The sequence below is a fragment of the Nelumbo nucifera genome, chromosome 3 (genome assembly GCF_055504915.1).
Source record: "Nelumbo nucifera cultivar China Antique chromosome 3, China Antique-T2T, whole genome shotgun sequence".
Lineage (NCBI taxonomy): Eukaryota > Viridiplantae > Streptophyta > Magnoliopsida > Proteales > Nelumbonaceae > Nelumbo > Nelumbo nucifera.
This window is the reverse complement of record NC_142651.1, coordinates 105,736,036-105,875,000: the sequence shown is the minus strand read 5'-3', so window position 1 is coordinate 105,875,000 and position 138,965 is coordinate 105,736,036. Positions and strand designations below refer to the sequence as shown.

At 36.3% G+C, this 138,965-nt stretch overlaps 6 protein-coding genes and 2 pseudogenes across 13 annotated transcripts; 5 read left to right on the top strand and 3 right to left on the bottom strand.

Moving 5' to 3' along the window:
• Window positions 1–20,268: 20,268 nt before the first annotated feature.
• Window positions 20,269–40,231, top strand: LOC104598827 (AMSH-like ubiquitin thioesterase 3). Of its 5 annotated transcripts, none has more exons than XM_010261064.3 (14): window positions 20,271–20,504; window positions 22,713–22,777; window positions 22,864–22,939; window positions 23,127–23,315; window positions 23,512–23,624; window positions 28,290–28,395; window positions 28,483–28,529; window positions 28,743–29,076; window positions 29,188–29,277; window positions 29,364–29,426; window positions 35,367–35,441; window positions 36,070–36,132; window positions 37,180–37,232; window positions 39,950–40,231. In XM_010261064.3, the coding sequence occupies exons 1-14, from the start codon at window positions 20,391–20,393 to the stop codon at window positions 40,122–40,124; spliced, it is 1,563 nt and encodes a 520-aa protein (XP_010259366.1). In that variant the 5' UTR covers window positions 20,271–20,390; the 3' UTR covers window positions 40,125–40,231. The 5 variants fall into 5 exon arrangements, with proteins under 5 accessions (XP_010259367.1, XP_010259368.1, XP_010259366.1 ...); XM_088900672.1 differs by having other exon boundaries at window positions 37,180–37,276; window positions 39,950–40,060; XM_010261067.3 differs by lacking the exon at window positions 39,950–40,231 and adding an exon at window positions 37,336–37,536.
• Window positions 40,232–45,405: 5,174 nt separating this feature from the next.
• On the top strand, window positions 45,406–50,100 carry LOC104598828 (BTB/POZ domain-containing protein At3g22104 pseudogene; annotated as a pseudogene). The gene is made up of 4 exons (XR_016083840.1): window positions 45,406–45,444; window positions 46,130–47,292; window positions 47,618–47,842; window positions 48,096–50,100. The product of XR_016083840.1 is annotated as a BTB/POZ domain-containing protein At3g22104 pseudogene (transcript).
• On the top strand, window positions 47,909–51,642 carry LOC104598829 (dicarboxylate transporter 2, chloroplastic-like; annotated as a pseudogene). The gene is made up of 4 exons (XR_002022746.2): window positions 47,909–47,962; window positions 48,096–48,372; window positions 50,121–50,764; window positions 50,855–51,642. The product of XR_002022746.2 is annotated as a dicarboxylate transporter 2, chloroplastic-like (transcript).
• A 1,444-nt stretch (window positions 51,643–53,086) lies between these two features.
• LOC104598830 (protein disulfide-isomerase like 2-1-like) lies at window positions 53,087–63,007 on the top strand. Its single transcript, XM_010261068.3, has 11 exons — window positions 53,087–53,337; window positions 54,330–54,414; window positions 56,136–56,233; window positions 56,469–56,524; window positions 56,651–56,768; window positions 58,182–58,209; window positions 58,336–58,427; window positions 61,881–62,037; window positions 62,120–62,244; window positions 62,414–62,513; window positions 62,659–63,007. The coding sequence occupies exons 1-11, from the start codon at window positions 53,186–53,188 to the stop codon at window positions 62,746–62,748; spliced, it is 1,101 nt and encodes a 366-aa protein (XP_010259370.1). The 5' UTR covers window positions 53,087–53,185; the 3' UTR covers window positions 62,749–63,007.
• A 1,016-nt stretch (window positions 63,008–64,023) lies between these two features.
• LOC104598831 (pollen-specific LRR extensin-like protein) lies at window positions 64,024–70,239 on the bottom strand. The gene is made up of 3 exons (XM_010261069.3): window positions 69,891–70,239; window positions 69,491–69,588; window positions 64,024–65,065 (listed from the first exon to the last, which is right to left on the bottom strand). Exons 1-3 carry the CDS (start codon window positions 70,008–70,010, stop codon window positions 64,372–64,374), a joined length of 912 nt encoding a protein of 303 aa, XP_010259371.1. The 5' UTR covers window positions 70,011–70,239; the 3' UTR covers window positions 64,024–64,371.
• Window positions 70,240–98,481: 28,242 nt separating this feature from the next.
• LOC104598833 (uncharacterized) lies at window positions 98,482–100,211 on the bottom strand. The gene has a single exon (XM_010261070.3). It carries the CDS (start codon window positions 100,005–100,007, stop codon window positions 98,790–98,792), a length of 1,218 nt encoding a protein of 405 aa, XP_010259372.1. The 5' UTR covers window positions 100,008–100,211; the 3' UTR covers window positions 98,482–98,789.
• A 6,876-nt stretch (window positions 100,212–107,087) lies between these two features.
• LOC104598834 (uncharacterized) lies at window positions 107,088–113,900 on the bottom strand. Of its 2 annotated transcripts, none has more exons than XM_010261071.3 (6): window positions 113,584–113,900; window positions 112,977–113,181; window positions 112,797–112,855; window positions 110,912–112,702; window positions 108,153–108,306; window positions 107,088–107,876 (listed from the first exon to the last, which is right to left on the bottom strand). In XM_010261071.3, the coding sequence occupies exons 2-6, from the start codon at window positions 113,113–113,115 to the stop codon at window positions 107,206–107,208; spliced, it is 2,814 nt and encodes a 937-aa protein (XP_010259373.1). In that variant the 5' UTR covers window positions 113,116–113,181; window positions 113,584–113,900; the 3' UTR covers window positions 107,088–107,205. The 2 variants fall into 2 exon arrangements, with proteins under 2 accessions (XP_010259373.1, XP_019053587.1); XM_019198042.2 differs by lacking the exon at window positions 113,584–113,900 and adding an exon at window positions 113,432–113,552.
• A 10,728-nt stretch (window positions 113,901–124,628) lies between these two features.
• PUR5 (phosphoribosylformylglycinamidine cyclo-ligase, chloroplast / phosphoribosyl-aminoimidazole synthetase / AIR synthase (PUR5)) lies at window positions 124,629–128,158 on the top strand. Its single transcript, XM_010261074.2, has 8 exons — window positions 124,629–125,063; window positions 125,354–125,448; window positions 125,523–125,624; window positions 125,727–125,786; window positions 126,704–126,876; window positions 127,270–127,372; window positions 127,473–127,631; window positions 127,815–128,158. The coding sequence occupies exons 1-8, from the start codon at window positions 124,721–124,723 to the stop codon at window positions 127,983–127,985; spliced, it is 1,206 nt and encodes a 401-aa protein (XP_010259376.1). The 5' UTR covers window positions 124,629–124,720; the 3' UTR covers window positions 127,986–128,158.
• Window positions 128,159–138,965: the final 10,807 nt, after the last annotated feature.

The window sequence follows — 138,965 nt, the reverse complement described above, 5'->3', positions numbered from 1 at the left end:
TATTTATATAATTTAATTATGGGTAAATTACAAAGACCTCCCTTGTACTATGGGGTCAGTGACAAAATCCCCCTGTACTTTTCTTTGCGACAAAGACACCCTGAACTTTAGCTGTTAGACAAAGACCCCCCTTGGCCATTAAGTTAGATGACGGAAAGCGTTAAATTACCAAAATACCCCACTAAACTTTTTCTATTTTATTTTTCTTGCCCTTTTTTCTCTTAAAACCTATTTAACCTATTGTTTTCCTTCTTTTTGACTTTCACTTCACATACCATGATTATGGCCTTGATGTTTTCCTCCTAACTGAAGCTACCTGGACTGAAGTTGGATTCCTCCCTCATCCTCTGCTTTTGTCGCAAGAAAAACACTGACAGGAAAAAAAGAATTGAAAAAGAGGGAAAGAGTGTTGGGGCCTCACAACAACCATCCACAGTATAAAATCACAAGGTATTTAAAATAATAGCCACGAGAAATCTAATAGTAGCAAAAAGGGCAAAATCCAAGCAAAGACAAATAAAACAAGCACTACAAAGAACACAAAGAATTACATGGTTTGGCCTTATCGCCTACGTCCACGGGAGAAACGAAATCTATTATTCAGCATGAAATGAAAATTGAGAGCAATACAAGTACCTTGCAGCTTGCAGCCCAAACCAACCCTTACCCTTGTACACTCATTCTCCCTTTCCTTTCAACTCGAAGAACAAAAACAAGAGAAAAAAAACCACTCTCACACCAAGAGCACTCTGTATTTTTCTCCCCAAAAAGCCTTAACCCTATATACAAAAGAAAGCTTTTATATGTAAAACCTCTTTAACCTAAAGAGGGACCACACCAACTGTTAGATTAAAATTAATCCAACGGTTGTAAAATAAGATACAATCCCAACAATCTCTACCTTGGCTTATTTTTCAACCACCTTAGAGATATATTATTTGTGCCTCTACCTGTTTGCAAATACCGCAAACCTTTATTGGCCTTGTAAAACATCACGCTACACATAACTTGAATCATTCGGTCCTGACTCCACTTGATTCAAACAAGATGGCCAATGTACCTGTGTAACTGTATAAAAGCTAACAATCCTAGTTAACTTCAAAGAGGGATCTCGATCATTCCTCTCTTCCAACAGGAATCTTCCTTTCACTATCATCTATACCTTGGAAACTTGCAGCACTTGTCTCCATTCTATCCGCAAAAGAGACTCTCCGTGTGGCCATACTACCTTGCGCATTCCATTTCCATTATTTCGTCGAGGTCTTGGGAACCACTATACTCCCAACCAGATGATACAAACCCTTTGCGTTTTTCTCTCTTCATCGGGACCATACTGCCACGTGTGATTTTCATGGCTTCACCTGCAGCAAAAACCTTGCATCCCTTGGAGTCTAATTGGCCAAGTGATATTAGATTCGTGCACATTTTTGGGATATACGCCACACCACCCAAAGTGTGAACCATTCCATCAAACATTTTGATTTGCATTGTGCCAACACCTATGATGTTACATGTAAATTCACCACCCAAGGAAACAACACCTATCTTCATCTCTTGGAATGTGTCAGAATATTCCTTCATGGAGCAAATATGCATAGAATATCCAGAATCTAAAACCCACTCATTTGGAGAAAAATTACACATACCTTTGAAAACTGTGATAACGTCTCCATCATCATCAAATGCAATTGCCACGCTTTCGGATTCATCACCACTCCTTTTTCGTGCAGGACAATCTCTCTTCATGTGACCAAATTCCTTGCATTTGTAACACTGTATTTTGCCCTTTTCCCTGGCCTTGGATTTAGACCTGCTGCTCTCAGATCCCCTGTCAGACAACCTTCCTTTTTGATCCGTTCCCACCGTGACCAACGCAGAGTTTTGCCCATTCTCATACTTGGGCTTCCTCCTTACCTTATTGGATAAAAGAGATGTAATAACTTTTTCCAGCTTCACTGTATCTTTCCCATACAACAATGTTGTCACCAAGTTTTCATATGAATCAAGAAGTGAGGTAAGAAGCAAAAGGGCCTTGTCTTCTTCCTCCACCTTGACATTAGTTGATCTAAGATACTATTGAACACATTTACGTGTTCCAAGAGATTCCCACCTTCTTCTATCTTCAGCCTGTACAATTGTCGTTTCAGATATAGTTTTGTCATTAAGCTTTTATCCAAATAAAGCTTCTCCAGCTTATCCCACAATTCGGGTGCAGAATCTTCCTTCCATAACGTTATCAACTATGAGCAATCGAATCGTACTAATACACATTGACTCGATATCCTCCCAATCAGCATCATTCATGTCTTTTGGCTTCCCATCCTTTCCCTTCAATGCTCTAGCCAAGCCTTGTTGAACCAGGATGTCCTTTACCCTTCTTTTCCATAGGGTAAAACTGTCTTTTCCATTAAACCTTTCAATCTGGAATACAGAACTTGTACCTTTTGTTGTCATTATCTCTCAAGCAAATTACAAACACCTTGTAAAAACTAACATGGGAGCTATGGTACCACTTTGTTGGGGCCTCACAACAACCACCCACAGTATAAAATCACAAGATATTTAAAATAACAGCCATGAGAAATCTAATAGCAGCAAAAATGACGAAATCCAAGCAAAGACAAATAAAACAAGTACTATAAAGAACACAAAGATTTATGTGATTTGGCCTTACCGCCTACGTCCACGGGAGAAACGAAATCTATTCTTCACTATGAAAGAAAAATTGAGAGCAATACAAGTACCTTGCAGCTTGTAGCCCAAACCAGCCCTTACCCTTGTACACTCGTTCTCCCTTTCCTCTCAACTTGAAGAACAAAAACAAGAGAAAAAACCCACTCTCACACCAAGAGCACTTTGTATTTTTCTCCCCAAAAAGCCTTAACCTTACATACAAAATAAAGCTTTTATATGTAAAACCTCTTTAACCTAAAGAGGGACCACACCAACTGTTATACTAAAATTAATCCAACGGTTGTAAAATAAGACACAATCCCAACAAAGAGTCCAGGCAGCTAAGCTTTGAGAGATCTTAACGGTTAAGGTTCGAGAATGAGAGAAAATTGTCCTAACCATGCTTCCAACAACCCCCCTCCTTTTTCAACCAAAAAAAAAACTTCCTCCTTCAAGAAACAACGATGAAAAGCTCTGAAAGTGGAAAAGCACAAGAACCCATCAAGGCTCTCTCTCCTTACCTCAGGAGTTTGCCATCTTTCGAGCACAAAAACAGAACCTTCGATTGGCACAAAGCTGACAACCCACAGTGGTAGAGAATCTTCTTGGATCAGTGAGAAAGAAGAAAGAAAGAACAAAGATCCGACAACTTTTTCTTTTCCTTGTTCAAAGCTGAATTGAGGAACCAAGATAGATTCCAATTTTCAGAGCTTCAAGAGGCTGGTTTGAGAGGGAGCAGATATATATATATATATATATATATATATATATATATATAGAGAGAGAGAGAGAGAGAGAGAGAGAGAGAGGGAGGGGAGAATCCAAGCCAAGCCAGAGCTCTCAAGTCTTCAACCAGAGGAGACACTAGTTCAAGGTCACTATTGCCAGCTAGGTGTGCATTGCCAGAGAAGGAAGAGAGAAAGAGAGCATGTGAGAACCAATTTAATTAAAATCTCCAAAATTAAATCCTCATTCACCATTGCGATTTGCGAGCAACACGTGCTTCCCCTACTCCTCTTTCTATATATTTAATCAGTACAAGCATTAAAGAAAGCATTAAACTACCATTTATTACCGCTTACCCAATCACCACAAAATTTATAAGCAACCGCGCAGGAACAAAGACCATGACGACTCTTTTTCCCTTCTAGTTGTCTTGTCTGACTCTTGACCCACCCAAGAACTTCTTCATCCAACGTTTCAAAAAATGGGTTAACGCGTTTTTTCTCCTTTTTTATCGATTTTTGTCTTTGGTCTACTATTCTGTCTTTGCATCTCAAGAATTGGGGTTCTGGGTTTCTGAAATTCTTGCCGTTAAAGCTCTGTCCTTATTAATTGTTTGACAGAGCACTAGGAGGGGGGAGAAAGAAGTCAATAACAACCATAACCAAAAGTAGAATAACAAGGAACTTATTTTCGAAGAGGGGGAGGAGAAAACACAACAACCCAGTTGATGTCTGTTATGCTAGAGCTGAGGTGGTGGGTGCACGAGTCACGAGAGAAGCTGCCATCAAGGTGGTGGAGCCATGCACACGCTCACTAAATGTTTAATGTTGGTTTAAACATTTCACTTGTCAAAATAAAAACAAGTTGTGGCGGCTATGGCTGAGAGTAACGGAAAACAGAGGAAAGCATGAAGAAGAAAGGGGAGGAGAGAAAGGGGAAGGGGAAGATGAGAGATTGGGGGAGAGAGAGAGAGAGAGATGTGAAGGAATCTGAGGTATAAGGTATTACCGCTACTGCTGTTCATGTATCATGAGGTCAGGGAAAATAAGTCGTGTTTTTCTCCCAATTGCCTGAATAGTTATTACAAGGGTAGTATGGGGATTAAAAATATTGTAATGGCGGATTTCAATGGAAAGCTAACGGAAGGGGGTCTTTGTCTCACAGTCATAGTATAGGGGGTCTTTGTCATAAACTCCATAGTACAAGGGGTCTTTATAATTTACCCTTTAATTATTATGTATATAAATTATATAAAACATTTAAATGGTTTATATATTATATATAAGAATTAAATAATCAATCAAATTTGAATATTTGTCTAATCGAATCAGGTCATATTCGAATTCGAATATGATCAGCTATTCTGTATGAATAGGATATCTGAATTCAACCGATTAGTCATTCAAATTATCCGAATTTGATTCGATTATGTCGAATCTCGAAAATCGGATTTTCAAATACCATGACACCCCTAAAGAGAGCTATTATTCCTAAGTGCATGATTAGCAAGCCCAAGGGCTACTCGATTACATGTATTAGATGCATGAAAAAAAAAAACAATAGAAGAGAAAGACTTATGGTCTGTAGCAATGGCTGTCTATGAGGGTCCAAATATGAGGATAGTGATTTAATGATCACCTTGGCATTGCTCTCAAAGATAATATTATCCATATCCATGGATCTCGCAAGTTTTAAGGCCTCAAAAATGGCCATGGCCTTCGTTTCTTCTAGGGAGGAACAACAAACAATCATGACTCGGCCAACCACAAAATCAATTACCACCCTAATTCCTAATGTCAAAGCCAATAAAAGCCTTCTCTAGGGGTCTAGTCACCATCAATGTCAATTTTTAGATGATTAGGAGGGGGTTGGATCATTTGCTTGCAATGCTTGTTGAACCAGTCGTAGGAATAAGAGGATTATCCACATTAGGCAGCGAGAATTTGGAGAAATCATTCATATGAGCTTTGATGGATAGTATAATTAATCTTTGTAATAATAAAGAATTTCCCATATAAACTTTGTTTCTCATCTTCCAAATATACCAAAGGACCACAATACCTTTGCACAAAGCAAAGACAATGAAATAAAGTCATGAAGCTCATTATCTAGTTGAATCCATTCCACTAACTAGAATTTGAGGACTTGAGGAGTGTCTAGGTCCGGCCTCATACCCATAGTCGAAAACCATACATTTATGCCCCGTTCTCTTTTCGGTAAGTCACTTACTTGGGTAAGTGCATTTACCCGTGTTCTTTTATTTTCCATGTAAATAAAGCAATGGCCTTCTTATCCATAAAAATTCCACTATTAAAAGGGGTATTTTTGTCCCATCCAAGTATTGGCAACTTTCCCATTATATGGAAAAGTTAATGGGAGAATGACAGTTCAGCCTAGGGTCAGAATTTTTAGGCCCAAAGTACAGTTGGGGTGGGTGCCAGCTCGGAATTGATGTCAATTCATGGGACGGCATTAGTGTATAGAGTGGGGGTTTTTAACATTTTGGATGTTTATAGCTTTGCAGTGGAACTCAGAAATCTGCATTGGGCCTATCTGTATTTTTCCGAAAGTTAATTTACCCACCTAGGATATGGGTATCACTTATCCGGGTAAGTGATACCCAAGAAAATAAACTTTCACTAATCCCCACATAAATTTGAAAAATGAACATTGGTTTATTAGTCAATGGGAATCAAAATCTCATTGACCAACTTTCCCCCCTCCCAAAATCCGAAAAAAGAACGCCCCCTTGGGCAAACCTACAAGTGGGTTCAACGAACGCCCCCTTAGGCATAACCTACAAGTGGATTCAACATAAGGAGCTCTCTTTGCTATCTCATCACAAACCAGAATGGCACCCATACAACATCTCCATATAAACATTTTAATCCTTGAAATTAATAATTTATTTCTCCACAAGGAATGTTGAGAGAGATCATGAGAAATGAGAGTCCATATCATCCTATATGCATCATGGGGAAGGACGGAAAGTGGGAGAATATCTTGATTTTCTGAATTGCCCATGAAATATCAATATCAAAACCTGAGTTAATTAGGTCAATGTTCCAATCTCTAGATCATAGGGTAATGACCAAACAAATGGTTTCTCTAACAAGCCTTGATAAATCCAGGAGTCATCAAATATATGTGTTTTCCATCTATTCAAAAGAATCCACTTACAAGTAGGGGTAAGCATTCGGTTTATTCAATTAAGTTCGATTTTTAATTATTTTGGTTAAAATCAAATTTCATTAATATACATAATATGTTTTATATATATATATATATATATATATATATTAAAACAAAGCGGTCAAGAAATTTTATTCTTTTTTTGAATTTTTTGTTTTCTTATTCCATGTCACTTTTTAAACAACCAATGAGATGCACTTTACCAATAACCTAAATAATCTCTTATCCTAAAATTTATCCTAAACTACCGCCCCCACTTTCTCCATAATTATCTCTAATTCCTATTTATCTTCTAAATTATCTCCAATTCCTACTTATCTACAAAAATATATCTAATTTAGTAGAGAATTTCTCTCATAAATTATCTCTAATTTCTATTTATCCTCTCCCCTACTTTTTATCTATATCTATCTAAAGAAAGTTTGGATTAAAAAAATTAATAATTATTTAAATATTCTAACAAAATTAAATAATAACTTCAAAATATTTATTAAAAACACAAAAAATAATTTTATATTTCTACAAAATATATCACAAAATTATGTACTAAAAATTTAAATTACATTTTCCCGGATTATCAACTTAAATGTCTTTCAAATATTTAATAATATGTAATCGCTTTAATAAATAAAATTCAAATAACAAAATATTTTAAATATTTTATAGATTATTTAAATATTTATCATAACTAGAATTTAAATAGTTAAAATAACGGAATTATGTAATGAATTTAAAAAATTTCTTCAAAGTAGAAAAATAATTATAACATAATATTGAAATTAATAATAATTTAATATATTACAAAATTAATAATGAAATTATATAATAATAGTATAAATTATGATTTTATGGATAATTAAATTCAATAAATAATTAATATTTTAAATTTTAAATATTTTATATTTTATTTAAGTATTTAAATATCTAAATATTTTAAATAACAAAATATTTAACATAACTAGATTTTAAATAGTTAAAATAAAGAAATTATGTAATAAATTTAAAAAATTCTGAAAAGTAGAAAACTAATTATAACATAATATTGATGTTAATAATAATTTAATATCTTTACTTAATATTGTAAATAACTAATTTCATTTATATCAAGTAATAATTTGATAAAATAACTTTCAAAAAACTAATATTTAATAAGAACAATTTTAAACTCTTAATTTGTATTTATTATATAATTAGATATATTAAATTAATATTTATTGTATCTCAGTAATTATTTATTGTTTTTATGATAAATGTATTTTCAAAATTATAAATACATCAACTATCTCTAATTCCTATTTATCCTCTCCCCCACTTTTTATCTATATCTAAAGAAAGTTTGGATTAAAAAATTTAAGAATTATTTAAATATTATAACAAAATTATATAATAATTTTAAAATATTTATTAAAATCACAAAACAATAATTTTATATTTTTACAAAATATATCACGAAATTATGTACTAACAATTAAAATTTTTTTTTCGGATCATCACTTTAAATGTTATTCAAACAATACAAATTTAACATTAAAAAACATTATTTAAATATTTTAAGAAATAAATATCTTAAATAGAAAAATACTATAAATATATAAATAATTATATAACAAAACATGTAGTAATATGTAATAGATTTAAATAAATAAAATCCAAATAACAAAATTTTTAAATATTTAAATAACTAAATATATAACATTACTAGATTTTAAATAGTTAAAATAACGAAAATTTGTAATAATTTTAAAAATTTTCTTACAAGTAGAAAATAATTATAACATAATATTGAAATTAATAATAATTTAATATCTTTACAAAATTAATCATGAAATTATGTATTAATAGTATGAATTATTAAATCAATAAAAAACAAAAAAAATTTAAATATTTTACATATTATTGAAATATATAAATAACTAAATATTTAACATAAGTATATTTTAAATAGTTTAAATAACGAAATTATGTAATAAATTTAAAAATTTTCTTAAATATAGAAAAATAATTATAACATAATATTGAAATTAACAATAATTTAATATCATTCAAAATTAATAACAAAAGTATGTAATAATAGTATAAATTATAATTTTATGGATTATTAAATTCAACAAATAATTAATATTTTAAAATTTAAATATTTTACATATTATTTAAGTATCTAAATAAATAAATATTTAACATAACTAGATTTTAAATTAGTTAAATTAATGAAGTTATGTAATAAATTTAAAAAAAATCTGAAAAGTAGAAAAATAATTATATCATAATATTGAAACTAATAATATTTTAGTATTTTACATAATTAATATTGAAATAACTTTAGTAATAATTTAATATTTTTACATAATATTGTAAATAACTAATTTCACTTATATCAATATAATTCGAGAAAATAACTTTCATAAAAATTAATATTTATTAATAATCATTTTAAACTCTTAATATATATTTATTATATAATTGTATATATTAATATTAATATTTATTGTTTTTGTGATAAATGTATGTTCAATAATTATGTACAAATTTATTTTTGTTTTGTTATTTGACATAAAATTTTCTATAGTTATTGGAGATTAAACTACTATTATTGAAATTTTTAAATTTTGTTTATTGTACTTATTGTATTTTTGTTATAACTTATTGGTTAATATTTATTAGAGATTAAACTATTATTTGACATTATACTATTTATTGATTAATTTAATATATTTTTAGTACTTATTGTATTTTTTCATTTTCAATATATTTTTAATAATTGTGTATTTTCGCTATAAATTTTTAATAATTATTGGAGATTAAACTATTGTTATTTATTAGATATGAGACTATTAATTTAGCTGTAATTATGAGTGTTCATGAGTTGGTTTAGTTCGGTTGTAGGTTGTTTGGCCAACCAAATTGACTTAGTTAGGATGGGGAGTTGGTCAGTTAAAACTAACTAACCATTTGTGAAAACCGACCCACTAAAGTTGTATCGGCTTTGATCGATTTTGTAGTTTGGTTAGTTGGTTCAAAATATTTAAACTTAAAAACTAAATTTAAATTTAAAAAATTATAGTGCAATTATAAGGTTGTTTGGCCAACCAAATTGACTTAGTTAGGATGGGGAGTTGGTCAGCTAAAACTGACTAACCATTTGTGAAAACCGACCACTAAAGTTGTATAAGCTTTGATCGATTTTTTGGTTTGGTTAGTTGGTTCAAAATATTTAAACTTAAAAACTAAATTTAAATTTTAAAAATTATAGTGCAATTGTTAAAAATAAATTTAAAAATTAAATTTATGATATAAAACATTTTAGGCTAAGAAATATAGGAAATTTCCCACTTTTCCATAATAAAAATTATATTTAAAATGTAAAATATTAATATATTTCAATTGTTATTTCACCTGATTTTGGTCGATTTACAAATGGCCAAAGCGAAACTGATCCAACTTTGTCAAGTTGAAAAATTTGTGAACCAAAGCCGACCTAAAATACTAGAAGACCAACCAACTTGGGTGGAGTTGATCAGGTTGGTCATCATCAGTTTGATGAATAAACCTAATTGAAATTAATTATTATTATTTTTGTATTATAAAAAATTATTAAAAGTAGTATATAAAATATAAATAATTATTAATTATTTAAAAAGTTGAAAATATAAAACAATTGTATACTCTTATGTGTTTCTATTAGGGCCATTTACTAGAACACACCTTATAATTTTACATATTTACTTAAACTTACCTTATAGTTTTCATTTTACTAAAATATCCCATATATTTTACAACTTATTTACTTAATTAACCTTTCATTAAGGAGTGTTTGTTTTGCCATTAGGCCCATGATTTTTTATTCCAAAAATACCCTTAACACTTTTTTTTTGTACAGAAAACAAAGTTGACCAAATATAACCAATAGAGTGGTTGCTCATGTCTTATTAGGGGCAAAAATGGTATTTTTATTTTCTTTTGATTATATTTATTTAAATGAACAGTACCTAATTGTCATTTTCCACTGTCATCTAATGGAAAATTGATTAAATCCATTGCAAATTATAAGTGGTGTTTTAATAAATACAAACTATATGGTAGATTTTAGTAAATCCATGAAACTATAAGGGGTGTTTTAGTAAATGACCATTTATATTATTTAGCTTTCATTTAACAAATTCTGTGCATCGCACGGGTCCCGTTAGTATTAAGTTGAAAAAGCGTACACAGGAAAGCATGAGGATGCAGGAAATGGAATCTAACAATAACTTTTGCCTTTTTCATTGGAAATTACAAGAATGCCACATAAAGACAAACCCCCTTATGTGATTGACTTGTAATTGCCCCTATCTTATTCAAAAATTACATGACTATCACATATAAGACAAACCTTCCAACTTGTAATTGCCCCTATGGTATTCGAAAATTACAAAACTACCACATATAAGATAGACCTTCCAATTTAATCGACTCTAAGGCATTCAAAAATTACAGGAATGCTACATATAAGACAAATTTACTCTCTTTACAACAATGCCTCTATGATATTTGAAAATTAAAGCAATGCCATATATAATTATTTACGATTATGCTATCCTACAAAATAAAATGCCATCCCTATTCTCTACTTAACTCTCTCTCTCCTCCTATTCTTTATCTCAATTTTTATTTATTTATTTATTTATTTTTTATTGTTATTATCTAAGCATTTATTTATTTATTAAAATTAAGTAAATTATTTTAAATCAATAAAATAAAATATATTTGACATTGAGAAAAAGATTTTAATAGACATTTATTTATTTATTTTATTAAATTTATTATTATTATCTAAGCATTTATTTAGTTAATAAATTATTTATAAATCAATAAAATAAAATATATTTGACATTGAGAGAAAGATTTTAATATACATTTATTTATTTAATTATTATTATCTAAGCATTTATTTAGTTAATAAATTATTTATAAATCAATAACATAAAATATATTTTACTAAAATATTTATTTGTTTACTTAGAAATAATTTAGTAACAAATTAATCTCTCCTCTTGAGGTTGGGTCCAACCCGATGGACCCCAATCTATTGGGTTGATTTTAGTTATGGGAATTGGAACCAACAGGTCAATTCTGTGTCCTGATATAGGGTCCCAATTACTATTGATTTAGAATATATATATATATATATATATATATATATATATATATATATATATACTGTATAATACTATAATATATTAAATAAATAAATTATATATATACTATATAGAATATTTAATATATATTATACATAAATATTTATTTATATTCATTATAATCGGGTCTGTTGGGTTAGACCCGATTGTCTCAAGAACCAATTGGTTAGGTTCTAGTCAAAAAATTACAAACCCTATCGGGTCCGAGTCCAGATTTGGGTCCTCAACATTTCATGTTGGGCCGGTTCCAACCCAGACCCAAACCGTTGGCAATATTAAACCTATTTACAGGTCACGTCAGGATGTGACCTTTGCCTTTATATTAATCAAACATATTCAAGTCCAAGTTTAAGCATGACTGAACAATCGGGCCCAAATCTTGAGCCCATGCCTGATCCCCATATAAAGCCTGAAGCTCGACCAAAAAATTGAGAAAAAAATATTTGTATTATTTATTTGACAACAAAATTGATTTATTTATATTAAATTAACTTCAAAAGTGAAACTTTTATTAATTAATTATTATTTTATTAAATTAAATTAAATATATTATTATCCATAATTTTTATTTATTTAATTCAACATGTGCCCAATATTTAGGGTTGTCAATGGGTCAGGTTTGGTTCTAGATAACTTGGACTAGTCATGTCCCAATAATAAATGAATTGTTACTTATTAATTTTATTACAATAAATAATTGATTTATTTATTTTATAAAATTAAGTAAATTATTATCCATAGATTTCTATTTATTTAATTTACTAAATTATTCAATTAGTTAATAATTTATTTTACTGACAAATTATTTTTCTTTCTCCCTGAGCCTAATAATTTAAGGCTATCAATAGGTTAGGTCTGCATTGGGCAGGGGTGGAGCTAGGAATTTTTTTTTTTTATGATGGGGGCTAAAATCTAAGTGTATTGGGGGGGAGTAATTTAGGGCTATCAATAGGTTAAGTCTGGGTTGGGCAGGAGCAGAGCTAGTAGTTATGAGGGGTGCCAATCTAAGTGGATTGGGGGGGGGGGGGAACCATTGGGGTGGTTGTTGGGCCATAGGGCTCCTTGGGGTCCCCCCGTCTCTGCCTCGGGGTTGGGATTAAACCAATTCATAGGCCACGCTAGGCTTTGAATTTTTATATCAATGAAACATATTTAGGCCCAAGCCTGAGCATGACCGGACCATTAAGCCTAGATCTTGAGCCCAAGCTCAATCCCCATATAAAGCACAAAGCCTAGCCAAGAAATTGAGAAAAAAAAGATTTGTATTCTTTATTTAACAAAAAAATTGATTTATTTATATTAAATTAACTTCAAAATTGGATATTTTATTTTATTAAATTAAATATATCATTATCCATCAATTTATACTTATTTTAAGTAAATCCTTTTTCCTAAAAACTATTAATTAAAATATTTACCTTTTGCAAATTCATTTTTTTCCTATGGCTGCATTAGGAAACTATGCAAATAAGTGTGAATGCAAATATGTAGAGTGTAAAACGGTCCATATAAATTGCAAAGTTGGGTTAGTTTTGCACCGACAAATTTGCCTTCTTACCAAATAGACTTTTAGCTGTAATGGATGCGAACACAAATTCCAATAAAGCATATGCCTTTTTTTATCAAAAGTCCACTTGAATGCAAATTTACTTATTTTTTATTGATGTTCTTTTACATTTTATTATCAATGTAAATATGCATTGGAAAATGTGTTTTTCTATCATTTGTCAATGCATAAATGTAATGTTGCCAAATACAACCAAAAGTGAAACAAAGTGCAAATTTATCCTGAACCGAGATTTACACTCCATTTGCATCATTTCCAAATGCAGCCTATACAATAATTTAGATTTTGCAAGCCTTGCAACGTAGGGGCCCCTCCGCTAGTATAATATATATTATGTAACCTTATTTCATTAAAATATATTATATATTAAACATTAATATAAAAGTATATTATATTATATATTACATATTACATAACAAAATTCGATTATTTCGATTTTCTAATTAATCAAATTCCTAATTTTAAAAATCGAAACAAAAACTAAAATATTAAAATATCAAACTAACTGAATTGAATTAACCAAAAACAAAAAACAAAATCAAAATTTTTTATTCCATTTTACGGTATTAACCAAAAACAAAAAACAAAATCACCCGTACTTACGCCCTTCACCAACGCAAAAAGGGGGGAGTCCCTAGGCTTCTTCTTTGAACACCAAAAGGAATTATTTTTGAGATACTTAGCATGGAGAAGCGATGCCCATAGCGCTTCTTCATGTAAGAACCTTCAGGCCAATTTCAAGAGAAGAGAAGTGTTCATTACATTTGGCTGCTCCAGCCCCAAATCACACTTGTCTAGAGGACGATGAAAAGACTTCCAAACCTTAAGATAAAGAGGCCTCCTACTAGCTCAAGAGTTTTATCTCTAAACCATGCATTCAAATCCTTACACACTGAAGTAGGAATTCTTTGACCTGCCATATTGTATTTGTACAATAATATTTGTGAAGAGATTATATTTAGGGGGTATTCTTTTTTTGGATTTTGAGAGGGGCAATGTTGGTCAATGGGAATCAGGGAAAGTTTATTTTCCTGGGTCCTAAGTGGGTAAATAACTTTCCCACCTAGGGGGAAAGTTGCAAATAGTTGAAGGAGACAAAAATACCCCTTTTGATAATGAATTTTTATGATTGAAATGGTCATTGCCGTATTTACATAAGAAATAAAAGAACATGGGTAAATGCACTTACTTGGGTAAATGTTTCCTAAGAAAAACTTACCCAAGTAACTACATTTACCCGGATAAATAATTTACCGAAAAATGAACAGAACCTTAATAAGAATGCATTTACCAACAACATGAGAAAGAACAACAAGACTTCCAGCCTTTCAACTTGCAACAATCCACTTCTTGCAACTGTTGTAGATGATCTTCTATGGCCCTACTTCGACCCTTTTGATACAGTTAATCGCCAAACTTCCTATTTGTAGATATACACTTTCCTTTTTCACATTTCACCTCATTTTGTTCATTCTCTTCTTTGTGTTTACAACCTCTAGCTATCTCTCAATTCTTTGCTAGGCACCAGTCAATCTCACTCACACTTAGTTCATTACTCACCTTCGTAGGTCATAGTTCAGATGTAACAACCTTCATCAGCTCTTCAGCTAGTTGCTGCCTCAGACTTTAGAGGTCTAATTAGTAATCATAGATTTATACTCTCACTTAGTCATCAATTTCATTTGCTGCAGATAGCATTGCTGGAAAGCCATTTAAAGCAAGTTTGAATGAAGAGTAGGTGGTGTTTGGTAGAGTGGGTTTTTTGGTAAAAAAAATGTTTTGGCACATAACACATATGGCACACTGTACACTAAGCCATTGAAGTTTTTCTCCAACACCCCCATATACATAATCTGAATTCGAATGGACTCCACAAAGCACGCCCCACAGGTATTCGGAACATCTCCCAAATGCAGGGGCAGATGTGCATGTGGGGCGCACTTTGTGGGAGCCCATCCAAACTCACACAATCTGATATAACGGGCATTACAAATGAATGAACTCAAATTTGCCCAACCAAAAATGATTTTGGTATCGTAAACATATAAAGTCAAAACACCTACATGTCTAGACACAAACACAAAACCACAACCCCAAACAACCCCTCCCCCCCACACACCCACCCACTAAGAGATTTTAGTCTATTGCTTTCTATTCAATGAAGTTTTAGTATATGTTTGGTTCCGTTTATGTTTATTGATGGTGTCACACAGGCGCCCCATCAGCAAGTGCTTCATTAATTGCATTTGTATGTACCGAAGTCTGTAAAAGCAAACTTCAATTTCTATGCGCCTCTCTCATTTTGGAGCTTCTTGAAACAGGTAGGAGTTTATTGGCATTTTTGTAATGCAGTGCCTAATGGCGCCTATGTCTCATAAACACCTTCACTAAATGCTTCTCGGTTTTGCAGTCACACAAGTACAAAACGTTTATTGAATAGACGTAAACGGAACCAAACACCCTGTTACTATTCTTAATTGGCACTAATTATTTTTCCCACAAACATTTTCACCAATACCAAGTCCCTTCAATCTCATCTTTGCAATTGTTATTATGTGTTTGAATTTGTGGGCGTTTATTCACTAAATATTTATACTTTATTTGTTTGCAAAATCAAATAAAGCAATAATGAACTCATTTATTGACAGTTAAGTGCCATTATGCACCACATCAGCAAAACAATAAATAAATGTCTACCTGTTGGGGAAGCACTAAAATGAAACTTCCCCTAACGATAGGCGTGCACATAAATCAATGCCTTCTTTTGCAAGTCTCTATGTGTACGGATCCATATAATGGGAAAATGCTGAAGTAGCACCCATGTGACAGCGTTTATTCAATAAATGCCCACGATTCCAAATGCCGCCATTATCATGACCATTGTCAAGTTCTGAATTTCATCTATTGGTTCCCTTGAAGTTTGATTTCTTACTTTCTTTCCATTAAATTGTTTATTTATAAATATTTTGGTAATTGATACTAAGACAAACATAGAAAAGAACTCTACACCAAGTACATTAAAAACAATCAATTCAATTCAATAATCTCGACCTTTACATATATTACCCAAGAGTAAAAAAATGCATCTCAGTCGGGCCTTGTTTGATTTACAGGAAGCAAGGCGGGTAAGTTGGTGGGTTCCACAAAAAAAAAAAAAAAAAAAAAAAAGAATAAACCCAGGTTGGTATTTTGGTATTAGTGTGCCCCACAAAAAATGATCCCCAAACGGCTCATGAGTAAATTTCTCGCTCATCTATGCCAATAATTGCTAATATGTGATGAGATAATGTTGTCCCTTCAATAATGTCATTATTTTGAATAAAATAATTATTGTACAACTTTATCTCAAGAATAAAGGAACAATGGTAAATGCACTTATCATAAGTGTTTTAACCTTACCAAGATGGAATTAAGGCCTTAATACATTTTCAGTAGGGTTTGTTTAGGGAATTTTAGGTCAAACTAGGTTAGGGTTGACTACATTGAATTCAAGGTTGGGTTATGTTCCTTCATAAAAAAAAGGTTGGGTTCTATTAGGGGTTAGATTAAGGTTAAGGTCAAGTTTGGAAGTGCTTATTTGGGTTGGGACCACACCAATAAGCGCTTACTAGTGTTTGAAAATAAACCCGAAATGAGTGATTATTTTAAAAATAAGGGCTTTTTGAAGAAACCCAAAACTCCATCTTTTTTTTTTCAAATATTTGATTTCAATATACTCCCTGGTTTGATTTCAAAATGCCACTTATGCCATTTGGTCGACCAAAAACATAGGGCTTGACTCATCAATAGTTTCTTCTCCAACCAGCGACGAAATTGCAACTCAACCGATCAACCATAAGTATCATCTTTTTTCTTTTCTTTTCTTTTTTTTTTGTTTTTTTCATCCTCAAACGATTAACCAGGTAAAGAGTTTTCTTTTTATTTTTATTTTTCATTTTGTTATTCAAACCATCTCTAATTTTGATAGTTTCTTCTCAATTGTCTTCTCCAAAGACCAGCGATGGAATTGCAGGTTAAACCGATCAGCCATGTAAGGTATTCCTATGTTTTTGCTTTATTTTTTTTCGTTTTCTCATCCTCCTCTGATCAACCAGGTAAAGTTCTTTTTTTTTTGTTTGTTTTGTTATTCAAATTAGACCTAATAAGATGTTTTTTCTCTGTGGTTGGGGTTTTCCAAGCTTGAAGTTGGATTTGCATCTAGGTAGGTGAAATCTTCTCTAAATGAGGGTTAAAGTTGTCTTTTTAAATAAAAACATCTATCTATATACTTAAAAGCATTGGGAGGTTGACATTTACATGTTTTTTGTTCTCCAAATTATTGACACGTGTTTATCTCTCCCTTCTCTTATTTATTATATATTTTCTCACACCTCTCTTTGTTTGAAAAATTACAAGAATGCCACATATAAGACAAACCTCCCTCTTTAATTGCCTCTATAATATTCAAAAATTACAGCAATACCACATATAAGACAAATCTCCTTATATAATTGACTCAATGGCATTAAAAAATTACAGTAGTGGCACATACAATTATTTACAATTATGACATCTTATAAATAAAATGCCATTCCTCTTCTTTCTTAATTATCTCTCTCTCTTTCTCTCTCCTATTCTCTATCTCAACTTTTATTTATTTATTTATTGTATTATTATTATTATTATCATCTAAACATTTATTTATTTAATAAAATTAAATAAATTATTTATTTTAATAAAATAAATTGGTAAAATAAAAGGGATGTGACATTAAGAGATAGATTTAATAAACATTTATTTATTTATTTTACTAAAGTATTTATTTATTTATTTATAAATAATTTACTAACAAATTATTCTCTCCCCTTGAGCCCAATATTTAGTGTTGTCAATGGATCGGGTCTGGTTCGAGATAGCCTATACCAGTCCCATCATGATAGACTTTTATTTATTTATTTAAGAAAAACTAGGTTGAACCAATAGGTTGGGTCTATCCTAATGGAGCTAAATTGACTGAACATAATTATAACGGTTTTGGTTCCATGATTTTGTCTTGATTAATTATTGGATTGATTATCATTCTTATTTGTCCATAATTGATTAAAGTTCGAAACCAAACATTTTATGAAATATATAATTTTTTATCTTTCTTGTATTTTTTATCATGTTTCATGTTTGAAATAGTAAATTTGATAAATAATAAATAAGACAATATTAATTAAAAATGTTTAACTTATTACCATAAAAATAAATTGGTATTATTTTGACTATTGTTTTCAATATAATGAGGTATATGATTTGATCCAATTAAATAACCAGTTCAAGACTAGTTCTACGTGGTTGTTTATTATTCATAATAATATAGTTATAGTTATTTTATTTTTAAAAATATAACCTAATTTATTATTATATCTCCAAATATGCTTAAGAAAATGGTATCTCCAAATGGCATTTTTAAATTTTGCCTCTAAGAAGCAGGGGCTTCCTTGCTAGTGTTTATTGGAGGAATAGACCACCAAACACCTATTATAAATTAAATGCCTATTTTTTAATAAGAAATCATGAGTGCCAAATACAAATAACAAGGTTTAAAATTTCGATACGATACGCCCGATACGAGGCATATCATATCGTATATTTGAAAAATAGATACGGGATGTGCATGGAAATCGGACGTTTTGTCTTTTTTTATGCGTATCGGACCCATATCAGGGGCGTATCGGTAGCATATCGATGAAAAAAATATGACAAAAAATAAAAAAAATAAAGGGGGAAAGCAAGCTTATTTTTCTCGAAATACGCCTTCTTTTACCCCCAAATAACTCTAAAACTCCAAACTTCATTCCTAGATTGCAAAAGTTTGCAAAAAACAAGTGTGAATTGTTAGTTTTTTTTAAGGATTTTTCAAAAATTGAAAAAATATGGCAAAAATAGGTAAATTTTTTCAATTTTTTATAATATCTTGTGATTTTTTTTTTCTTGAATGTTTAAATTTATGTTGATCTGCATTTCTTACACTCAAAAACACATTTTCTTTTGTGTTATCAATAGATTTATGAAAATTTCATGAAGATATTTGGGGAAAATATAAATTAACAAAAAATTTGAAAATGTAATTTTTCTCTGCCTATAAAGACTAAATATGTTTTATATCTATGGATTTATCTATCATATCCATAGAGAAATTGAAATTTCTTCTTTAATAATTATTTTTTTATTTTTATACTTTTAGAATTAAAATATAAATACATAATTAATTATATTTTATCATTTGATCACAATGATTGAATATATTATAATTCTATGGAGGATCTATCATATCCACAAAGCAATTGAAATTTCTTCTTTAATAACTATTTTTTGAATATATTATATAATGTTTATTTATTTTTTATAATATTTGGAAATGAATAATAAATAATAATTAATTATATTTTTACATATAAGTTGTGCCAATGCATGTTTTATGGTTGGATAGGAGAGTTGGGTTTTTCTCATCCCATAAAACATTAAAATTTAAGAATTATAATTATAAATTATAGTTAAGCATAGGATTTTTAATGAAATTATAATTAGCTACAATATATTTTTTTTTATAAAATATTAAAATATATTAATTTAATGTATATACACCTCTTTAATGTCTTATATTTAGTGTTGTTAATATATTTTTATGATTTGTTAAAATATTTATAATATTTCCAAGCTTATTTATGCGTATCTTAATTTTTATTCGATCCCATACTTTGAACTTTGAAAGAATTGCTTATTTTTAATTATTTATTAAATAACACTTATTTTTAAAATAATCACTCCCAAACGCATCCCAAATTCACAACTCACTGCAGCATTTTGTAACCTTTCGATCACGAAGCCGCGCGCCCGCGCCGCGCACCTTCGTACTATGTTGACATGGAAGCGACATCTTGGAATGGTCTTACTTCGTGAACACGCATTAAGGCACAGACTACTTAACCTGTTTTGGTTATACGGAGGGGAAAAAGAAAAAGGAGAAAATCATTCGTCGGGAAACTATTGATTAAAAGTTGCCAGGAAACCGTTAATTCTCACCGGATACGATGAAGCGCCTCGACAGACCGATCAATATCAACGCCATGACTCGGAAGGTTGACGTCGACCAACGGCTTTCCCTTCGTTATTACTATAGGATCGCAGACAATCTTCTCAAACAGGTTCGCTTGTCTGCAGTTTGTAGTTGAGAACTTCCCCCTTTTCTTATCTCTATTGCAATTGATTCCTTTCTAGTTTCGCTTGGTTTCTGTAATGTTAGTAAGGAACTTATCGAGCTAAACTTAATATCTATATGTCAACCGTTTGAGTAATTTCTTGTTAACAATCTCTTAAGCGAGTAGAATCAAATATCGGTGACTAAATTAAGGCAATGGGTATTAAGAACATTCATCTACTTCTTGAATATGTTTACTATGAAGGTTGCTACATTTTCATTAGCGATTCCTTGGTAATTGCTACATTTTAGGTACCCCGGAAATAAGTAATTATTGTTCGTGCTTCGTGCACTGTAGCCCGATTTTATTTTTCTCTACTTTTCTATGTTTTAATTGTTTTTTTTTTTTGAGGACTGAACCTTGAAAATGTCGATGTATAACCATATAACTAAGTGGGCATCTATTAAGGTTTAAAATTTAAACAAATTTCACAAGAGAAGTTATTGCCAGGGCAGCATGTTAACAGTACAAAGATACTGCTGTTTAACGAAACATTGATTTCTTGGTTCAGAAGTTTTGATGATAATTCTCCATATGCTAGGTAAAGTACCTTATGAAATCCAATTGAAGAATTGTCAGATTTACCCACATGGCAAAGGCATGTAGTTGTGTACTTTAAAGCCCACATACCCGGAGCTATTACGGTATTACCCATCTATAAGATTTAACAGTCCCAATGGTTTTGCCTGGAAGCTGTGGGAGAGAGACCTTGATGCATTTACACCATTGACCTTAAACATTTCAATTCAAATATTCAATCATGGACTATGTTGCTGGTGTAATCCATGTAGGGAGTTCTTTCATCAGAACAGCCATGTGGAAGTAAAGATGCATAGAGAGATAATTTATAACATACAAGGAAAACTGGAAATATCTTTGCATTGGTTGCTTATTGAGATGGTGGGGCCTTATATAGTTATCATGGATTTTGATATAGGTTGGAATTAGGGGTCCCCCCTCTTCCATCTTGGGCTGATAAGCATGAGAACACAGATTCAAGTCTGCGAGTGGCCACTTTGTGCAAAAACATGCCAATGGTTGGGTCTGTATCTAGTCCATCTCTCCCAAGATCCTATATGATTGGGACCAACATTGGGCAATTAGGCAATAGTCTTTAGTGAAAACCTAGAATAGTATGGTACATATGTAGCATGATAGGACTTCTATAATTTTCTGGGCATTGTTTCTTTTGTTAGAGTTAAGAAAATGTAAATTTTAAGAGGCCAAATAATTTCTCTTAGACATTATTATTTTTTTTCTAGCTGTTTTTTGGTATAGAAATCTAATGATGATTTTTTTCTTCAGAATTTAAAATTTCAGAATAGCTGTTAAAAAGTTATAAGTTCTTATTTCAGCAACACAAACAATGATACTGATGGAAGTTGAACTCATTCTTCAATTAGAGGATGGAAGTTACGCGAAAGCAATTTTTGTGTCTTCATCAAGGCACCAAGGCAAAGATAGGTGACAGGGACTGTCTTGCTGGCTATGTGCCTAGGCATTGCTTGGGCAACGAATTTTTTTCTTTCATTTCTTTTTGAAAAAACCCTAAATCCTAGGGTAATTCACTGGGTTTAATGGCAACCAACAAATCATCCTTCACTAATAATTAGTAATAGTCTTCATCAAATAAGAAATTAGTACAAACTTCATGTAAAAAAATATAAAATCAATATATTCATGAGAAGAAGAAAGAGAAAAATGCAGAGAATATAGGGGGTGGGACCCTTGCTTTTGTCCCAGGAAAAGAAGAAAATAAAGGGCTGATGCCCCTATTTTGTCCCAGAAAAAGAAGAAAACAATAAAAAAAAAGTGTACGAGTCATAAAGGTATTATTACTCACAAAATGAATAATCTAGTGTAATAATGTCTATTATGATATTATGAACTCACAAAATAGAAATATAAAAATATTATATGGTGCTTTGTTAAAAACAACTAGATGCCTGGGTAAGGTGGTCCTCCATGGATGCTTAGTCCTCTAGGTATTGGCTTGATAATGTTTATTTAACAGTGGTTGAACTTGGCAAAATAGCTCTGGAACATCTTGATTGGGATTAGCAATTTTCTCCCTCTTATCTTCTCTAACTTTACATGATTTTATCTTGTCGATCTTTGTTATGAATGCTAAAGACTTGTTTTTTGCATTTTCAGGCCAGTATCTATCGGGAGGAAAAGAATATTATAGATTTGTACATTATACTTGTCAGATTTTCAAGGTATGGGATGCATGATGGGAGTGGCCCTTTTATCTTAAATAGAGTACTATGAAGTATGAATTATGAAATTATTCTTCACTTCCCAGCTTGGTGTCTGAAACTATACCATTCCACCGAGATTACCAAGCATTGCTTCCAAAAGAAAAGTCTGTTTACAAGAGGGTGAGTGAAATGTAATTATACTTGCTATTAGCATTACTTTATGTGTTTGTTCAATTATATCCTCAAATGCTTACATTTGGCTCTTCCTTTGTCTTTCTAGAAACTCTTGGGCTATCAGCTTTACTTTATGTGTTTATTGAATAATATTCTGATTTGCTTTGACTTGGCTCTTCCCGTGTCATTCCAGAAACTCTTGGGTATTTTGGAGGAGTTGGAATCTCTGAAGCCTGATTTCAAACGCCAACTTAACGAATTGAACAAAGTTCATACTGTGGCTCAACTTGATGGTCCGGAATGTAACTCATATGGATCAACTGCTTCAATGGAATGGTCCTCCACTAAGAAGCCAGCATCTTTGAACTTTGATACTAAACAGGTTTTTAATGTGTTGCTCTTCTTTGAAGTCCATTCAAATCTCTAGTATGAATGGTTCTATTTATTAAGCTATTTGTTGATATATTAATTTGTTTTGTTTATGCATAATCTCATTCTAATGTAGTATTTTTGTTTTTTCAATTGCGTACTTTGTATACTTTCTGATTTCAGACTTCTGTTCATTCTTTTTCATATAGCTGTACCCAGCTAGCAGGAATTCATCACTGTCTTCATGGAAACTTAACCATGAGCTGGCTCAAATTGCATCATCAAAACCCTTGCAAATTGTTGACAAGCAGTTTCAGAAGCTGTAAGTATATTATTCAATCATAATTTAGAATATATGTTTTATTTGGTTATAACTTAAGACAAGTATAACTAAATCCTGGCTGGTCTCAATTATTATGTTTGTTGAAAATCTAGAATGTTGAGAAAATTGCTGATTGCATAGAGAACAAGTATGTAACATTATGCTTTTAGGTAAGATGTTTTATGATGGACTGTCCTGTATGTAAAATGTGGTGGATCAGTATTGGTAAAAAGAGGTAGTGAAGCTATAATCTTATTTCAATCACATACATTGGTTGTTGGTAGTTGGTACATTGTCAAGCTGTCTTAAGTGAATTTGTACTTTATAAATGTTCAGTCATGAGAATAGGGTTGTCCCCAAACTCTTTTCATGTTATTAATATCCATTTTTTTATTTTATTTGAAAGGTAAAATGATGTATTGTATTACTGAAAAGAGGGCGAGAGTCCCTCAAACTAGGCACAAGATATGGAAGTATACAGGCCTATACACCGATAAAAGTATAATGAGTGTCCTGCTTGTATCCACTATTCAATCATCTACATAATCCACAAAAATCCTTTCCCACTGGTTTATGAACTCCCTTCTACTTATGCCTTTGAATTTCTTCTGTACACTTGTCCATTCTATCAAACACCTTTCAATATTTCTAATTATCCATTCAGGTTCTACTACCACCTGGTTGAAAACCCTACTGTTATGCTCCAGCCAAAAGGTCCAGCTTGTAGCCCCAGGAATCATCTGCCATTACCTCCTTCCTCTTCTGCTGAATGCTTTGGATGGCCAAGCTGCAACCAGAAAAGACAAATCACCTGGCATTACCCAAACTATTTTGAATAGATGCAAGAAATGACACCAGACTTGATACCAGAGCAAAAGGTGAGCAACATCTTCAACTTCAGCCTGGCAGAAGGCACGTTCATTGCCTATAACCGTACCCCTGGATATGAGCTGATGGTACAGCCAAGGTAGAAACAAGAGATTGAAAAAGAGATCTGGTTGAGAAACTCCCCGAGCTTTCTAGGGACCACCACATGCTATCCTGCCTCAAGGGGTCAATTTGGCCCTTTCTGCAGGATCCTTTGCAAGTTGGACGGGTCTTGAGCTTCCCAATCATTTCAAGTTTTGTCTCAAGTGGGGATCCAAAACCACCTGACCACCCAGGAATAATAGTCTCTTATTGAAGCTTCTTTGATTTGCGCCAGCATGTATAAAGAAGGGAATGTTTCCTTAAGAGGCTGAACCTGCAGCCACGGATCTTTCCAAAGGGCAATCTGGTCACCAACACCTGGCTTGAAAATGATATGACTCTGCATATGTGGTTCAACTTAGATATGCCCTTCCATAGGCTGACACCTGGCTTGTGGTTCAACTCCGCATATGTGGTCACCAACGCCTGCTATTGAATCTTTCTATGACTAGGGTCCATAAAATCCTTTGATTTATACTTGGCTCCGAGTGGAAGGTCCGCAACTTTGATGGTAATTTCCTTCTCTGGTAGCCTAGGGTGTTTACCAGTTTATCCGCTTGAGGCTAGGGGTGGATTTGAGTCGATCCGAGCGGAATACTTGGCTATTCGAGCTCGACTCGCTCAAACTGTGTTAGGCTCGAGCTCGAGCTTGAGTGCAAGCCAATTTTTTTTTGAAAAAATAAAAAATATACATATAAAACATTTTTTATTTTACATACAAAAAATTAAGAATTATAAAAATTATTTATTATTATACATATAAAATAAAAACTATACATATGAAAAATGTTTTTATTTTACATACAAAAAATAAGAATTATAAAAATTATTTACTATTATACATAAAAAATAAAAATATTATTTATATAAAATAAAAAATATTTATTATATATATTTATATGTATGTATGTATTTATTATATAATAAAAAATATTTATTTATTATACTAGGCTCGCGAGCCAAGCTTCACTAGGCTCGAGATCGACTCGATTAGCAAATGAGCCTATATATCAGGCTCGAGCTCGGTTTAAACCGAGCCGAGCCGAGCTCGAATGGCTTGTAAGAAGCTCAGCTCGTGGCCACCCCTACTTGAGGCACATTTCCTTTGGGAATGAATTCGCTTTTTTGTAAGTTCATTTTTAGGGTAGTAGTAGCCTCAAGGTAGGTGAATAGGCACCTTAAGAATTACATGTCTTCATGTCTAGCTCTAGTCTCTAGAAAATAAAATTGAATCATTTGCAAGTTGCAATTGAGATATTCAACTACTATAATGAATAGGAATAGGGATAGTGGATCTCCTTGTCATATACCCTTTCCCCCTGCAAAGTAGTCTTTAGGAAGACCATTCACCAATAAAAACATTGCAGTTTCTAGGCAAGATTGAATCCATTTCCTCCATTTTACTCCAAAACCTATTCTGTGAAGCATGTAATCCACAAATTCCCACTAGATATCGTCATAGGCTTTCTCCATATCCACTTTAATTATCACTCTTGACCAGACTTTAATCTTGAGAATGCATTTATTTGCAAAAGTGATTGTATTACTACAATGGAAGGTGAGAGACCCTCAGATGTTTACAAAAGTATATGACTGTAGATATTCAGAGTACATACAAAAAGATGTATAACTAGTATATCAAAAAATGATTAAAGATCGGTTATCTCTAAAATTTGACAGCAGAACCCCTTCAAAAAGATTAGAAGTCCTGGACCATCTCATCAGGGACCATCTGATCTTTTCAATGACTGATTCCACTGGCATAGCCTTCCCTTTGAACACCCAATAATCTCTCTCCATACTACCCAACAAATGGCATGGAGTTGTTCCATAGAGTGTCCCTTTAGCAGAGGAGATGCCAGTCCTCCAAGATGACAATAAGCTTATTGCTGCTGGGTAAAACTACTGTTAAAGCTAGGGTTAGAAGCTTTTTCCAACTCTATACATATGCGAGCGGTGCAAAATAACCTCCCATGGGGTGTTTGTGTGGAAAGGGATAATGGAATTCCAAGAGGAATTTGCATCTCTAATTTTTCTTAGGATGTTGGGCGAGATTTTGGAAAGATGTTTGGTGTGGTGATGTGAAGTTATGTGATGTTTGCCCAAGGCTCTACAAATTGAAAGGTATCACGGACAAGCATATCAAATTGTGTAGTGTCTGGTGTTTAGATGACCTATATTAGATAGAGAGATGGAGGAGTTTCTCTTGCTGCTATCTAAACTGGAAGAGGCAAAAATTGACCCTAGTGAGGAATATGTTAGATGGTGGAAAGAATATGCGGATGGGAAGTTCTTGGTTAAGCCCTGTGCTGTTTTGGCAAGAAATCAGGTGGAAGAGGCAGTTGAATCAGTCATTTGGGGCAACCTGATCCCACCTGGGGTGGAAATCGTTTCTTGGCTGGTTGCTGTTGATAGTATTCTTACTCTGGATTGTCTAAAATCTAGACCTGAAATCTAGAGGATTTTCTAGATTTCACCTGTCAAATATGTGTATCATGTGCAGACAACAAGAGGAAAATGTCTTACACTTATTTATCAGACGCAGCTGGCTAGAATTCATTTGGAATTTCTTCATTGAAATATTCAAAATGCAGAAACACAATCCTTTAAGTACCATGGGCATTTTTCACAATGGCCTAGAATTGGAAGGAGTCGGAAGGCTAAAATTTTAAGGAAAGAAAGAAACAGACACATCTTTGATAAAGGTTCTCAAGGAGACATCAACAGAGGATCTAGCAGAGAGTTTGCCACCATCTTTGGGCATTGTTTAATAAGACGATGTATTACAAGTTTACAACCTTCTTAATTTTCTGTTCCAATTGTACTTTGAATTGGCTATCCTCGGCTGTACTTGGTGAATAGGATATATTCTAAATCCAATTTATATTGCATATTTGCTGCTTAGTATGGGTTATTTGCCCTATGAATGAAAAAGTAACCTTTCTTTCTATACACTGCTAGCATCTTAGGCACTCATTGGATTCATCTAAGTTAATATTCAGAACTCCACCATGACTTACTTTATCTGACCTTTTGCTGTCAATGAAGTTCTTCAGATATGTATAGGTCTCACATGCTCTATGAATTTGGGAATCCTGAATGATGGTCAGTGGTTACTGAAGACTAGAATCTATTAATTAAATAAGATGGTAACTGCACAAGATTGTTACTGGTGAAGTATGGAAAAGAAAAAGAGCCATCTGCAGCATCAATCAGCTATAAATGTTCTGAAAGAAAAAGAACAAAATCTTGCTTCAATAGATTTTACAATCCTTAGTTTGCAGAGGGATTTTCCAGAATTAATACTCAAGCTTTATCTTGTTTCTCAATTGCTCTTTTTGTTGGTAGAGTTAAGTTTCAGATACGTATAATTTGGTAGATATAGAATTTGATGCATATCTTGTCATTTTCCACGTGGGTCTTCTATCTTCCTATTCTTTGTTTGCCTTGTTACATGCTTCCTTTTTTAATTTTATTTGGTCATTGTTCTTGTTTTTGTTCAATGCAGCATATTGTCTTATAATCATGTTTTGAAAAACTTCATGATTTTTCGAAGTAAAACAGGTGGTGCTATTATTAGTTTTAATTTTTGCATTCTGTTTATTTCCAATATATGTGATACTCAATGTAACATCCATTTATTGGTTGGCTATTCAATTTAATATGATTACTTCTGGTGTCCCAATAAATATGCAGGTCTTTCAACCTTCCTCTTCCAAAGGAGGAAACATTGTCCAGACATTCAATTTTAGGTCCAAATGGTCTCAGGGGTCAGTGGCTTGGACCTAGCATGGGGATAAAGGTAAAATTGTTCCAGAAATTTCTGATTGTGCTAGACTATGGCTAACATTGATCACATTTATTTTGATTCAATATTTATGTTGCACAGGTTAATTATCCAAGCAATGCTGAAATAACTCCAGCTGTAAAATCAGGGTTTGTATTTAAACTATTTTTACGGTGTTTGTAGAAGTCCTATTTTTTTTGAACATCTACCTCCCTGTTTATTTTCATGTTTAGTCTATATTTTCTCTGTGACGTTCTAAAGGACTGATCAATCTGCATTTCTAATATGTCATGCTGGTGCTTTTTCTTGCAACACCACCTTTTTTTTTAACATTTTTTATCTTGCACTACCAATGGAAATAGCTTGAATCAAGGTGGACAATATGATCTCGTGGTAAAAGAAAGTGATCCAGGAGCTAGAAGTACAATTGAGGCAGTACTCTCTTTGGATGATGGTAGATGGTTACAGCCCCATGAGGAGCCACATTCTTCATTGAATGATGATATAACAGAAGATCCTTTTCAGTTAAGTAATATCAGGCAACCTTCTCCTCCTCCTGTTCTTGCCCATGTGCAGCAGGACTTCCTTCCAATCCCTCCTTCAAAGGTTGCTGATCCAAGACCTGGACCTGCAAAACCTTTACAGGATGAGAAGGATGGGATATCCAACTCTAATTCTTATCAACACCTACACATTGTAAGTACTCCTTGCTTCTACTCCTTTATTTACATCATGAAAAAAATTTCCCCGTCTTTGTGTTTGTAAACTTCTATTGAGGGTCTTTCTTCCATGTGAATTGCATTTCAGCCAGTAAAAATGATGGAGGATTTTTTGAGATTGGCACAGATAAATACAGCAAAAAACTTGGAAACATGTGGTGTTCTTGCTGGTTCTCTTGTAGGTTCTGTTAAAGTTATCAAAGTTTTGAGGGACCTGAAATTTTGTGTATTCAGTTTCTTATCCTCATTTTCAACTAATTGCAGAAAAACAGGGTTTTCCACATTACAACGCTAATAATTCCAAAACAAGAGTCAACTTCAGATTCGGTAAGAGATTGGTCTGTCTGAAAATTTGTTTTGATGTCCCCATCCTTAGTTTCATGCTGAATCGGCTTTGAACTAATGAACCTAGAAGTGTTTAAATTAAAACTAAGGAAAACTGAGAAAGAGGTTGATGCCATAATCTGCAAAGGTTTTTTAAATATAACCAAGGGAATGGCTTTATGCTCTTAGTTCTCTATGTAAGTAGTGCTTTCCCTTTTCTTGTCAGCTGGCAAGTAACTTCATGGTTTTACTACTGATGCTGCTAAATCAAAGCAACTCCCTCCGGGAGTAGATTTTGGAGACCCACTATTTCCATTTTCACCAGAAGAAAGTAAAAAAGCAACTGGGGGAGGGGGGAGGGGAATATTGTTATAGGACATGTTACTCAGGATCTAGCAATATCTCTATGTGTGCAAAAGCCCCTCAAGTTTGAAATGAAGTTCAGTTTCCACTTCATATCTCTTAGTTCACGAATGGGAACAAACAAAACTTGGTTCCTCTGTTTGACTATAATCTTATTGTTTTGTTTCACAAAAATTTACATAGATTGCTATCTGCTAGTGTGAACCGAATTGAGAGCAAGAAGAAAACAGATTTAGAGGTGTCAAGAATAGTCGACCCCCACCCCAAAGAGTCTCTTTTATATTAAAGAGATGAAGGATATGTGCAGTTACAAGAATGCCCTTATAGGGCTGACAGATAAAAAGAACAAATAAAATAATAAGAATACAATACTGTACAACAAGGACTACTCTAATAGTGTACATCAAGATATATCTTTACACTCTCCCTCAAACTGATGCATAGAATTAGCATCAGTTTGCCCACAAGAATGAGATGTCGACTTTTAGTCATGGCCTTGGTGAAGATGTCGGCAATCTGCATGTGAGAGGCTACATGAGGAAGAGATATAAAGTCTGCAACAAGAAGGTCTCTAATAAAGTGACATTCCACCTTGATACGTTTAGTCCTCTCATGAAAGACTGGATTAGATGCAATCTTGATAGTGTTGGTGTTGTCGGTATACAGAGGGATAGGAGTAGGAAGAGAAATACCAAGATCCATGAAAAGGGACTTCAACCAAACAATCTCACTACATGCAGAAGACATAGCTCTATACTCAGCTTCAGTAGAAGACTTAGAGACAGTTTGCTGTTTCTTGCACTTCCAGGAGATGAGAGAGTCACCCATGAAGACGCACCACCCAGTAGTGGATCAACGAGTGTCAGGGCAACCAACCCAATCGGCATCAGCATAAACCCTCAATTGTATGGATGATGAGGAAGCGAAAAACAGTTCTTGAGAGGTTGTGTCTCTAACATAATGGATGATGCAGTGAACAACAGTCATATGAGGTTGCCGCGGGCAGAGACAAATTGATTGACGACCTGAACAACATGTGAAATATCAGGCCTGGTCATAGTAAGATAGATCAAAGAGCCAACAAGCTGATGGTACAAGGTAGCATCAAGAAGGATGAGGCCTTTGGATTTAGATAGCTTGACATTTAGCTCTAGGGGGGTATCAACACGTTTCTCATCAGTGATTCCAGCTAATTTGACGAGATCAGAGGCGTATTTTTGTTGACAAATAAAATACCCTCGACTGCTACGATGAACCTCCAAACCCAAGAAGTAAGAGGACCCAGGTCCTTCATGTGAAATGAGTTATGAAGTAAGGACTTCAGCTCACAAATGCCATCATGACCATCCCTAGTTAGAAGCATGTCATCAACATACAGTAGGAGGATAGTGATACCCTAGGTTCTTCTCTTAACAAAGAGGGAGTAGTTAGAGGAACTCTGATTATACCCAACTGCAACAACAACATCCCGGAAGCGCTCAAACAAAGCCCTTGGTGCTTGCTTCAGACCATATAGAGACTTCTTTAGGCGATAGACATGTGAAGGATCACTGCAATATCCAGGCAGAGGTTTCATGTAGACTGTCTCCTTTAGTTCTCCATGAAGAAAAGCATTCTTCACATTTAATTGGTAAATAGTCCAGGAATAAACAACAGATATGGCCATAAGAGTCTAAATTGTGGTGATCTTAGCAACTGGGGCAAATGCTTCTTCATAATCAATCCCATATTCCTGACTATATCCTTAGGCAACTAACCTGGCCTTATATCGATCAAGGGAACCATCTGACTTCAGTTTGATCATATGGACCCAACGACTTCCAACAATAGAAGCATCTAGAGGAGCTGGCACAAGATCTCAAGTGTTATTCTCATGGAGGGCTTGAATTTTGGCATCCATGGCTTTTTTCCACTGAGAACTTCTAATGGCTTACTGATAAGATCTGGGGATATCTATGGAAGAAAGTATAGCAGAAAAGGAACTATGGTTTGAAGGAAAACCATAGCAGTCAGGGGGTTGAGAAATATGGGTAGAACGACGAAGTGGAATAATTGAACTACTATTTGAAATAGGAGGATCTTGGGTCAAGGTATCACTTACAGAGGTTATCGGAAATGGATGCTCTGGACCGGGTGGAAGGGGGTTGTAGGCGCAGGAGCCGGGACATGTAGCCGCTTGCGGGTGAAGATGAGAAAATCTCTCTCAGTTGAGGAAGTAGTAGTGTCATCTGAATCAAAGTCCTGCAAAACAGAGATGGAAGGAGCATGCAATCTAGCAACCCTAGCAAAGAAGGAGATATGTTTAAGAAACACAACATTCCGAGAAATCCGAATACGATGAATAACGGGATCATAACACAAAAATCCTTTGTGGTCAGGACTATATCCCACAAAGGCACACATAGCAGACTGAACAATTAATTTAGATCATTCACGAATAGGAAGATGAACAAAACAAAGACAACCAAAAACATGAAGGCTAGAGAAATCTGGGGGATAACTAAAAAGTTTTTGGAAGGGAGAAGTGTTGCCTAGAATAGAGGAGGGAAGAAAATTGATCAAATACATGGCTGTACTGGCTGCTTCTACCCAAAACGAAGTTGGAGTATGAGACTTCTGTAGTAGTGTCCGCACAACACTGAGAATGTGTCCATTCTTCCGTTCAACCACACCATTCTGTTGTGGAGTGTCTGGGCAGCTGCGTTGAGACTGAATTCCATAACTCCTTAAGTATGCCAGGAAGTCTCCATCTCTATATTCTCCCCCTGAATCTGAGCGGAGGATAGTCACATTGCACTTGAATCGGTTTTGCACCATAGTATGAAACAATTTAAATGCACCAAAGACTTCTTATTTGTGCCGTAGAAAATAAATCTAAGTAATCTGGTACAATCATCTATAAATAATCACATTGCACTTGAATCTGAGCGGAGGATAGTTACATTGCACTTGAACCGGTTTTGCACCATAGTATGAAACAATTTAAATGCACCAAAGACTTCTTATTTGTGCTGTAGAAAATAAAGCTAAGTAATCTGGTACAATCATCTATAAATAATACGAAATATCTGTATCCCAATTGTGAAGTAATAGATTAGACCAAACATCACTATGTATTATCTCAAAAGGTTTAGTGGCATGTTTAGATGTATGAAGAAATGGTAAAACATGACTTTTACTCAAACAACACGTAGTGCAAGAAACATCAAAAGTATGAACAGGAGGGATTTTATTCTTAATCAAACTAGAGTCAAACAAAAATTTTAATTTTTGGGAATATGGATGACCCAATCGTTTATGCCACAAATCCCAAACATTATTTCTTTAACTCAACAGAGAATCAGATAAAGAAGAACTAAGTAAAGCTGATGATGCCCCTGATTGAGATTTCTCGAACTCCATGCAAACAGACGGCCCAGCCTACGCCCCTTTCTTTCACCTTCCCAGCGTACCGGCCCTGTATCAAGCAACCATCATGAGAAAATGTGAGAACATTTCCTTCATCAACAAGTTGGCCAACAAAAATCAGATTAGTAGTAAGGTTGGGTACTAAGAGGGTTTTGGAGAGAGGGAAGGATCTGGTTGGTGACAGTTGAAGGGACAGATCATTGCTACCAATGATGTCTAACTTTTCACCATTGGCAGTAATAATATGTTTATGGTGAGTTTCAGTGGAAGGATTTGGGTGATTGAGGTAGGCTCCTGTCATATAGTTGGTGGCACCTGAATCTATAATCCAAGCATGTGAAGGGGAAGAACAATATGCAGAGAATTTACCAGACAAGCCAATAGCAGAGAAAGCAGAGGAAATAGTAGAAGATACCAATTGGCGAACCTTTTCATCATCCATGATACCTGTTGAATCACCTTTCACTGAAGAATCACCCTTGGTGGATACAGTGTCTGTTGCTTGTCCATCTGTTGCCTGATAGGCCTGAGGCTGAGTCTTTTTCTGAGAACCCTTAGCTAGTCGGACTTGACAGTCTGGAATGATGTGACCATGTTGCTTGCAATAGGTACACACATTCTTCTTCTTACAGTGAGATGCAATGTGTCCAAAACCCTTACACTCATAACACTAGGTTTTGGAGAAGTCCTTGGAGGTTGGCTTCTTACCCCCATGAGCAACAAAGGCTGTTTCAGCCCCAACTTCAGCCATCTTCCCATCAAAGTCGACTGCAGTGAGAAGTCTAGTCTCTTCCCTTAGAAGTTCCCCTAAAACAGAATCCATATCTGGAAGTGTTCCCCTACTCAGAATCTTGAACCTGATTATCTCATATTCAGGTCTAAGTCTCATCAAGAACTGAGTCATCTTTCTCTTCTCAAAGTGCTTTTGAATATATTTCACACACTCTATTGGATCTGAGGGTTCAATGTGAACAATCTCATATTCAGCCCATAAATCAAGAAAACCAGAATAATATTCCTGTATCCTCCTATCTCCTTGGCTGTAAGAAAATATTTCTGATTCTATCTGATACTGTTTAGATACGTTGGACTGTTGATAAACTTTTTCCAGATACAAGTACATCTCATAGGCTGTTTTCATTCTCCTCATAGGTACAGATATATGATAATCAATAGAATTTAGAATCCAAGAAGCAAGCTTACCATTATCCAACTTCCATTGTTGTAAAGCTTTGGCCTCGGTCTTAGCTGGTTTAGTGACCGTTCCATTTAGATATCCTTCTAAACCTTTCCCTTCAACATAAAAGTCAAAATGGAACATCCACATCCCATAGTTCAGTCCATTCATCTTCACATGAATGATATCACCTCTGTCTGAAGCCATTATAGCAAGAAAGTAGCACAAAATAGGGTTCGGCTGAAGTTTAAAAGAACTAAACTGAAGTAAAACTTGATAAAAAAACAAGTGAAATAAGCTGTAATCAATCCAAGAGAGTCAAAAACTGAGAAAGAAACCCCTTACTTTCACCGGAGATTGTTCAACATCCAATAGAAAAAGAAAACTGAACACAGTCCAGAAAAGGAAAGTCTGGGCGCAGCCGCCTAGAAGAAAAGTCCAGATCTCTCTCAAAACTTCACAGATCTCCGTAAAAATTTCAGAGTATGTTGAGAAGGGCTAGGCGACAACTCCTTTCAAATCTTGCTGCAAACGGATGTCAAACGAGAGAAATCCAATAAAATCTCTCTCTCTGGATGCGCAGAAAACAGAAAAGTGGTTCCTGGAAAGATCAAAACAGTCCAGGACAAATCAGCAGAGATGTAAGCTCTCAATAGATCAAGAAACAAGGTGGATCAGAGAGAAAGAAGATCAAAGGGCAACCTGCTCTGATATCATGTGAACCGAATTGAGAGCAAGAAGAAAACAGATTTAGGGGTGTCAAGAATAGTCGACCCCCATCCCAAGGAGTCTCTTTTATATTAAAGAGATAAAGGATATGCACAGTTACAAGAATGCCCTTACAGGGCTGAAAGATAAAAAGAACAAATAAAATAATAAGAATACGATACTGTACAACAAGGACTACTCTAATAGTGTACATCAGGATATATCTTCACAGCTAGTAGTGTCCTACTATCAAACTCTTACTGTTTTCAATAAATTGCTATGTTCAGTGTCAGACGATGAACGAAGAAGAAATTTTCGATGTTCAAGACAAGCTCTCCCTTTTCCCTCTTGGATGGATTCATGTAAGTATCAAAATTATCTTTATTACTATTACAGTTGATTCGATTCTTTTTCTGTTTTTCCCCTGATTTTTGCTGTAAGCCTGTATAGATGATTTAGAACCCTTTTTAACACCTGATTCATCTGGTGTTGAGCTTCATCAAAGCGCTTAAATGCACAAACCTAAATGTTATTGCCAAAATAAACCCTGAAAGGAGCCTCAAGTCTAGATCAATAGTACCCTCCTAGCAAATCCATTTTTTTGGCCATTGTGTCCTGTGGATAAAAGCACTTGAGAAAAAAAAATCCCCTACATAACTACAAGAGAACTTTTTTTTTTCCTGAGAAGTTTCTGTTTTCTTTGAGAAGTGAGACTATTCTCTCTTATATTGTCGATTTTCTATCTCATACACTTAATTGCTGATACTCAATCTAACTTGGAGCTTGTAAACCGATTTGCAACATATTAAGGCACACTAACCTCAGGCTCTGTTCTTTGATATCCATACATCTACATTCAGTTTAGGAACTGCATGTTTGATGGTAGCCATATTTCTTCTTAAGATATCTTACACTTTCTTGCATATCCATAAGATGTATATCATATTCATTGGACTCTGCTCTTGATTGAGTTCTTCCTTTGGTTTCCAGACACATCCATCACAGACATGCTTCATGTCATCAGTTGATCTTCACACTCATTACTCATACCAGGTAATAATGGAACTCTAAAAACATTTCTTATGCAATTTAACTACTGATTTCCAGTTTGCTGTTCTTCCCTTTGGGAACCCTGAACTAGTTGGTCTAGTTGTTCTCTGATTAAACTGAATTTTGTTTTTTAACAAATTTTACAGGGCGGGGGGTAGCATCCCTAATTACAAGTAAAAAATGCATATTTTAAAAGACAAAAATAGTACTGTTATGTTTATTAAGTTATACCATAATAAACAGGGCTATCTTTGTGCATTTTCAGTGGTGATGTGCCCAAATCCATTGCCTTTTTCAATTCCCCCGGTTTGATATCTTTATGTTCTGTTCCAGATTAACAGATAGTTATAGTTAGTGGATGATTTTACTTGATTTGTTCTGTAAGAACGGTAAACATTAAGATCCATTGCGCTGATGTGGAAGACACACACACACAAAAAAAAAATTGAAGACATTTGAACTTCACTTTCATTTAGGCCTCTGCATTACTTTGGATTAGCACAGCTGGAGAATTTAGAAGTTAGTCCAAGAGACAGGAATTTGTTTAGGGACTTGGAATCTAGGAACTTTGGGAGATAAAGGTCATGAAGTTAGTAGTCATAATGAAGAAAGAAAAGTCAGTGTAAGGGATCAGATGAAAAGGTAAAAGTGCAAGAAATTGATTGATACAAGCAACTCATGGTTCATGAGAGAGCAATAATATAAATGGGTGGCACATGTGGTACAGATGGTGCAATTATCTGTGGAATTACTCATCAAAAATTGTTCTTTGAATTAGAAAGTGTGGAATAAGAGTGCAAGAGAAATGGGAATTGGAATATGGGTCTGTAACTAACTACTTTACAATTGTCATCCTCAATTATCCACAAGATAATCAAAGCAGTAGAAAAAAGGGGATCTTGCTATTTGCCATGCAGGGAGTTTATTTTAAACTTGCATTTTCAAATGACATAACTTCATTAAATTCTGCCCTTTTGTATTTAATTCCTGTCTCTTCTGATTTCTTGATATTGTAGTCCTTTGTTGAAGGAGTTGTGTTTTCTTTATCAGATAATGTTACCAGAGGCAATTGCAATTGTTATGGCCCCGAAAGATACATCCAGGTATGTTTGAAATTTCAAGTGCCCTTGCATCAAATTTTATTTAGGTAATAATCCTTTGCATTAGAAATTACTAAATTTGTCTGTAATTGTTTATATTCTGCAGCAAGTAAACTGTGCTTTTGCTAAATTGCTCAACTTCTGTATACCATGCGTCTGCTTGATGTTTAGGTTCCATAAATCGCATTTCTAATTCTAGCTTTCTTATGATTGAAATGAAGATGGTTAATCCCACATTAGATGTACACTGATATTGGATTGTAGGTGTGAACTGATGAATAAATTGCAGAATGTTATTTTTTTTTTCTGAAAATACTAAATAGGTGTCCACATGGCTTGCCTACTAAGTCTAAATATTCACTATTCAGATAGGGGTGCAAATTAGGTACCCTATCTGAAGAATTTACTCTTCATTGGACCTTCAGTCTGCTCCCTCAAAAATTTAACAAATTTTAAACCCAGGTTTGTCCAATTTGCATTCCCTAGTTCAGATGATCCCTTCTATCAAAAGAACCCTCTTGCAATTCTCATAAAAAAACGTAAGGTTGGGAGACAACTAGACTCTTGGGCATCTGCCATTGTAACAGAAATTGAGGCTTCATGGATATCTCCTCTTGGGAGAGAAAGGTGGGTGAAGTAGTGGATTCTCTTGTCAAGGGAGACGAAGGTTCCATATAGGGGTGCAACTTGGGTTAGCCTGAGTTAACATTTTACACTGCTTTGGTTTCAGGGTTCAGGCTGGGACTATTCAAGTTTTGACAAAAGCCCAACCCTAGCCCAGCCAAGTTGCACCCCTAGTTCCCAAGAAAGGGGTTGTATAGAAATAACTCAAATGTATCAGAACCCATGTTTTTGCTTTTCTTTAAGCCTTTTCTCATCATCATCTGATATATCCCATTAGGACTGTATCCAGTCCACCCCTCCCAAGACACCAGATAGCTAGGATCAACACTGGGTAATGGCCTTTTTAATGTGGGGCTGGGCAGGAATCCTGTTCTAACATATTCATGGTTGGTAATAGGTTGGCCTAGATGATCTTTTTAGAACCAGTAATAAATCACACCGCTACAGATTGTAATGAGCAGAGAGAGTTCATTAATCATTCATCCTGTAGATGTGGGGTGGAGAGCAAATTGGCTGATGTGCCAAGGACAATAGCTGAAATAGGTGTGGACCAGAAGAGTTCTGACATATGGATGGATAACCCAACACAACCACTATCTCTCCTCGGCAATAGCAAATGAATTGTTGAGTAGGTGGGTTCTATATTTGAGTTGGTTCCACACTATAGGCAGGAAGGCAAGTGGTCTAAAATGGCCTTTGGCATTCATTTTGACCACTTTTCCTCCCTACCCATTGTTTTATTTAGGGTTATCTTAGCTTGATGGATTTCTGATTATTGACAATAAGAGAGCCAATGTAAAATTTGGATATCAATTACTGTAACAAGGCACACATATAACATGTACAGCAACTTGCAAATAATGAAGTTATTTCTTTCCATTGTACTGTTGTGGTTACTCCATTATGGTACAATCTCAGGTTGTAACCAATGTAAATATTGCCCTTACATTCAGACAATCCAGAGGGTCAATTATGAGGCAAAGCCAATCGTTGGAATGGCATGCCAAGCCTAATGAGATTGTAATCAATGTAAGGGTTGCCCATACATTAGGACATTCTGGAGAATCAATTACATGACAATGCCAGTCCTTGAAGTTACACATTGACCCCAATATAATTCTTCCTAGCATGGTAGAATCTTAATGTGGAAATTATGAGCTCAACAGTTGTGACTTACTTGTCAAAGGGTCAACCTTTTGCCCTCATATTTCTTCACAAAGGAATTGTAATTCATAAGTATTACTATTAGTGGGTTTTGCATGTATCTTGGCAGGGAGATACCTATACTATTTACCAATGTTTTAAGTGTGGACATGATGTTAGGTGTTCCACTATCCTGTGGCATGAGGTGTAAACCAGAAAAGCAAGAGGCATAATCCTCCTGGGCATATTTTTTTAATTAATAATTAATTAAAATAAAATATTAAAAAAAAGAAAAATCAGGAAAAATATATAGTTGCAGTTTTAATAATAAATCCATCATATTCAAATACAAATCAATAACTTAGCAAACACAAAAGGACTCAAGCTCAACCACAGGACTCTAAATCAGCATTGTCAACTAGGATAAAAATACCATCATCAGCCTCAATATTTGCATCTGCAACATATGGTTATATCTTCCTACTCATCAGTTTCTTGTCTTTTGAGATTTGAGAATGAGGGAATGGGGATGATCAACCATTCATGCTTTTTCCTGTAATATTTAATGATAACTTGTAATTGGAACATTATAAAATAGTGTACACCATCTTTATATTGCTCTTTTAAAAATTATTACGTTGAAAGGGTGACAACCATGAGGCACATGCCTAAAGTATAAGGTGCAGAAGAAGTGTATGCCATGTACAATGCATACACTTTTCTACATTGTATGCCTCGTGTATTCTTGTCTGAATGCTACACTTCTGGTAGTTTTTTTAATCTTCATGGGATGGTGCACCGATATGCATGTCTCCCACACCTTATAAAAACTGATTCATACAAGCTTTTTGTAACTTGCCTGTCTTGGTTTCAATAAAAAATTTCAGATTTGTTAACAATAAAATATTTAATCCAGATAAATTTTAAACATGTGCTATAATATGTTACTGCAGACAACATGGCATATTTCATCTTTCTGACCCAGGTGGTGTATCTGTGATTCGCAACTGTCAACAACGTGGGTTTCATCCTCATGAGGAGCCTGAGGATGGTAGCCCAATATATGAGCACTGCTCTCATGTTTATATGAACTCCAATTTGAAGTTTGATGTTGTTGATCTTAGGTAAGGTACCATTCATTCAATTTTTGTGCTGTATGTGTATCTATATACATATAAAATGCATTTACATAACACTCATTGAAAAGAAATAAATATCTTGGTGAATTCAACTCATTCTCCAAAGCTGAAACTTGATCCAAAAGTTACGTGTCATGGAACATCTAATAGAACTACAGGTGCTAAAAGGCCGCCTTTGTTGGACTATCCGCCATCTAATTGCCCTTCCAATGTATTGGGCTAAGAATTGAAGTATCAAAATCAATGGTGATATGCAAGTCCAAGATGGAACAAGCAACTTTGTCTCCTGCAACGCAATGAGAAGGTTTTAAGTATCGGAAACGTAAGATGTATCGAAAAGATAATTTTAAGAGATGTATCGGGATACACTTTGGATATGTATGGATACGGACAAAAAATTAAGATAACGCATAAATATGCTAAAAAACTCAAATAAATCCTAAAATATATATTAATAATGATAGTTACAAGTTTTATGTGATTGTAAATAAGTTATTTAAAAGTAAAGAAAATGGGTGTGGCTTAGTGGTGGACTTCTAGTTGTTAAAGCCTAATGGCTAGGGTTAGAATCTTGCTATTGCTAAGTTTGTAGTTTTATACTAACAAAACAAATTCAATGAGAAAGAGAGTATTTCCATGTATCAGATTTGTACCAGAACGATACATGATACGGTTTGTTGCGAAATTTTGAACTTTGCTTGTCAGGGATCCCTATCTTTTGGTCAAGACCATATCTTTGATACCACAAACATTATTAATAGTTAGGGTAAAGACAATCATAATAACCTCTCCTATAGCTTCATTTTAGTAAAAACCTCCCCTCTATTTTTTACAAAATTAATAAATACCTCCATTCCGTTAATGATTAAGATGGAAAACGTTAAAGAGATGATATTTTTTTAAATACCCATTTTACCCTTTCTCGAACACTGTTCATCTTAGGCAGCGGCGATACCCCTCTAAATACTTTTGTACTAACATATAGATATGTCAGTTCAACATTCTTCTAGTTACGCGATTCATTCCACGGTCCTCACCTGAAGCCAATGGCCTATCTGCTCCACTGGAGTCGGAAAGCGGTCGAACTGAAACTATTATTTGTGTACCAACATTGATTGTCTCGCTTCCCGACTGTGTGTCATCAGCAGCTGATGATGGGTGAGTAAAGTATAGGGGAGGCTCAGCATGGTCATGAGCAGGCTGAGGCTGTGATCGAGCAAGGTCTGGAGGCTGACTATAGTCTTCTCTCATGGAACGACTAATTAGATATCCCTGAACTATGCTTTCAGCTGATGAATTTATTACAGATGGGAAGTATGCACGTGAAGCTGCTCTTTGTGCCTGAGCTCTCAGAAGCTGCTGCATTTGTAGTCGACGCTGCCTGGTCTCTGCTTCAACTGAAGTAGCAGCAGCAGCAGCACTCTGCTGTAACTCCATGGACACTTGATCGACATAACTCTGTCGTGGGCATTCATATTCTCCTCCCAGTAATCCCTCCCTGCGCAGTACCACAGTGATGAGAACTCGGAGGGGCGATGAAACAGGTGGAGAAGTAGTAATGGAAAGGGAGCCTGCTGCAGAAAAATGATGTCGATGCCACTCCATCATATGATGAGATCCATGGCCAATTCCTCTAAACACTTGCTGGATCTCAAATGTTGATATCTCCCTATCAGACCTCTGCCTCGCCGATTTGAAACGATGTCCATGGGGCCTAGGAGGGATCCTCCCGATTCCGATGCTTTTCCCGTCGTTTGGTCCTCACTGCCGGAACTGTTCCCATGTCCATAAATCGATATAACGTCCTCATCCTGGACCTCTCCTTTGCAGAGAACAAGTGGCCACAGCAAGTGACGACTGGGTCCTTCGCCACTTCCATGCATATACTGCATTCAAACAAGTGGCCAACAGAACATGGCCAACGCTGCAACTGGTTGCAGCGGCGGAAATGGGACAGAGAAAGGGAAAAAGGGGAAGAATAAGAAGCTGAAGAAGATGAGAGATTAGAGAAGAGGAAGAGATCGGATTTAGAGGAGTGCCGCCGCTGCCTTCTGCTTCTGGGTTCGAACGGTGAAAGAAGATGAACGGTTCGAGAAAGGGTAAAATAAGTATTTTGAAAAAAAATGATAATTTCTTTAACGTTTTCCGTATTGATCATTGACGAAAGGGAGGAATTTGTTAATTTTGTAAAAAATAGAGGGAAGGTTTTTGCTTAAATAAAAGTATAGAGAAGGTTTTTATGATTGGCAGAAGCTTAAGTGGAAGTTTCTTCTGTATTTTACCCTAATATTTAATACAGCTATCCGATTCTTCTGGTAAGGATGCATTGAGGGTCTGCTGCTTACCTGTTAGCAATGGATCCCCTGTAGAAATGCACCTTCAAATTCGGCTGCTAAAAAATGAACCTTCGAATGTGTAGACACAGGCCATATATTGTGTTTACATCGTGGTCTTTCTTGCATGTTGCACACCCGAGGGTATCCCCCATCTTCGTACGGGGATGATTTGGTAATTTAACCACGCTACGTAAGCTCATGTAAAACACCAACGAGTAATGGATTACGTTTCTCAATCCATTTGCAAGTTCAGTAGGTGATAAGATGAGAGAGATGAGATTAAAATGATTTGGTCATTGAAGACCACGAACAGTTTCATTTAGAAGAAGTGATTTTTTTTAAGTGGAAGGGGCGGGAAGAGTTAGAGGTAGATCAAAGAAACACATGGGTGGTAGTGAAAAATGATATATGCATTAATAATTTAATATTAGATATAGCTTTAAATAGAATGGATTGATAAAACAGGATTAATAAGGTGTCAATTGGCTGGTTGGTAAGGTTTCTTGTTGATTGTAGCCCGTTGGAGCAAAAAAGACAAAACAGGATTCATATAGTTGGGATAAGGCATGAATGATGATGAAATAAAAGCTTGCTTTGGGAAAATGTTTATTTAAAATAAAAAAATCAGTAATCTAAATTGATTTAGCTCTTAGTTATCATCATTAATCACTAAATGATATAAAAAGTTGTCCAATTTGTCTTGGTTGATTCCCAATCCGGATGAGGGATTCACTCTCCATCCCTGTCCATGTTCTTGATTGAGTACCCAATTATTCCTTGTCCTCATCGTTGTGCAGTTGTCCTTGCTAGAGCAACCCCTATCCTCATCCTTGGGGAGGTCATATATCCAATGGGTATCTCAGTTAATTAAATTAAGCTGTTAATTTTATCAAGTTAGTTTGGCTTTGTTAATTAATTTACGTTGACTAAGTTAATTTAATGGTAAATTGCTAAATTTCTCTTAAAGTTTCGTAATTGCAATCACCTCTCTTGAATTTTTTGACACAGTTGTAAGTAAATCTCCTTTGTTAAAATCCTCTAACAAGAAGCATAAAAATACCCATGCAATTATTGTTGAGGTTGGTTTCTACAGAAAAACAATACAAACTAGATGAACAACAGAAAAGAAATGAGAGTTTAAAGTTACAGTTTTATCTTTGAGTGATTGATATGAAGAGAAAATTTGGAAAATAAATATTTTGGTCAAAAGTAACATGGGTATTTTGGACATTTTTTTGTATATCTTGTTAGAAGACTTTAACAAAGGGGATGTACTTGCAACTCTGTCATAAAGTTAGAGAGAGGTGATTGCAATTATCAAATGTCAGGGGGAGGTTTTAGCAATGTACCCTTAATTTAATTGATTAAAGGGTTAATTACTTAAAATACCCCTACCCCTGAATTATCTGACAATTACGTAATGTATCCCTAGCCCTACTTAAAGTATCCCTGAAGTTTACAAAATTCATTTTTCCGTTGTCTATTTAGAGACAAATCACAACAGCAAAAAACAAATCACCTTTTGAGTCTTGAATCAGGGTTTAAGTGTGAAATGCTTAGTTCAGCTATTAAAGCCTAAAGCTGCATTCAAAGTTTGGAATATTTAAGACTTAGCATTCAGAACTTCAAAGGCCCCAAACAAATGCTTTAAGACTACCCTTGAAGGCCTGAACCCTCTGCAGTCTACGAGCAACACCTCTTCAACAAAAATAAAATGAAAACAGAATTTTTTGTATCTCGTTTGCATTGTTGTTTCTTCTTTCTGGTAGAAGATTGAAATTAGAGAAGAGACCCTCGTTTAGGCTCTGTTTCCCTTACAAATATGTAGAGTGCAAAATTTTATATTTTGTATTATTTTTTATGTATTTAAGTTGTACATATTTGTATTTGTACTATTTCTTTCTAAATTGAGCCTTAAGTTGTGTTTGGTTGCAATATAAAATGAATTTGCATTGATGCAAAACCATGGCCGTGCAAATGATTTGAGTGTAAATTTTGATTTATTTTATTTCCAATTTTAGCTTATTTTATTTGATTGCAGTATAAATGAAGTAAATTAAGATATGAAGCAGAATAAAGTAAAAGCAAAACAAAATTGAAAAAGAATTTGCATTTTTTATATTTGCACTCCTATGCATTTGTACTAATGCAAATAAATTTGCACTGCAACCAAACACAGCCTTAGGCTCAGTTTGGAAGGAGTATAAATACAAATATGTAGAGTGCAAATCCTTATATTTTGTATTATTTTGTATATATTTGTACCATGGTTTTTAAAACCGAACTAGTCAGGCATCCGATTATTGGTTCAAATGGTTTGACTGTTCAACCTGAACGATTGGCCCGTTCTGACAAAATAAATAAAAAACAGTTAAAACCGTTTGAATGGTTAATCGGTCGGTTCAGTAATTTGCTGACCAAAATCAACATTTTGGGGGGAAACGGAACCGGTCAGGTGACCGGTTCCCGGTTTTTCTGGTCTGATCGTCCGATCCGGTCCGGTTTTGAAAACCATGATTTATAGTGTATATATTTATATTTGTACTTCTTAACTGAGCCTTAGGCTGCGTTTGGAAACGATGCAAATAAGTGTGAATGCAAATATGTAGAGTGTAAAACGGTTAATGTATAAATGCAATATTGCCAAACACAGGCAAAGATAAACCAAAGTGCAAATTTACCCTGAATTGGGATTTACACTCTATTTGCATCGTTTCTAAATACCGCCTTGGGGTTTTTGGTATTTGGTTTAAGGTGTGATGGAATAGGCCGGCCAGATTCCACAATCAAATTTATACACTGTAAAGAATCTGTGAGTAATATTCAACAAATTTGCAATCCAACCGGTCCCACTATGGCAGCATGCCACTGATTGAAGATTCAAGCCCCCTGAAATTGTTAAATTTGCATTTGTAAAAGGCTCTAATCTTGTCTATGCATGAACTAGCGTCAGTTGGCTTCCAAACCCGCTTGGTAAGCCTAGGTTTTATTAAAAGAGGGCCCATGTAAGGGCAAAATTGAATTTTTAAATTTTATAACGTCTCACGTGATGTCACATGTGAATTTAATTTGACGGTCAACTAATGGAGGGGCAATATGTTATATGTGTAATATCTCCGAAACTACAGGGGTACTTTTAAATAATTAGATTGATCATATTAGGTCAATTAAGTTAAATTTAATAAATTAACCAATTAAATATTAATAAAAATTTATCTAATTTACATAATTGAATTATGTTAAACTAATTTACTTAATTGAATTATGTTAAATAAATTAGGATCATTTAGCATAATAATTAGCTTTGGATACATTGCATTTATTAAAGAAATAATTAAGAGGAGAGAGAGAGAGATTGGTAGGGGTGAGGATGGTTGGTTTGATTTGGTTAAGTACAAAAAATATGACTTATAGCGGCAGTTTTTAAGGTTTGATTTGTTTTTAGCGGCAGTCGATTAAAAGTGCCAACACCCACGACTGCCGCTAGAGAAAAGAGAAAAGGCGCGGGGTGACCTTTTCCTCCCCCGCGCATTTCCTTTCGGCACTCTCTGTTTCTCTCCTCTCCCAGTAGTCTCTCTCTCGCGCTCTTCATCTCTCACGCTCTCTCTATCTCTCTCCCGAGATCTCTATATCAGTCGAATCTCTCTCTTCCTCTTAGTTCATTTCTTCTTTATCAAATTTATTATTCATTTCTTCTTTTGTTTCGATCCGTTCTCATCCGACTTTATTACCTTATGGGTACTTGCAGAAAATTATTTTAGCGTTCTCGGGTAGATTAAGCAAATTATTTGGTAAATCTATGAGCAAGAGCAGGAATGAAAAGGTCATATCCCATGACTTTCCAGGAGGAGCAGAGGGTTTTGAGCTCTCTGCTATAATAATGGCAGAATAGAGGTAACTCCGTCTAACACCATCCTATTAAACAGTGTTGCCCATTTCATGGAAATGGCTAAAGACGTCTCGGGAACCCAAAATTTAATCGAACAAACTGAGAAATCCCTTGAAGGGATCCCCGACTGGACCTGGTCTGAGAGTCTTGTAGCTTTGAAGCAGTACCAGGATTTTCCTTTGATAGAAAACTCTTTTGGATTCCCTTGTACCAAGGCTGGCTATGTCTAGTGATACAAGCCTTCCCCTCTACGTCTTCCCCTGACAGCTCTGGTTTCTGGCTTTCCTGCGACACCAGAAGCACTGAAAGCATGAAGAATAGTTTCTCAAGGGAAACTTGGTGGTTTGAAGATTTTGTGGTTTTGCACCTCTATTTGATTGAAAAATTGATAAAGGCGATGATTGCTCAAAAGTTCAGTCATGTAATTGTAAGTAGGTTTCTCTTCTATTACCAAAAATCAAGGTTTTCAGGAGCAACATCAGATGAGAATGTAGAGAGTGTTGTGGAGATGCTCTATTCCCTTCATTGGAGTTCTGTTTCTTGCAAGAGCTTATTTGGGATTGATTCTTCGGGTGGCTTTGAGTTTTAATGTAAACAAATGTTGTCGGAACAGATTAGAAAGTATGATTGGTTCGCAGCTGGATCAAGCAACACTTGATAACCTTCTTGTACCTTCTCCTCCTGGTGTGGCTTATCTGTATGATGTGAATCTGGTTCTTAGGTTCTTGAGATCATTTCTTCGAGGAGGGGGTTGTTGGGTGTTTTCTGCTCGTTTGAAGAAGGTTGGTAGCTTGATGGACTTATACATTGCAGAAGTGGCGCCAGATTCCTGTTTGAAACCTTCGAAGTTTGTTGCATTAGCCGTAGCTCTGCCAGAATCTGCAAGAGACTCTCATGATGGAATATACCGGGCCATGGACATGTATCTCGAGGTGTGATATTACATTCTCAGAATTCCTTTCTCCAAGTATATGCAACTTTAGTGGAGTATCAAGTGTCAACTCTGTTGATTTATCTTCTGTCAATCTCAGGAACACTCAAAATTTATGATTCTTTGCCATATATTTTGATTTGTCTAGTGAGAATTAATATGGGGATGTGGGGTGATTGATTTTTCTTTTCCTTTTGGTTGATCAGATCTCTGAGAAGGGTTGGGAATGATAAAATGAGCTTGGGTTTTACTAAAAGCAGAGATGTAGACATAATTTCAAGCCATTAATTTTGTCTAACGTTTGAACTGAAATGGGACTTCTGCAGGTCCATGCTGGACTATCGGAGGAAGAGAGGATGAAGATCTGTTGTGCACTGAACTACGAGAAACTCTCATCAGAAGCTTGCAAACACCTCGCTCAAAACTCAAAATTTCCATCAAGAACAGCTGTCCAGGCCCTCATATCCCAACGTTCCAAGCTCGAAAGTTTAATCCCGGACACGAGCGTGACAGTCCGCTGATATTGACATGAGCTTGGTGTAAATGCATGGGTAGGCCTTCGAATATTTTTTTTTGATGAATGTAGGCCTTCGAATATTGGCACATGATGAGGTTCTATGCTACCTCTCTGCTACCTCTTCCCAGTTGTCCACTTGAGACTCTCTGAGACTGTGAGACTCTCGAGTGGACTTGCAATTTCCACTCTTGATTATTTTTTGTGAGCTTCATATTTTTAGTTCTCTTCGTTTAGTATTATCTAGCGATATCTTTATGACTTATTTCTTCTTGTTTGATGCGTGACAGTCCGCTGGTAACTCAAGTGCTCTTTTCCTAACTGCTGCAGCTCAAAACCTACTTTGCCTCAAGTTGGCTGAGGAACTTGGGGTGAAAATTGCAAGTCCATGGGTTTCCTGGTTCAAGGCTGCTAGCTTGCCTGCATTTGCTTCTCTTCTGGTTACTCCCTTAGTTCTGTATAAGATCTACCCCCTGGAATCAAAGATACACCAGATGCTCCTGCTATGGCTACAAAGAAACTGGAGCAGATGGGTCCTGCCACAAGGATTTCCTTGTGGGTATTTGGGTAAGTAACACTACCTTTTGTTCTTATGCTTTATTCTTTTGCGAGTGTTTTAATAACTAATCTCCTTGCAGTCTCTGGCTGGATTTGTTTGCCTAATTTATTTTGTCATAACGTTTGACAACAACCTCTCAGCATTTGGTTCATATTATTGAATTATCATTTAGCAATGCAAATCCACCTTTTTTGTTGATAGATTACGGTGGAATAACAATGCAAATCACCTATTTTGGCCTACATGTATAAATATATTAATTAAGATTATACTCATAAATTTTTTCTGTTTGTATTTGGTTCTCATGCTACTGTACTCCAGGAACAACTTTTTCCAATTAATTGCAAGATGGGAAACTTTGTCATTTGATTCAACCTTAACGTTCAAATCATAGAACTGATGTTTCTGTGGCCCTCTGTGAATAGCTGCTTCAATCTGTTTTCCTTTCCATTCTTGATGCCCATTAAATTTCAGTGTTGTTTAATTGGACAGACAACTCTTAAGTGAATGTCTCACTTTGTTGATTAAATACAAATACTGGAGTTAGGAGTAGGAACCTATCTTTAGGAGTTAGGAGTAGGAACCTATCATCAATTCAGAATAGTCAACTAAATGTTCTCCATATGCTCATAGAAAAATGTCACAATCTTTAGAGCTTTGCCTCACGGGCATTTCCCCTGCTTCTTCATTGTTTTCAGTCCATTTGAGTTTATTTTTTAATTAAGCTATTCAATGAAGTTTAAATGTAAATTGTAATTTAGACCATTTACTGTTTTAAGGTCTCTTATTTTTATGTGAATTAGTTCATGATTTTTTCATGCATGGTATCTATATAATGTAGTTAGTTCACCCTATTAGATTCTTGCCTCTGGAGTAAATGACTTTGCTTTTCACCCATCCATGCAGTGCCTGCTGTTGATTTTGTGAAAAAATGTTCATTGTTCTTTTTAATTTGAATGATGAAATTGCATCTATCAATAGAGGTTTGTTTCCAAGTTACATAATACTTGTTAAATAGTTGTATGGTTTTGCATCTTTTTATCAGTTTAGTTTCTCCAACATTACTGACATAGCATTCTTGAGCTTGTCTAGTAAATATGCATATGTCATGAGCACAGTACTGGAAAGGGGTTATTTATAGTTAAGTTTCAAAAACAAAAAGTATGGTAAAGTATTTGGTCAGGCATAAATGGACCAATGCAATTCCAACTTGGTGTAATATTGGAAAAATTGCGTGGTAGACGGCTATACACCAGACAAGGGCTGATTGTATTTCTTTTGTCTATCCTATCTGGAGATTGAGAAGTTTTCTTTTATTCATTAATGAAATTCAAGGTTAATGGTAAAAAAAGATAACTTAAAGGTGATTTCATGTTTGGTATCTTTTCTTTTGAAAGATACAAAATGAAAAATGGTCTGTTTATATTTAAATGTAGGTATCATCTTTAAGAATATTAATTCTGATAAAAAAAATCTTTAAGAATATTAATATCTATAAATACAACTACGGTTATATATTATAAAAATATATCTGAAAATAAAATATCCTTTTTTTTTAAATCTGTATTACCCATCTACCATATGTTTTTATGAAAATAAATCATAAGTTCTCCCACACTAAATTATGTCATTCAATTCATTTCTGTATTATATTATGCATATAATACAGGTGCTTATTATGTTCTTGAATTCCTTAAACACTCAATGATGATATGTGCAGGTCTTGGAATACTGATAAGGTTTGTTCTGTGTGTAGAGATGCTCTTGGTATAGCAAGTGTAGTTGCAGCAATGCTTGGGTTATCCATTCTCCCTGCTCTTGGGAGTTCTGCAATGGGATGATTGCTTAAGTGAAAAACCAGCTTGGGATACTTTAGCTTGGTTTGCGGTTCTTGTTGGCATGGCAGGTCAATTGCAAATCTTGGTAGAGTAACATGGATGTCTAGTTGTGTGGCCAAGTCCCTTCAGTCATTGTCATTGAGCTGGCCAGCTGCATTTGGTATTCTCCAGGCAGCTTATTTCTTCATCCACTACTTATTTGCAAGTCAGACTGGTCATGTAGGATCTCTGTTCTCTGCATTTCTTGCCATGCAGACTAAGCATAAAATCCATCAAATTGAAAACTTCATAATTTAATAAAACCCATCAAGACAATGGAATGGGCTACCCTCCATTGAAAACATAGAACAGAAAGAAGGGCAACGATTCTTCTTCCCTCTTTATCCATGAAAATCTCTGTAATTTTATTAGAAAGAAAAGCTTAATTTTTCATTGTTTTCAGAGATTTGGGATGCACTTCGAGAAGCTGCAGAAGCTGATTTTCCCCTTGCATAAGCAATTGTGGACAGTGTATGTGTCATTGTTACAAGTGCGGACTTGACAACCTGATATGACGAAAGAGGTGCTTTGTTTATATTGTTAGCTGTAGATTCTTATTTCTATGTGCCCTTAAGTTTTTTGGGATTTGTTTCTTACGGAGCTTCCCTTGCAGGTGCTAAAGATGAATTGCCCAAGTATGTTTTGAGTGAGCCAACCAATTTGATTCGCGACAGTTGACAACAGAGCGAAAGGCCGATCACCATGCTTCAATAAAATTGAATGTAAATCATGAAATTACTCATTCTCTTTTGGGAAGTTTGGTGGCATATAGTAAACTTGTCACAAAGACATATGGGAAGTACCTGCAGTTTAACTCGGTCAACTCTCTGTTATTGCTGGCTGATTAGGAAGAAGAAAAGGAAACAGTTAATGGTAAGAAGTTTTGGTCTTTTACCATCAACTCTGGATCTGTTACAAACAAGACATGTACATGATGAACCATGTGTTGATTTCAAGTGAAAGGGGTTCTATTTCTTCTCCTCAATGACAGTACATTTTAAGTCCAGCCATGCTGTACGAAGCAGAGTTGGGTAGTTAAGAAGTAATATAAGCAGGTCTTCATGCTCCTTGGATGGAATATCATAGATGCAGCAAGGACGACTCCATTACCACCACGAAGGACTAGAGACCCAGATTTTTTTTGTCTCTCTTACAGGGAATTTATACTGTTTATGTTGAGAAGCTATGCAGAGGTGGAAATCTATTGGATGTTGCAAGATTATTACATCATCTACGCAATAAGTAGTTATTCTTGAGTGCAAATTTATATAATGCCCTCTTGATGGCCACTGGTGAAGGGAATGATTTTGAGCTTCTGTTTTTTGTAAATGAAGTAATTTGTATTTTTAAGAATGAATGAGTGAACAGATATAATTTGTATTTTTAAGAATGAATGAATGAATGGAGAATAATTTTTTTATTTTATTTGTATTTGATGTTTTGTTTTTTTGTATTTCATTTCAATTTGGATGAATGAATATAAAACAGGTTATATGAAGCAAATTATAAGCTTATTTAATAATTAAAAATAATTACAGATTATTTAGGTAGGTGTGAAAAATATATATAGTTTTAGTGGTAGTCGGTACAGCTCTTTAGCGGCAATTGCGACTATTGCTAAAAACTATAACTAATGGCAGTTTTTAAGCTTTATCGGCAGTTGGGAAAACTGCCGCCAGAACTTTTAGCGACAATTGTTTTAGCAGCAGTTTGCCAACTGTCGGTAAAACATAACTGCCGCTAAAAGTTAATTTTCTTGTAGTTCCAAGGTCTATCCATGGAACCTGTTCTTTTCTTACTCCCCATCTTTCTTTAAAAATTTGATTTCCAATATGTAGATTATCATTATATGGTTCAAAACTTAAATTTTGTAAACACTACCTTTTACATTACTTATTGTAGACATTTAAATATTTAAATGAAAACAAATGATTAAATAACTTGAGTAACTCAATGGTCAAATGATACCATGGCCTTTGTAACCATGAGTGCTTGGGTTCAAATCTTCACATCCCCAAAAGTATTTTGGGGTTTATTTCAAGGCAAATTTGGTTCCACCAAGACCAATCAAGGTCGATTATTGAGCCTTAGGGTTTTTGGTTTTTGGTTTAAGGTGTGATGGAATAGGCCGGCCAGATTTCACAATCTTTTATCCGATTGACTAAACCAAAACCGACCCAAATTGATACAACCTGATTTGTTCGGTTTTATTAATGATTGGTTGGTTTTGGGCGATCAATTCCCCAACACGACTAGATTAATTCGATTGGCCAAACAACCTATAACCCAACCGAACTAACCCGTGAACACCCTTACCTGTAATAGATTGAGTAAGGTTTGTTTTAGGTGGAGGAGATAGTTTAGGAGAAAATTTAAGAAGTGGAGATATTTTAGGAGTGATTCAATGAGATCACGCCATTGATGAGAAAATAAAAAAAGGGAAATTGTCAAAAACTCACCATAGTTTTCAACATTTCTCTCAAACTCACCACAACTTTTCAAAATGTCTAAAACTCACTATGTCACTAACTTGACGTTAAAGAGATTAGTAGCTGTTAATATATTACCATTTTAACATTCATAGAAAAATATAAAATATATACATATATTTTAATATTTAGATATGAGAAAATACTGAGATGGTGCCTATGTGGCACCGCTAATAAACGCTTACTGAATAAACGTGAAAGGAACCAAACAACCTCTAATTGGTCGATGCACTTTCGGTATCAAACCTTTCCGGCATTATACATTTTATAAAGATTATCACTGTATTGTACTAAATGACAAAAACATCCCAACTCAGATTTTATATTGACAAAACTACCCATTTCAGTTTACACTCGATTATAGCATATTGCAGAGCGGAAGTGTGGAACCATTAGACAAATTCTTCTCCGTCTTCTTCTTTTTTTTTTCCTGTTTTTTTAAACCAGAAAGGAATATGGCTACTTCTCAGATCTGGTTCACTTTCGGAACCATAGCTCTTCTTATCATATCTGTATTTGCAGATGATGTTACCGTTCTGACTGTAAAGAACTTCGAAAAGGAGGTCGGACAAGATCGTGGCGCTCTTGTTGAGTTCTACGCGCCCTGGTATTTCTTCTTCTTAGTTTTTTCGTGAATGTAATTCATTTCTTTATTTTCCATGAGTATCTCGGCCCATTCTGTGATATATGCCGATTTGGTCCTCTGATTATTGAAGAATTCGTAGTGATTTGTTGCAATATGGCAATTTTGATCATGTTCGATGGAGATCTTTAGGGGTTTCATTATAATACGTGGAGAATGCTACACGATCTACAGTCTAGTTAAAATTATTAGTTTTGAATTGAATAAGTGTATTCTTTTTTTTATATGCGTTTAAAATGCTTCGTGATTTGTCATTTTTATGGTTTTCGACGGAGCTATTTCATTATAAAACTTAACTTTTTTTTTTTGATAACTAAATTATAAAACTTGAGGAGTTCAAATATATACATTGTACAATTATAGGTGAAATTATAGTTCCTTTTCTCCTCCTCTAGTTCCTGCAGCATTGTACTTTCTTCTGTATAGAAATGTCAGTGTTCTTTAAAATCTGAACTTGTGCTTATTTTGTAGATCGTATTTTTACACACTCGGACGTTTTTTCGGTGTTTACCACTTCCGTTTCTTAAGTTAAGATTGAATAAGTAATGCTCTTGTGGATTAGTGCCAAGAAACTCTTGGGAAGTGGTGGAGACCAGCTCCTGCTCTACCTCCTAAAGAAGATACTTGGGTCTACCAAATCATGCTCCAGTTTCCACCAACTTTTCTGTGGGCAGCAAGCCGGCAACCTGCAATTCAGAGAGGGTTCTACTATCCACTTCTACTGCCTCAAAGAGCACTTTTAAACTCTAGCTGCATAAGTTTGATAGCTTAGACATTGTTAAGCATGCTCGGAAATGTAGAATGCCATTTGTTGAGTATTAAAAAAAATGGAAGAAAAAGCATGCAATTTGGTTGCCATATCTCAGCTTCTTGTCTTTGTCCTGCTGTTTTTCTTTTTTTTTTTTTTGTATCATCATTTTATGGGACAAGAATTTTGATGTTATTTCTCCTGACAGGTGTGGTCACTGTAAAAAGCTTGCTCCAGAGTATGAGAAGCTTGGTACTAGTTTTAAGAAGGCCAAGACTGTTCTGATTGGAAAGGTCAGATTTCTGCATTTGATATTTGAATTATTATATTTATACTTTTGTAACCATAGAGTTTTAGTACAAAAAGAATATTGTTCAGTTATAATGTTTTTCTCACTTCCAATAGTTCGGTTGTTTCTTTTTTCCTTTTACTATTCTAAATATTATTGTTATCAGTGTTTCAAAGCAATGAGGTGTGGTACAAGGTGTTTCCTATCCTAAGACATGAGGTGTAAACCAGAACATTGAGGATGGGTTCTTTTAATTAATTGTCATCATCTAAGCTTTGCCCCAACTATATGGGTTTTTAATTAATAATTAATTAAAATAAAATATAATAAACAGAAAAAAAAATAATCTCCAAAAAAAGAGAGAAATCAGGAAAAATTAAAAAGAAAGTCATATAGGCAATTTGTAGTAGCAAAATGTTGCATTCAAATATGGAACTGATAACCAAATCATGGATTCCATCCAAAAACTTTAATGACAGTAGTCTAGTTTTCAAGTTATAAATTGCAACTATTAAATCATATAAGCAAATAACAAAAGATAATATCATTCCTTTAAGGTTTATTAAAAGCATTAGAGACATCATCATCATCCGAGCCTTATCCCAAGTTCCAACTATATTGAGTCAGCTACATGAATCCTATTTCACCATTTCGTTCTATTTAATGCCAAATCCATTGTTAAATTATGAGCAGTCTACCCCTAGTCCTTCTAGCCTCTTCAACTTGCAATAGATTGCTTCTTCTTATGGGTGCTGTCAATGGTCTTCTATGCACATGACCAAACCATCCATACTACTTTATCTCATTTTATCACCTATTAGAGCTACTCCTGGGTTCCTTTGAATGACTTCATTTCTGACCCTATGCTTTCTAGTCTTTCCACATATCCATCTCATTCTTTTTTTTTTTTTTTTTTTTTGAGAAAGGCAAAGTATAGTATTATGTATTGATATCAAAAGTAAGGCCCTCTGTACAATGAGAAACTGTCCAAAAAATGGATTTTTTGGACATGTTTCTTGACTGCCCAACACCCTGCTCCATATAGCATACCTGGCCTTACAACTATTTTATAAAATTTTCCTTTTAATCAGTACACAATATTAGGAAAATGCAAAACATAAAATGAAGTATGAAAAAAATAAAGCACTGAAGTAATCAAAGCAATGAGGGATGAGAGGGACAGTCCTTTTCTCTCTCTCTCTCTCTCTTTTTTTTTTTTTTTGATAAAAACAGTCCTTTTCTCTGTTGATGAAGAAGAAGCCTTGTAGCCCATATCTGCATACCTGTAATAGTTGTTCCTCCATGTTTTTAAGGTCTCCAAGAAGAAGCTGCTTTCACTTTATTGTATTTTCCATATAAAAAATACTTGTTGGGACACCATGGTGCGATGCATCGCACATAATATGCAAAAGAAGCCAAAACCACATACAATGTGTATTCCCTTGTACATGCTGCCATACAAGAGGCATGTGCTCCATGCACGTCTACGCTTATTATATGCACCCTAGGGCATCTTGTTACCTCAGTTGCACAACTCCTATGCTTTTTAAAATATTGATTTATATATATATATATATATATATATTTTTTTTGAAGGAGGTCTTTCTTTATTGTTATCAATAGTTATTCTAAAATAGTATCATTTTCTGATATTGAGGCTCCTTATGCCCCCTTGTATGTTTTAACTTTTAACATCTGTTTGTTGATTCTTGAATCTTGGTGTAGGTTGACTGTGATGAACATAAGAGTCTATGCAGCAAATATGGGGTATCTGGATACCCTACAATACAGTGGTTTCCAAAAGGGTCCTTGGAACCCAAAAAGTGAGAGAACTGCTTTTACCTTCATATATATATATATACATATATATATGTATATATGTATATATATGTATATATGTATATTTATGTATGTATTTATGTATGTATTTATGTATGTATGTATGTATGTATATCCTATACTATAATTTTACTTTTAACAAAGTATCTTTTTATTTTCTGTTGCAAGTCTCCATTATCCCTTTGGGTTCACAGAAGTTGAAGTGTGTGATGTGTTTAGGTATGAAGGACCACGTACAGCAGAATCTCTTGCTGAGTTTGTGAATACTGAAGGAGGTAAGACACAGAAAATTATTATTATCTAATTATTGTCTTGGTGGCTAGATTTCATCAGGAGTATTACTTTCTTGTGTACTGGAAACTTTGATTGGTAGGTTCCATGCTTATCTGTGATTTGTGCAGGGACCAATGTCAAGATAACTACTGTACCATCCAATGTAGTGGTTCTAACACCAGATAATTTTAATGAGGTCGTCTTGGATGAAACTAAAGATGTTCTGGTTGAGTTCTATGCCCCATGGTAATCATGCCTGTTGAACAGTTTTAAACTGGTTGCCTTGAAGAATAGGGTTTGTCTTTTATTGCTTGCTTTTTAACATTTTCATGTTTTGGTGACCAAGACACTGAAACAATGTGGTTGTATGGGTGTGGTTTGTTTGTGCAAGCACCTTTATCATAGATACACCCTATAATTTAGAAATTATTTAATCAACATCAAATTCAAGGTTAATTCATCAAAATGTAGCAACAAGATAGGAGAGGCACGCCTAGGTTTAGCTATTCAGGCAAGGTGCACTTACAAAATTAAGTCTCACCTGTGGTCAAGGCACACCTTTTTAAAACACTGGCATTAACATACCCTGCTTATTTAGAGATTGCTTATTTAACAATTAGGGGTTTGTTCAGAGTTTCTTTTCACCATGCAAATGCATGCATTAAAAGACAATTACAAATTACACTCATGTTCTGAACTGATTTTTGGGCAAGTTCATCTTTATCATGGGACCCATTAAATGGTCGCAGGAGACCATTTTATTGATCCTGCATATGTTAGAGTTTTTTAGTTTTTCTTTTTTTTTGGAAAAATGACTCTGAATTAAGTAAATGTGTTGTACTTAAGGTTCAAAATATCACAATGTATCAGTGCATATCATTCAATACATCGAATTTTCAGTGTCACTGATATGTTGCTTTTTAAGAGTTAGCTAATTTCAATGGTTAAAGAATAAAAAATAAAATAGTTTCTATAGATAGCACCTCTTGATATGCTTTTTTTTTTGTATCAAGAGTTTTGCTACTTTGAACCTTGGTTATACTATCATTATCTCCATGCAAATAACATTTATCCATGTATCTAAAATAGTTGATCCAGGTTCTGGAATACTGCTGTGTCCTACATGTATTCCACATGGCTAACTACTTGCTGCAAACAGTGAAAATATTTCAAATCAACCATTTGAGATGCATGGTGAATGTTTATCATAAGTTATACTTGGCATTACTATTCCTTATATAATCATTTGACCAGGCAGGATTCAGATAGTGATGACGTGGAATAAAATATGGACACATTTTTTGCATATCACACAATTCAAATGGCCAAAACTCCCTTATTAAAAAAAAAAAAAAAACCAGCCTGAGGCTTCAAAGATAGACATGCTTGGACTTCTAAATTTCTAATATTTAAACATAAAGAATCTTCTAATTCTCTGTATTTGGTGTTGTGGTGGTTCAAAAACCAATACATATCATATGATACACACCAATAGGTTGCAATAGTGCGAACCTGAAGTGATGTCAATTCCTTTATCTTTTTTTCAGGGACATGGCTTTAGTTCCCAGTGGAAGTAACTCATTTTCTATTTGCAGATTATATTACATTATCCATCAATTTTTATATTTTATGAACTACGCTATCTTTTTTGCTTTGCAGGTGTGGCCACTGCAAACATCTTGCTCCTGTAAGTATAATACAAAAATAGAACTTCGGTAATCTTATTAGCACTTGATTAATTGACCATAAAACTTAAAAATGCTGTATGAAAACATACTTTGAACTCCGATTATTGTCTTCTCCTGTTTTGTAGACTTATGAAAAGGTTGCAACAGCATATAAACTTGAGGAAGATGTAGTAATTGCTAATCTGGATGCTGATAAATACAAAGATTTGGCTGAAAAGTAAGTCCTAGACATAGCCCATCTCTTTTGCGACTAGAAGAATGATGTCGATAATAATTTTCAGACAATCAGCAGAAGATTTAAGAATAAGCATTTTGAACTGATCTGGTTCCTTATTGCATTTGAAGAGGGTTTCATGGATGGATATTTAATCTAAAATAATGAAAATATTTCTGATCATGCTTGACCTTTATTTTTCTTTCCCATTGTAATGGGCGGAATGGTCACTGGAATGATGCCTAAATTTTCGGTTTCTTCAATTCAATACTAAAATGTGTTATTTAATGTTTGATTTGATAAAACAATTGAATGGTATAAAAATAATACTGAGGACAATGGCATTGTGGTGCCTATATTTAAGAGCAAAGGCGATATGCAAAGTTGTAATAGTTATTGTGGGATTAAACTCATGAACTACACTCTGAAGCTTTGGGAGAGAACAGTTGAGCAAATGTTATGACAAGAAATAGGTATGTCAAAGAACTAAGTTCGGTTTATGCCAAGGAGATCAACCATGGATGCTATTTTTCTTTCGAGACAATTGAAAGAAGGGTTTTTTTTATCAATAACAGAAAGCTTTATTAATGAATAATATTTGTGAAACTTTAATTACAGAAAAGGGGGCAATTGAAAGAAGGGTTTAAAGACAAGAAGAGAGATCTTTGTATGGTATTCATTGATCTAGAGAAAGCATACAATAGAGTCCCTAGAGAGATAATATGGTGTCTTGGAAACCTCCTAGGAGTGCCAAATAGGTATGTGAACCTAATTAGGGATATTATGTATGAGGGTGCAGCAACCAATGTTAAAACACCTGTGGGAGAGATATTAGATTTTATAGTTAGTGGCTCTTCACCTGTTCAGCACTTAGCCCTTATTTGATTGCACTGGTCATAGATAAATTGACTAAACATATTCAGGAGGAGGTCTAATGGTACTTATTATTTGCTGATGACATTGTTTTAATTGATGAAACTAATGAAGGATTAAATGCAAAATTAAGTTTATGGACAAATACCTTAGAACCTAGAGGCTTTAAAATATGGAGTAAAATAAAATATATGCAATGTAAGTTTAATAATAATAGGAGTGCAAATTAGGGTACACTTAGGATTGGAGACCAAGAAATAACTCAATGTCACCTTTTTTCTGGTACCTTGGTTCAATAATTCATAACAAGGGAAACATTGAGGAGGATGTTGCCCATAGAATTAGCAAAATGGGCAAAATATAGGGGTCCATCTGGAGTCTTATGTGATAGGTGAATACCACTTGAATTAAAAGAAAATTTCCATAAAACAATTATAAGGCCAGCAATGTTGTATGGAGCAAAGCGTTGGGCCTTCAAGAAATAACACGTACAAATAATGAGTGTGGTAGAAATGTGTATTCTGAGATGGATAAGTGGAAGAACTAGAAAGGATGGGGTTAAAAATGAAGTCATCCAAAGGAACCTGGGAGTAGCTTGAATAGGTGACAAAATGAGAAAAAATAGACTTAGATGGTATAGTCACATGCATAAAAGACCACCTACAGCATCTGTAAGAAGAAACAATTAGTTACAAGTTGAAGGGGACTAAGGGGCTAGAAGGACTAGGGACAGACCAAAAAGGACATGGGTTGAAGTAGCAAGCAATTATTTAAGTGATCATAATTTAACAATGGATAATGACATTAAACAGAACAAAATGGCGAAACAGGATTCATGTAGAAGGAATCAATGCTGATTAGTGATGACAGCTGTAATTTACCAGCATTATTTGGTAGCTTAGACTATTGCAATGGTGTACAATTTCAGAAATCATGCCTTGAATACTGTTAAATTTAGGATAAACAAAAGGCAACCAGTATGGCCACAAGTCCTATCATTATACCCCTTACTGGTTACTGCTGAAATTAAGGATTTCATCAAGTTGATGTGGCAGTTAAGGAGAAGCCTCAGTTTTCTTTCAATAGACATAAGATAATACAGCTTTTTCCTGGAATACTTTATGAAACCCATATTTGGTAGTCGCACTTTTGTTAAAAGGGGAAAAAAGAAAAAATGTGGGAAACAAAGAACTAACCTGTCTCGAGATGGTTACACATAAATATTCTTCTAGCTAATTATAAAGATAATAAGCAATTTTGCATAATTTCTATATAATATTTGTTCTATAAGTTGACCTTAATAACTATAAATATAACTTCTTGCACCAGTGAAATGATATAAGATGTATGCAGGAATTATTGTTTAAGCATAAAGCTTTTGCAATCATTTGTCTTGGTATGGTCAAGTTCTAGCCATGGTTAACCTCTAACATCCTGATTTCTTTTTGTTGGACCTTTCTAATCCAATAACATCCTGATTCTTTCCAAACTGAAGGCAAATCGAGGAATTGTTTTCTGGGTAAATGGTTCCAGGAAAAATAACAAAGATATTAGAGAGTTCTAAAGACTCCAGCACAAGTCTGATTCGTAGTTGTCAAGGCGACGCCTAGGTGACAAGGCGTCCTTGGAGGCTTGCCTCACCCAATTGCCAAGTAGTTTTGTGCACTATGTTATAAAATACTTTTATATTTTTAATTTTTTGACATTATAATTATAAAATAGACATTATTAAACTAGAATACTCATTTTATGTGTTTATGTACTAATTTATTTTTATTATTTTCTTATTTGTTAGGGCTTAATCAACACAAACATTGCTAACTGTTGTATTGAATCCATGGTTCAAAGTATCGATTGTGTATTGGAAGAGGTGTATCAGTACATGTAATGATACTCCCCCTATTTTTTTATTTATTTGGTTTTCAATTTCATTTTTAAATATATATATATATTATTTTAAAAAATGGGTTCTCGAAAACACCTGTAAACATGTGTATTGGGGCGCCAAAGATGCAAACAATACAATACACCCGATACGGGGTGTATCATATCGAAGTTTTGATCCTTGATTGAATCCTCAAAGATTTCAGAACCTGAACCAATAAGCAAGGGAAGAACTTAAAATTTTGTCTAATCAACACATTTACTTCTTACAGATCTTCTTCTTCCACCTTTTCTTTTCTTCTTTTCCTATAACAAAAGTAGGGGTTCAGCTCCTATATTTTTTTAATTTTCTTTCCTTTGTTCCTTTTCTTGTCATAAAATGTTGATTTTCTAAACTTAAAACATGAAATTTATACTTCTCTTATGAAAATTATGGATAGTTATTAAGGAAAGATGGTTATGGAACCTAGGGAACTACCACAGGATATATGGTTTTACTTAAAAAAATCCATTGCCTAGGCGACAAGGCACCCCCCTGTCGCCTAGCCTCACCTTGGCACCTTAAAAGGTATGGTCTGATTTCCATATTTAGATTTTTGCACTATCTGGTTAAGTAGTTATCAAAAGAGGTGCATCAGTAAATTTTGCAGTAGCCAGTACTGCCAAGGGGGTCCTGATACATCAATGCTATCTATGCAGATATGGTGTTAGTGGCTATCCTACATTGAAATTCTTCCCAAAAAGTAACAAAGCCGGTGAAGACTATGATGGTGGCCGAGAGTTGGATGATTTTGTGACTTTCATCAATGAAAAGTGTGGCACTAGTCGTGATGGAAAAGGACAACTAACATCCAAAGTTAGTAGTAGATTAACTCAAAGAATAACAAGTACATGATTGTTTCTTTTTTTGTGAACATGTGATAATTTGTTTGATATAGGCTGGTATAGTTCCAAGTTTGGATGCCTTGGTGAAGGAGTTTGTAAGTGCTGACAGTGATGAGAAGAAGAAAGTCTTTTCTCAGATGGAAGAGGAGGTTGAGAAGCTCAAGGGTTCACGTGCAAGGTAATCCTGTAATTCAAATCTCTTGCATCTGATGCTTAATATTTCATCATTTCAGTGAATATAGCTGATAACTGAGATTCCATAACGTTGTGGTTAAAGGAATTGCAATTTTGACTTTCAGTGGATGTAGATATTAAACAAGAACGTCATAATCTTCTTGCTTTTTCAGGTATGGTAAGATCTACTTGAAAGCTGCCAAGAACTGCATGGAGAAGAATCCAGATTATGCCAAGAACGAGGTGGAGCGACTACAACGCATGCTTGACAAGGTAAAGTGCTAATCTATGACATTACAGGTCAGGGGGAGGGGCATACATAATTACATATTGCTACCTTATAGTGTGAATAAAACCTGGTCTGAATTAACTTAATTGATCCTGATATTTATTCATTTTTGGCTTCTCTTTGGTGCAGTCAATTAGCCCAGCCAAGGTAGACGAGTTCACACTCAAGAAAAACATCCTATCTACGTTTGCTTCATCTTCCAGAGGAGTCGAACATTAATTGACATGTCTTAACTATCTCTGGGTATCCATTACCCCGTTTTCACCCTTGTTTCAAGCCTGGGGGAGTACTGTCCTGGTATCAACCTTGGGAATTTTCTTGTGATGCAGAATCCACATGCAGGTTTCACTTTCTAAAACAATTCAACGAAAGAAAAATCAGTCCGTGGGTTGCACTTTCAGCGTGTGAACATGTGTGAAATTGCTCATGCGACCCTCTAATTCTTTTTCTTTGACAATAATAGAACATGATCCCTCTCTCTTCTCTCTCTGTCACACACACACACACGTTATATTAATGGTGGACTCGATTTGAATGAAAATGAGGATACCTGTTCTCGTTATTCTTCTGATGATAGATGTGGAGTGATGTACAGGAAGGGTGTTCTGACAAAAACCAAGAATAACACCCTTCAAAAACCAAGAATAAACGTGTACATAACTCCAACTGGAATAAGAAGATACCTTGAAAACGGGAATATTTAAACTAATATTCCCGTTGGTCTACTCTAGTTAACCTTCAACGCAGCACCCATTGGTGGGTCCTGATCATCCTAACAAAGGAAATAGCGGCGTAAATGGCATCTGAAAATCGGAGTTTGCATTTTTTTATTCGATTCAATAAATGTCCAAACTAACAAAATAATTTTTTTTATTATTTAACAAATAAAATTCGAATAGTCGGATACTGAATCAAACTCAAATTTCGAATACTCCAATTGAATTTAAAATCAAGTCTTGCTTGATTGGATTCAAATTCAAATTCCAAGGAAAGGTGACGAGTTATAATAGACCCCAGACCTGAATAAGTTCCCTATGCCTAGACCCAAGTTTTTGCCTTGATCCGAAACATATACTTGAAGACGATCAAAAGAATTTTGTAAAGGGAACCTTCCAGCAGATGTGTAGTATTCCTGATCTCAAATGTAAAGTCGTGGGAAAAGCTTGTAATTTGGCACAAATCTATCAGACCCCCTTTCTATATGCAACCATTTGGGTGCTAGGATTTTCATTTTTCAAACCATAGTAAGCGTAAAACTCATCTACCAGTTTTTCGGTATGATTGACTTTGTTTGGGCAAGCGAGATTGTATGAATAATTTTCTACTATTATGCATTTTCTCTTGAGCACATCTTGCGGCCTTTCCTTTAAAAAAAAAAAATAATAATAATAATAAAACTTAAAGAGAGATTGAAATTTCACCGAGAGAAGGTGATCAAGAGAGATTCACCCTTCACCAGCACGGTTAACTTGAGGTAATAAATAATAGGAGTAAGTGTAATGAAAAAATTGAAGCAATGGTTCACATGTAGATGTAGATGTACAACACCAATTTGCTTCATCAGTGATCAGAATGCCACCCAGAAGGAGAAACTAACCCCCTAGAACAGAGGCACACTGGTTTCGAGAGTTGAGACTACCTTAGAATTAGCTAAATTTGGAAATTCTACTCGGAATAGAACCGCCCAGGGCAAGACGATGGTGGTTAGTCTGTTTCGTACAACTTAGACATTGAAAACAACATTCATTCAGTGGACAGATATGTCAAGCTCATCCATATTCATCACTAGTTCCCTACCATTCTGCAAAACAACGCTGAACGCTCGGGGTAAACATTGCTCCATTACTTGAAATGTTCACAAGCTTTAGCGTCCACACCTAGAGCAGATCTCCTAGATGACATCAAAGCCGCTCTTCCTATCCCATTTTCTCCTAGGACTTGGACATCCTCTTCAGATACCTCTCCTTTCACGTTCATGTTCAAAACTCTACAAGACTTTTCTCGGCCAATTTCAGGCTCTGATATGTCTATTGAAGAACACTCCTCAATGAATAGATTCGGAACCTCTCGTGGGTTCTGATATTCTCCCTCGTCGACAAAAGACTTCAAACATGAGAAGGGTCGCTCTTCACCTTCTATATTTTGCATGGGTTCTTGCCCTTGACTGAATGGCAACTCGTAGGCCGGTGGCCCTGGTGGCTGGGCTCTCATCTGCACAGACCTCAGGAGTGCAGCCCTCCTTAAGTCTGCTGAGTGGCATATATCACTGGGCGATGATGGAAACCGACCCTCAGAGTCTGAACCACGATTTCGAGGCTGAGAGCATGCAATTGTACTGAGAGCGCATCCAAGTGAGTATGAAGTGGTGGGCGTTGCAGGAGTGAAGGCACCGAGTGATCTTTGATATCTATGAGGAGACACTGGACTGGTCGGCAGGCTGTCAGGTTGGGACATATACGCGCTTAGGGGGGTGTCACAGTATCGGGACTCCTCCGAGTCTTCTGACATTGGTGAATATTGCAAAGAGATTTCATCCCTAAAATTACAAAAAGGAATACAAAGCAAAATAATCAGTTCTAAGTAGGATGAGCCCAAGTTATGGTCAATTTGATAAGACTATGAATGTAAACGAGCTAAAGCCAACTTGCGAGACATGCAAGAGTGGGCTGGGAATCTGGGTGGGTTCAGCATATACGTGCTTTTGTGTGCTATATTTATCTAATGCCTTGCCTATAATAAAGAAAATATCATATTGTGGTATTTGAATGGGGTCATTACCTGGTGAAATGGGTTCAAATCCTAAAGTGGCCACTTCATGCAAGAAAAATAATTAGGTCCGTATCCAGTCCACATCTCTGTATTTGGAGTGCAAGCCCCAATAAAATACAGACATGCCAGTGGTTAAATACAAGAGCCAGATTATTTGATATTTTGAATTTAAAATAATTGCTGGCATGTCAATGTTTAATTGGGGGTTACAAGGTAAGTATTGCGAGCAGAAGTGTTCTCCTGTATTTGATTTGGCTTCAATGTTATCAAAGTGTTTTGATAAAAAAATGACGAAGTGAGCTGACACCAAGGTTAGCAAAAACAAGCCTGAGCGGAGCTTGGCAAAGCTCAACCTAGCCGAGTTGTTTGAAACCATAAACAAATAACACATATGGGATCAGGATCAGGACCAGATTCCGTACATTTATTCAAGTAATATCTTTATGTTATTAGAATCAAAACCATTAGTGGAAAACTGGTCAGGTGACTGGTTCCATTTTTACCCCAAAACCATTATTTTGCCAAAAAACCATTGATTTGGTCAGCAAACTGCTGACCCGGGTGGTCGAACTGTTCAATGGTTTGGCCATTTTTTGTCAGAACGGGCCATCCATTTGGTTTGAATGGTCAGACCATTCAACCCAGGAACCAGACCCCTGACCGGTTCGTTGTCCAGTTTGGTTTTAAAAACCTTGGGAAGTCTTAGAGCGGCCACTTTGTGCAAATGGAAAACAAAGGACCAAAGCTTAGGTCCTGTCAAAGATGCTCATCCCAATAAAACTTGGACAGTACAAAATAGAGCTAATGGAAAAAGAAGCAAGACTATGTCTTCAATTAACAGAACAAAGCTCCACTTAACCTAAGTTGTTTACCACAAACAAATCTACATGATGCAAAGGAGAGATGAGGCAAAGTTGATGCAGGACTCACAACTCTGATCAAATTGATGTAGGAATAGAATAATTCAAGGATGAATCTAGGATGGCTAAGAGGAAGACTTTAGGACTTAAGTGAAGGGTTACAAGGGATAGAAATGTTCTAAGTCAAATTGGTGAGGGATGCAAATTCTGTTAGATGGTGGAAAGTAGAAAATAAAAAACAAAGGATAGAGAGAAATTTTAATGAAACTTTGTAAATATATTTACAATGGTTGATGATATGGGAAATTTTGAAAGCATTTCAAGATGGTTTTCCACAAAAAGAAGAAAATTTCCATTCAAAGAAATTTAGTAGGATGCAGAGCACAATAGGATAAAAAATAGCTAAAAAAAAGTACCTAGGTCCATTTCAATCTTGTAGAGAAGCTAAATGAACTCTCTTGATGATAATTTTGTGGGCTATGGCTAGCTACAATAACTTCTTGCAGAATTGGAGAGAAAACATAGGATCACTTAATGGGTGGCCTAGAATCATTCATGGTTCTTAGCATAAGTTATAAGAAATCAAATCAACTCAATTCATTCATTCCTCCATGTTTTTGCACATCGCGCATGTACATAGACACCATTGGAGTAGCAAATCTTACTAGAACTAAGAAAAACAAAAATTACAGAATTACTACCATCATAAGAAAACTCAATTAACTCCTAAGTCCTAAACTACTCAACCAACTAAACTTTCTTTTTGGCAGAATCCATTCATCATCATCATCATCCAAGCCTTATCCCAACTATATGAGGTTGGCTACATGAATCCTATTTCGCTAGTCTGTTCTGTTTGGCTTCTTTATCCGATCCCATCCAGAAAGGATGTAGGAACCCTTGCCTATTTAACACCACAACTGGGCATTGTTGTGGCGGGTCACTTATGACTTATGAGGACCATCATTCAAAGGATTATTACAAATGTCTTCCAAAATAATAGAAATTCAATCAGGCTTATTCCCAAACCAGGTATGGCTTAGCTGCAAATTCAACAGCTAATCTGGCCAACCTATGAGACACGCTATTATTTTTACCTTTAGTGTAAACTTCACTAATGTTGAGGAAAGTTGAAAGCCAAACCGTGCAACATAGCCAACTAGACTAAGACTAGACACATCAAGCTCTTAGGCTGGAAACCCAACACCCCCCCCCCCCCCCCCCACACACACAACGCATGGAAAATGACCAACCTAGCAGCTAGCCCAACTATCTAAAGATACAAAAGTAAATAAATATTCAGAAAATTCCAAAACTGACCACGTGATTGCTGTATTACAGTCATCGAAAAATTTGTAGATGCCGCTCCTAGCCTCCACCCACTAAGGCAACACCAGATAAAGGATTACCATTTCATGATTCATTCCTACTTACTTCAATCATACTTGGCTGTAATAACTGGTTTCCATGTGATTTATTGTCCCTTTGTAAACCTGCATAACCATCTCTTAAAAGAGCTCCCTTCATTGATCTCACCGCATGAATATGAAAAACCTCCCTTTGGTTTATCACCTTGTTATTATCTACAAAATGGAACTTAATATTGTCATGGATAAAAATAAGACTGGACCATTACATTCAACCTAGGTGAAGGCATGAAGCACATGTGTAGTAGCAATCTCATGTGAGGTTAACCTTCCCAGTAGCTAAGACCAAAACCTGACACACCCAAATTTGTTTAGTTTTTTCAATTGAATATGGAGTCTAAGGTTGTAGACTTTGGTGACCTTGAACAGCACTACTTGGAACATGGATAGACCAATACAACACAGGGTTTTTGAAGTTTATAGCTTTAGTATGATAGAATACACCCCTCTAATGCTCATAAAAATAAAGTAGAGTATTGATTATATTGATACACATCGATACCCACTTGTTGGTATCGGGGTGCATCAATATATTATTGATCCTTGTCTTCCCCAAGAAACTCAGATTCCAAATGCAACTTATAAATAATGCAGAAAGAACTACTTGGAGCGGAAAGAATGCTTATCCATTAAAACTCTTTAAAGAAAGTACTCCTCAAAAAGATAAGTACTCTTTATCAAGCACCAAGTTATAAGCTACAGCCAAGTTGTGGTGTGATGGGGTCATGCCATGGAAGACTTCAGTGGGTAGCAAGCTGCACTAGTTTTCCATTTCAGTGATGTTAAATTGTGTTTGATCAGAAATGACGATGCATCAGAGACAACTACAACCAATGAAAACACAATCAAAGAACAATTTGGCAAAGTAAAATGTAGTCATGGGTTCTGAAACCATGGGCTCAACCTGAGCTAGTTCACAGAAATAGTACAATAGCCTAACCACGAGATCAACCTAACAGAGACACCACTAATACCTCCACAAGATAACAGAAACAGCACCTCAAGATGTTCCTGCATTCTCTCTTTTTCTTTTGATTTTATCAGTGTTGCATTCTCTAAATTTCAGCTTCATGAAACCACTCTAATTGCAAGGGCCTTCATATCATAGTTTAAGGTGTCCTCATATTTTCTAATATATCCACAACATATTTCCATTTCCATGGGTACCAAGACAAAATATTTCTGGTATTGACATATCCCCCAGTAAAAATTACCAGCGCAATGTGGAGCATACAAGAAGGTATTATAACATAATTTGGCAATGGTATTATGGACATGGAATGGCAGTTAAACCATCTGCCTAATAGACATGATTACACTTTGTCCCAGCTCAAAATTCTTTTTGAACATGAAGATAAAACTTAGTTTTTGCTTTAGTAATAGATTATTTTGTTGATCAACTACTTGCACTTTCTATGGGTTTAAAATTTGATTGAATTCATTCCATTATGTAGTTTTGACTCTTAAAGTTAACAAGACAACTTCACAGCATTTTATTTTGTCTATTAACCTCTGTTTCTTAGCTTCATTTGATGGTTTGGAACAAGATAATAATTTAAAATGGTGAACCTATGGTTCTTTTGTCATCTCATAAAATATCATTTCATATTTTCACAATGTTTCCCCATGTCTATATTTTGGAGAGAGGCCAAACAACTAGCCGATTCTTTAGCTTTGATAGGAAGCAAAAGGTATACCAAAGATTGTAAATGTTCTTTCTTGAGTAGATTCTGAAGCACCATTGCTTCCTCTAAAATTTACAGAAAAAATAACAGCCATCAACTGTTTGAATACAAGTCCAAAATCCAGATTTTAGATTACCAAGAGAACTAATTCCAATATCTCATAAAAATCAAATAGAGACAACAAAAGAGGAGAAAGGAAGTACAAAGAAAACAGAATTACCTAGGATAACACATGCTCTCAGACCTGGCTGGAGATTCCATCAGACTTTCAGGTAGGGAGTCCCCAACCGTCAATCCATTCAAACTTGATGCCATTATCTACAAAAAAAAAAAAACACTAAAACCCATCACCCAGAAAATAACTAAATAAACAAAATGGAAGCAAAATACGAACAAATAATAAGGAAGCAAGCCACATTCAAGAAAATAGGTACGAAAAAAAACCAATAAAATCCATTGTTTGGAGAGGGGTGTGAAGCAAAACAATAAGTTATGAAGAAACAAAATACAAAAAAAAAAAAAAAAAACTATAAATCATCACCTCAAATAGGTTAAATTTATAGGATCGAAAAAAAAATCCGTCAGAGTATAAACTAGCGATGAGAAAAGGAAAGACAAACCTCGCTAAGGTAACGTTTATGGGAGTGGAAATTATCCAGATAAACTTCATCGTCGGGATCTCTGCTTCGTTTCCCACTTGGAGATGAGCTCGACTCCGGACCCATTTCTCCTGCTTTCATCAGAACAACAATGTGGGTTTTGACAGACAAATTTAAGAAAAGAGGGAAATTCTTATATGAAATTTTCTTGCACAAAGAAACGTTTTTTTGTTCCTTTTGTTTTTGTTTTTCATCAATGAAAAAAAAAATTAAAAAAAAAAGAGGGAAGAGAAAAGAAACATCAGCACAGTCTGCAGCACATGAAATTCTAGATGAAAATGGAGAAAGAGGAGTGATTTGGCGATATCCACTGTCCATTAGTAAAAAGACAAAAGCATCCCTAAATTTTTCTATTTATCCTTTCAAAGATAGGGATGACGCATGTCTTTTCACATGGATGTGACTCCATTACACAGTATGGAGATATGGTATCAGCATCCTAGGTTGAGTTGGAATATATATTTCTTGTTTGCTGTTAGTGGATCCCGCCTAACAGGTGGCGGCCGATGAGTGCCGTTTGATGCAGGCATGTAGCAGAGTGGTCGAAGAGAAGGTCAATGATCATATTTTGTATTTAATATGTTTATCATGTAATGAAGTGTGATTTGGCTCCACGTAGCGAGAAGGGAACACGTGCACACAACCTGACCAAGAGATGGCAGCTCAGCCTGATATGCCTAGTTCGCAATAGTTGAGCTCGAGTATTCAATCACCTTGGTGTCACAGGGGTAGTTCTACAGTGGAAGAAACCCGTGCAGCGTCTAGGCCAAGGCAGGTCAGGACAAGCCTTTGTGTGCTGCAAGGCTACGAGTTGGCCGATGAGATAGCTCCACCAAGGTCAGTAGCACTGGATCATGACCTCAAGTCGCATGGTCGGGGCACTCGCCTGGCTCTGGCCGGTCCACGGGAGGCGCCACTTACGTGCTAAAGGGGGACGACCATAATGCAAGGCGACTGTGCGCCGAAGAGGTGACTGGGCACCGATGTGAGGGGTCTCCTGTATGCCGATGATGATGGGCACCTGTGTGCCATGTTGAGAGGCAACCACTTGGGCTGGAACACACCCGTGTGCTAGAGGCAACGGGGTAGCTCACTCAGTTTGGGCAAGGGGCTGGTGAGGTGAAGGGTCATGCTTGAGCCAGGCCCGCATGCCAAGCCTCCCTTGAGTGTCGGCAACGCAGTGCCGGTCCATGCACTGTCCCCATGAGCATGTGTGCGCCCATGAAGAACCCTGGTAGCCATGCTAGCCATTAACCAGGGCCGCCCTGCAAGGGATGATGGTCTAGGAGTGCCAAGGTTAGGCACCCAAGGAAGTCGACCACCCCTCCTCAAAGAGTACGTTAAGCTTTTGGTGGTCTGCCTGAAGATAACATCAATTCTCCCAAAAATCTTACAGGCAAAAATGACGGTGATGTCCCTTAATGTAAGCCTGCCAAGCGTAGGCAAGGCTAAGCCAGTGTCAGATCGTAACATTGGTGCAGGGCCACCTCGGCATAAGGCTCACCTCGGCATCGAAGCACTTCGGCATTCAATCCAGTTCGGAACTAAGGAGCCGAAGTACCAATTCGGGATCAACAACTCGAATCGCCACGTAACTAATTCCCGCGTAACCAACTCCAGAGGTCTCTCCAACGGAACCCAAATCCCTCGAGATCATGATGAGCTAACAAATTACGATGAGGGCTCATCCCGACTCCGCCGGAGTCGGAAGTGGAACGATAAGCCTTATCTACTGCTCCTTCGGAAGTGGAACAAACTCTATCTCCACACCCCGGATATCCCGGAGCTCTTTCATGAGCTTCACAACTACGTCAGTATATAAAGGCACCAACCCCGATGGTGCAAGGTACGCGTGATTTTTCTACTCTCTAGCTCTCTAAAGCTTTCTAAGCTCTCAATTCAGCTCGCGTCAAATTACTGACTTAAGCATCGAAGCGACCTCACCGGGTTAGCCACCCCGGGTTCTCTGACCCTATCTTGCAGATTCACTTAGCTCGTTGTCCGATTGGAAGCCAGATCATCCTCCAGCAGGGAGTAGTCAGATCGCGCAACATCAATTGGCGTCGTTTGTGGGAAGACGATTAAAAAGCATTCTTTCACAATCAACAACTTTCCACTGAAATCAATGGCATCTTCCAGTCACGCCAGACAGAGCAGTGAGATGAATGTCTCTGAGGGGCAACCTCAGCTTCCTTCAATGTGCATTGGCCAGTTCACCATACCGCTTACCGCGGCTGGAGTCCCAACACTGACCATGCCACAAAACACCACACAGGTGAACACCCCACTCCCTCCAGTGGTAGGTGCAACCTTCGCTGAGCCGTCTATGGTTCCCCCCAGAGTTGGACAATCTCATTTCGACGACCTGGTGCACTGCGTGCGGGCCATCCAGATCCAAATGCATTAGGTCCAATAGTTCCAGCAGTACATGTTCTACCAACACTACCAGCAACAGTTCCCTCCACTACCACAGAGCTAGTAGCCGGTTCCACCCAGGCACCCAGCAGAACCAAAACCGACCTCGTGTGAACCAGGACATCACTCGATTTCCCAACCGAGGCAAGGAGATTTCCCAGGTCCCAGTTCCTCCCAGGAGTCAAGTCTCACCTCGCCGGAGGAAAGACGGTCATATCACTCCACCTGCTTCACAAGGCAACCTCGGAAACAGGTCCGGGGACACTCAACCCAACAGGGCCATTCTTCCTCGGCGTTCGCATCAAGAAGGTGGATCGTTCACAGGTAACCGGTTCAGGGTTCTGGGTGCAAACTCAAGGCAAGGCCCCTCCGTCCACGATAGTCGCCCTAGAATCCCACAAGGAACCAGGAGCTACCTCGCGACAGAACAGTACCAGAGCATATTGAGGTTAGTAGCACCAATGCAGCCAATAAAAAAGCAGCAACGGAGGCGTCGCAAGGCACGCTGAATTTCAATATAGAACAGCCAGCTCGCGAGATCGAACCAACAAGAACAGGTGAAAGGTAAAGAGGAGGCGAGCTCGGTAGCTACAAAGATCACTCCTCTACTCTCCAGATCGTCCCCTCTGTCTTACGAGCTCTTGGCGACCTCGATGCCCAAGGACTTCAAGATGCCTCCCCTGGATAAGTATGATGGATCTTTTGATCGTAATGGTCACGTGGATTCCTTCCAGTCCCAGATGCACCTAGCTAGGCTGACAAGTCCTGCATGTGCGTAGCTTTCTCCACCACCTTCAAGGGAGTAGCTCGGCTTTAGTACCGGAACCTCACGCCAGGATCAATCAAGAGCTGGAAGCAGTTCGTGGAATTATTTATCTCGCACTTCATCACCAGCAAGAAGTGCCCGAGGTCGCAAGAGAGTCTACTTAACATAGTTCAAAGAGAATGAGAGTCCATCAAAAGCTACATCAAGCGCTTCAATGACACCTGCCTGCAGATCCCCGACCTAGACCCAACGGTGAGACTCATGACAGCCAAAAAGGGCATAACTCACAGAGAGTTCAAATGGCATGTGATGGCCAACAAACCTAAAGACATCACAGAATTCCTCAAGCTAGTCGACTAGTTCATTGGTACCAAGGAAGAGATGAATCAGAAGACAGTCGACCCGGCGGAAAAAAGAAAAAGAGACAATGACAACACAGGTGACGATGGACACAAAAGAAGAAAGAGTAAGTCCCCGAGCAGAGGAGGAAACAAGTCTGGGAGCCAATCTCCCTCGCGATCTCGCAAGTCAGGTTGGTGCTCCAAGACCCCCCTGTTGAAAGGATGAACTACACACCTCTCAACGCTAAGCGTGGGGAAATATTGATGGCCACCAAGGATTCTTCATTCATCAAGTGGTCTCCTAGGTTGAGGGGAGATCCCGCAACAAGAAACGTGAACGTCTACTGTCACTTTCACAGAGACCACGGGCATAGTACGGAGAACTACAAAAACCTCCGCGACGAGATAGAGGAGCTCATTCGTTGCGGGTGCCTAAAAAACTTTGTACAGAGAGAAGAAAGAAACCAGGCAGATCGGCCAGTAGATCGGCAGGGGGACCAGAGAAGGAATGCTCCCGAGTCCAGTAACAAGCAGAACGAGCAGCCACCACGATAGTTGCCCGAAGAGAGACCGATCCATAGGGTAATCAATGTGATTACTGGTGGGTCTATCATCGCGGGATGTACTTCGGCAGCAGGACAAACCTCAGTCCGCGAACTAGAAAGCAAGGAACATAACCCGCCGAAACGACCTCGACTTGAAGACCCTATTTACTTCATGGAGGACGATGCGCGCGGGATCCAGTATCCTCACGATGACGCCCTGGTGATAAAACTGAGGCTAAACAACTTCGAAGTCAATCGCATCCTGGTGGACTCGAGTAGCTCGGCGACATATTATTCAAGGACACATTCAACAAGTTGCAGCTCCAAGAAAGCGATCTAAAGCCGACAGATACTCCCCTGGTAGGCTTAAACGGCGAGGAGGTCAGACCTCTAGGGTGAGTTTCAGTACCCGTAGAGGTCGGCATGTGGCCGAATATCGTGAGGTTCGAGCATGCGTTTCTAGTGGTCGCAGCTCCCTCTCCTTACAATACCATAGTAGGTCGGCCCATTATGCACGCCCTACGTGCGGTAGTATCCACCTACTACCTGGTAATGAAGTTCCCTACGGACTATGGAGTAGGGGTTGTGCGAGGTGACCAACTCGAATCTCGCAAGTGCTACGTAGCCACCCTCAAGGGGAAAGCCAAGCTAGCGGTTGACATCGAGCTCGAGCGACCAACGGAGTATGCCGACGAGCGAGCTACACCAACAGAAGAGACGATTCACATCCCGGTCTCGATCGATGACCCAGATAAGACCCTCCAAATCGGCACTTCGATCAAGGAGCCACTTAACTCTGGATTGGTAAGCTTTTTACTTCAAAATTTAGATATATTTGCTTGGTCAGTGACAGAAATTTCCGGAATAAACTCTAAGATTTTAACTCGCAAGCTAAATACCGATTCCTTAGTTAGGCCAGTTAGACAGAAAAAGCGTAACCTTGCCCCAGAACGCTGAAGGATAGTCGATGAAGAGGTCGGGAAGCTCTTAGTGGTAGACTTCATTAGGGAAGTCCATTACCCGAGCTGGGTAGCTAACCCAATTCTGGTAAAAAAGGCCAATGGAAAATGGCGCATGTGTGTCGATTATACTGACCTGAATAGAACCTTCTCAAAAGACTGTTTCCTGCTGCCCAAGATCGACCGCCTAGTGGACGCGACCTCAGGGCATGAGTTGCTGAGCTTCCTAGATGCCTACTCTGGTTACAACCAGATCAGGATGGACCCCACTGATGAAGAAAAGACGGTCTTTATAACTGAGCTTGGGTTGTATTGTTACAAGGTTATGCCCTTCGGATTAAAAAATGTTGGGGCAACCTTTCAAAGACTTGTAAACAAAATTTTTGAGTTGTTAATCGGCAATAAAGTTGAGTGTTATGTAGATGACATGGTCGTGAAGACGCAATTTTCAAAATTTTTGTTAGACGAAAGTGTGTTTTCGGGGTCACATCGAGTTAGACGAAAGTGTGTCTACAAAATTTTTGTAGATGACATGGTCGCAAAAAGGGGACACGTGGACACAACCTGACCAAGAAATGACAGCTCAGCCTGACATGCCTAGTTCGCAACAATTGAGCTCAAGTATTCAGTCACCTTGGTGCAGGGCCACCTCGGCATAAGGCTCACCTTGGCATCGAAGCACTTCGACATTCAATCCAGTTCGGAACTAAGGAACCGAAGTACTAGTTCAGGACCAACAACTCGAATCGCCACGTATCTGATTCCCGCATAACCAACTCTAGAGGTCTCTCCAACGGAACTCGAATCCCTCGAGATCACGATGAGCTAACAGATCCCGATTTTTCCGAGATTACGATGAGGGCTCATCCTGACTCCGTCGGAGTTTGAAGTGGAACGGTAAGCCTTATCTACTTCTCCTTAGGAAGCGGAACGAACTCTATCTCCACACCCTGGATATCACGGAGCTCTTTCGTGAGCTCCATGGCTACGTCAGTATATAAAGGCACCAACCCCGATGGTGCAAGGTACGCGTGATTTTTCTACTCTCTAGCTCTCTAAAGCTTTCTAAGCTCTCAATTCAGCTCGCATCAGATTACTGACTTAAGCATCGGAGCGACTTCGCCGGGTTAGCCACCCCGGGTTCTCTGATCATGTCTTGCATATTCACTTAGCTCGTTGTCCGACTGGAAGCCAGATCATCTTCTAGCAGGGAGTAGTCAGATCGCGCAACATCATCATCCATGTAATTTGGATTTCCTACCCATGTGATCCCTACTCACACCCATTGTTTTCAAAACCGGACCAGACGATTGGACCGGAAAACCGGGAACTCTATTTTACCCCAGAATTGTTATTTTGCCAAAACTCGTTGATTTGGTCAGTAAACCATTGACCTGAGCATTTGAACCGTCCAACAGTTTGGCCGTTTTTATTTTTTATTTTTAGAACAAGTTGTCCATTTTTTTCAAATGACCAGACCGTTAGACCCAAGAACCAGACCCCTAACTGGTTCGTTGTCTGGTTCAGTTTTAAAAACCTTGTTCACACCTACGGAACCCTCACTACAGCTTGAGACCATCTCTTGCATGGTTTTCAAAATTGGACCAGACCGGATGGTTGGATTGGAAAAACAGGAAACCAGTTCCGTTTTACCCTAGAACCTCTATTTTGCCAAAAATCATTGATTTGGTCAACAAACCGTTGACTTGGGCAGTCAAACCGTTCGAACCATCCAACGGTTTGACCGTTTTACTTTTTTTAAATTTTTTAATTTTAAATTTTCATTTTTTTGTCAAAATGAGTTGTCCATTTGATTCAAGCGATCAGGCTATTCAACCGAAAAACTGAACCCCTGACCGATTCTTTGTCGGCTTCAGTTTTAAAAACCTTGATCTCCTGTATTTACATATTATGGGAGATGTTCCAATACATTGCTATAGTGTTATGTGGGTAGGAGATCTGAATAATAGAGTTATAATTTTGAGTTTTAAGACCGTCAATCCGTATTCAACTTGGTGAGGTCGGATCTGCTAGAAGCAAAAATTCTACACATGTCTAGTCATGGATTAGGAATATCTCCCCATAGGGAATATGTTCTCAATGGAGTAATAGTTAGTAGACCTATTCATGGGCCGGGCCGGGTTTTCACTCTCTATTAACAGATTTTTCTAAGGCCCGAGCCCGAGCATCGAGCTTATAACTTGAATCTGAGCTCGACCCTCATAAAAAGCCTGAAGCCCGGGTCTGGGCCCGAGCCCAAAATTTAGCCCATATTGTTACTACTGTTGAAGTGGCTGAATAGAGAGAGAGAGAGAAAGAGAAATTATAAAGAAAAAAATAAAAAATGTATATATTAAATCATAAATATATATTTCAATAAATATTATATTATTTATATATTTCATATAATATATAAAATACATATTATATATTTTATAAAATATATAATGCTGAATCGGGCCGGGCCGGGCCGGGCTTTTTTGACAAATCTCGAACCCGACCCGAAACACAATCAGGCTTACCATGTTAGGCCCAAGGTCAAACCCACATGCCTAATTACATGACCAAGTTCAACCAGGGTACAGGCCAAGCCGGGCCCTGCCGGACCATCAGACTACCCGCCCATGAACAAGTCTAATAGCTAGGATTGGCCTGTGATGAGAACTGAAGTATTGGAATCAAAACCCAAAGATAACATCACTTCATGGCCTTGGATGTATTGTTGTGGACCCCGCCAGGATGTGGGGGGTTTGATTTTTATTTTGTGGTTTTAGTGTGGTTTTACTGAAAATACTGTTATCGCAAAAGTGATTTGGAAACCCAATCCATATACCGGTTTCAGGCCCAATGTCAGCTCAAAACTCTATATGTATAAACCTAGTCAAAATTTATTATTTGCCGATCTCATAATTATATAATAATATAAATATTTTAAATTAAAAATGTTTGTAAATTAGTATCTTTTTTACTGGATAACGAGCGCATTTGCCTTTACTTCACATTTCAGACATCTAGACTATATAAAGTTGACACTTCGGTTTCTTTTCATAGTATCATATAATATCAATGCTTCAAAATGATAATTATTTGAATATCTTAACTTTTAAATTCAATTAAACAAGTATAATTAAAAACCTTATTTGAATTACTATAATTTCTTAAATGCTTTGTATATTATTATATAAAAAAGCCTAAATATGAGTATAACTACTTTGAACTTTTTAACTAGTTGGAAAGAGTGTAACTTGTGGCTTGTTCGTTTCCTCTTAATTTTTATTTTTTAAGAGGAATCTTTTAATTTTAAGAGAAAAATGATTGCTCGTTTCCTCTTATCTCTTATCTCTTATCTCTTAAAGTGTAATCATACAATTTTTTGTTTTCCAATGATCATATATGGGGTCAAAATGGATATTTGATAATTTTCAGAATTTAGAATTCAGAATTCAAAACAACATTCTCTACATTCAAAGTTCAGAGGAAAGAAAAGTTCACCAATACCAATATACCTCTTAATGCAATTATTGCACTTTTAGATGTCAGACTTCAGAACAAACAAACAAACCCTTGGCCAAATTTGGGTAGCCAATTGAAGGTTGGTTCAGTTGGTACGTTAGTTGGTTGACTCCAAAACAAATGTGGATTCAATTCTCTCAACCATCGAACTTGAGGAGGGGTTATTAGTGCGGTGCATATTATAAAAAAATGACAGTTTTGGGTTGGGTTTCATCAAAATTTGAATAAATCTAGCAGAAAGGCCCAAGCCTGAAATAGTGTAAAATGTTAATTCAAGGCAATCCAAGTTGCAACCCTAATTCTAATCGCTTTAAAATTTTAAACTAGCGGAGGATCACCTGCATCGCAGGAGCTGGATTGGAATTCTAACATTGCTATTTGCTACATTAAAAAGGACAATAGTTTCTTAATAAGAAACTTGCAATTATAAGTACTCAAGTCTTGAAATTTCACATAAAGACTTAAAAGAGATCATCATGTGCTCATTTTTTAAATATTGTTTCATCAAAGCATCTCATATAAAAGAACACAATCATACATTGATAGTTTTGAGTTATACTTCATAACTATCTTTTGTTTCACATCGAGAACTCCTAGTTGACCCAGACAGTAGGACTGTTCGGCCCGGGAACCATCCAAGCAACCGATTCCGTTTTACCCCAAAGTCGGTCTCTAGCAAAAAATTGTTGAATCATTCAACGACCCATTGACCTGGGCAGTCGAACTGTCGACCCATTCAATTATTTTTTTATTTTTTTATTTTTTAATTTTTGTTGGCAGAATGGGCCATCCGTTCGGACTGGACGATCAAACCATTGACCTAGAAACTGGTGGCCAGAACAATTCCATTTCCGTGTCATTTTTTCTAGATGTCAATAATTAGACAAAATAACTTTCTAGTCATAGCCATGGGAATGGTGGACATTGCAAGGGATTATAAAACCTTGAAAGATAAATCCAAAATGACCTTAAAACACAAAAAAAAGGTTGGTGATAAATCCACCAAATTAGAAAAACCAAGGAAAAAAAATCAGAAAATTGAGTCCAAAGTTTTGCTTTGAAACAAAACTAAACATATATGCAATCAAAGAAAGAGACAAAGTAGATCATCTTGTAAGAAAAAAAAACATTGCATAAGAAAACCCAAAGAAAAAACAAAAGAGAAGAAATAAAATGGTGGTAAACCCTATACCATTTTGGAGGATCTTGAAGAAGAAGACCAAATACAAAAAAAAACAAAAAAAAAACAAAAACAAAAGTAGAAGATGAAAAAAAGGAACATACTGCACACGCTCGAATAAAGTCCACAGTAGAAGAAACCTTTGAATAGTGAAAATCCAAAAGCATAAAAAACCATGGTTTTTTAACCACTGTTGACCTAGACGGTCGGACATTTTGGCCCAAAAACCATCCAGGCAATTGGTTCTATTTTACCCCAATCCTGGTCTCTGGCCAAAAACCATTGAATTGGTCAACGACCCATTAACCTGGGTGGTCGAACTATCGACCTATTGACCCATTCAACAATTTTTGGATGTTTTTATTTTTTAATTCTTGTTGTCAGAATGGGCCATCTGTTCGAACCATCAGCCCGAAAACTAGTGGCCAGAATGTTTCCGTTTTCGGGTCGTATGAGTCGCACGCTCGAATGACATAACACGTATGATACTACTTAATGGACCTTACACACTCAATTTTTTACCTGTAATTTTTGTTGTCAAAACGGGCCGTCCATTCGTATCGGACGGTCGAACCATCGACTAAAAAACTGGTGGTCAGAACGGTTCCGTTTTTGTTGTATTAGTTACATGCTTGAATGGACCTCACGCACTCAATTGTTTGCTTGCACGTGTAGATACCATTTAGTAAACGCTCATAGATAACACATGAAGCTTTCTTACACACCTCTCAAGCCCGGAAGCGTGCACTTACCCAAGTAAATGTTTCCTATGTAACACTTGCCCAAATAAAGTTCTCTTTATCATGGCGCCCATTACTTGATGCAAAAAGAACACCGTGAAGTTGGTTTATGGAAAAGAAATACCCATTGACCAACTTTCTCCCTCTTATTTACGGATAATTGAATGGGGCCAATAGGGTAACATGGATTTGTTGAATTCCGATTTGCTCCTCAGAGAGTAAGCCTTATACCAACTTCATAGCAATATCAAAGCACTTGAATTTGCTTCAATGGATGAAAACAATATCAAAGCACTGCATAATTTTTTCAAAGAAAGATAAAGGAAATACTATATAATCTAATGTTGCATTATTCATAGATGATGTTAGTGCAAGTATTTTTTTAAAGAAATAAACCTAACTCTAATCTTTAAATTAAATAACAGAAAAGTACACTGCACCACATTGTAGAATTCTGAATTCCACTGCAGACCTACAAGAATTCAAAATGTCAAACATCCCCACCCTAAACACCAATACCCGCCCATGTATTGGCATCAATTCCAAGCTGGCACCTACCCCAATTGTACGATGGGGCTAAAAATTCTAACGATGGGCTCAATAGTCATTCTCCCATTAAATAAACACCAATCTTAATGCCTCAACTATCATTCTTTTAATGAAAAGTTCTTTGATTTATCATTTGTCTATGACAATGAGATATGTTTAACATCTTACATCCATCACCTATGTCCACTCATGTATCCCAATATCATGGGTTCACGAGAATAGGGTTAATTTAAAATCAGAATTAGAGTGGTTCATTCCAATTCTAACTATTTGGTTTAGAAGGAATGGGAATACGATTCGCATTTCTACTGGAAATGCCCATTTCTTTTCCGATTCTGAAGTTCCATTTCTATTCTGACTAGTGACCACGAATAGGGATGGCAATTTTCCCATCCCCGACGGGGACCCAACTTCACTGATCCGATGGGGTTAGGGATGGGGATTGTTTTGGCGGGGCGGGGACGGGGATAGGGATTAATAGGAATCCCCAATCAGGGTCGGGGTCAGGGATGGGGATTGAGGTCCCCGCCCCACTCCGACCCTGATTATATATTTATATATATTTAAATATTATTTGTATTAAATGTATATTATATATATCAAACATGTTTAAAACATTATTTATAATTTAAAATTTTTATTTATTTTGAGTAAATTTATTTTTCAAAAAAAATACTATTATCTAAAAAATTTTGGGGATTCGGATCCCTATGGAGAACCCATCCCCATCGGGGATCAGTGATGGAGAACAAATTTTATCCCCGGCGGAGATCGGGGACCAGGATGGGGGTGGTTAATTTCAGAATCGAGGGCATAGGGACAGGAAATATAATCCCTGCCCTGAACCCGCCCCATTAACTAGACTCTAAAATCTCCCAGAAACACATCAATTATTTCTTTTCGACGGATTGAAGAAAGGGAGAATGATGGTTCAGCCCAAGGTCAGAATTTTTAGGCTCAAATTGATGCCAATTTGGGGTAGGTGCTAGTTTAGAATTGATGCTAATTCACTTGTTAGACAGTTTATGTATGCCCTTAGCTTCAATCTGATTTGATGTACTTGTTATTTAGTGGAAATAAATAAAGTGCATGTTTGATTCATGTTGTTTGGTTTAATTCTGTGTAAAACCCTAAAACTGGACATTTATAGAGATTCATGTTAGTTTTAAATGTTCACAGCCGTTGGATAAGTTTGGGGAGATTTATCCTGTTAAGGCTGATGCTGGTGTGCCACCAAGTGTTGGGATGGCCTGTCTCAGCCATCAGGGTAAGACCCGAGGCACATGCATTATGGGATTACTTGAATCCTTGAACTGGACCAGATTTCCAGTCTTGCCCTGGACCTTGGAGATAGATGGGCAAAACTGGAAAGTTACACCTGACCCCTAGACTCGATTATGACACTTCACTAGGTGCTGGATCAGGCCGCCTTTGATATGCCAATCAGTGAGATCCTTAGCGGGGATCAAAACCTGGGTATGTTGGGGCAGTTTGAGAATTCATCTGAGTGGGTGGTCATAGTGACAGAATCAACCACTTTGTCGGACAAAGGGTAATGATCGGGAATGCACTCTCTCTGATGGAAACCAAACTGCCGGCAGTTGATTTCAATCGTTGGAATTTTGTTTTGCAAAATTAATATATTTATATATATGTACGGTTTCAAAATGTTTGCAAATGGTTTTAATTCCCGGGATCCATGTGAGAAGGGAGTGCGGCACTGTTCCTTGCAGCCGAGGGAGAGGTCCTCTCTTGTCGGGCAGTGCTTGATCATTAAGGGCTGAGAGGTTAAGTGTAAGACCATTTAGGATAATACCTGATGGGCTAATCTTGCACCTGCCCACAGTCCCTGGGTTTTTATAAGATGGCTTGGCCCAGGGACCACTTAATGTAAGTGTTGGGCCCATAGGGTCCATATGATGGACTCAAGGGGTTCATTGAGTTTTTTAGTGAATTCGGCTGGGCCTTGTATTAAAGGCTGGGCCGAACCCATGTGGCTGGTGTGTAGATCAATGCTTGGGTCCCATGCCATACAAAGAAGCCCAACTGGGCAGCAGATTGGAAACTAATTAAACACTGAATACTTAATGGGCCAAAAGCCCATTTCGAACTGGGCTGATATGATCACCCAAAGATGGGGCGAATCTGAGATTAATGTTAGTGAAAAGGATGGGGCTTTTAACCTTATCCACTCTGGGAGACCAAATTCAAATCAGATTTGAATCTGGTAACCTCCTGATAAGATCAGGAGTAAACTAACTTTATCTGCGGATAGGATTAAGATGATCCTCTATCCAAATACTGATTTGGATTGGGATAACTCCTGATCAGGAGGTTTCTTAATCAAGAAGAAAAGAGGAGAAACCCTGAGAAAATACATCAGATTTCGAACCACCTTTTTGGATACACAAGGGATACCTTCTGCGAATTTTGAGATCAGATCTCATACTCTCCAGAAAAGGAGAAAAGCAGTTCAGCTTTTTCGGTTTTGGTTCTCTCCTCCTGCCGCCGCCATCTGTCATTGCAAGATTGGATCTTTGCAGAAAAGAAAGTCAAGAAATCTGTTCTTGACATCAGTCTTGCAAGAAAGACTGAAAAGGTTACAGTGTTTAGTTCTTCCAGAGGATTCTTGTGAAGGATCCAGTGTGTATGACGCACCCTGCTGGTTCTGTTCCATCCACAGCTGTGTCATCTTCAGCAGGAACAGATCTTGGAGCATTCTTTGGGCGTGAACACCAACTTTGGGAGATACTGCTTCTCCGGATCAGGTATATTCCTCCCATTTACCTTTTGGTACAGATCTGGTTTGATTATGGTTCAAGTAGGATCCTTGAATATTGTATTCTAAATTTAGGGAATATGATTCCCAGTTGGGAGAAGGTAGGAAATTTTTTTTGAAATTCGCCCACCCATTCCGCAACCTTTATGGCGTCCATTGGATGGATCCTACCATTCTTTCAGAATGATGGTTCAGCCCAAGGTCAGAATTTTTAGGCTCAAATTGATGCCAATTTGGGGTAGGTGCTAGTTTAGAATTGATGCTAATTCACGGGTGAACATTAGCGTATAGAATGGGGGTATTTGACATTTTGAATGTTTATAGTTCTACAATGGGATTCAGAAATCTGCAATGGGCCTGTCCATACTTCTCCCTTAAAGAAATCTATTCTCTATTTGTGATGATAATTATTGGATGGAGAACTTGGCTGTGGCTCTGGTAGAAGGTTACACAATGTGGTTTTATACGGTCCTCCCACTTTAACGTGACTGAGTTGATGTGATATAAAGGCTGTAATGTGTACCATTATAATCAGCATGTTGTCTAATTACAAATGCTCTTTGGTTCTAAATGGTCATTCCTTCTTCTTCTCATCTTAACCAAACATGTGAGGAAAGTAAAATCATTCTCATTCCAACTAGGCCTATAAACTGATCGAATTCGAATCGAATCAGGTTAGGTTCAAATTCAAAACTGATTATAAATACTGATATTCGAATTCGATTCAATATCCAACGAATATCAAATATATCAATTCGAAATTGATTTTGAATATTAAATCGAATATCAGATTCGATTCAAATTCGACTGATTGTGATCTAAATCATAACCAAAAACCAGAAAACCAATAAATCATTGTCTAAGTCACTATCAGAAATTTGTGATCTGAAAAATTTAGCATAGGAAAAGAGCTGAAAAATCTAAATCACTATCTCATTAGAAAAAGAGCTGAAAAACCTGAAAAATTTAGCATAGGAACCAACCTGTAAGATTGTAATCACATTACCTTGAGAAAAGAGGTAGGGGCCAGTGGCAAGCGTGGGTTCCTGATGGCAATCGTGGGTTGCAGCACAATGCCGGTGATGTTGGACGGTTGAGGCATGAGGGTTACTTGAGCTTGAGCAGCGGCGAACGGGCGAAGGAGATGGCGTTGAGCTTGAGTTATGGCCGGTGATTGGTGCTCGACCGCTATCACTGATGCTGTCGTCGGTGATGGTGGTTGCTTGGGCGGCGAGTCACAGAATCTGAGAGAAGAGAGATAGAGGTAAGAGGAAAGATGAGATGAGTGATGATGGCGTCCAAACTCCGACAAAAGGCTGGTGGTTGCTCAGACGATGAGGGGCGGTGATCGGTGATGGACTAATGGTGGTTGTTTGGGCGGTGTCCAGTGACGGAAAAGGGAGTGACGAAGGGTTAGAGTTTTACTTTAGGGTTTTGAGAGGTAACTATAACGAGGTTCGAATTCAATGGACTGAAAGAGTTCGAATGTTCGATTTTGAGATTTTCGAACTCACTAATTATTTTTCATTTTTTTTTAATTTTTATATTATATAATATTATATATATAATATAATCGGTTCAGATATTTATTGAATCAGATGAATATATATCCGAATTTGACCGAATATTCAATTCGAATTATCTGAATTCAATTCGATTATACCAAATCTCGAATTTAAATTCGAATTTTCGAATACCATTTACAGGCCTAATTCCAAGAGATTTTGATTACTATTCTTAATCGAACCGCAAACGAGGGGACCCTTAGTTAGTTAGTAGGCAGTAATTAATTATCATAACCTCATTATTACCTTTCTGACATTTTGCTTGTCAAATAACGTCGTTGATCACATTTTCAAAGAAAGAAGGTAACAGTCCATCAACCTTAAGAGGAAGAGCCCATGAAACCCAACTTAAATTGTTTTCTTTGCATTGCCATTTTGCAATAGGTTTATACTTTATTAGAAAAGTTTACCGAAGAAAAAACAAGAGCACAATGTTCAGCATGAATTAAGGGTATGTTTGTGAAACACCATTTTGACATTTCCTATTCAAGAGAGCTATTTCATTTTCTAGGAAGCGGGGACAAGTAAGTTGGTGGGTCCTATAAAAAATAAATAAATCCATACTAATGGATCATATGGAAAAGAATGATTCCTCCTAAGATTTAGATAAATAAATCATATATCCATTCAGAATGAAACTTACTCATACTTGATGGGATAATATAATCCCCTCAATAATGTCACTTTTTGGTTAAAACATCCATTATACAATTTTACTAGGGAATAAAAGAATACAAGTAAATATATTTACGTTCACATAGGTAAATGACTTGTCAAGCATTTTAAAAATCAATAAACAAATATTACATTACACTTCGTGCACAACCCATTTTTCTCCCTATTTTTAATACATAAACCAGGCATATATGCAATGCCCATACAACACCATGGGATGGCCACCAACTATATCAAATTGTCCCAATATGGTGACCCAAATTTGATCTATTTATAATTCAATCAAATACAGATCTACCCCTATTCTAGCCAATACAATTTGATTTGATTCGATTTAAATATATATGCTCGAAATTTATATTTTATCTTATTAATAAAGTTGGTTTTAATGTTATATATTATTTTTATTAAATTGTCAAAAATTTATTGATGAGGGCTGATTTGGCCCTCCACTAACATCATGACACATGGCATATCAGAACAGTTGGACTATATCCTAGCATCACCTAGGCGATAACTTGCGTTAGCCAAAATGGGGTTCCAGCTGGCGACCTGCCTTTGCCCCGACCTGGTGACCTACTTCTGCTGCCGACCTGGCAACCTGCTTCTGCCACCGACCTGGTGACCTACTTCTGCTGCCGACCTGGTGACTTGCCTTTGTCGTCGACCTGGTGACCTACTTTTGCTGCCGGCCTGGCAACATACCTCTCTAGAAGCTTGCCAATTGTCTTCGAACCCTTCGGGATCACGCCACGTAATCGTAGGCCTTATCCTCATCCCGCCCGAATCGAAGGGAAACGAGCCTTATTAACTGGCATGTTATCCTCCTTCAAAGCGGAACGGACCCCTACGTCGTAGTCCGAGGATTTTGGGAGCGCTTCGCGAGACCCATGGCAGCACAACTATATAAGGGCGTTAGCCCCTGAGACCCAGGTAGATGCGCAATTTAGTTCTCGCAGTTCTCCAACTCTCTCACAATTAGCTATCTTAAAATCTCTTATTTGCTAACTTAAGCATCGGAGTACCCACTCTGGGTAAAGCAAGTTGGGCAACTTTGACACTGTTTCCTTGTAAGTCGCATTAGAGCCACCTCTCCAGCTCGTCACCATTCAGTTAGGCATCAGAGCCACCTCTCCATCTGTCACCACTCAATTAGGCATCAGAGCCACCTCTCCAGCTCGCCACCATTCAGTTAGGCATTAGAGCCACCTCTCCAGCTCGTCACCACTCAGTTAGGCATCAGAACCACTTCTCCAACTCGTCACCACTCAACTAGGCATCAGAGTCACCTCTCCAGCTCGTCACCATTCAATTAGGCATATGAGCCACTTCTCCAGCTCATCACCACTTAGTTAGGCATCAGAGCCACTTCTCCAGCTCGTCACACTCAGTTAGGCATCAAAGCTACCTCTCCAGCTCATCACCATTCAGCTAGGCATCAGAGCCACCTTCCAGGTAGGAGCCATTCAGCTAGGCGTTCAAGCCATATTCCAAGTTGGAATTATTCAGCCAGGCATTCGAGTCACCTACCAGCAGGGAGCTGCCAAAATGTGCATCATCATTTATGTTTCATGCAAATGATGTTCAATTCATTTTATTCATGAAATACAATATACCAACAAACTAATGGTGGCTCACTTGGTCATTTCTTTGGTTGGTTGTAGTGGAGACTTAGAATCAACTCTCATTTTCACTAGGGTAGGGAGAGTTATGGGCTACCCCGGTTGTGTAGCTCCTAAAAGCATAAAATACAGTATAAAATTCATTTTTAGTTCATCTTATTAATCATTTATTTGCTTTAGTCCATTTATAGCCCAAGGTGAGGACCAAAGTAAGGTGGATGTGAGGTTTACTAACCTTACCACGCAGAGACTACGAGGGTCTTTGGTCCAGTTTACGTTTATTGAGTAAACGTTTTGTATTTATGTGGTTACAAAACCGAGAAAAACAATTAATGATGGCATTTATGATACATAGGCGCCATTAAGCACCTACCCGTTTCAAGAAGCTCCAAAATAAAGTTTCCTAAAATGGGAGAGGCATACAAAAACCAATGTTTATTTTTACAAAAATTAATACATACAAATGCAATTAATGAGACATCAGCTGACAGGGTGCCTATGTGGCACCGTTTACTCAATAAAACGGAACCAAACATATACTACATTGCACAAGTTTGATCCTATGCCTCCATATTTGGAGGGATACCGAGTGACCATCTCAATTCTCGACTATTGGGTAAATGGCATTTGGTATTGAAAAAAAAAAAAAAAAAAAAAAACTTGAAATGAACCGATATCATAAAAGTACGTGGTAACCAATCCAGAGGTAATTATCAAAATCCACTTGGCGGAATTTGATTGGTCCAAGCCCTTCCAGTTTCACGCCTTAACAGATCCCTATGTTTCTTCTTTTGGCTTCCTCTTGTTCAATTTCTACACATGTGATCCAATAATGAAATTTAACCGTTGAATTTGATAGAGCCACTTCAATTAAGTGCCCGCTTGTAAGGGTTGGAGCTTTTGATTGAACTGCTTTCAAGAAACCTGACTGGAACATAGTATTTGGAATTTTTGTCTCAGTTTGGAAGGAGTATAAATGCAAATATGTATTGTATAAATACATACAAAATAATACAAAATATAAGGTTTTGCACTCTGCACAATTGCATTTATATTCTTTCTAAACGGAGCCTAAGTATTTCAAACTGATTAGTTTCATTGGTACAATCAAATATAGTTTTCCATCAAAAGGATGCAAAGGCATTTTGCAAAATAAATGTTGAGCTATCATTAATCGTTTAAACCATGGTTTTGAAAATAGGACCGGAATAGATGGTTGGACCAGTTGATTGGAAACCGTCTAAGCAATCGATTTCATTTCACCCTAAAACCGTTCTTGGACCAAAAAACGTTGACTTAATCAGCAATCCACTGACCCGGGTAGTTGAACTATCAACCCATCAACTTAGATAATGATTTTTAGGTATTTTTTAGTTTTTTAAATCATAATGGGCCATCCATTCAAACAGGATGGTTGAATGGTTTGACCTGAAAACTGATGGCTAAAACGGTTCAATGTCCAATCCAAATTTTAAAACCTTAGTTTAAACAAGGGTCATAAAACCAGCATCTGGGTAAGATGCTGGAAGCTCCTCACAATTACATGATATTGTTATCCATATGTCTGTAAGAGCATGGGAGATGCAACCCGATTTAGACCCGGCTTTATCTATCATGAACCAGAACCAAACTGGCCTGGTCTGATGATCAACCCCGGTTATAAAATAAAGATTCAGAATAAGTTAAAACATCAGTATGAGTAGTAGCCGACATTTAACTACCTTGAATTAATATTGCATGGTATAGTTGATACAAGATTCCAAAACCCTCTCATTTAAGAAAAAGTGAGAAGTATATAAATATTCATTTCCGAATATGGTTTGGGCTTTGGGGGACCAGTTTTCTTTCTTGACAAACATTCTCTTTCTCACATCTCGAATAGTTTCTCTTTCTAGTTTCTACTATGCCTTCAATCATCTCTCTCCTTCTCCATCAGAAAATAATTGAAATTATATTCGGCCTGATCTTTTTCAAGAGGGTATTATATTATTATTAGACCTATTCATGAATTGGGCTTTAGGTTCAACTTTATGTTGTTTCGGATTCGAACTTTAAGTCAGGCCTATTAAAATTTTGACAAAAGCTAAACTCGAGCTCAGCCCATAAATAAGTCTAACTATTATGTAATACAGTCCTTTAGGGTCTCCCCATTACATTTCTCCTTAGACCTTAGGAGATCCAACCATCCCCTCCATAGTGTCCATGTTGGAACTGGGTCTAAAGATTTAGAAGTCTCAATCTAATAATTTTAGCTTGGAGGAGCCGAGGAGGACAACCTGAATTCTCCATAGAGTAGGACTACTTCATTCCTGTCTAGCCACGTTGGACCAGTACCCATTATTTGATTTGTTATTAGTAACCAATCGTATTCTAGGCTAGCTGGCAATCATACATGCATGCACAAATCTTCATTATCAATGAATTCCATTTATTAGTATCAGTCAGGTTTTTTCTAGATGAGGAAGTGTTCAATTTGCTATAAATTTATACTATTATAAAGAGTACCAATGAGGGTATGAAAATTTTTTTTACTAAAATACTCACATTTGTTAGTTAGTTTACCTCTAATTATGAAGGTTGGTAATGCAATTTCAATTAATGTTTTTCACCTCATTTAATCTTCTCTCATTAACTCTTGTATTTAAGGTATTAACTCTCATTCTCTCTTATTTAATTACATATTTAAGTTAATTTTTCACTAATAAATGCCATTTGTTGGTGTGGTAGTAAGGCAACGGAGGTTGATCAAGTCTTCGTAGGTCCGGAGAAGATGACAGGAAAGAGAGAGAATGTGGGGAAGAGAAGAGAGAAGGGAGAGTCTGAAGGGATGAGAGATCCATCCTATGGACGCCCAAAGATTGCAGAATAAGGGGCGGATTTCAAAAAATTTATCTCTCCCTTCAACTGAGAATCGTATTCCCTATTTAGAAAATCATATTTTCAAGGATCAATCTTGAACCATAAATTGAACCAGATCTGAACCAAAAGGAGTGAGAGAGGATTATACCTAATACGGAGAAATACTATCTCCCAATTGAGGTGTTCACGCCCAAGGAAGGATCCAAAATCTGCTTCCACTGAAGATGGCGCAGTGAAGGATGGAGCAGAATCAACAACGTTCTTCAAAAGAACTTGACCCTTCGCAAGAATCAACTGGACGGCTTGTGAGTACAGCTCCAACCAATCTTTTCCCAAAAGATTGAGATCAAGATCAAATCTTGATTGCTCCCAAGAACTGGAGATCGAACTGAAGGAATGGCAATGGCAGGAAGGTGGCGACAGGAGAGAATTCGCAGTATGCAGGAAATCTCTCAATCTCTCTTTCTTTAAGAGAAGAATGCTGTTGATGATCTAAAAGGCTGCCGCCCCCTTCCCCTTTTATAATCTCAAAGGGATCAGCTCCTAATCAGATTAGGAGTTGCTAATCCAAATCATATTTGGGTTAGAAGTCCCTTAGTGATAAGGGATAATCCTTATCTTATCTGCAGATCAGATCAGCTGTCTCCTAATCTAATTAGGAAGTTTCCAGATCTAAATCTTATTTAGATCTTGGACTCTCTGAGTGGATAGGGTCTAAGCCCAATCCTTTTAGCTGACTCACTTCAGAATTCGCCCTCTTTAAATGACTGATCAAATCAGCCCAGTTCGAAATGGGCTTAAGGCCCATTTAAGGTTATGTACTCAAAAACCTTCCAAATTGCTGCCCAGTTGGGCTTCCTTGTATGGCGTGGGACCCAAGCATTGATCTACACATCAGCCACATGGGTTCAGCCCAGCCTTTGTTACAAGGCCTGGCCGAATGCACTACTGAAGACAGTGTACCCCCTGAAACCCATCAAATGGGCTCTACGGGCCCAACACTTACCCTAAGAGGTCCCTGGGCCAAGCCACCTTGTAACACCCAGGGACTGTGAGCAGATGCAAGATTAGCCCATCAGGTGTTATCCTCAATGGTCTTACACTTAACCTCTCAGCCCATAATGATCATACACTGCCCGACAAGAGAGGACCTCTCCCTCGGCTGCAAGGAACAGTGTTGCACTCTCCACTCATATGGATCCCGGGAATTAAAACCTTCTTGCAAACATTTTAGAAACCATATATATACTTTTATATCTTATATAAAATATATTTTGCAAAACAAATCTCAACGGTTGAAATCGGCTGCCGGCAGTCTTGGTTTCCATCAGTGAGAGTGCATCCCCGATCATTACCTTTGTCCGACAAAGGGGCTGATCCTGTCACTATGATCACCCACTCAGATGAATTCTCGGACTGTCCCAACATACCCAGGTTTTGACCCCCGCTAAGGATCTCACTGATTGGTACATCAAAGATAGCCCAATCCGACACATAGTGCAGTATCATAATCGAGTCTAGGGGTCGGGTGTAACTTTCCAGTTTTTGCCCATCAATCTCCAAGGTCCAGGGCAATACTAGAAATTTGGTCCAGTTCAAAGATTCAATTAATCCTACACTGTATGTGCCTAGGGTCTCACCCTGGCAACTGAGACAGGCCACCCCAACCGACTTGGTGGCACCACAGTGTTAGCCTTGTCAGGACAGGTCTCCCCAGACCGACCCACTGGCTGTGAACATTCTAAACTAACACGAGTCGCATTAAGTGTCCAGTTTAAGGGTGTTACACAGAAACATACCAAGGGAACATGAATCAAATATGTATCTTTATTCATTTACAATAAACTCATAAAGTACATCATTCTGATTGAAGCTAAGGGCATACAAAACTGTCTAACAGAATCCTCTTCTAGGAAGCCCTAGGTCAAGGTTATATCATATTGTCTGACATAGGGAAGAATTATTCCCCTTTATATAGAGAGGACCCTAAGGCTAGATCTATATCCAGTACTTTTAAAAATATAAATCCATATATTTTAAAAATTACTCAAAAAACAAAATCATTCTTTATCCAAGTGATGATTAAGCAATTCAACCATCCAAATCAAATTGGCCAACCCATGAAGTCATAGTTAGATAATAAATTTTTTCAATAGAATATAGAAATGACAAAAATGTAGAAAAATACACATTTATGATTTTTTTATTAATCGAATTTAAAAAAAAACAAGTGTAATAAACAAGAATAATTTTTATTGATGATGAAAATGGAATACATAATCTAAATCTAAAACTAACAAAAAAAAATGAAATTATTTTCCTATTTGGCAGAGATCAATAGTTAAACTTTAGGGTCAAATCTATCAACCTTGAATGCCATAATTAAATAATAAATATTAATAAAATATAAAAAATAATAAAAATACATAAATTTTACAAAAAAAATATTTGGGCACATGTATAATCATATGTTTAACATATTAAACAAAAAGTAAGTGTAAATAACAATATTATTTTACACACATGGAAATAAAAAATTATAGAAAAAATTAAATACATCTATAACTCCATATTTACACTACTGTTAAAAATATCAATAAAATTGTAGAACTTTCTTTTGACTAAAATACCCATTTTTTAAATTTAATCCCTATTTAATTGTGAGGTTTAAAGTGTAGTTTGAACTACAATTTTCACCTCATTCAATTCACCCTCTTTAGATCTTACATTTTTTTTAAATAAACAAAAATGTATACACTAAGAAGATAAAACATTACAAAAAGAAGAGTCTAGCCAAATAGGTAGACCTACCAATTATACTAAGAACTTTGTAGCCCAATATGAGGTGCTTACGTAATCAAATCCAGATTTTGTAGTACTTTACACCCGGTTAATAATGAAAAGTAAAAAATATGAAAAATACATGAATTTTATAAAAAGAAAATTGAATACATTATTCCTATCATTATCATCATCTAAAAATGCCATGTACAAAGCACGTGCATGCTTACTAGTACTTTAAAACATCACTTTGGCCTTCGTCTTATTGATATCCGGTCATTTTCTTTACACTAAAGAGTGAACACTGAAAAAAAATCAAATTTTTGGATAACTATTTTATCCCTATAACTGTTAATATATTCCAACAATACCCTTGGTACAAGTGGAAAATCATACGAATACTCTCACTCATATCCTCTATAAGGTCATTCTTTCTAATAAAATTAAAAAAATGGAAAAATTTATAATTGGTGTTGTGCATTGAGGGGAATTGCCAAAATCAGGGGGGCTAGTACACACATGCATGTGTGTAGGATTTACACACAAGAGATGAACTCTACTTAAAACCAAAAGCCTAGGCTATTGGGGCACCATTCCCATGCATGGGTGCTTTTGCCAACTACTTGACCATGGGAAAGACAATGAAGCCATGGAAGTTAATTGTGTGCATTGTCAACACTTGCACCTAGCCAAACCTTTGGCTCTGATACCACTGTTGTGTATTAAGGGGAGGTATCATGCCAAAAACGAGGGGCCGATATATATGCACACATGTAGGACTTATGCACAAGAGAATGACACCAATCACAACCCAAAAGCATAAACCATTTGGTTATGAGCCATTTTTGTATATAAATACCTTGCACCTCTCATTTCTTTCCAATGCGGGACTCTGTTTATACTTACTCATACATGAATCACAACGGTTAAATGTTGCCCATGTATAGTTTCTTTGCATTGTAGCCTCCATGAAACCTTCCAATTGGATAGTATTAGCCTTCAGAGGACAAACTCTCAGTTATGTTGTGCACCAAATGTAAATCTGTATATCAGATGATGGGTCCTACTCCATGGTTACTAGACTGACAATGAAGTAACTTGTCCTCCATATATGGAGAATTCAGGTTGTCCTCCTCAATCTCAAACCATTAGACCAAGACTTCTTATCTTTGTATTTGTAGCATGAAAGAGCTTCTATTATATTGCTTAGGTTATAGCCTTTTCTTATGACTCAACGCTTGTGTTTGGACATAGATTGAAAATGAACAAATACCATTTAGACAACTTTATAGTTCTGGTTCCACTTTACAATAGTCGACTTCAATAAATATGCGAGAGTCACCATTTAAAATCTAATTCCAGTTTGGGCCAGAATTAGGGGTTCAAATGGATCGGATCTCTGAATTCGAATCCAATCCTATTTAGTTGGATTCGAATATTCCTGTCGGATTTTTGGATTGGATTAATTCCGATAATAGAGTGATGATCCCCTAACTCCACATTCACTTCTCTCTCGTGAGTCGTGACTACTAGAGTGATGTGGCGTTTTCTCATGTTGATGCTTCTGGTGAAGTATCAAGTGCCTTCCATGTCAAGGCTAACAGGGTCTAACCCATCGGTATTCTTCTTCAAAGACTCTTCTTCTATAACCACCGATAATTAGCTCGAATCTTGTATTGTCACTTATCTGGCAGCTGTTCTACAAGCCCAATAGATTCCTAGATTTTGATTAAATTAATAAAAACTTAATGCTGCGTTTGAAAATGATGCAAATAAGTGTGAGTGCAAATATGTAGAATTTAAAATGGTTCATATAAATTGTAAAGTTAGATTAATTTTGCACTGACAATTTTACTTTCTTATCAAATAGAATTTGAGTTGTAATGAATGAAAATACGAATTCTGTCATTTGTCAATGCATAAATGTAATGTTGCCAAACACAAGCAAAAGTGAACCAAAGTACCCTAAACTGGGATTTACACTCTATTTACATTGTTTCCAAACGCAGCCTAAATCACAGAGCTGAACATATAGAGGTGTCACTTAGGAGTATGCAACATTAGGGAGTAGATGTGGATTGATCCCATCTATGATGCCCAATTCCAACAAGTGATGAGAGAGAGGAAGAGTGGTACTTGGAAGGGTAAGAAGGGGGATAGTGAGATGGTTAGTTAGAAACAAGTGAAGGCCTTAGAGAGTTAAGATTGAGAGAGTTGAACCCTCAAATCTAAGCGGCGCTTGTAATTACCATCTCTACAATTGTGGAGGCCACTGGGCCCACCCATCTGAAAATGCCTTGTTAAAGGCCACAATGTTGGTTGTATTTCATTTTCTCGAATTTCAGGTTAACAAAGTATACACAAAGACAAAGGAAGAAGCAAGAGCTAGGGGAGAGAGAGAGAGACTAATATACAAACTGCCAACATGAGTTTAAAAAACTAAGGGTATATTCGAGTGTATTTGAAAAAATTAGGGTACATATATAAGTCAATTTATGAAAACTCAGCATGTTTAAGTCTTTTACCCTTTAAGCATTGTTTGTTTTTTGGAAATTGGGGGTAGGTTGGTGGATCCCATGGAAAAAAATAAATCCACGTTCTTATTTTGGTATTAGTGGGTCTCACAAAAAAGAATAAACCCATGTTCATATTTTGGTATTAGTGGATCATATGATTTACTTCGATAAATCACTCATCTATGTAGAAATTTGATAATATGGGACAATATTGTCCCTTCAATAATGCCATTTTTTTAGATAAATCGGTCATTGTGCAACTTTACTTGGGGAATAATAGAACATTGGTAAGTGAGTGTACTTATTCAAGCAAGTGTATATGAGAAAACACTTGCCTAAATAAGTATGTGTTTGGTTCTATTTACATTTTTTCATTCAACATTTGTATTTCATTTGTTTGTAAAACCGAGAAATATAATAATTACAACTATTTATGACAATTAGGCGCCACTAGCACCACATCAACGTAATAGTGAAAAACACCTAACAGTTTGAGGAAACTTTAAAAAATAATTTCATCAAACGGTAGGTGTGCACAGAAGCTGAAGTCACTTTTTGCTATTCTCGATGCATATAAAAAAGCATGAGAGAGAAACTACTGAAGTGGCACCTATGTGACAGTGTTTATTAAATAAATGCCCACGGAACCAAATACGTTTTAAGTGATTTACCTAGGTAAATGACTTACCAAGACACAAATAAGACCTTAGTATATATAGACATAGATTTGGGGTTTAATGAGACGAGGGAAGATGTTACAAGCACTAACCATCAATTGTATGTATGAGAGAGAGATCTTATTTGCAAGGGTAAGACAACCCTTCTATTGCCTGAAATTTTTACAACTTTATGGTGAGACAACCCTTCACCTCTCCCTCTTTCCTCTTTCTATTGCCTGAAATTTTTACAACTTTTGTTTCATTACTTAATAAACAAGAACCCTATGTTCATTAATTTTTAGAACCTTTTCCATTTTACTTTTTATTGGAATATAATGAAAACTTGAAAAAGATATTTTCCCACTAAACCATGCTACTACAAAACCATGAAAGAGAGAATTGGGCGATGTTTGGTTTTATGGAAAATGAGAAACAGAAACTTGTGGGAAATCAAACCAAACACAACTTTCTATGATAAAATCTTTGATCAATTAATTATCAAGGTCACACGGAGAAATCATCCATCAATCAGAAGAAAACGATTTAAATTCTAATAAAACCCGAATTCCTATTTTTGTTTTAAGAACAACTAATAAATCACTCGATCCTTGAGTGTTCAGATTGAGATATACTATTCTTTTGAGGGAATAGAAACGGAAGGAGTCACTCTATCATTTAATATAAGTTCAAGGCAGTTGAGTGATGTGTGTCATAACCCTCAAAGTACATGAGGATGAACTTGTTTAATAAAGAGAGAGGGAGAAGGAATTAAATAAAGAAAATAATTGTGGGGAGAGAAAGTGCAATGGGCACATGCGGGACAAGCAGCAAGCAATATATCCAGGTAAGTCTATGCAGCTGGTCCTGGTTGTAGACTCCATCTACGACGTTTGTTTCTCATTCTCCCCCACCCTGGACAGGGATGGGACACCCCTACGTCAAGACAAAAAGAAGATGTCAATATCTATCTATATCCCTTTTTCCTTGGCCCTTGCCTCTCTCTCTCTCTCTCTCTCTCTAAACAGTTTAACTCCGCTCCGTCCACCTCCAAGCTCCACCCTTGACATGACCCTTCACCTGCCAATGCCACACCTTAAAACACTGATAACACCCACCACTCCCATGATCCATCCATCCTCGTCTAAAACAAACCAACGAGTCCGAGTTATGTGCAAAACCCTCGTCTGTAGCGGGTGGGACCCCAAATGCCCCCATTAGCCACTAAGACCTGGAGAAATGGATCCTTGTTTTTATTCTTTATAAATCCACACAGCCACTAAGACCTGGAGAAATGGATCCTTGTTTTTATTCTTTATAAATCCACACAGCCACTAAGACCTGGAGAAATGGAGATTAGAGCATAGGACACTAGTCTGAGTCGTCTGACATTAGATCTCACCTCACGCTCTCACTTATGCAATGTGGGTCGGATCATATTCTGTTTACTTGCCTATCCGAATAATTAAAAACAAGAAAGTTCTAATTCTATTAGATTCGAATTCGGACAGACGACACAACTCATCAAATAAGAAACATCCCAGTCGGCCAGTCCGGCAGTCCCAGACCCCACCCCCTGGTGTGGTGGGTACTGCCCTACTGGGTTCCTTTGGCCCCCCCTCAGGAGGGGAGTTGTATCGGCTATCGCTTGCCTTCGGTTTCAATCGCGTAATGATAAATGCCTACTGCCTGCCTAAGTATTTATCTGTCACATTTCCTCCTTCCCACAGGCCACATGGCTACATTTGCAATCAAACAAAATTTTGGGAGGCCGGTGATTCATTGGACCCACAAAAATATCATACTGCTACAATGAATTTAATGTGTTTCCAATCCAACGCCGACCTTTTAAATTTTAATTATTATTTTTGCTGCTACTACTATTAATGTTATTATTATTATCAATAATAATATTTTTGCTGCTACTACTACTAATGTTATTATTATTATCAATAAATTCATCCACTCAGCACTGAGAGATGAAAACAAGACGACAGATCGTACAGTGTATTTTATAGAGTAAACCAAAAACAAAGGCAATACCAATTGAGTAATGATCCATATATGTTACATAAAATAAACATCAACTCATGAGCTCCACTCCAGGAGAAAATGGAATTTCATATATATGTTTTGAATGAAAGATACAAATGGCAACGGCGGATTGTGAAGAGAATGGAATTTATAATTTGCTTCGCCTACTTTCAAGGCAAATTGGGGGGCCTTGAAACCCCACAATCTCATAAGTTGTGGAAGCAAATCCGTTGATGAACAAGCTATCTTTTGACCAAAAGAGAAAACCAGAAAAATTACAGTGATTAATGGAATCCCTAAGAAAGAAAAGGGAAACTATACAGAATCTCCTAGCCTCTTCATCAAGTTCAAACCCTGATGTAGATCTACCTGGAAGAGACGGGATTTAGACTTCTAGCAAATCCGTTCATGGCACCGTAGCTCTTGGAACTAAACCCTAGGCATCCCAATAGTCCTTGCCTGTAAGGCAAGAAAGTTTTCTTCTTCATCTCTTCCGCCTGAGCTCTGTTTGCAGTATAATGCAGCTCGTGGGGTGAGGGCGGAATCCGGCGCTTCCCGACCCCGTTGGCGGGTTTTGCCGCAGTAGTTTTCTTGGCGGGAACTTGTTGCCGCTTCGGCTTATGAGTATCTGCCGTTGTGGGTGCCGCTGAAGGTTTCTTCTCCTTGGAGGAAGAGAATGGGAGAGACGTTGATGAAGGCTTCTTCTCTTTAGCAGGAGAGAAGGAGATGGAGGACCAGAACTTATCTTTACTGTTCCCTCTCCCTTCGCTTTTACTTCTGTACAGAAAGTCTTTCAGAAAGACCCACCTCTTGGAACTCCTTCCAGAAGAAGATCTAGAAGAAGATGCAGAAACCGAAGGCGTGGTTCCCGTCGAAGGAGTTTCCGTCTGTTTACTCTCAGGATCGTCCAGGTCTAGATGACGCTCATTAGCCTCTCGCTCTTGGTGATATTCTTCCTCTTCATGCCACTGAAACTGTGTATTTCTGAGCGGAGACAGAGATCTAGCCCGCCGGTGCAGTGATCTATTGCGTAGCCTGAGATCTCTCCCTCTCATCAATGACTCGTCGCGTTTCTCGAACTCTAACTCTGTGGAGCCCTTAGCTTCCTCGTCCTCGTCTTCGACTTCAAGATCCAACAATGGAGATAAGATCTGAGGCCTCTGTAGGTGATTGGACAGCTTCATCGGTCGGATCTGACCGTTCAAGAACAGCTCATCAGCTGAAATCATAGATCCAGACGCGGTAGAAGCGTTGGAAGGAAACCTTGCCGAGAATTCGAACTCAAAAGAACCAGAAACAGAGAGGTCAGACGAAGAAGAGATGAAAGCAGAAGCAGAGGAAGAAGCAGGAGCAGAGGATAGAACGAAGTGCATTGGACTGGCAGGAGCACTGAAGAAGTAGCCATTGGGACCGCGTCCAGGACTGGAGGGAGCGCTAACGTAAGGAGTGGAGCAAGTGCTGTCAATCTCACCGGTGAGACGATGCGTCTGGTCTGTATCGAAGGCGTCGCCATTGCTAGGTCTCCGAAGGTCTGGCTCTGGACTTAGGTCTTGCTCGCCATTGTTAGCATCGTCGAGCTCCATTTCTTCTTCGGTGAGAGCAGCAGGACACTGGAGTTGTCTACTTGTTCGACACGCAATAATAATACTGCAGAGAACTCAACAAACACACACTGAGCGATGTATAGAGAAGAGTAGTAAATAACTGGAGACTAATAAATCAGGAGGCAGTTATTTTAATCGCCCTCGTATATGTGTTTATATATCGTCAATGCCCCTCCCCCCATCTCCCCTCTTCCGCTTTCGCTTCCAATTTTCTACTACCATTGCTACCCTTGTTTTATTTCTTCCTTAACAAAATGAAGGGTATATTCTCCAAATTTTTCATGCATGGACAGTAATACCCTTCACCTGTCTTTAACCGCTTGGCTTTCGCGCCGGACTTACCGAACCTGTCCCCGTCCACTTTAGCTTTTTTCAGTTTTGCCGTGTGAGTGCAATTTCAATTTGTGCATGACCCTTAATGTATTGGACACGTGGCAAATTAGATCTCAAACGGCAAAAAAACGCGTCTGAAGTCAGAACTGATGTATAGAAAGGATAGAAAGGGCAACGTCGAGGGAAGAGTAGGGATCGGGATGGGAAAGAGAAAATTGGAACGGAGGATAGAGATTTATCAGATCAGAGGAGAGCGGCACACGTTCGGCACTGTCCCAACAAGCCATTGCAGCCGTACAGTGTGAACATCGTATGTTCAAAATGTTCGGCTGATTGGAAGATGTTGGGAGCGTTACATTGGTAGCAGATCTGAAGTCTGGTGGAGGATGCACCCGGCACGTGTGTATGATGTCACACACACTCTCTCACTCATGAGTCAATGAATCAAGGGCTCAAGGGCTCAAGGGAGAGACGTGGAGGCACGTGCTATCCCACCGGTTCCCGATACGCTGCCCCACCTCCCCCTTCTCTCTTTTTAGCGCCCAGTATGATGCTGACTTTTAAAGCTCACAATACGAGGCGGGCAGCAGAGGCACTTTACCTCCTTTTAACATTGATTAGATTAACAATTTAACACCCTTACCCCCCCCCCTTAATCTCTTAATTATTGTTTATTATTTATAATTAACCTTTACACTAAGGTACCTTTTTGTACTCAAGGACAATTAAAAAAGGAGGTTTAGTATTAATTATATAAGCTTAGAAATAGCCCCCGATTAATGTAAATAATAAATATTTCTCAGACGACAAACCTTTATCTGGGGTTCTACGACACGACGACGAGGGGAGGTATTGGCCGGCAACGGCGAGTGCGGAAGGATTCAGCGCCGCTGGTGAAACCGACGTTTGCTCGATCCCAACGGCCCAGCCATCAGGTGGGCCTCTGCATCTGGGCTGGATTTTTCTTTGTTTTTTTTTTTCTTTTTTTGTTTTTGAATAATAAAGAAGATTGATACAGTATTCCAGCCTATCAACCCATCAACAAAAGCTTTTCGATCAGAATCTTTTGTATCAATTCACGTGAATGTAATGTGATGATAATGTACAATCACGGAGCATGTGTAACTCGTTTACTCAAACAAAAAACGTTAGGCTCAGTTTGGAATGAGTAACAAATAAAGCGTTACGCTCAAAAAAAAATTTAAGGGGGTGTTTGGTTTGAAGGAAAAAATAGGGAACGGTAAAAGTTTTCCTACCTTTTCCTTCAAATCAAATATAGTCTTAAGCCTGTACTCTAATTTACCTCCCCCGCAAAGCTAAATCAAAATCCTTAAAAATTCACAGAAATTTGATCAACAAACTTTTGAGAAGATAAAAAGAAAGTGAGATGTAGAGGACGAGAGGGGAGAAAGTATGGAGATAAACTCCCAAGTATGTTCATGCTATCTATTCTTAAACGATGCAGAGCCTCATGAATCATGATGAGACTAAAGAAGATCTTATATTTTGAAGTGCATTGATAAGGTACCAGCAGCAATTTAAGTAGTTTAGGGTAACATTTGGTCCAAACCGATTCGGTTCAATATATCGATTACAGATGGATTAGGTCCAATCTAATCTGATGAATATTTTGAATAAGTCCAATTCAATGTCTGGACGGTCTAATCTGTTCAAATTAATTTTAATTTAAATTGGTTCCAATCCAAATTTGATTAATTGACACCTGCATTCTATCTTTTATCAATTAATCAGATATTGGTTTAATCAACCCAATCCAATACAAATTTATTATGGTTGTATCAGATCCAATCTAATCCAATAAATGCTATGCTCCATTAAGTCTGGATTGGTCGAATTTAATATATCTTATTGATCTCTCCAATCTGTCCAAATTGAATTTAATTTGAACAGATTCAACCCAAAACCAATCCATTGCACCCCTACTAAAAATGCATATTTGTTTAAACGCCCACTCGAAGGTTAATCCCTCTTTCTCGTTAACATATCATCTTGGTTTACCTTTTTGATAACGTTTGTCTCAAACAGATCATAAAACATAGAATCATAGAGCAATTGCAACCAAATAGATTATAAAATACAGATCAAGAAAGAAAAAAAAAAAATCCTTTGTATCTCTGAAATGGTTTGTGAGGTGAGGCTTGGCTGAATTTAAAGCATGATCTTCCATATCTTTCAAAACCATTTGCAGCTGTTCTTGATATGCTGCAAAACACCTCCTTTCACCTCTAAGGCTCAGTTTGGAAGGGGTGCAAATACAAATATGTAGAGTTCAAATACATACAAAATAATACAAAATACAAGGTTTTGCACTCTACTTATTTGTATTTGTACTCTTTCCAAATAGAGCCTCAGTTCAGCTGAGAGCTCCTTGATGGTTTGTCTATATCATATTTTGCATCATTATCCCAGCAACAAATGTCTTAGGGCCCATTTGTTTTTATGGATTTTGACAGAGGAAAATTGGTCAATGAGATTTTGATTCTCATTGATAAATACACCCATATTCTTTTTTTTAAATTTATGTAGGATTTACGGAAATTTTATTTTCTTTAGGTATCTTCTCACAAGTAAATAAGTAATGGTTTTTTATAACTAAAACAGTCATTGTCTTATTTATTTGAGAAATAAAAGTAACATTGATAAATGCAATTATCCGAATAGGTATTTTATGCATTTACCCAAATAAATAACTTTCCTAAAAGCAAATGGAGCCTTAATAGAAAAAAAAAAGAAGAAGGTTGAAGGTTTAACACCTTTGATAATGTAATTACATAGATAGGATAAAAAAACTGTCTCAAACAGTCAAAGGGAAACTTTGGATTTTAAAAAGTCACAACAGCTAGTATATCCACATGAAGAATGAATGTGAGGGGTTATAATGGTAGGGGTAGAGTTGGTCAAATTGTCAGATAACTTAGGGGTAATTTAAGGGATTTGACAAATAGTAAGGGTAATTTGGGTCCATTTCTTAAAACATAGGAATAGTTTAAGACATTTCCCGAAAAAGTTATGACAAACGTCCCACTGCACAGTCATGTATTGGGAACATCTCCCAATAATGTCTCGTCTTTTCTTGTATCCCTTCCTCACTAGCTCAATCATAAGGGACCAGGTTAGTCAACACAAAATGTTGGGTTAGAGGTTGGGTTTGGGTGTAAGCCCGAATTATTTATTTATTTATTTTGAGTTGGCATAAGGATCAGGCTTTAGTCACCCGATTCGACCCAAATTAGGCCTATCTTTACACTTGATTTTTTTTTCTTTTTGTTGATGCTCGGGTTGGCTGAGGACAACAAAGTAATTTTTTCCCTAGAGCTCGAAGGGTAGGCCGAAGGCTTCGAAAGACTTGAGGACGAGGTACCGAGGCCGAAGGCTGGGGGCTAAGGCCGAAGTGTATCGAATCCCACAAAAGTTGAGGACTAATAATTGGAGTGTTGCAAGACAGAGGACATCAAAGGCCTCGGGTTAGGACCCGAGGCAAAGGCTTCGACAGTCAAGTCAGTACGGGGGTGTGAAGAGGGGAATCCAGTACAGACGAAGTCTCCAAGGAGGCTATGCGTAGGTACTGGACTCCCAAAGTGAGGATACTCAAGTTCTGTTGTAGGGTCAAATTTCAGAATCAGAATCAGGTCCCTCTTACCTAGAGGGGGGCTACCCCCTATATATACTTGAGCCGCCTAGAGGTTGGTGGAGATGAATGCCTGAGATGGGAGCCATACAAGGGCAGTCAGAGAGCTCTGCGAGGACGCGTGGGCGCTCCACGATTGGCTTCGTACGAGGGGTGCAGGGTAGCTCCTTCTGTGGCTAATCGCGTTTCTGGTTTTGGCGTTCGTGGGCTGGGCTGGGCCACCCTACATCACTTTTCATAAAACTTTACATTTGATATCGAAAAATAGCAATCAATCATGTTAAAATCCAAAATAGTTATCAATCAACATAAAAAATATCAATAACGGGACCATAGTCATCCCAAACCCCAACTTTGAAACAAATCACCATCTCTGACCCCAGTCCCCATTGGGGCTAAGTGATCCTACATCCCCAATCCCTTGGGGTGTCCACAATTCGGTTAACCGAACCATGGCCCTTTTTGTAAATCGAACCAGTGGTACCGGTTTTTCCATTTTGCCAAATCGAAACCAAACCGGTACCACCAGTTAACTGGCCCGCCGATTTCGGTTTTTGACTGATTCGGTTCTGCGGTTCTTCGGTTTTTTATATTTAAATATATATTATATAAATATATGTATAATATTATATTATAAATAATAAATGATATATAATATATATAATATATTTATAAATAGATCATTATAAATATAATATAAGTATATATATATATAATGAATATATAAATATATATAATACATAGAAAATATGTGACATATATTAAAAATATATAATATACATATAAATATCTATCTATCTATCTGTATATATATATATATAGAGAGAGAGAGAGAGAGAGATACACCAGTTGGTTTGATTAACCGTTGTTTTTTTTTTATAGGTTAACCGAAAACCGAACTAGTCCTTTGGTTTTTCAAAAATTCCGAACTGAAACAGAACCGGTCGGTTTGGTTAACCACATTTTGCGGTTCGGTTTTCTCGGTTTGGTTCAGTTTTTTGGTTTTTCGATTTTTCATGGACACCCCTACCAATCCCTGGTAGAGATTGGTTCCTCATCAAGGACCTGAAGCCCCAAAATTTTTTAATTAAATGTTTGTTTGGAAAATAGATTTACTTAAACTAAAGGAAAAATAAACAATATTTTAAATATATTTTATTATATACTTTATAATATAGTAAAATATAAAACAATAATAAAATTACTTTAAAAGGGTTTGAAAAGTCTTTATTAATATATAATCAGGGTGGGGTGGGTGAGGAATTTACTCCCATCCCCATCCCCGCCAAGCCAATCTCGATCCAACCCAATAGGGTCAGGGAAGCTAGGTACCCCACTAGGATGGGAAAGTTGTCACCCCTAGTGTTGCTCATTCATTATAGAAAATTAGACCAGTTTATCTACAATCAAATTATAAGAGCGTTGGTAGTATTGAACCGAAGAGGTCTGCAATTTGCAATTGGGTCATATATAGGGATGATCATGGGTCGGGCCGGCCTGGGCTTTGCGCTTATGATAAGGGCTATAGCTTTGGCCTGGGGCTGGCCCGGCTTAGGGTTTCGGGCTTGAAACATAAGCCCTAGCCCATGTCTACATGGGCCCGGGCCAAGTCGGGTCTGATTCTAGGCCAATGTCTTTCATATATAAAATATTACATATCTATAATATTTTATATTAAATGACATAACATACATATAAAGTTCTTTTATACATTATATAATATAAATTATACATGTCATGTTATAATATTTATATATAAAATATATAATATAATGTAAAATAACACATATACATTATACACAAAATGTGTAAGTTTAAATATATGCGGTTCGGCCCTAAAATTTGTGGGCCTAATGTGGCCCCGGGCCGGACTGAAATGATCACCCCTAGTGATATATATATATATATATATATATATATATATATATATATATAATAGATTACCTTAGCTGTTGATGTTTATTATTCGAGTTATCAAAAGTAAAATCATTCATATTGACAAACACACCCTTGGTTTGTAGCTCAGAAGGAGCCCCCTTATTTTCCTACACCCTTGAAAAAGTTTCATCCTCAAGACTTCGCCACATATTCAAGATACACCCTCTTCCATGGACAATTTCCATATTAGTTAAAGAAGTAAAATCATAAACAACCATTCTCATCGAGCAAAGCTCCAGCCTCCAAATGCAAACTTCATGTAGTGTGTCAGCCTGGTGGACCTATGTATTTGATTTCAGGTTGATAATTTTAATAATTTACCTACTATCTCCAACATTACAGAGTGACAGAATGATAAAAACAAGAATTATTTCTTGATACAAAAAATAAAACAAGTATGAGGATATGATGTTATATTAATCTTTGCTTGGAGTTGAAGACAGTGATCTCGTCCAACTCCCCACCCTGCAAGAAGAAACTGAAATTCAAATCATGTCTCAAGATGAAGGATCTATCATTTTTCCGAAGACTCTGCTCTGATCTCATCTCCATGTAGGCGATTTATACAAGTGGAATTATAGATTTTGCATGGTTTGCTTAGATCTGTGCATCTGATGAGTTATGACCCTTGCACAACCGAGTAGTGAGTACACAGCTCATGAAAACATTCCTATAAAATGCAATGCTAAAGAGTAAAGATCAAGCAGTTGCAGATGACACATTGATGGCACAAGTATCGACATGCAACGAAAATAAAATTTTGGAGTTGATCAAATGCAGTTTCATGCGTCAAAACTCACCAATTTGCTAGTTGAATCAAATATAACTTTTACTCTTTCAAGGAATATTCAGAGACAGAGTGTCCAGCTTTTAATTAATTTTTGTTTTTTTGTTTTTTTAATTTTGGTAGTCCAAAGAGCGGGACTAAGTATTCATATGTTTATGCAAACGCTGGCTTGAATCTTGAATCGAGTATAATTAATCCAGCTTTTAATTCAATTATTTAAGGGGGGGTGTTCACCAATATGTTCAAAATTATACACCTCGGTGAACACTCTCTGGAAGTTTACTGGATTTGTATGAAACTCCAGGCTCACCTAGAGAGATGTTCTCATCACGCTCATGTATCACAAAGAATAAGCTCGACAAAAAAAAATCTTTGTTTCCATGAATTAAATAGGTGATACAATACAAGAACCTCAACTGAAAGAGATACGGAAGATCAGCTTACAGAGGTAAAAGAACCTTCTTAAATGCTTAAACCGAGATGATATCAGCAAATACTTCATCAACCAACGAACTTAATAGCTCCTGTTCAATTTCTACACCCAATTCAAATGCCTCAATTTCAAAATCGAGCCATCTTCCATACTGGCTGCTCATGTCTTTGTCTACGAGCTCATCAACCATCGAATCCCCCATGCTTCTCCACCCTGAAATCTCCTTGTACACTTCTTCAGCCAACCATTTCTTCCTTCGGACCATGGATAAACCCTTGGCCCATGTTTCGCAGCCCCCACTAGCACATCGCCTGCATCTCAAATCCATGCATTCACTCACACAATCAAACACCATTTTCCACCTTAATCTGGAATCCTTCCAATCCTGTTGATTTCTTAACCCAGTTTTCCGATTCTCCAACTGGTCAAAGAGACGAGGATTTATGATTTCATGAGCCCGACCTATTGTGAAGTCTTTGAACATCAATTCTACATTGCATAGTATCTCTCTCACATATTCCAGTTCCCACTTGGTTGATCTTGTGTCATCTGCCACATCGAATTTGGTTGCATGTTTTCTACCTAATGTCTCAGTAGACATGGAAGATGCGGAATCAGACAATTCTGTCTCAGCTTCCCCTGAATGAAACTTCCTTGAACAACTTGAACCCACTTCCTGAGCTTGAATAGACAAACCCCACTTGTTACCTAGAAAAATAACAAAACAATACATGATTAGGTAATCTTTGAAGACAAGCATCAATTTGCATGAAGAGACCTAAATAAAAAACAACAGGCAGCATCAATTTAGGAAGTGCATATTTACATGTGAGCATGCTGAATGCCATCAAACCGGAAGATAGAAATTCATGCCAATACAATGGGAATGAGTGTTGTTTGAATTCAAATATGACAGTCAATAGCACTCCCACATTTAACAATGCACTAGGTCTAATCATTTTCCAAGATGGGTTTATGCTTTACCATTGGTACTGTAACTGTCCCCACTATCTGAAGAATTGCAACTTTCATTTGAGAAAGAAGGGTCAAGAACAGAAACTGGACTAGGATGCCGATGGTTCAGTTCCTTCCTTACTTCTCTGTTGCTGCTGCTACAATCATCCATTCCTCCTCTTCCCTGAAAAAGTTTATAGAAAATTACCATCAAATAAGAATTTTAGTGTGAAACCATACATAAGAAACAAAATCAAAATATTCTACATTTCTACATAAAAATATGATGCACAAAAACCATAGACAATCCCACCAATAAACTACCACAACTTCCCAATTATCAAGTTTCAAAAATGTGTTCAACTCAATTATCTGTATTCAAAACCATTGCAGAGATCTGGGATAGAATGTTCAGACTGCTTTGCTTAATTTCATAGACATCAATAGAGTAATAGTTGGGAACTAAGTCAAGCATAGTTGAGAACTTCATAGCCATCTTGTGAGCTCATGATAGAGGGAATTGGAATCTTCAAATATGGGAAAATTTTCAACTGAAAAAAAAAATGTTAAGCCCTAAAACATGCCCTTCTTTATAGGCTCTTTTAATTTTTTTTTTTTAATTAAAAACTGGACAACTATTGTTGAGAGAACTCCAATACAAGATTAGGAATAGGGCTTATGTATATAGAGACAACAAATCACTGATCCAGAGGGTCTCCATCTGATGAATTGGTTGGCCTACAACATCATGTGGCAAAAACATGTGTAGTCATCTAGGAAACCTTTTGTTTTCTTCTTTCTATTCTTCTCTATTAACTTTATTCTCTTCTGGACTTGATTTGCATCATTTTCTATTCTTTACGCTACTGCTAGAAATATGTTTTATATATTTTCTAAATCCACTCACATTTATCTTATCTTGCATTTTCTTTCCATCTTATCTTTCAGTCTTCAAAACACTTCTAGAAACCATATCAATTTCTTACCTTTGCCACAGTGCAACCTTCTATAATAGCACCTAAACCCTTTGACCAGCCTATTTTAGCATCTCTTTCTCACTTTCCCAAAGTGATATCTGACAAAAGGCATTAACTGTTCAGAGTTTAGACCAAGGTTCAAAGAATATGATACTCTCCCTTTTTTTTTTAATTTGTATATGATGTTTCAGAGTTAGGTATCCCTTCCATAAATAGGGATCACTTCCCTTCATCACTTTAATAGCCCAACTTAGTACTCTTGGATTGTATGCACCATGGAGGGCAAAACATTTCCAATAGGATACATGACCCAGAAACATGCAATTTCATTGCATTTGTGTTCATTAACAAACAGATAGCCTGCAAAATTGGAAAAAGGAGAATAAAAATAACTCAGAAATGAAATGCTTAAGCGACAAAAACTAAGGCAAATGCTTTATTGTAATTTTATCATTATCGTTGCATCTTACTAATATATGTTGACATATCCTATCACGTATATGTTTTATTTTAGGGTTTTACTATTATAAGACTCAAGGATTTCAAGGAGAGAGAAAGAAAGGCAACTAAGAAGAGCCCCTTCATTTTCTTTTTGTTCTTTTCTTAATTTTCCCGTTAAACAAATCAAGGGCTTAACCCCTTCGAATTTTTTTTCTTTATCATAATCATCAAAATTGCCATGTATAGAACTAAGAAATAAACCTAGAATTTAGGTTTTCTCTATCAAACTCCTTCCACTAGGCAAGAAGGTGCTCCACTATTCCATAGATAGCCTACACACATTGACAACTATAGATTGGAGGCCTTTGATGCATCTGGCTGATTGAGGGAAGCATGTCTATGATAAACAACTGTTATCGAAAGACATGGATTTGCAGTTACAGAACCATTTTGATTTTAAAAAAGTTAAAACGCACTATGTCATTTCATTTGGAGCAGTTAAGGTTGGATTGGAGTGAATTATGGAATGAAGGCAGCAAGGTGTACAACTTGGCAAGCAAGGTGTTGCTGCAATATAAGATTATTATTTTTAATGAAGCTAGAAAATCAAGAAAACAAACTGAAGTTGCTTCATTCTATTATATTTAGTGAAAATACCAAAAGAAAGTAATGTGCTGCTTTTACTTTGCCACCTAGGGTTAAAATCCTAAAACAGACCTAAAATCTTTTTCCTTCAGTGTATAGAAGCACCATACTTCTCATCATTTTGGGAGATCAGACTACCAAAGGCCATGATTCTTTCTTAATTTTTCCTAAATAAGAAGTAAACTAAGTAACCAGTAATAGCGGCTCCCCTGTTTGTATAAGAGAGATGTGTTTAAGTTTCCATACAAAATAAAGCATCAGGTCATGTTCTGGTTCCCCCTTTCCCTTGCCCACTAATCATCTTTAAAACTATGTCCAAGAAATTTTATCATAAAAAAAATGAATAAAGAATTGTTTAATACTTCAGACATCCCTGGACTATTATGATTATTCAATACAACATTCAACAATGTATTTAAGCTAATAAATTATTAAGAGTTCAAAACTAAAAAGTTGAGAACCTATTTTAGATATATTAGCTCCAATTTTTGCAACTTTCTCCACTCTACTATCAGTGTATTTGGACAGCAGGGTCTCAATCATAAATCTCAATCCTTCTCTTTAGTTTAAGTTTTCTATCAATTTAGTATTGGTTTTATTGGTCAAAATGCAGCAGGCTGTAAGGATGAACCAATTATCTCAACTATTACCATTTTCAAATCAGAAGAAAAAGCCTCCCTCCCTCCCTCCCTGCATTCTTAGCATTTAAACAGAGTGTCATCATACCTTGAAGTTACGGTCCATCTTAAACATCTGAGCATCAGTCGATGAGCAGGTGGTGTTGTACATGCTACCAAAATTATCTGTGTTGACCCCAACTTGGGACCCTTTGCCGATTTCTCTTGGTGTGGTGCTTACTGCATTTAGAGCCGACACTAAATCTTGTAGAATTGATGCAGAACTTGCAACAATTCCTGCTTTGACTGAGTTCCGACAGGAAGACTCTACTCCATATGTTAATTCCCTCAACTTCTGTTCCAAAAGAATACTCAAGGCATCACCTCCTATTACATTCAACCCAAGGGAGGATAATTTGGAACTTTTCGCTTCAGCACAGGACTTTTCACCACGAGTATCTAGACTAGAGTTGCTGCTTTTTTCTACCACCTGACCAGAGGACTGTGATCCAGGAACAGATTTGATCATAGGAGAGGTAAATGTAAAGGAAACAACATCCATCCCCTTCCTTGTGTTATCTTCCGTCCACTTTGAGTGCACTGCTATGTTGGACTGGACATGCTTCTCATCTTTATCAACCAAAATATTACTAACAACCCCATTCTTTTCAAAGTGGAAATCCCCATCAATAGAACGTTTTTTCCGAGGGAAACTATTTGTTCTAGATGATGAAACCTCCTTCTCAATGTCTGTAACCTCTAGGCCAATCTTCCTACACCCAACCTTGGAGTTTCCCGAAACCTTATTTAATGTTCTACTCCGTCCAAAGGAGGCATCCCCAGAAAGAATTTTTCTGCTTTGTTGGTTAGATCCTGAAGGCTTCGAAGGTAATTTGTCCTTATTAGTTGTGCAATTCTGTTTTTGGTTATTCTGCCTGAGAACACCAGTTGCACTCTGTGTAGAAGATTTCCTCTGCATATTCTTTTGGGCATTTTTTTGGTTCTTGAATTGCTGGTTCGACTTAACATCAGTTTGCTCCTTCTGGTTCAGCAAACTCCTGTTGGTACTCGATCCCAAACCCTCTCTTCTCTGAACATTGACCTTTGCTTGGATAGCAAGTGAAATGGATTTTCCCTTATTCTTCAAACCAGAAGAATTACTTTCTTCTGAATCTGGAGAAGCCCTGAACTGTGGTGTATCTTCTGATCCATTCCAGCTCTTATTCAGAGACTGTCCCTTAAGATGCTTAACTGCATTGGACTCAAGAGGTCTTCGAGATGCTTCAGGAATCCTGGAGGGTCTTTGAGCAGCTTCCAGTTTCTCTTTAAAATCCCGAACTTTTAAGGGGATTGAAGAAGAACTTAGTGATGGCATTTTCCCCTTAATCATAGCCTGAGGCCCTGGCTCAATAATCTTTGCTGCTGCCTCCATTATATGAGCCGCATTCTTGGTTGGTACAAACCCAGGGCTCTTGATAGGAGATAATAGCTTATGGTGGGTAATTGGAATGGATTTAGCAGATTTTGGAGGCAGTATTTCAGTTTGAAACCTCTCAATTGGCCTGTTGGGTATCTTCTGAGGCCTTGGTTCTACACTGTTCCTAGAAAAATTCTCTATTTTATTATTGGACAGATTCCCAGAGTGCATAATTTGTCGCTCATTGTGAAACTCAAGAGTCCTCTTTTGGTATTGGGCATCTCGAAGAGACCGAGAGTCAAAAAATGGGGTAGAATATGGCTCTGCGACATTAGAAGTCGGCAATGAATCCAATCCCATAAGTCTGGCCACTACCCCAGGGGGCCTAGTGCCATATCCTTCCTCATCGGTGACAGACGAAGCACAACTGTAATCACTACTTCCTTTTATACTAGATCCTCCTCCAATCTCATCCTCCTCCGTCTGGAAAGATGACAAGAGAGGGATAATCATAAATGCGTTCACCATGACATATCAGCGTGACAAATAAGAAACGAAAACAGACACATATACGCACCAGCCGAAGTCGTGTCATCGGCAAATTCCCTTCACTTCTCTTTCCTTGTTTCAATCCCTCTATATGAAAAAGGCAGAAGAAAGAAGATTCTTAATGAATCCCAGATAAGTAGTACACATAAACAAAAAATGCCATACATATATAAATCGTGCTGACCTTTGAAAAGGAAAACAAACATACCTGGTTCATCACCATCAGACCTGTTGGAGAACAGCTTCTTCCTGGACTTTGCATTCCAGTCAAACAATTGAAGAAAGCCGCCAACATAGCCGGCTCCATTCTTTAAAGTATGTTTCTCAGTCCCCATTTCCTCGTGCATAGACCAAAACCACTTCAATGCCTGAGCTGGTCTCAAACTAGTTTACATTGTTCCACCAAAATCCGTCTGCCGTACAAACAAAGATAAAAGCTTTTCAATTTTTGAACCTTCGTGACGTACCTCTAAAAACATCAGCTAGAAATGTAAAGAAGAAAAGGTGGGGAAATGAAAAGGGAATATAAATGGCTGCAATCATCAAAATAAATGGTGGGTTCACCCTTCATAAGCTTACGATCCTAACACTAAAAGTATGCAGTTAATTGGTTAGAGAACGAAAACAAAATGACGGAGATGGAAAAGAAGAAGTTTACTCAACTCAATAGCTTCAAATAGGATGTAAATATAACGAAACATGGACCTAAATCTACTCACTCCACATCAGAAAAGATAATTGTATCCAAGAAACCACATGTCCAGGCTCCAGAGTAAAGAAAAAAGAGAGGTCGCAAAGCTAAAAGAGGAACTTACATCAACGATAGGAAAGATCTATAATGTCTAGGTCGATCCATGAAGAGCTCCCCTAAAAATTGTTCCAAAATTCAATGCAAAAATAGGGTTAGGGTTTTGAAAGAAAACAAAAAGGCATCAGAAGGGAAATAGCGAGGTTTCGGGTGAAGAAAAAGGGGAAGTAGCAGAGGTTGGGAGAGACAGAGGGAGTGAGGGAATTTGGTGAGAGAAATCAATGGGTCGGGTTCGTAGTCGAGCATTAAATGTAGACAGGAAGAGACAGTTCTCACGTCTATCTCATTCTCACCATTGGATTTTTAAAAATAAAACAATTAAAAATGGAAAAAATTTTACAGAAAAACAAAGGATAAAAGCTTATAACGTCTCTTTTTGGAGAGGGAGAGATTTCAAATTACAAAAGATGAAACGATGGACAGATCGGTAATCAACCGGAATTGGGAGATGGGTCTTAAAGTCAAAGGTCAGCATCTGCCGTACGTATACGCTCCTCGCTCCCTTTCGGGGGTGATAATAGACCACAATCCAAACTGTAGACCCCATTCAGAAACCACTATTTTAGAATCTTTTTATTTCAAAGTTTGATCTTATGGATCGAATTTACGTCATCGTTGGTACACATTGTGCAAGAGCCGTTAGATTAGAATATCTTCGAGAAGGTTTTTTTCTCTACGGCATTTGACAATGAAAAACCGGTAACCCAGTCCGTGAGAGGAACGTTTTGAATTTTGATTGATTGAGTGCGGCACTGGGCCCACCCAGGGAAAACAGCAAAACTGAACGGAATGCGTAGAATAGTAGAATGTCGTCCTACGCGCTGCATAGAAGTACGAGCTTCCTCCATGCTGCCGTGGAATTCGGATTTCGTCCTCACAGTCTCGCACCGTTCAATGTGAGGACGATTTCGTCCAACGCGCTGGGTGTCCCGCCTGGTCCATGGTTTTAAATCTTGTCCAACTTTTGGTTTTGGATTCGGAGTTTAAAATTAAACCATGGAATGTCAACCGGATGGACCAGACTGGTTTACCCGAGTTGAACATACCATGGTTTCCAGACGTTGGTTTCGGTGTGAACTACGATAATATGTAAAACTGAAAATTTGGCCCAGAGTCTTGCTGCAAGCCCAAATATTTTTTCACTCCTAAAAATTTGGCCCACATATTTTGATCAAAATTTTACAATATTTCAATTTATATGTTGGAATATTTTTACCGAAATCTTAAATTATTTTATTACATTTGGATTTGGTCCAAATGATTAATATTATCAAAACTCATGTTTTTAAATATGTACAATATAAATACAATACAAAGTTTTGTATTTTTATTCCTTCCAAACTGAACATAAGGGTCAGTTTGGAAGGAGTATAAATACAAATATGCAGTGTAAATACATACAAAATAATATAAAATACAAAATTTTGTACTCTATATACATACAAAATAATATAATACTTTACAGTCTGTATATTTGTATTTATACTCTTTTCAAACGGAGTCTAAAATTTAAAAAGCGCAAGCTCTTCCATGGTTTTATTATTTGGCTTGGGCTTTCAAAAAAGAAAAATCAGCTTGGTGTGGGAAGAGAGGATTAGAATTGTTAATTCCGGTTGTTTGGTTGAGTGAAATGGTGAAATGACATTTCCCTATTTAAGGAAATGACCATTATAAACTCCATTAAAAATGAAAAACTCATTCCAGTAAAACCACCCAAATCCTATTTCTCTTTATTCCATGTCAACTCTTGTTCGGAGTCATGTAATTTGATTTTCAGTTTGTTTCCATTTGAACCTTACAGGCAAAAGAGATATATTAGACATATCCAATTCTGGGGAATTTAAATCACAAACCAGAAGGACCCTTAGGCCGTGTTTAGGTAGAAGGAAAAACCATGTAAATCTTATACAGGTTTCCCTATCCTTTCCTATTCAAACCAAAACAGCTTTAAAAGTTGGGGTAAAGTTGCAGAAGTTGATATAAATCCTACAGTCTGTAGAGAACCTACCTTCTCCCAACTAAAAGGACCCTTGGTTTTTCATTGTACACATATATATATATATATATATATATATATAAGGAATCATTCTAGCCTCACAGGAAGCGGTGATGTGTGGAGCCCACATGGAAGCTGTGCGTTTTTGTTTTTTAAGATAATAAATAATATATGTTGATATAACCAAAGACCTAAGTAATTGGCATATTATTACTGATCAGTGTCTAGGCCTTGAAATGTCAAATTCATATCATATGGATAATTAATAACAATATTAATAGGGGAATTTAAGGTTGGGTGGGACCATCACCACGTAATAAGCCAATAATTGAGCAGCCCGTGGTAGCTGATACAACTCTCTTTTATTTCTTACAACCCATCAACCAACGGTTTTTATTAATTGGTTATTGATACAGTTGGAATTAATCAAGTCATGAGTTGCACCACTTTAGTCTTTAGGTGGGAAACGGTTGACGCATTAGAGCATCATAGCATGTTATGTGTTAGCAAAATAATAGCCCAAATGCAGGGTTGCGTTTGGATGAAGTGGCACTAATCATGTGACGAAGATGTCAAATATTCTATTTTATGAAGCTTATGAATCTACATATAATATAAAAGTTTAAATTTTGATGAATGAAAGCAATCAACATTCAACTCAACAATATTAATGTTTCTACTTTAAGAGTTGTGGCATTGTTGGGATAATTAAGTGGATGGATGAATAAGTGTGGGATGGGGCAATCAACGTTAGTGAGTAGCAGTGACAACTCTAAATGATGTACGATGCTCCCTTTCATTCAAGTGGAATCAGTGCTGGAATGAGGTGTCATAAGTCACAACATTAGGCATATGTGTCCCACACCTAATAATAATAAGAAGAAAGCTGGTGAAGAAGGAGATCCACACAATGGGAGGGATGCCAATCAACCATATAGATTATATGGTCATCAGAAATTAGGTTAAGATATCTATTGGAATCATTATTTGCTTCATGTATTTTTTATGTAAAGTTTGATATGACACTGAACAGAATGGAATAATAAAATAAGATTCATGCAGCAATCGTGGGACAGTATCGACTTAGATGATGATGATGATGAATCTTCATGTAAAGTTCCTCCTTTTTTGATAGTAAATTACAGATATTATCTTTTAATAGTAAATTAGATTATATATGTTTGTATTTATATCTATATCTATACTACTTTAAAAAAGTATGAATAATTAATCCACTAGATGAATTTTGCCACCTTATTGTTAACGCTTTCGACTTAAACATTAGGGCAAAATGGTTATTCTATTTGTTTCAAATGAGCAGAATCTTAGCTTGATGAAGTTTTCAATTCCTTATTAATACCTTTCGATTTTAACAGAATTTTGGTTTTGGATTGACAATTTTGGGTCCAGGTCAGTGTCCTGTCTAGGGTTAGTTTTGGTTTGGCTCTTAGTTTGACCCAATAATCTTCTCAGTTCTCACCACAAAGATCACATAGACATCCTCCTCTCATTTCTCAGACATGGTTATTTATTTTTAAATTAAATTTGGTTGGCTCTTAACTTGACCCGGTTCATCTAATTTGCATTTTAAGTGGAAAGAATAGATTTAATGGGGAAAGAAAATGTAATGAACATTAATTATTGGGGATAAAAAAAAGAGAGTTTTAAAAATGATCTTACTATTATTATTATTATTATTATTATTATTAGAGAAAGTAAATTATGTATTTTATTACAACTTCTTATATTTTTGTAATTTAATTTGAAAATAAATAACCACATGGGTGAACAATGAGAGAGGTAGAAGATGCATGTGAGCTCTATGGTGAGAAGATCCCTCACCTCCCCTCTTTTCTCTTTCTAATATAGATATAGATATCTTTTGATTTGAACTTGAGTGTAAAATGGGTATATATGTCTTAATAGAATTCGGAGTAGGTATTGTAGGATAAATGTAGCCCTCCATTGTTACCTTCTTGTTGAATTGTGTATGAGGGTAAAAATGAAATTCTATAATATATCTTAAATAAGAATACAACAAGGAATATATAACATGTTTGATTAAAAGTTTGTGAAGTTTGAAACTTAAATTTGTGTTATAACTAGAATTATATTGTATAGATTGCAACTTTGAGATGACTGTATTCATGATTCAAAGTTGTGCCTCTGTGTGTTTGCCTCTTTATGTTCCTAATTCGAAGTTATGGTTGGAACCTCCTCTTAATTTGCATAGAAGTTATGATTTGCTTGGGAACCATCGAGTGAGATGAATGGTAAATTTGCTTTGGACATGAATATAGGGAACTACTTCTTGTTTCTCACAAAAATAAAAGACCACTTCTTTTATTTAAGCCCAATAGGCAAAGTTTCAAGTTGATGCTTAGTAAATGAAATGCCAACCCAAAATGCATCCATATGTTCATACATCACCCTCCTTATTTCATGTGGCAAATTCATTCAATAGTGATTCTTCATGAGACAAATGGAGAATGTGTTGGCTCTGTTGTTTTAAAAACTATGTGCTCCTTTCCAAATTTTGGGTAGTGAAAAAGGAGAACACTCTTGTAAAATTATTGGCTTGATGTATTCCAATGTGACCTATTGTTTTTCAATTTCTTAAATAAGGGAGTCCCATTTATAAACAAGATGGTGCATTCAAATTGATTGATGCCAAAGGATAGAAATTCTATATTGGTGAAGTATGAACTACTAGTAAATATGCCAATGCATTTGCACATGGTAATTTTAGATAACATTAATAATTGAATATCCTTATTAGAACCATTTAAAAAGGATACGTAATAAAAGCGTGATGTGCTGGTGTATTTAGATTTTATATTTCATTTTCATTGTTAATAAAAATACTTCTTATTTATTATATTTGTTTTGTTTAATATTATAAATATATGATATTAGAGATGTCTACAAATTTTATCTGTTTTTTAGTTTTTTTTATATAACTATGACACTATTTGCTGGCTTTGACTTAAAAAACAATCTCATTTTTGGGCAACTTTAAATTTTTTATTCCATTTGCATAATTAATTTTAAAAACAATGGTTGTTTATCAGACTTATTTTTGTTTGATATGATAAGTTGATAATACCTTAGATATCTTTCTATTAATTTTATGTATTTTTTATTTTTTTTTTGTGTTTTTATCTATTTTTTAAGTTTTTTATTATTTAATTATGACAACATCATCAGTTAACTAACTTACCCAAACGATTGGACCATTATGGTGTAAGTCAAGTAGGTTGGGCTGAATTTAAACTTAACTCAAGCCCAACCTTATGCATTGGACCTAAGGCTTCAAGCCAAAGTCAAGCACAATCTGTTCAACTTGGGCCCAACCTCCAACTAGCATCGAAATTTGATGCATTTGGGTTAATCTTGGACTTGAATCTATCAATTAGCTCCATGGTAAACTTTAATATAAAATGTGTGTACAAAATGTATATGTATTAATTTATGGTTATATGTATATAGCCAAGCTTGACTTTAGCCACCTAAGGGATAGGCTTGGGGCCAAGTTGAATTTGGCCCACCTAAAATTATGATCTAGGTTCATTCAAGCTTGAGTTAAGCCCACCTAATTTGCCTCCATATGGACCATTGACTATTAATTAGATGCAAAATAGTTTTCTTTTTAAGTTAGTTTAGTTTTTAATTCTATTTCTATCATTAATAGAAGTAACTCTTGTATATTAAACTTATTTTTGTTTAATATGATGGATATATAATATTAAAGATGCACCCAAATATTTTTTTTTACAAAATTTCTATGTTTTTAATAATTTTGGTGTCTCTATCTTTTTAAATATTTATTATTTATTTGTGATAGAATGGGTTGATCCATTTGACCTAAAGGTTTAATAATTGGCACACCACTTGAATATGAAGACAATTTCGTTTTTGGGTTAGTTTTAAATCTTGTATTTCATTTTCATCGAATAAAAATACTTTGACATAACATGCTTAATGTTGTTTGATATGAGAAATAGATGATATTAGAGATGTGCCTAAAAATTTTCACAATTTTTTATAATTTTGTAATATTTATATTTATTTTTTAATTTTATTATTTAATTATGAGAACATTGGTTGTTGACCCATTTGATGCCAATGGTTGAACTATTTACTTGCCACTCAGACAAAGGGTGGTTTATTTTATTATTTTCCATGTTTAGGTTTTACATTATTAAAGATATTAGATATAGATTTATTTTGTAAAATCAATTTGTGAGAAACAAAAATACTTCAAATAAAGCATCTAAAGAGAGAGAATGAAAGTCAATACCTTAATGAGAGGAAATTTAATGAAATGGAAAGTAATAGTAATTTAAATTATATATTTTTTGTCCACATAGTTAGTTAAAGAGGGATTAAATTCATAAATATTTAGTAAAAAAAAAAAGTCCACAAAGCTCATTTATTTAGTGTGCTTTGAACACAATATTTAATGAAAGGGATGAAACTTAATAACTTAAATATAATACTTAACGATGAGGAATATAATGAATTTAATAAAAGTAGTAGTTCAAATTATGTTTTTTGCCTTCATAAATATAGGAAGACAAAGTTCAAAGAGTAAGGGTATTTTAGTAAAAAAAATCCAAAATCTAGACCTCATTCACACTTTTAATAGTAGTTCAGTTACAAGGGCAATTTTGTCTTGGTCAGCCGTGTCCATCCTAATATGATTATAGCCAGAGTAGGCATCCATGAAACTCAACAACTCATGCCCTGAGGTCACATCTACCAGGCGGTCAATTCTGGGTAAGGGGAAGCAATCCTTTGGGTAGGCTCTGTTTAGGTCAATGTAGTCGACGCACATGCGTCACTTGCCATTGGCTTTCTTCACAAGCACCGGGTTTGTGACCCAGCTTGAGTAATGGACCTCCTTGATGAAATCTGCAGCGAGGCGCTTCCCGACCTCCTCATCAACTACCCTCCATCGTTTTGGGGTGAGGTTGCGTTTTTTTTTTTGTCGAACTGGCCTAACTAAAGGGTCCACATTCAGTTTGTGAGTTATGACACAAGGGTCAATTCCAGGCATTTCTGCCGTAAATCAGGCAAAAACGTCTAAATTGTTAAGTAGAAAACTTACTAGTTGATTTCGAAGTGGTTCGCTTACAAGTGCTCCAATCTGGAGAGTCTTAGTCGGTTCGGTCTCGGACACTGGTATGTGGACCGTCTCTTCCATCAGGGCAGCTCGCTCCTCACTGTAGTCTGTCGGTCGTTCCAGTACAACGTCCTTTGCTATCTTTGCTTTTCTTTTGAGAGCAACCACATAACACCTCTGGGACTCGAGTTTGTCGCCTCGTACTACTCCCACTCCGCAATCCGTTGGGAACTTCATCGCGAGGTAGTAGGTCGACACTATTGCGTGTAAAACATGCGTAATTGACCGACCTATAATTGCGTTGTACGGGGATGGGGTAGTGATCACTAGGAATTTGTGCTCAAACCAAACAATATTTGGCCACGTGCCCACCTCTACTGGTACTATGACACGACCTATAGGACTAACTTCTTCTCCACTGAACCTTACTAGTAGGGCGTCTGCCAGTGTTAGGTCGCTTTGTTGTAATTGTAGTTTGTCAAAGGTTTCTTTGAAGATGATATCTATCGAACTACCTGAGTCCACCAAGATCCACCTTACTTCAAAGTCATTGATGACCATCTTCACGACCAGGGCGTCGTTATGAGGATATTGGATCCCACGGGCATCGTCTTCGATAAAGTAGATTGGTTCTTCGATCCAAGGTCATTTGGGTGGGTTCTCTGCTTCGTGCTTTAGCTCTCGAAATAATGTTCTCCCAGCCGCCACTGTGCACCCCGCTACAATAGATCCCCTTGTGATCATATTAATCATTCCGTGGATCGGTCTCTCTTCTGGCAGCAGGCGAGGTGGCTATTCGTTCTGTCTATTACTCTTTGGGGCGTCTTTTTTCTGATCTCCCTATCGGTTCCCTTGTTCCTTTTCTTTGTGTAGAATGTACTTTTTCAAGTACCCACGATGGATCAACTCTTTAATTTCGTCGCGGAGGTTTCTACAATTTTCTGTGCTGTGACTATGGTCCCAATGAAAGTGACAATAGACGTTCGGGTTCCTAGTCGTTGGGTCTCCGCAGAGTCTAGGTGGCCATCTGACGATAGAGGAATCCTTTATTGCCATTAAGATCTCTCATCGCTTTGTGTGACCCAACCTGTAACTCCGCGAGGGGGATTTGCTTCTTCGCTTGGGGGACTTGTCTTTCTTTTCTTGTTGCTTGTCCCCTCTTCCTCTCTCTCTCTTTTTTTTTTCTTCTGGCTGGTTGTCAGTTTTTTGGTTTATTTCCTCTTCAGTGCTGATAAACTAGTCTACCAACTGGAGGAACTCAGTGATGTTTTTTGGTTTGTTGGCTACAACGTGCCACTTGAACTCTTTATGGGTGATGCCTTTGCGTGCTAGGGTGAGACGTACTTCTAGGTCAAGGTCCGGTATCTGTAGGCATGTCTCGTTGAAACGTTTGATATAACTGCGGATTGACTCTCCCTCCCTCTGCACCACGTTCAAAAGGCTCTCCTATGACTTCGGGCACTTCTTACTAGTGATAAAGTGGGTTGTGAACATGTCTGTGAACTGCGCCCAACTTCCGATGGAACCCAATGCCAGGCTTCTATACTAGGTCCGAGCTACTCCTTTGAATGTGGTGGAGAAAGCCACACACATACAAGCCTCATCCGCCCCGACAAGGTGCACTTAGGATTGGAATGTGTCCACATGATCATTGGGATCAAAAGACCCATCGCACTTGTCTAGCAGTGGGATCTTGAAATCTTTCGGAATTGGGGATGCTAGGAGCTCAGGTATCAAGGGAGAAGGCCGGCTCAAAAGAGCAGGCATTGTTCTTGTGGCCACCGAGCTCACCTCCTCTCTTTCCTGACCTTGGTCAGCCGGATGGTTGGGCTTTGTTGCTGGATCATTTATTGCTGATGAACGGCGAGTCTTGAGACATTGCTGCTGCTGCTTTTTCGGTGGAGCAACATTTGTACTACCGGCCTTCGTGTTGTTAGGCACTTCAATCTTACTTCGAATAGTAGGCCCGCACCTCGGACCTCGGATCGGTGCTCCACATGGGAAATTTGCCTGTTGTGCCTCTCGAGCTGGCTGGGTTCGGGTCTATTCCTTGGGCTTTCTCTTCGAGAAGCAAGGGGAGTATGTCGGTCACCTACAACACCCCGGGGCGGGGTTCACCCCAAATTGGGGGCCAGTACTTATGAAGTTCTCTCCCTGTGGAGCAGGGACTGGTGTTGGTTGTTCGCCGACTGGTTTGGTTGCAGCGGTGGGAACTAGTGCTGATACTGTTGATAAAAGTAATATTGCTGGAATTGATGAATCTGCATCGTTCGAACACTCTGGACGAGGTTGCTGAATTGGGAGTGTCCAATCCCAGGGGTAATCATGGAAGGCTTCGAGAATGCATCGCTCACCTGGGGGAGCGGGACACTCACCTGTTGGGCAGTGTGGGGTGCGGACAGTGATGGGACTCCAGATATGGTCAGAGGAATGGTGAACTGGCTGATTGTCACCGAGGGTCCTTGGGGAGAGACTATCTGCTGCTCTTGCCCCCCAATGATGTTCATGTTACCCTTATCGTTGTAGTTGGAAGATGCCATTGAGGTTAAGACTGAGTTTGAAACTGTAAACAAATTGGGATGACCTTTCGGTCGTGTTCCCACAGATGGCGCCAATTGATGATGCGTGATCTAGAAGCTCCTAGCTGGAAGACGACCTAAACCTTAGTCGTGTAGCGAGCTGAACCAAGCTACAAGACAGAGGATTAGAGCACCTGGGGCGGTTAACCCGGCGGGGTCGCTTTGATGCTTAAGTCAATACTATGTCGTGATTGCGAGATAGAATCTGAGTGCTAGAGAGCTTGGATGCAAGTAATCGCGCGTACATAGACCATGGAGGGGTTGATGCCTTTATATAGCTGAGTTATTACGGGTATCTTAGAACAGTTCCGAGATCTACAGCCTGAATGGACGAGATCCGTTTCTTCTTTAGTTGGGGAGTAACGTATCAGTCAATGAACTTCCTTATCGCCGCCTGATTCGGACGGGGAGAAGATAAGGCTTGCCGTTATGCAGTATGATCCCACAATATTTGAAGTCTGCTGGGAAGCTATTGGGATTTATTATGTGTCACTTCGGTTCCCGGGCCCTGAACTCGATTAGCCGCCGAGGTGGTGTTACGCCGAGGTAACCTTATGCCAAAGTGACTTTATGTCGAGCTCCGCATACCGCTGACTAAACTCCCTTTATTGAATTATCATCCTACATGCAAATCACGTCCACGTAACTTTTATTTACTAGGTCACGCCAAATTACTTCTCATCAATAACATTTAACAAAAACTAAATAGGAAAAATAGAATCATCAAACCCAACACAATTATAATCTATTTCGAAAACTTTGGATTGGATTAGGGTTGGAGTGGGGTTCAACAACTTGGATTAAGTTAGATTAGCCGAATTAACCTGACCCGCCTTGCATCCCTATTCTGATAAATCTATTCCTCCATTCCAAATTCCTAACACGTTTTCTCTCCTTATCTTCCATCTATGGAATGTATCTAAGAAGATATGTTTTTATATTGACAAGTTGGAGCGTTGAAAACTGAAAAGCTACTATTACTTGTGAAAATCACTAAAATAGGTAGGAAAGATGGGGTTCAAACCTATCTTATCCAAACTTAGCATTTTACACTTTTCGGGCTCGGGCCTTCGGACGGGGCCCATTCAAATTTACAAAAGCCCAACTGGAAGCCCGCGGCCAGAAGGTATCCTCACGTCACGTGTAAGGTGTTTGTGCTGTTGTGCAGTGAATTAACTCACTGATAGTTGCATTATTCATTTATTTGTAAGAGGATATCAAGCAATCTATGTGTTTGACGGCTTAGATCAATATAGTAGAATAAATTGAACGGTGGATGGGATGATTCTTCAGTACAACAGTAGTCCTTGTGCACGAGAGTATCTCTTCCCTACAAAAACCCCTTCTCTAGTACAATTGTACAAACCCTCGTCCCCCTCGTTAGTTTTCTATTCCAATTTCCAACTTTCCCTCTCAGTTCTCAGAGTTCCTCCTCCTTCTCGCGATGAAAACCAGTTGCACAGCCAACACAGAACTTGTACGCTGCATTGCAGCTTCCAACAGACCCTCCGAGCATAAACCCTACTTTTCAAAACGATTTCTATGCAAGCCCGAGTTCCTGTGCTTCTCCGACAAACTTCGGCTACTGTCAACCGGTGGCAATGTTGCGAGAACAAAACGAATTGTGAAGCAAAGTTCAATAATCTCGAACTCGAATAGAAATGGTGATGGAGAAGGTCTGACATACAAGGACGCTGGCGTCGACATAGATGCAGGGTCGGAGTTAGTTCGAAGAATCTCGAAGATGGTTTCGGGAATCGGAGGCTTTGGAGGCCTTTATCCCCTCGGTATTTTTTCTTACTTCTTATCACCATTTTTTTTTTTACGTCAGAGGTTCTATTTAATTCACGAAGAAGGAAAGAAGTGATGGTTAGTTCCCTAATGACCCGTTTGAGCATTATAGAGACTCTTAGGTTATAACTAATTTATGAACTCTTTGCTTCATTTTACAGAAAAAGCGACAAAGTTTTCTTCTTTCCATTTCGTCATCTTTCTAAGAGCTACTTTTTATTCAAAATTTACAACTTTTGGTGTCTGGAAACTTTTCCCAAGATTCTCACAGTGTTCTCATCAACAGGGGATTCCTACCTTGTTGCTGGTACAGATGGTGTAGGAACAAAGCTTAAGCTTGCTTTTGAAACTGGAATACATGAGACTATTGGGATTGATTTGGTATAATTTGAACTGAATCTTTCAATGTGTATTATAAGAATAAGTTTAGGATTTGTAATGTGCCTGCTTTCCAGGTTGCCATGAGTGTCAATGACATTGTCACATCTGGAGCAAAGCCACTGTTCTTCCTCGATTACTTTGCAACAAGCCATCTTGATGTTGATCTTGCTGAAAAGGTGGAGTCTGCCTTAAACATTTACTTGATGAGAGTTTCATTTGTAAATGCAATTATTAATTTGTGGTAAAAGGCAGTTCTCTGATTTCCCTTGCTCGCTCAGGTTATAAAAGGTATTGTTGATGGATGCCGACAGTCTGATTGTGCTCTTTTAGGAGGAGAGGTATTTCCATTTCTTTATGTGCACTTATGCTCATTTTTTGTTCTGAATGTCAGTGAATATGCATGCATGCACAAATAAACTTCTGGGAAGTTTTTCGCTTAGCTTAGCTTATTAATGGTGAGGTTGTAGATGTGGTGCATGTAGAAGGGGTTGAGGCTGCCTAATGGTGGATGATGTGGAGAGGTTTCATTTCTCACAATTGTGTGACTATCACTATATGATGTCTTGCTTTTTACTCAGTTATTGGTTAGGAATGGATATGATTGGTTCCACTGCCACAAAAGGTTTTATTCTCCACCCTCCCTTTTTCCTTCTTCATTGTAGAAGATTGATACAACAACTACATGGGGCCATCTGCATAAATCTTCTTTTGCAATTTTACTTGGTATGGTTAAATTGTAAGCCCTTGAATCATTTTTCATTATTTCAACTGATGTTTTTTATTGTCTTTCCTTAGCCCTTTTAAACCCTTCCACTTGCATTGGGTCACTTGTTTTTATCAGTGAAGAATAATTACATGATTACATCATTTTCATCATTGTAGAAGATTGACAATATTAAGAAATGATGGATATACATGCTTTGTATCTTTTTGTTTTTTTTTTTAATGTTCAGCAGGGATTTCTTATGGACTATAGTTTGAATATATCTTATGCATACCAAAATTCATTCCACCATGCTTGGTTTGCTAAGCAATTATATAAATATTCTCTCTCTCTCTCTCTCTCTCTCTTACACAGCTAACAGCTTCGGTACATGATTTCCAAGTTCTGAGGATATGAATTATCTAATTAGTTATTCTATTTGGATGATCTACAAATGCCTCTAGTTTTCCCCAAAGCTTGGACTGTATGAGAGAAATACAAGGTTGTTAGCAACTTAGCATTGATTTTGGTTGAAATCTGTTTGACCTGCAGACAGCAGAAATGCCAGATTTTTATGCTGATGGGGAATATGATCTCAGTGGGTTTGCTGTTGGTATTGTAAAAAAGGATGCAGTAATTGATGGTAAAAACATTGTGGCTGGAGATGTTCTCATTGGTCTTCCATCAAGTGGAGTCCATTCTAATGGGTTCTCTCTTGTGAGAAGGTTGGTTATACTTAAGTAATATGTGTTTCACAATTATTTATGTGACTTGAATGATATAATTATGTATACAATTAATGCATCATGTTAGCTTCTTTTCTTAGATGTTCATCAATAATTATCAGCCTAGGATTTGAGTGCTCCCCATTTTTCTTATATGGGGTGCCCTCTCCTAATCAAAGGCAGTGAAAGATAAGAGACCCCTGTGATTGCTTTGAATAAGAGAGGCACCCATTTTATCAAGGGGCAGTCATATGAGCTTCCAAAATTTCAATTATTTGTTGAACTTGAATGATGGTAGTCCGTAATCACAATTTTTCATGCTTTGACCTTTTCTTAGAATTAAATCAAATAATTCATATCAAATCATAACTGATCTTGCCATTTTCACTACAGGGTCCTAGCCCGAAGTGGTCTTTCTTTAAAGGACCAACTTCCTGGAGAGCCTATTACACTAGGTGAAGCTCTTATAGCTCCAACTGTTATCTATGTTAAGCAGGTTTTCCTTGGCCCTCTGGTCCATATTTGAGTTTCTCAAAGTTATAGTAGTGATTAAATTTTTGGAAACAAAGTAATCCTATCTTTAAATTTGAATATAGGTGCTTGACATTATAAACGAAGGAGGTGTGAAAGGGATAGCCCACATCACAGGTGGTGGCTTTACAGAAAATATACCTCGGGTCTTTCCGAAAGGTCTTGGGGCGGCTATCTATAAAGGCTCTTGGGAAGTCCCTCCTATTTTCAAATGGATCCAAGAGGTACGAAAATTTCTGTAACAATTTTGGTTTGAGTTCGTATGGACCATTTCTTATATTGTAGCAAAGTGCATGAAAGTTTTCTTTTGTTCATAATTTTTCTTTCTTTGTCTTTTTTGACTGGATTTTGAGGGGTGGGATTTTTTCTGTATTTAGTTCATTTTGTAAATTGTTATGTTTGTGCAGGCTGGAAAGATAGAAGATGCAGAGATGAGGCGAACGTTCAACATGGGTATTGGGATGGTTTTAGTTGTTAGCCCAGAGGCATCGGTTAAAATTCTTGGAAAGGGAAATGGAAGAAATTTAGCATATCGAATTGGTGAGGTCATAAGTGGGGAAGGGGTGAGCTATCGCTGAAATTCCTTCCCTCAACTCCATTTCCCAACTCTTCTGAGAAGCAAGTTTTCTTTTTTCCTGTTCTTGCTCATTGTGAAGCTTTGAAATGTTGGTCAAAGCTAAATATCAGTTATACTAGTTCTTGTATTGTAACATTATAAAACAATAATATCATAAGTTTAAATATGGAGAAATGTTGGTCAAAGCTAAATATCAATTATACTGGGCTTACATATATATATATATATATATATATATTGCTAATTGGTAATTACATACCCAAAAATATAAAATCTAATAGCGAGCAGATTTTCATCCATTTTATATTTCTACTCCGTTACATTTAGGACAATTCGGCCTAACTACATATTTGTATGCAATGTTTTAAAAACCAACCCCGACGCTCAATCATTTTTGCCTTTAGATCAATGGTCACTAATTTGACTTTTAGGTCGAATGGGTCATGTCATGTTTATACGCACGTAGGTTTAAACATGTATTATATCGATAAAATAATGCAAAATTATATATTATATTATGCTTAAATTATTATTTTTTTTGTTTTAATTTTTTATTTGTAAAAAATTAATAACATGTGCATCAACGAAACTGCTTAAGCGAGGTTTCTGACTAGGTTTTTATTCTTAAATTATTATTGCTGGCAAAGTAAGACATAGAATCTTGTATATATTTATATATATTTACTCTCACTTGATTGTTTATTTATCTCATTTATTTATTAAATTAAATTAATTATTACTTAACTATTTACAATTATCTCACTATATAAAACAAAAATACAATGACAAAAGTCATCTCTCCCTCTTTCACTCTATTGCTTGATGGTTGTCATTATTTACATATTTATTTATTATATTATTTTATTAAGTTAAATATATCATTATTTATAAATTTTTATTTATTTTAATTAGATATTTTTTCAATAAAATTTTAATAAAAAAATTTACCTCTCACAAATATTTCTTTTCCTATATAATAATTTATCTTTTGACAAGCCTCTTACCATCATATTTTGCCCGTTCAACGCAGGGGAATAAAACAACTTGATGTACTTAAAATACTAGCAGCCTAGCACATTACATGTGCATCAACGAAACTTCAACCTAAAAGGTTAAGCGAGGTTTCTGAATAGGCTTTCATTCTTAGAACTCTTCATCACATAAGAATTCCTATTCGTACCTTATGTTAAAATTTAACTAATTATGAGGAGACAATAAGGATATTCAAATAGGCTCTCATACCTATTCAGAATAATAATCAAACAACTGTTAAAGCTTTTAGGTGAGATTGATGATGATGTGATAGGTGGAAAAAGAGGACAAAAACTGTTGATGATTGTACCACAAGCAGAGCTTTCATACCATTTCAAACAATTGTTAAACTTTTAAGAGAAAAACAAATTGGAAAATTACACATAGATACATTTTTTTTATAGAAAAATCTTAGGGGCTACATAAGCAGGGTATCAACGAGCCGAGCTTTTCACGAGTTGTTCGAGCTCGGCTCAGCTCGGTTTTAACTGAACTTGAGCCCAATTCATTGGCTCAATTATGAAATGAGCTGAGCTCGAGCCTATTAGAACTCAACTCATGAGGCTCGTGAGCCGGCTCGAATATATATATATATATATATATATATATATATATTATAATTATTAAGTTTTATAATTCTTATTTTTTAAATATCAAATAAAAATATTTTTATAATTTTTTTTCTCAAAATCGAGTTTGAGCTTATGAATTTTTAACTCGAGCCGAGCTCGAACTTGTGAATTTTTGACTCGAACCGAACTCGAGCTCAAGGTTCTGGCTTGAACCAAACTCAAACCTTGTAGAATAGTCTCAAGCGTCATACTATTTAGCTCGGCTCAACTCGAATCCACCCCTAAAACAAGAGGATACAACAAACAAATAGGTAGGGTATTAATACTTGATTACCATGAATTTTCAAAAATAGATACTTAGGTTTATCCCTTATTCTGTCCGTTAAACTTTACATAATATTAAAATTACCCTTCTTATGTAGTTTATTTATTTAATCAATAAATAAAACCAAAGCCAAACAATCCCTCCGATAAAGGACGAACAAAGACGACCAAAATCAGATTTTTGGCCATTTTCTCTGCTAGTTCCGTTGCGCTGCTCTGTCGTTCAGAGCTGCGAATCAAAGAAATACCGATGAGAAGTTAAGAGGAGGGGTGTTCGCCATTAAATCTCCACCTCGACCTCCGGGTTCTGGTCTGAGAGAGATAGAGCAAGTGATCTACTCAGAAGTGTATGCAATGCAGACACAGGCGTCACGGGACTTTTGTTTCCATGCTTTCAAGGCTTTTCTCGGGAGGTTTAGCAACTCGAGAAGTTCTGTCTAATTCAAAAGAACAATGTTTTAACTGAAATTTTATTTTTCTCTTTTCTTGATTTACTTTTTTATTTTTTGGTTTGTCCATTTACGTTTCTTCAAATGAACTTTTGCATAGTTTCAGTAAATTATTCTGTAATTTCAGTTTTAATTGGGCTTCATCAAAACGCAATATAGGATTCTTGTTGCATGGTTAAGTCTTGTTTTCCTATCTCTCTTTAAATACAAAAAACCCTTCGTCTTCTTCTTTTACTTCTTTTAATTTTAAATTTTGCTTTTCGTTTTTCTTTGTTTCCTGTTTTGTACTGCCCAATTTAGTCTTAGAAGTAACTCCTGCTCGAATGAAGTGATTTTTCATTATGTTCTTTTTCAATTTCCTTGGATGATAGCTAGTAAATTAGTAATGCGGTTGGATTCTATCAACCTTTCATATTTCGTTTTCTTCTGGTCCTTGGATGGTTTCTAATGTGAACTCAGCATTGAGGAATCACTTTTTTCTGCACTCACAGAGATTAAAGAAAAGTTGAAGAAAAGCGAAAGTTGATCTTCTCTTTTTTTATCCTGCTAGGTGCTTGGTCTGAGATAGAATAACAGAAAAGCTACAGAAGATCTCTGTTCCCATGGGAAGAAGTTAGAGTTTCATCTTCTTCTTCTTAGTAAAATTCATCAATTTAGTGCGTTCAGGTAGTTTTGGTGATGATTTTACTTCGTCGGTGATTTCCTACCCTCACCGGCTATGTGCTTTTTCGCTGAACTCTCGGATAAGAATGGGCAATAGTGATGCCCAGACCGAAAACTACCCATATTTTTTGGTCATTTTCATTTTTTTTTTATTTTAATAATTCAAAAATATATGGATATTTCGGTAATTTTATAATATATCATAACGTGAATTAAAGTGTTTATTTTTGAAAGTTCAGGATACTCAAGGGTTTTTATTGTTCACTCCACCCTAGATATCTGAGCCCCATCGTAAGGTGGAATGAATCTTGATTGTGGATTGGTATTAAATTTATGGTCAGGATGCGGTTTATAGAGGGCTTATTAGTAGACTAAAGGCTTATTCATTTGCTCTGAAATTTGACATATGAAAGTGTAATAATTACATTAAGAGGTATATTGGTATTGGTGAACTTTTCTTTCCTCTCAACTTTAAATGCAGAGAATGTTGTTCTGAATTCCGAACTCTGAATTCTGAAAACTATCAAATATCTATTTTGACCCTATGTATGAGAGTTTTTGTTTCTCTTTTTGGGGTATCATTGAAAAACAAAAAGTTGTATGATTGCACTTTAAGAGATAAGAGATAGGAGGAAACGAACTATCAATTTTCTATTAAAGTTAAAAGATTCCTCTTAAGATAAAAGAGTTAAGAGGAAACGAACAGACCCTAAAAAGAGCTGCATTTTTAGATTTCTGAGGTGGATTGCAGTCTACTTATCCCTTATTACAATTGAAAGTTCAATCAATTATCTATCACTACCCTCAAAGTACTTAAAAGCTGAAAGTTGAAGGAACCTATCTATCGGTGTCCCCAAAGTATATAATATTTATATAATTTACCCTATGTTTTAAAACCATAGATTGTTTTCTTTCTAATTTCCCAGAAGATCACCAAGTTTACGCAATCTCTCTTATTAAAAAAGCTTTAGGACCCAGTTCATCACCAAGATTACAAGCCTCTCTAATTAACAAACGTTTCAAGGATCCAATTGTGTTTCTTCTTAGTATGGAGCAATTAGAAGGTAATCGATTTAAGCAAGGCTTAAAATATCGATACGCCCGGGCGTATTGGGCGATACTGATACATTTTTTTTTTTACTTTTTTTATTTTTTTTTTCAAAATCGGTTCAGGAGGCTGGTTTAAGGCTCCTCCACCCCCTGAACTGGTCAGAACCTCAATACACCCACTATAGGGGCATATCGGAAAGGTCTTGGAATGATACGTATCGGCTGATACGGGCCGATATGTGTCGATACTTTGAACATTGGATTTAAGTAACAAATCTAAAATGTCTGAATGACGTAACATGGTCGGAATGCTGAATGAAGAAGAGTAGGTAGGAAAGTAGGTAATGGTAGGGGTGCTCATGGTTCGGTTAATCGAACCATGGGGCTCATTTTGTAACCAAACCAGTAGTACCGGTTTTTGGAAAACCAATAACCAAAACCGAACCGAAACCTATCAATTAACCGTCGATTTGATTCGTCGTTTTTTAATTTTTACAATATAAAATTATAAATATATATAAAATATTTTTTAAATAATAAATAATATATCATATATTATAAATATATATTTATATATATAATGCATATTTATTAATTTATAATATATAAAAAATATATATAATATACATAAATATATATTATATAGAAATATATGTATACCGATCGATTCGATTAACCGCCGATTTTTTGTATTGGTTAACCAAAACCGAACCGAGACCTTTGGTTTTTTTAAAAACACCGAACTGACCAATTCAATTAACCAATTTTTCTGTTCGATTTCAATAGATTTGATTTTTCAGTTTTTTTGCTCACCCCTAGGTAATGGAGAGCTTGTAATGGGAGGACTAAACGTTCGTGGCTCACGCATGAGAAGCTTGTAAGTGTGTCTTGGACACGTGTCTCCACCTAATATTGTTGATAGAGATGGGTTTACTTTCACCGGTGTAGCAGTGCAGCAGTGGTGTGCTAACTGAAACTGCAATATCCGCAAAAGTGAGTAGCTCTTCCTTTGGGACATCTAAGTGTATGCCTGTTCATCTAGTATTTCAAATTCTTTAACAACTTTCCGTTTCTATGGAATCAAATACAGTTTAAGGATGCTAATATTTTAGCATTTGTGGTTTTTTATGGCTCACCATAGAGAAGTGAGGATATTGATAGTGTTAGTACATGTAGTTTATCATCACTACGATTACAATGTGGATGTTAAAAGAAAAACAAAGAAATCTCAATTGGAACACCTTTGAAATGGTACAATGACACTTTATCAAAGTAATGTAAGGCCCACACACTTGCGATGAGCACAGAAAGCCATCCTACTATTGTGATAAGCATGAAATGGCAACTCTTACTATAATGAATGAAGGATAGACCCTGAGGTCGGCGACACCCGCCTATGGGAGATTGGCATTCCTTCTTTTCACAATCAGTTGTGACGAGACGTCTCAGAAGCAATCAAGTAGAACATTCGAGCACACCAGTCAGATCTAGGTATTGCCCTTGACACGTGTTCACAAGAAAACCCGTAAGGGGATGCAGTCTATATGTGCCACGTGAAAATCCTTAAGAGAAAGGAAAATGTCATTAAATGATCTCGTTGGACATGTGACGAAACTCCAATGGTGCTCCCTTAATAATTGCCGTAAAGATAAAAAAACTCATTTCCCAATAGGAAATGTTTCTTTTTAGATCTTTTTTCTTATAACATTGAATTTCTCTCTATAAAAGCAGGAACAACTCTCCCCCATAGGGGAGGGGGAGGGGGAGGGGGAGGGGGAGGCTCCCTTCTCTCCTCTCTTCCCCTTTTTTCCCTACATTCTTTCTCTTTCCTACCGTCTTCTCCAGACCTTCAAAGACTTAACCAACTTTCGTCGACTTACCACAACACTAACAGATGGGATCAAGAACTTGATAAAGTGGTCAAAAGTCTCACCTCCGAGTGGATGGTCCAAATATGACCCTCCTTTTTGGCAGCCCCCTGACCACCCATACAAAATCTCATAAATTTCGAATATTAGAGAATAAAAAAAAAAATTATTCAAAAATCTCATTTAACGGTTTAAGCTTTTAGATTGAACAATTCCTTAACGTCATAATTGGACCAAATGATGTCGATTCTTGTCATCCCATTATAATTAATTAAATTTAAGCATAAGGTATGAATGGTGTTATGCTTGCCCACAATTCAAGCCCGCATGAAGTAACATGTTAGAGAATGTATAAAACCCTCCATGAGGGGACATGTTAAAATGAATAAAAACCAGATTTCCTACTTACCGCAGATGGCAGAACTCAAGCGGGTAGAGAGTAATGGGCAGAAAATCCCGTTTGAAACCTCCATTGCATATGTGGTCTCACGTAGAAGATCACTTGTCTGAAAAATTAATCAAAAGGATCAAATAAACTTTTAGCCGTCTGATTTGTAAATTCTATATTTAGGCCTCAGTTAGAATATTATAATGATATTATGCTTTAGTGTTGGACAAGTTGGGATCAGGTAGGCATACAAGAGGAACACACCGACTATAAATTCACATTCAGGAAATTTTGTGACATCTGTCTCCTGCAGCAGCTTACCTTTGAAATGATTTAAACAAAATTTTAAAACAACTGTCCAAATATTTATTGAGTACTTACCGAATGTGTTCACAATTGCGTTCCACTGAATCTGGTCTCTTGTTGGGCCCATGAGCCCATCTGAGAGAGGATTGTGGTAGTTCAGGTGTCTTCGTTTTAACATATTATTAATTAATTAAGTACATTTTTTCTTCAAATTAATTACTTAAATTTTAGATATATTATAATTAACATAGAAACTGAAACAATATGATTAAAAATAAACTTAAATGCTTGTAATAAATTTGGACGTGCATTGCATGTGAAAATTTTAAATTATAATAAGAATTATTATTATTATTATTAAATTTTATATTCCATTTCTGTCATAAATAAGAATAATTTTTATTTTAACAATTATTTTTATTTAATATGATGAATATATAACATTAGAAATGTTTCTAAATGTTTTTGACAAAACTTTATATTTTTTTTTCATTTTTCGTGTTTTATCTTTTTTTAAATATTTATTATTCAATTATGCCATCATGAGTTTCTTTGAAAAGTTGGATCATTAACCCACCATATAGATAAGAAAATAGCTTTGCTTTCATATCAATTTTAAATTGTATATTTCATCTACATTATATAAATAATTTTTACTTATCACATTTAATTTTTGTTTGACTATGACATCATTTGACCCAAACTAGTAATGACTATCCAAAAAGGAAAATAGTTTGATTTATAGGCTAATATTAAATTTTATATAACATTTCCATCATTGATGAAATTATTTCTTATGTATAATTTTTATTTTTGTTCAATATAATGAATGTATAATATTAGACATGTATCCAATATTTTATTTTTTATACATATATAACATTATATATGTGTCCAAATTTTCTCTTTTTTGTGATTCTTTTTATTTTCTATATTTTTTTAAATTTTATTATTTGTCAATGTCATCATTTCATTTCTAGGTTGATTTTAAATTTTACATTCCATTATCATCATTAACAAAAATACTTCTTATATTTCATACGTATTTTTGTTTAGTATGATGAATATACGATATTATAGATATGCCCAATTCTTCCCACCACAGGAGGGAAGAAAATGATTTTATTTTCAAAAGATTTATTTTTATACTATTAAAATTAATGTTGTGGATTTAATTAATAGAATTTAATGATAATAAAAATATAAGATTTAATGAGAAAATATACCTTAGATATAAGATTTTATTTCCAATTGGTTTAAATTTTAAATTCCATTTCAACCATTAATAAAAACATTTCTTATTTATCATACTTATTATTGTTTAATATGTCGAATAAATGTTACCAAAAAAATATATGTCAAATATATGATGTTAAAATTCCAACAATTTTTTAATTTCTATACTATTTTTTTTTGAATTTGATCTATTTTTGAATTTTATTTTTTAATTGTGGCAACATGGATTGGCCCATTTAACTCAAAATGGTTTAATTTCTTACCACCACCTAGATGAAAACACTATTTTTTCCAGGTAGATTTTAAAAGTATAAGTTTTTATGTTATTAGAATTATTAATTTATTATGTATAACTCAATGAAGATGAACACAAGGTAATAATTTAAATGGTGGATTTAATGAGAGGGAATTGAATTCATTGAATATCTTAAAATTAACTCTTTTCAACTCATTTAACATCAATAACTGATTACCCTATTTGTGTTATTTTTTACCAATAAATTTAAATATGAAAGGGTAAATTTTGTCCTTAAAAAATACAGAAATACTTTTGAGGCTATTCATACTTTTTAAAGTAGTATAGGTACTTCTTTTATTGGAAAACTAGTGGGGACCCATGCAATGCATGAGATTTGTTAAGCATAAACTAAACAATAGAAACACATAAGAATATACAATTGTTTAATTATATTTTTAACTTTTTAAATAATTAATAATTAATTATATTTTACATACTACTTTTAATAAGTTTTTTACAATACAAAAATAACAATAATTAATTTCTAGTATTTACGATTGGCTTTGTTCAACAATTTCCCAACCCGCCCAGTTTGGATCAGTTTTGCTTTGGCTATTTGTAAACGGACCAAAATCAAATGACCCAACTATAGGTATATATTAATATTGTATATTTTAAGTAAATTTTTTTAATATGAAAAAGCGGGAAAATTCCCATGTTTCTTAGTCTAAAATATTTTATATCATAAATCTAATTTTTATATTTATTTTTTTTAAGTTTAAAACTTTTGAACTGATCAACCAAACCGAAAATCAACCCAAACTGATACAACCCATGTTAGCAGTTTTCACTAATGATCAATCGGTTTTGGGTGACCAATTCGCCAACCTGACCAAGTCGATTTGGTTGGCCAAACAACATACAGTTGAACCAACCAATCCGTGAACACTCATAATTTCGGCTAAATTAATAGTTTAATCTCTAATAAATAACAATAGTTTAATCTTATAATTATTGAAAATTTATAGGAAAAATACATAATTATTAAGAATATATTGATAACGATAATACAATAAATAACTAATAAAAATACAATAAATTCTAAAAAATATTAAATTTTTAATGATAAAATTTTATTATTTAAATAACATCTAAATTTAATAATTCAAAAACCATAATTTCTATTATTAATAGATAATTTCGTGATGAATTTTATAAAAATATAAAATTATTAATAATATGAATATTATTAAATCTATTATAATTATTTTGTGTTTTTTTTTTTTTTGAGAAATGATGCAATATATTAATAGAAAAGAAAGCTACAAGTCTTCCAAGGGAGATTGTTGTTTAGAACACTCCAATTTACTAAATTAAACTGTTGTTTATAACACTCAGTTTACTAATGTCTTCTCCACCACTGCACAAACTTTCATCGGAGGCCAGGCTTTATCTTCAAAAATAAGTATGTTTATCTCTTTCCAGAGACACTAACAGACCACCAGAAGAATAGCTTTCCAGAGCACCTTACCCCACTTGGAAAAAGCCCTAATCCTCCACTGAATCAACAGAGATTCCATATTTGCAAGGATAACCCAGCTTACACCGAACAGATTTAGCACATGGGTCCATACTTTACGAGAAAAATTGCACAAAACCAGAGTATCGTAAATAGTTTCCTTATTTTCTTCGCAGAAACAACAACAGTTCACAAGGATCATGCCTTTTTGGAGCTTTACCCTTCAAAGCAACCCAGGTGAAGAATTGAGCTTTGAGAGGAGTCTCCAAATCCATGTCCATTGAGGTTTAGGATCAACAGAATTGGTTAGAGACTCCAACATGGATTTCGCAGAGAAGATTCCAGACTTCTCTTTGGTCCAAATGATCTTATCTATGTACCTGGGGTTCACCTTGACTTGTTCAACATTTGCAGAAAACCTATCAAAGACTCCAATTCCCAATCGTTTACCTCCCTTCTCAGCTTTGGCAATTGGCATCCAACCTGTCTGGGTAGAGGACAATTCAAGATAGTCACAAACCCTCCTTGTCCACCGCCAGCTCGTAGATCAAAGGGAAATCCATACAAAGAGAATTGTGTTTTTAATAAATATTTATAATTATTATATAATTTTCGTTAGAATATTTAAATAATTATTTAATTCTTTAATTTAATTTTTTTTAGATAAATATAGATAAAAAGTGTAGGAGAGGATAAATAGGAATTAGAGATAATTTAAGAGAAAGTGGGGGAAATAGTTTAGAAGAAGAGATTATTTAGGTTATTGGGAATGTGTGGGAGAGAGAGAAATTTTAGGTCATTTTTTATGGGGAAGGAGAGCATCTCATTGATTATTTAAAATAACATGAAATAAAAAATTAAAAAAAATGAAAAAAATTCTTGACTTTCTTCTTTTAAACAAGCCTATGAAGACAAATCAACTAATCAATTGGTGGATCGTAGCACTGGACGGGGCCTAAATGAGGTCCAACTGGCCAATGACGTGGACACTATGTATGCATCTTAGATCTTATTGCCTACTACTACTTGAACTATATGCATTATTTTTTTTTTAAATTTTGATTAAAAACATATAAGATTCAAAGTTACAACGTTAGTTTTTTTTTTTTTTTTTTTAATGGGTTCGGCTATAATCATGATACCAGAAAAAGTTGTGTATCAAAAGAGTGGTAACCAATCAAAGCCTTTACAATATCATGTATTCCCACCAGCATAAATTTTTCCTTTACAAATAATAAAAACATTTTACAAACATTACCCTCATTTTACATATATTTATTAAGATGCTTCCTAGACCTTTTTGCTTTCAACATTCAATCGGCCAGGAGTCGGAACT

Coding starts and splice junctions, on each gene's coding strand:
- LOC104598827 (XM_010261064.3), top strand. CDS start 20,391: ATGAAGCGCCTCGACAGACCGATCAATATCAACGCCATGACTCGGAAG. Junction 28,396..28,482: donor GACCTAGCATGGGGATAAAG/GTAAAATTGTTC, acceptor TATGTTGCACAG/GTTAATTATCCAAGCAATGC. Junction 35,442..36,069: donor TCCCTCTTGGATGGATTCAT/GTAAGTATCAAA, acceptor TTTGGTTTCCAG/ACACATCCATCACAGACATG.
- LOC104598830 (XM_010261068.3), top strand. CDS start 53,186: ATGGCTACTTCTCAGATCTGGTTCACTTTCGGAACCATAGCTCTTCTT. Junction 56,525..56,650: donor GTTTGTGAATACTGAAGGAG/GTAAGACACAGA, acceptor TGATTTGTGCAG/GGACCAATGTCAAGATAACT. Junction 58,428..61,880: donor TACAAAGATTTGGCTGAAAA/GTAAGTCCTAGA, acceptor CTATCTATGCAG/ATATGGTGTTAGTGGCTATC.
- LOC104598831 (XM_010261069.3), bottom strand. CDS start 70,010: ATGAAAGCAGGAGAAATGGGTCCGGAGTCGAGCTCATCTCCAAGTGGG. Junction 69,589..69,890: donor ATAAACGTTACCTTAGCGAG/GTTTGTCTTTCC, acceptor TTTTTTTTGTAG/ATAATGGCATCAAGTTTGAA. Junction 65,066..69,490: donor GAGAGCATGTGTTATCCTAG/GTAATTCTGTTT, acceptor TTGTAATTTTAG/GGATGAAATCTCTTTGCAAT.
- LOC104598833 (XM_010261070.3), bottom strand. CDS start 100,007: ATGGAGCTCGACGATGCTAACAATGGCGAGCAAGACCTAAGTCCAGAG.
- LOC104598834 (XM_010261071.3), bottom strand. CDS start 113,115: ATGCACGAGGAAATGGGGACTGAGAAACATACTTTAAAGAATGGAGCC. Junction 112,703..112,796: donor CGATGACACGACTTCGGCTG/GTGCGTATATGT, acceptor TCATCTTTCCAG/ACGGAGGAGGATGAGATTGG. Junction 108,307..110,911: donor AGATGGACCGTAACTTCAAG/GTATGATGACAC, acceptor AAACTTTTTCAG/GGAAGAGGAGGAATGGATGA.
- PUR5 (XM_010261074.2), top strand. CDS start 124,721: ATGAAAACCAGTTGCACAGCCAACACAGAACTTGTACGCTGCATTGCA. Junction 125,064..125,353: donor TGGAGGCCTTTATCCCCTCG/GTATTTTTTCTT, acceptor TCTCATCAACAG/GGGATTCCTACCTTGTTGCT. Junction 125,449..125,522: donor AGACTATTGGGATTGATTTG/GTATAATTTGAA, acceptor CCTGCTTTCCAG/GTTGCCATGAGTGTCAATGA.